Below are 144179 nucleotides of genomic sequence, written 5' to 3'. Positions count from 1 at the left end.
ATATTACTTAAGTAGTTGTTTTGCCCCATTTTTTACTAAGAGAGATGGCCTTATAAATGAGAATATTTTTGAACACAGTGTTTTTATGATCAGGGTTTATTTTACTTGTTCTGGCTATTATTATAATGTAATAATAGCTATTATGATATAATAGCTTTATCTCACTATTAAAACTGCAGCTATTAAAACTGTATAATACCTTTGGTGATAGACCCCACTAGATTTAGATAATATTTTTAGATGATAATCAATATTAATAGGATTTCTCAATTTACATATACATGGTTTAAATTATTAGAAAAATTAGTGAACTTTTTGACATTCATAATTCAGTAAGTTTTTTTCACTGTCACTGTGCATCATTTCTGTTCTTCTTGGGAAAGAGACACACTCTCGGGGCTTATTAATATAATATATTCTGTAAAATAAATTAGCATATATGTGTTACACTAGAATAATATATTTCTCCAGTTTCTAATCTAGACTTTTATAAAAATAAATGGAATCATTATGTGGTTTTGAAATATATTCAGATTTTTTATAACATTTAGAGATTTGTTATCTTAATTTCATTCTATTTAGGCTATTTGAGACTACTTTATATTCCCTGGATAAACAGAGGGAAATAGTTCTTTTTTCTTTTTTTTTTTTTTTCCTTTATACAGAAAGAAAATTAAACTATTTTGCATTTGAGGACTTGTGCTTCTGGCCACCACATGGTAACTGGGGCTGGCATATTTGTTCTCCTTTAAATAGACAATCAATAAAATATATGATAAACATTTTCATATACTAGAAATCAGGAAGCACAGGAAATTGATCCATGAAAGAAGGGAAATGAAGTAGGTGAGCTCTCCCTTGGTCTGGCTTATTGCCTGGAGAGAATTTCCATGTTACAAAACAGAGGGGGTTCTCAAACAGAGCTTAGTGGGCTTGCTGAGTTGAGGAAATGGAGTTCACTGAAGTTTAGATGGGGGCTTCTTCTTTGATGAGAAGCTTAGGAGCTTAGAATTTAGAGGACACAATAGTGGAGAAGAGGATGCTACAGAAAAGAGAGGAAGATCAGGAGATCTGTATAATTGTCCGCTTCAGTCTTGAGCAGAATTCTGAGCTATGCATGGATGAGAAGAATTTAACCTGAGCCAGGAAAGAAACCACAGAAAGAGAGTAAGCAGGATAATCCCTGGAGCTCACACAAATTGGTGGCTGGCTCATGCTCCAATCAGCCAGAAGGAAAAACCTCCTAAAACATGTGACACCTTATGGAATGTTCAGAGTGGTTTTGTTTTACTACTGGTGTAAAATCAGGCTTCAACTAAAGGCTGCTCTGGACCTGCCCTAACAAAGTTTAAAACAGACCTCCAAAGAATTAAATAGGTTAAAAATAAGCTAACTATATTTAAAAAGTCCAATGACATTTTCAGAAATATAACAAAATTTAGCACCAACCAGAGTAAAATCCACAATGTATGGCATTCAATAAAAAATAACCAGGCATCCAAAGAAGCAACAGAGTAGACTCATAACCAGAATCAATCAACAGAAATTGACATAGAAAAAAAACCCAGATAGTAGAAAAGACAGATACAGCTATTAATAAACCTATTATAAGTATAACTCATATGTTTAAGCAGGTAGAAGAGGGACACCTGGGTGGCACAGTCACTTAAGCATCTGACTCTTGGTTTCAACTCAGGTCGAGATCTCCAAATCCTGAGATTGAGCCCCACACTGTGCAGAGTCTGCTTAAAAGACTCTCTCTTTCTCTCTGCCCTCCCCCCAAATAAATAAATAAATCTTAAAAAAGAAAAAAAAGAAACTAGAAGAAAACATGAATGTGATGAGGTGAAAAAGAAAACTGTGGTGCAGAATACAATATCTGAAATGAAAAATACACTGAATGGGGATAACAGCAGATTAAACACTACAGAAGAAAAGATTACTTAAAGGATACAGCAAAAAGACTTAGCCAAATAAATCACAGCGATGTAATAAACTACAAAAATGGAAAGGGAAAAGCGAGCGGAACACCAATGAGTTGTGTGTTAACATCAATTGCTCTGGCTTCACATAATCAGAATCCGAGAAGAAGAGAGAGTGGGGAGAGGAAAGAGGAAAATATACTTGAATTAATAATGAATACATTATTTGAAGAAAAATGGATATATTTTTGATAAAAATATTAACCCACTGTATTAGGATCACATTGCTAGTGTAACAAATTATCACAAACCTAGTGGCTAAAAATGACACAAATTTGTCATCTAAAATTTCTAGAGATCTGAATTCTGAAGTGGGTCTGGGCTAATATCACGGTGTCGGAAGTATCACATTCCCTTCTGGAGGCTGTCGGGGAAAATCACTTTTCTTGCCTTTTCCAGCTTTTAGTGGCTGCCTGCTTTCCTTGGCTGGTACCCGTTCCATCTTCAATGCCAGCTATGGCCAGTCGAATCTTTTTCGCACTGCCTCACCCTGACACTGTCTCTTCTGTTTCCTGTTTCCACTTTTAAGAGCCCTTGTAATTACTGTCAAAACTCCAGAAATAACAAACTTTAAACCACCAAATGAATAAATGGTATTATTGTGCATATAAGAACAGTTCTCAAAATGGGAGCTTTCAAAAGATAAAAACTCTGATGAAGGTTAGAGGCATGAATTTACAAGATGGCTTATAAAGTGAAAATGAGGAAGTTGTATAATCTTTACAATGAATAGTTATTCCAGTGGGGATACCCAGATGACAGGGGATTGGTTAATAGTGATTATTTTATACCATTTTTAGGAAAATGACAAGTTTATTTTATGATTATCAGAGGCATTTACAAGAAATAACCTAAGTAAAGTTTCATAAAATAAGCTTCTGTTCATAAAATAAGCTAGATTTTCTTTTGTTTAATTAGTTTTGTCTGTTCAGGGAATTCTCTAATCCAATCTCCATTTCACAGTTAATTTAACTTTACATTGGCCCCTCCTGGATTATCTATGATAGTCTCCCTATTTTAAAGTTAGATTATTAGCTAACTTATTTCCATCTGCAACCTTAATTCCCCTTTTCCATGTAACATAACATATTAACAGTTTCTCAGGATTTGGACTTGGATGTCTTGAGAGCCCATTATTCTGCCCATCATACCTATAGATTCTATAAGTTTAACATACCTCAAACAGAAAGAACATGAACAAAACCACATGAAGGCACATCATAATCAAATTACTAAAATTAGAGGAAAAACAAAACAAAACAAAATTCAAAGGCAACCAGAAATTTAGGGCATGGAACATTGTAAATAATGTTGCTCCTAACTCAACCAGGAGGAAGAAAAAAATTATATATATATAACTTATCTCGAGCACATCAGAGAGCTGACTGCTGACTTCAGAGGACAATCAACACTCTGACTTCCAAAGGGGGAGAAGTTTTTGCAATAGTGGCAGGTAGATTTCAATTTTGTCAGAGCAGGGGAAAAGTGACACCCATCTTAAAAACAAATTAGAAGAAATCAGCAAAAATATTAAAGACCACATTAAAGCCAAGGTTGAGTTGTCATGAGAGTTAGCAAAAACTAGGGGTAGCAAACATAAGACAAGGATCCCAAACAGTCACAAAGTTCTTTTCCATGGGTTTCTACTAAGTGCTCATGAAAAATCCTGTGGTTAATGCAGGATCCATGGAAAACCTCTCTACATGACACAAATGTTCAGTAGGTGATAAGTGTTTGTGAGGGAATGAGCACAAAACCCTGTTCATATATCTGTGACCTTTTTTCCTAAGAAGTAAAATTCTTAAGCTGTGGTGGAAAAAGCCACAAATTGTCTTTCAGAACCCAGGAGAGAGAAAAAGAAAATCAACTGATTCTATAAAATGAGTAAAAACAAAGCTGGTCGACTTCTGTAGGACAGATAGGCAACTCTCTGGCACCCAGGACAAAATCAAACTTCTTCTGAACCTCGGAGGAAGAAAGAAAATAAAATGCCAGTTCTGGGGAAGGGACAGCAAAGGATCTTAGGTGAAACATCCTATACCTAAACCAAGCAGGGGTCTCCTATTCCTGTAGGAGGAAGAGGAATCTCTTGCTTTCAAACAGAAACACAATAAAGTGTTTGACTACCATGGGCTGGAGGAAGGGGAAGGGGAAAAATGTTAGGAAGGAATTTGAACTCAACTTAAGATTGTAGCTGTACCATGACAACAGGGAATGCCCCTGCCCTTACCACAAGCTTTGCATCAAGTAATAAAAACAGTTATCTAGGGCGCCTGGGTGGCTCAGATGGTTAAGCATCTGCCTTCGGCTCAGGTCATGATCTCAGGGTCCTGGGATCGAGTCCCGCATCGGGTTCCCTGCTCAGTGCAGAGCCTGCTTCTCCCTCTCCCTCTGCCACTCCCTCTGCTTGTGCTCTTCTGTCTATCTCTCTGTCAAATAAATAAATAAAATCTTTAAAAAAAAAAAAAGGAAGATGAGTTTACTTGATTTAAAAAAAAAAAACAAAAAAAAAACAAAACAGTTATCTACCCCTGGAGGGCCAACTGAATGAAGAGAAATCCCGTCGGTGGTACAGGTGAGCAGGAGCAGCTGAAAGCTGAGTGGGGAAGCAGCAAAATGGAGAGAAAACAGTCAGGACCCCAGCCCCCACCCCAAACACAAGGAAGGACAGCTAGCCATTAGAGGACATTGGAACATGTGCTGTGCTGAAGGTAATGATAGAAACAACACAGTATAAACCCAGCTCAACTTCTGGTTGTATTGATTCAATTCTGACCCTGACAACCTGATAGAAATGCTCATATCCAAGTATAAAGATTATTTACCTCAGCTGAGGTCCCACGTGAAGTATGGTAAGTTCAAGAAGTGTATTGTAAACACCAGGACAGCCAATACAGATGATATACTTGTGAATCATTTAAAAATAAATATTTACAGTATGTACTTACAAATAGGGAAGTGGTATAAGATTAAATCTATTTGTAATGAGGAAATGGTTAAGAACACATACATTTTATGAAATTATCCTGCGTGAAAGTCCTGGCCTTGAATTTTTAAGCTTTTCTTATCCTTGCAGAATACAACTCAATTCAGTTGTTCCTACCGGCAAATGTAAAATATGTATATTTATAAAACAATAACAATAAAAATAACTATACTTTTAAGATTACTCATGTTACCATTATGTTAGATTTTGATTGATTAAATTATTTGATTGGAACCCAAATTTGAAACTCACTACTTATACATTTTCCTTAATTTCAATAATTAAAAACAATGAAAAATTAACAAAAATGGAAATAATATAAAAACACTTTTATTTGTTGAGCAATCAATCATTCTGAGTTGGAAATCTAGCTACTTGAAAACACAGTTCACAGTTATATTCATTTTTTGCCCTGAAGATAATCTAGTTAAACTTTAAAAACACATTCTTTTTATTAATGGAAATGAAGCAGACAACCTTTTGGCTAGAGAGCTTGACAAAGGGCAAAATGGCTAGGCTTTATGGAAATCAAATCTTAAAATTAATTTCAAACAACACAGAAAAAGAGGAGTCATTCAGCACCTATATTAGGATATACGAATAGCAAGGTGGGTCACTTAAAACATTTAAAATTGTCTCATTTAATTTGTCATGACCTTAATACTATTCCTGCTCTTTTCAAATGAGCCATGTTGTAAACATTTCAAGAGCTGAGAGTCCATGAATTTTTGTTTGTTATTAGATAAAAATTGTGCAAATTGTCCAGTCTGTCTACTTTGATCTAATTGGACAGATCAGGTGTAAACAGTTCTACTCATATCCTGTAGACAGAGCATCTCTGAAGATAAAGCTGAATTAATTTTCTCATTGTTAAATAAGAACATGTTTACAAAGGTCAATTTCATAGACTCATAGAAATAAGAATATTGGACCAATTATTTTTACACTTTGTGAAAAGCAAAAGCAGAAAAGGGAAATATTGATTCTTACTACTTGTAAACTATTCTAATAGATCACCTAATCATAAATATTTCAATTAGAAATAAATTATCTGTCATAATTAGGAACACTAATTTTTCTTAAGACGGCAAGTTCCAATGATTCTATAAGTACATATATAACTTTAGTTTCTGACCTAACCAAGCCCTAAATGTCAGTGACTAATATTAATTAAAGTTCATTTTTCCCTCATACAAAGTCTAATCTGTTGTTCTTGATTTGCTTGTGGAATTTTACACAGTCACTCAGGGACGCATAGTCCCTCCAACTTGGGCTTTGCTGTCACCTGGAATTTCAGAGCCCCCTGCTAGGGCTAGATACTCTGCATCTGGTCAAAAGATAGGGCAATTAAACATGGCAGAATTTACCAAAGGTTATTATGCACCAGGCCCTAGCATGGAGCACATCACTTATATTCATATTTTATCACCCCAAGCTCAATAAAGTAGGCTTGCAAACATAATGTGGTTATGTGTCTGGGAAAAGAAAGAGGAAAGAGGTTTTGTGAGGACATAGCAGTCTGGGTCACATATTGCAGTAATTTCTGATCTTAGAGTTTATTGGATCTATTTCCAATCTTGTTACTTTAGTTTCCAGAGATGACTAATGTATTAATTTAGCAATAAGTCACTCAACAAATATTTACTAAGTGACTTCTAGTACTTGGAATGCCTATTAACTGTCCTATGTATATAGGGTAATGAGCCACCTGGTTTGCTTGGCACTGATGAGGTTTCTTGGGACGTTCAGTGCTAAAATTGGAATGGTCTTAGGCAAACCAGGAAGGCGAATGCCCTAAAAAACAAATATTAGTGAATTTATTATTAAGGATGTATGCTACCAATTTCTGCTAGTATTCCATCTTTTATTGCAAAGCGTTAGAAAATGCAGATAAAATGGAAATCTGCCCATAGCCAAGTGTTAATATTTTGGTACATAACTTTGTGTAATCACTCTCCCTATACAGACTCATAAAACACATATTAGTTTTCCATCTAATACTTTTATCTGTAGAATTTGATTATACTTAAAGTACAGCGTGTGTCATCAACATTATTTTAATAGCCTCATAGGATTTTAATGAATGCAGGCATAATTATTTATTGTATTAGCTTTCTATTGTCAGACATTCATTTCCATTTTTGGCAGCTATAAACTCTGATTGAACTAACATGTTGGTACATAAATTTTTAGGTATCTTGTCAAGCACACCATGGTGAATTATCGTGTGGCACATATTCCACATATGGGTTTTACTGGGAAAATCTGATAGGGTCAGGAGCAATAGCAGATACACCATTGCATTCTGAGTAACATACGGCATTCTACCTCAGGCTGTCAGGTTTTCAATCTCCTTGATGAGGCAGCTCCAGTTGCTTCTTTAACATATCAGGGGCTGGGGTCCTTGCCGAGGGGTTCCCACTTGATGGCATGTTAGACCCTCAGTCTCCAAACCTGCTTTACCACCTCATATTTTATCAAAATGATTCACAATCAATGTCTTGTGGATTTCAGATCCTGACTGGTCTCATTAGGGAGGGTAATAACCTGTGCTTTGAGAGGTGAGTTTAGCAGATCTGTCTCAGAAAAGTTCATCTTTTTATTTTATTTTTTTTACATATGGGTCAGAGCATACATACACCCACTAACGCTATACAATACACATATAAAATGGGTTTTATTGCAGAAAATGTTACTAGCCATAAATCAATAGAGCACACAAACTCCCAAATTTTCATTACCCTACAGATGATATATAGGGACCATGACAAGTATCCCAACTAAGAGAGACTCTGCTCCACAATAATCTATATGTATATACTGGTGGGAGGAGTCATAACAATGGAAGTCTTTGTTCCAAGGAGTAACCTTATGAATAATGGGCATTCTCCTGAGCTCAGCACCTGGAATCAGCTTGATCTCCTCTTGATTTAACTCAAACCTGCTGAACCATTTCTCTGCTAAGCTACTAAAGAGGGACAAAAAAATGAACCACCAAAATTATTGTGATTGTCTCTCTTCCCTCTCAAGATGTCTAATAATTTAAATAACATCAGCAATATCCCTGATTACATGTTTGATAGACCTTGTTTTTAAAATACTTTGCATGTAAGACCTTTTTGGAGATATTTTGTCAGTTTTTGTAATCTTCACTGTACTTATTGAAGAGGATGGAGTTTGATGCTCTATTTGTAATGATTAGACAGGCTGAAATATCTGAAAAAAATCACTTTATTAATAAACAGTATGTTCAATTCCAAGAAGAAATACAGTTGACTGAGATGAATGGTGAGTCTCTAGAGTGACAGTGATTTTTTAAAAAAACTGATTATTTTCTTGCAAAACCACTAAGAAAAAGCAACCTGAGGGAATAAAGATTTCTAATTCATGAGGTCAGTCACTTCTTTTGCCACCGCTACTCTGGTTTTGTGTCTTGTCATCTTTTGTTAAAAACAAAGACCAAAATGCAAAATAAGAACAAAAAAAATCAGTACAAATAAAAGGAAAAAAATAAGAAATGGGAAATTGTTTTTTAAACTATAAATGGAGAATTAGAAGTTGACAAAATTATAGAAAAAAGTAGAAAAAATATCTTTAAAAATTAAAATGGCATTTATTATAAAAGCGTTGGTCATCTTCTGATAGGGATTAAAGTTGAATTTAAAAAAATAAGAATATCAACGTGAGATTTAAGATTAATTCAAAGCCCTAAAGTTAAAGAACTTAACAATCAGATAAAACACGAAATATCAGTATTGAAGAATTCATGTTAAAAGACATGGGTTTAAGAGTTTCATGCCAACTTGTGGCAATTTATATTATAAAAATAAATTTGATGATTTCATATACAAGTATCAGATTAGGAATAGACAAGTAAGATATGAAATACTATATATACTATAGAGCTTACCTTTCAAATAAACCTTTCCTTTGAGAGTCTACTCTTGCCTTTAAAGTCAGGGTGAGATTTCCCCCAGCCACAATCAAGTTAGATCCAATTCTGGGGGTGTTTGTTAATAAATGCATGATTAGGTAGAGGGGAGGGAATAAAGAATAGGAAAAACAAACACAGGGGCATACACACATGGCCTATGAGTAGCAAAGTGCATGGAGAGATCTGCCTTCTCCTGGAGATTACAGTGCTTGAGTGGTATTGGCCCACAGAGAATAAAATGATAAGTGGGGGGAAGCAACAACAAAAGATGATTTTGCATTTTAAAGATTATTCTTCAAATTCAGTGGACCTGATGATGAACCTGAGAGTTTGTACAAATACAGATTTCAAGCCCATGGAATAAAGATTTCAATCAGTTAGTATGGTTGCTGCCTGAAATCTTCATTTTGCTTTGCTCCCTAGGTTAATCTAAAGTTTAAGAGATACTACTCTATGCCTTCAAGGAGAGCCTGCAATTCCAGGGAATTCCATGCCTCTATTTATCAAGCAAAAATGGAAGGTCTGTATGGTATTTTTTAAACGTATTTTCTATAACCATAATTTTAAAAGATGTTCACTGCAATTGATACTAGATGGAAGAGCAGTAGGCATTCCTACCAACACCAAGATAATATGCACAATGTTTTATTGGTTAATTTAGTTATTATAAGATCTGAGAGTTATCAGGGGTTAAAAATTACAAGGTTAATGAGTAAATTCAAATTAAATTTCATACTTAAAACAATTAATAAATATAAGTTTTTTTAAAAGATTTTATTTATTTATTTGACAGAGAGAGACACAGCGAGAGAGGGAACACAAGCAGGGGGAGTGGGAGAGGGAGAAGCAGGCTCCCTGCTGAGCAGGAAGCCCGATGTGGGGCTTGATCCCAGGACCCTGGGATCATGACCTGAGCCGAAGGCAGACGCTTAACGACTGAGCCACCCAGGCACCCCAATAAATATAAGTTCTTTCAAGAAATATATATACATAATAAGCATCATGGTTTCAAAAACAAATGTTGCATAACAACAACAAAAGCAACTATAAAATCAACATGGAGACTTGGAGAAGAATTTATTACTAACAAAATTAGCCAAGGCTGAATATTGTTATGTAAAGATACAAAATCAGTACCATTAATCTAACAAGGAAGAATTTTTGTCCCTCCATGGCTTATGGTCATATCTGAATGTCTCTAAGGTGAATTATTCTGTAGCTTTTACCCTTATTTAAATGTACCAAATCACTTGTATTAAAAACATTAAGATCCCCCCCCATTCTCTCAAGGAACTTGCTACTGAAAATTCTGTGACTTTTAGCTTCAGTTTTAATATTAAGTGTATCTGAATTAAAAATTATGGCTTCATAAGTTCTTCCATACCCTATGACTATAATCCTTATCAATGACATCAAGGAAAATATCAAAAATCACAAATCACATCCATTTTTGGCTACCAAAAATTTCCAGGGAAGGACCTTTTTTTTAATTGACTAGGAATATGTACCCGATCAGTATATGAAGATATAAATGAAATAAGACCAGTTTATGGTATACCTAAATTTTTCTTGCCCCACTCTTCATCCTCTCACCATTATTTTAAACCCTCTAAGTTGTGAAAAGACTTACTTGAACTTTCAAAAATAATTTAATTTGGAAACCAGAAGAACTTTTAATACCAGCAGTACGAATTTTCTCAGTGAGCCAAAGAGTGAATTATATAGTATATTTGTTCCAAAGGCTGCTCATTAAACTGCTCTGCCCTATCGTATTTGAAGTTGAGCTATCTAAATCAAAAGTCGAGAAGCATTTGAGTTTTTTATGAAACTTCATATTTTACTGCATATAGTGGTTTTAAATATAATAACTGCTGTTGGCAGTTCCTTTTGAACTATTCATAGAGCCATATTTTCATTATTATCTTGAAGCTAGAGTTAGAATCTGTGACTAAAAAAATAAAAAGTAAAAAATAAATAAACAGGCAGGCTAAAAGAAGAAATATGGTAGAGTTGAAAGGTACAGTAGAGAGGGAATGTAAAGACTATTCTATGCTTTATTTATTTAACCATGAACGTAGATAAATATTTTAATGAAAACACCATTGCTTAGTATATATTTCTAGTCTGACTGTTTTGGGAACTCATCATATAAAATTAATAGACAAGACACCATACACTTTTTTTTTAAGTGAGGAAAAATATAAATACACACACAAAGCCTCTTAAGCTCAGTACTATGCTTCCATTTTGGATGACACATTACCTTAGTGATAGTCACTGTTTTTGGTAATTTAGCACAACAAAATAAAAATATGAGCTTTCAAACCTGTTTATCAATAATAGCCACAGGGTTCTGTCACACCTCATTTATAGATCCTGAATAAATGCTCTAAGCAAATGGCACTGAAATTTATAAATACCGACCAATGTTAAATTGCTTAAGCAGCTGTCTCCTGCTGATATTTCTGAGTTTTGTTTTTTTTTTTTTTTAAGAGCCTTTTTGAATCACGAGAAACCAAAAGAAATATAGTCCACTGTTTGGTTGGAAATTGCAGAACACAATCTTTTTCCTTTTTTTTTTTTCCTTTTTAAAATTTTTATTTTCTCATGTCCAGAGATTACTTTTCTGTGGCCTGTTATGGCTGTTACACAGGACATCAAAGAACCAAGAATTGTCTACCTTTCTGCTCTGTCATAATTAAGCTATGGCAGTTATTCTTCTGCTTCAGATGACTACGGCAGCTCCAGGCTTCATGCCCACATTCCAGAAAGAGAAGAGTAGGGCATTTCCCTTCCTTTTAATAAATGCTTCCTAAAAGTTACTCATATCCATTCTTCTTGGCCAGAACTTTGTCACGTGACTATATCCAGCTGCTAAGAAAGCTAAGGAGTGGACTTTTATTTGGGGCAGCCACATGCTCGGATAGAATTCTGGGATTTTAGAAGAGAGCAGAGACTGTGGAACAGTTAGCTGTCACAGCCCATTTAGATACCCATAAATCCCAGCTCTCACTTTCCCGAGGAAGACACCCATTGGATTACCACATTTAGCTTAAATTTCATGATCTCAGGATTATATTTAGCTTTCTCTGTCATAAGGTATAACACCCTATGGTCTTGTGATCTGTATAATAAAGGACATATTATTTGTCCCTAACACAGAGTAAAAGAATAACTGTGCTTGCAAAGATCTGTCTGGAAGAGAGGAATATAAGAAACACAGAGCAGTTAGTGGTTCGTACAACTTATCACATCCCATTGAGCTAAAATAGTAAAGGTCCCTTTCTATGTCAGCAGAGAAATTCCTTGTTTAGCCCATCTGGACAGCCTGCTTCTTTTCTGGGAACAAATCCCTTCACGGATATTTTCCAGCGACCATGACTCTGCTTTATGGGAAGGTCTCTACGGCTCTGTAAGTCCACGGCTGTATTTGAGGTGGGCATTGAGCAGCATGCCTGACTTTGTAGCTACAAAGCCTTTACAGCTTAGATCCTGCTGATATATTTTTGAGGTTTCAAGAGTTTCTTCAGGGATTGAACAATCACAGAATATTTCAGGTTAAATTTATTGTCTCTGTGGCAGTAAATTCCCACAAAATTAACAGGCTTCAATTTCTTTGCTTCTAGTCAGTTGTATAAATAAGCAACCAAGACAAATAACTGTACAGACATAAAGACTGAAGACCTGGTCTTTTACTTATTGATCTCATGTTATGCCCACTACCACCACCACCTGCTGGTAGCTCTTTTGAGGCCATCTAAAGCAAAAAGCACTCTTAAAATGATCTTTGTGCTATGCTGGCCCCTGCTGTCTAGTACAGAACTCGCAAGGAAGGCGCTCAAAAAATTTCTAGGGCACCATTTTGTTAATGATGCCACTATGAACTACTGATTATTATTGTTTCTATTTGGAATATAGATGGTTTTAAAACACCAACACTCATATCAGACCAGAGATCACCCTGTGCAGTTATGTTCCTTTCATCTCTGTTCACAAACTGACTCTTATAGGATTTTACAAAAATAGAGTAGAAGCAACCAACATTCAGACCATAGAACCATGGTACAAACAACTAAAATTTTGATCAAATATTTTTCAACAATGCAATAAAAATTATCGTTTCATCAGTTTACAATATTAAAGTCCTCATTACCTACTAAGTGAATGCCATGGATTTTTAGTTAAGTGCAGCATTTTGTATGTAGAATACAGTCATTTATAATAACCTATGTCCAGGTATGAAATTCTGTATTAATTAGGATTAGGTTTGGCTATGAGTGAAAAAATAAGAAGTCAAATAGTAGAAGTTTAAAGTGAGGAGGTTTAAGACTTTTCAAATTTTCAAAATTCAGAAGTCACTTATCCAGGGCTGGTAGAACATAAGTCGCCAGAGATTTAGGTCCCTGCCAGCTTACCATTCTGCCATCCCTAGGGTGCAGCAGTTTTTTTTTTTTTTTTCATGTTTCAGTTTTCATTTTTATAATTTTCATGCCTATATCTTCTTTTTAGTTTTTGACATTGTTATGTAAAGTAGATGACATTTCCTAGAAATCATTAGATCCGTGTTACTGGATCCCAGAGGGTGGAAAACCCAGGTGTTTCCAGAAGTAGCACTCATCCTGCCATTAACCCTGGCAACATAAGGGCTCAGGATAGTATAGGGTAGACAGACATGATCTGGCTGAATCTCAGAATATGTTATTGCCTAAAGTTCAACTACCAAACTATGGATATCAAGCAATGCCCCGCACAAATTAGTCTCAGAGAGGAAAATTTACACATATTCCTTGCAAACCTTAAAATATCTTCTTCAGTCTTATTTCCATGACAACCCCAAAATAAAAATTCCCCGAGGAAAGATCTCTAATGTTTAGAATGTCAGTAGGTCTTTTCTTGTCTATTGATATTTCTCTGTAGCCACCTCACTAGTTGCCATATTCTGCTCATTAAAAAACCCGTATCACCTAGATTTTATTTGGTAACTAGAGCAGAGGCTTTCAATGAGAATGTTAACACCATTTGAGATCATGTTGGAAGATTTAGGTGAACTTTTGTGGTTACCATGATTAGGAAATCATTACTGACAATGTATTTGTCGGGGCCAGGAATTCTAACGTTCCTGACATGCTCAGCAGAGTCATATAAATATAGGTTCCATGTAGGTAAAAAAATGTTTATAATGATCAGATCCTAAATCCTAACTTCATTTAACTCATGAAAACACTTTCTTTTTCTTTTTTCTTTTTGCACAGCTTTAATATCCACTGAGTTTTCCAGGAATGCATATTGAAATAAGCTTGTACGTTGTTTGATTTGGAGCTTTAACAAACGTTGTTTACGGTTGAGGGAAAAGGATCACATTATGGATGACACTATCACTCATAACAAAATGATAAATGAATCAAGCTATGTTCTGTGCTATAATCATTTATATAAATATCATACTATTTTTATGTTTTCTGTGACTTGTTTCTTTTATACAGTATTACGATATAGAAATATATAATAATTTAATTTTCTATCCTTTTCTAGATAATCCTTTTTTTTGGTCTCAAATATTTTCTATTAAAGAAAAAAAACTATGCTATATTTTTGGACATGTGTACTTGCTATAGTCTGAATATTTGTGTCTCCTCAAACTTCATATGTTGAAATCCTAACCTCTAAGGCAATGGCATTAGGAAGTAGAATCTTTGGGATGTGATTGGGTCATGACAGGGGTGTCTTCATGAATGGGATTGGTGCCCTTATACAAGAGTCCTGAAAGAATTCCCTCCTTAACTTCCACCATGTGAAGTTACAACTAGAGGTGTTGTCTATGACCCAAAAAGCAAAAATACCTGACTATGCTGGCACCCTGATATTGGACTTCAAGTCTCCAGAACTGTGAGAAAGGAATTTCTGTTGTTTATTAGCTGTCCAGACTATGGCATTTTTGTTATAACAGCCCACAGTCTTAGACAAGTGCAAGACTTTATCAAATATTCACCTGAGAACAGACTTTCAGTGTTGTAAATTTAGTTTGGGCGGGGATAGTATTAAAAATATTTGCCCACCCTAATGTCATGGGCAGTGTTTTATCAAATGGAAGCCAGCAATCAACAACTTACTAGGCTGTACAAATGTGGACCAACAGATTAATATTCATGTGTATGAATGTTTTAATAATAAGACTGTGTCCAAATGGGCTCTACTTGTTTACATTACCATCAGCAGAATGTGAGAGTTCTCTTTGTTCTACTTAGTATTATCAGATATTGATATTTTTGTTAGATAGTAATTAACACATCATAATGATTTTTCTTTGCATTTCCTTAATGATTAATAAGATGTTTTCCTGAATTAGTGCTTTTGGTTTCATTAAAAAAAAAAATTCCTATTATTACCAAAATAAATAAATAAATAAATAAATAATATAAAATTCCTGTTATTTTTCTCTTATTTTCTAGTAGATTATTTATATTTTCTTACTAATTCAGAGGAATAGATATATATAAGAACAAATGTGTGTGTGTATATATATATGTATATATGCATATATATATATATATATAGTTTATATTTAACTTTTTGCTTTTCATTGGTGCTCCAAATGGTTTCTCCAAATTTGTTGCCTACTTCTACATGTCTTTGATCATTGTGAACTATTATTTATAGTGTACTTTATAGTCAAATATTTCTTTATGATATCCATGTTTTATGTGTCATTTAAGAAATATTCTCCTATCGTGAATTCATATTTCCCTATATTCTCTCCTAAAATGATGTTTTATGGATTCTATATGATCAAGGTTCACTTTTTCTTTATCTATTATCAAGGTTCACTTTTTCTTTATACGGAAAAAAATATTTTTCTTTATCTGTTGTTCAAGCAACTTTATTGAAATGTTCATCTTTTCCACATTTATTGGCAATGGAATCTTTATCATAAAACAACTTTGCACATAAGTGTAGATCCAAATCTCTGTTCCATATTCTGTCCTGTTAATTATTTTTTTAATATTTACACAAATATATAACTATTTTAATAAGTATGATTTCATTATATATTTCAAATCTGATAAGGCACATCCCTACACCTACCTTTGTTCTTTTAAATTATCAATTTGGCTAGTCTTAGTCTTTGATTTTATTATAATTAAAATTTGTTTATGACAAAACAACCCAATATAATTTATCTAATTGAAAATCATTGGAGATATATATATATATATATTAATATGAGAAAAATCAATATTTCAATTAAAACAAGCATTCTAATCTATAAACAATTTCCTAGGATTTCTGTAATTTCTTTAAAGAAAGCTTTGAAATTTTCTCCAAAATGAAGTGAGATTTACTTTTGCTAAAAATTATTTAAAATATAAATCCACTTAATTCCGTACAGGTAGACTGAAGAAATGTGTGAGAAGTTAACAAATGAAGAGAGGCTTAACTTTCCAATCCTCTGGATACTGTGGAATACCCAGTCTCCTTCGGAATACTGTATTTACACAAGACAACTTGACATGTTTTAAAATTATATATTACTTATCAGTAATATTTGTTGTATTTGTGAATAAAAATAAATACAAGTTTTCTCCCCAGCCATAATGGATCTTCTAGAGCACTCTCTTATGGACATGCAACCCATTTTGGACATCTCAGAATACAAAATGTAGACAACTGTTTTAGTTCCACTATTAAATTGACAGAACATATTCTCTGGTCATATGAAGAACTTAGATTATTTCTTACACATGTAATGCTCCTTAAATGTCTCTGCTTAAATATTTTCTTTGCCTAAATTGTCTCCTCCCGGTTTTTGGCTGAAATTCTACTCATCCTTGGTAAACAATTTAAAAAAATGTCTTTTCCTATGACTAACAGAAGTAGAATCAGATGTCTTTTTTTATTATATTATTCACATCTGATTTTATAATAGTTGTTTTCAATGTGTCTATTTCCTTCATTAATTGTCTGTTTAATGGTATCAGAAAACAGGTAATATTAATATGATATTCCACGGGCACCTGGGTGGCTCTGTCAGGTAAGTGCCTGCCTTCGTTTCAGGTCATGATCTTGGAGTCCTGTGATCGAGCCCCGTATTGGGCTCCCCCCTCAGCGGGGAGTCTGCTTCTCCCTCTGCCCCTTCCCCCTCCTCGTGCTCACTCTCTCAAATAAATAAAATCTTTAAAAAAATATGACATTCGAAATACTTAACCCAGTGTTTATTATCTATTAGGAATAATATTTTGTCTTAAATTGATACATTAAATTATTTTCAAATTCAAATTTTTTCTAAATTAAATATTAACACTACCAGAAAAATACATTTATGTGGTATATACAACATCACAATTCTGGGGATAGTAATTATTAAATTGTATCATATTTATATGTAATACGAATTTAGATGGATATTCACTAGGGGAAAATTAAATACTAAATATTATATGGATACGTTGTAGCTTTATGAATTATAAGTAATCAATGTCATAGCATCCCAAAAGGCTTTCATTTTTTAAAACACTTAATTCTTAAAATGTAAATCTAATCATTTTCTTATATGTATGCCAGGCTTCTGAAAGAATCTTAAGACATTCACAATAGAAGGGAACTTGGAGATTACCTCTTTCCCCACCCCCCCAACATTTAGCAGGTAACTGTTTTTAGAGAGAAAATAGAAGATTGTTTCTTTTTTTTATATGTATAATTTAAGATTTTGGATCACTTTTTTGATAAAAAAGTGCAGAGATTCTCATTTCTTCTTAGGATTTCCATCTCTCTGCTTACATTACCATCAGTTCTTGCATGCTGTCTATTTTATCCATTAGACTCCTGTAGATATTAATAACAGTTGTTTTAAAGTTTTGGTCTGATAATTCCAACATCCCTGCCATGTCTGGTTCTGATGCTTGTTCTGTCCCTTCATATTGTGTTTTTGCCTTTTGGTACCTCTTGTCATTTTCCCTTGATAGCAGACCATCATGTAAAAGGAACCGCTGAAGATAGGTCCTTAAGTAATGTAGTGGTGAGGTATGGGGAGAAGGGAAGCTTTCAATGGTCCTATGATTAAATTTCAGGCTTTTAGTGAATCTCTATCTCCAGATTGTGAATTTCACAAGTGTTTCTCGGTTTTATTTTTCTGTTCCGTTAGGTGGGAGGGGATGTCTAGAGCCGACTAGAATTGGGCATTTTCCTTCTCCCGTGTGAAAGGCTTGAGTGGGCTGCAGTTGGGTACCTCCCTTTCCTGAAGTCAATTAGGCTCTGATAATCCTCAGGCCCGCTAGGCTCTGGATAACTAGATCCCCCTGGAGGCAGGCCTTTTTAAGAACAAAGCGGTTTGACATATTTCCAAAACGGTCGCCTTTCCCTCCTCCTGCTGGTAATCTTGAGGGGACTTCCCTGGATATTTACTGTGAGAACCAAGTGGATCTCCTGTACGTAAATCTCACAGATTAGCAAGGCCTCCAATGACCGGGTCGCTGGAGGTTTTTTAACTCAGAGAGAGCTGTCCACACTGAGCCTCCGAACTTCCTCAGTTACAGCACGGGTTTTCCTGGTTTGGGTTCCGGAGGTGCTTGCTGCTCCCGGGTCTCTGCTCTGGTAAGCCTGCTCCCTGCATTCTTCTGTCGGTCTCTCCAGTCTTGGACGCTGCCCCTTGTTTGTTCTGTGTCCTCACCGCTCTTACGTATGGATCCTAGAAAAAATTGACTTTTTTCAGTCTGTTCATTGGACATTTTACTTGTTAGTTATGGAGTGGTGACTTACTACCTCCTTACATGTAGGACCGGAAACCTAAAGTCCCAAGATGACCTTGTTTTATACTTTTGTTTTGTAGATAAGATCGCATTTTCTGTATGAAAAAAGGAGATTCTACTCCCCCCCGTCCCCACTTGGTTTTTAAACTGAGAATCAAAGTGTTAAGTATGTAGATTATAAGTATTCTTCTAGGCATATTTTTAAAGCAAAATTATCATCTTAAAACTAAAAAAACATATAAAAATGGTGCAGTATGAGAGAATATAAAATCATTTCCCCACCTGAAACAACCACTTTTGAAAGACTATCCAAAGATTGGTTTAAGCCTCAAATCAATATTGTGTATTTTATTTTTTTAAGATATGACACGAATGGTTTATAGATATAAATATTTGACATTTTTTAGTAGTAATTCATGGTCTCAACTATAAGTTGAGTCATGAAAGTTATTTTCCAAAGATACATACATCCAAATGTTTCCATTTATAGATCACAAATTAATATTTAAAATAATGAATGTTGTTTCGTCCAGCTCTCATTTGGAGATGCTTTTACTTTATTTGCACTAAATACTGTGATTTATTACACATTTGTTAAATTTAGAGAAAGAGTGACACCTGCAATTTTATTCTTAATTCTACCATTGCTGTGGCCATCTAGTTTCTTTGTTTTCCATCAGTAAAAGAGGTAGAGATATAAATTTAAAACAAGGTAATCAAATATGCTGTATGGCTGTTCCCTCATATTGTGTTATATCCTTTTCAAGCCCTTTATCCCATCATTTCCAAAGTAATAGAACATGTTTAGGCAGGGGGGTAGAGAAAATATTCACTGATGCAAATTCAGTGTTCCTATAAATGAGAACAACTCAGTATTACTTCATGCAGGGTATATAACGTGTGATATAGTATATAGATAATGCATGGACTCATAATTGCTAGGAACTGTTATGCTCTGCACAATGCTAAAGTAAGAATTTAATGATTTTCAATTTGATTTGCTCATATATTTTTGATTAATTACTTTTTCAAAAACTTTGAGATAATTGTCAATTTATAGATAATTGTAAAAAATAATACAGAGATCCTATGTACTCTATTCCGTTTCCTGGAATGAATTCAGAATCCCCAAAACTATACAACAATATCACAACCAAGATATTGACATTGATCTGGTAAAAATACAGAACATTTCCATCACCGCAAGGATCCTTCATATTGCCTTTTCATATTTTCCAACTTCTTACCTGACCTCCATCCCCTCCTTAAACCCTGCCAACCACTAGTATGTTTGTTTCTATAATTTTGTCATTTCAAAATGCTATTTAAGGAATAATACAGGATGTGACTTTTGGGGATTGAATTTCTTACTCAGCAAAATTCTCTGGAGTTTCATCCAGGTTGTTGTATATGATCATAGTTTGTACCTTTTAGTGCTTAGTGCGTAGCAGTACTCCATTGCTGTGGGACAGGATTTTTCATTTTTTATTTTTTTATAATTCTCTTTTTTTAATTTATATAAATAATCTCTTTCAAGGCTTGGTTCCCAATTCCTTTCTGTAGATAATTAAGTCTTATTAACTTCCTCTCACTATAAACACTTCAATATCATATTCCCTAGGCAACTAATGGTATTTGTACAATATATTCTATTTTCATCAGTAAATAAATGTTTTTGCTATTATTCCCTTGTTATTTTATGTATTTCAGTAACTACATTTAAACTTCTTTTACTCTTGACACTAATCTTTTGTTGGACATGCAGTTTGTACGTATTTTTTTTTTACAGAGTGTTGTTTTCCTTTCCATTCTCTTATCCTGTCCTTTCACAGAACAAATGTTTGGTAGTACAATATATCAGTTTTTCTTTTTATAGATTATACTCTTGGTGTCAAGTTTAATAACTCTATGTCTACCCCTATGTCCCAAAGGTACTACTATGTATTTTTTTCTAAAATGAGATAAAATAAACCAATGTCACACTTGGACATGGTGTATAAGAAGGGAAATACAGTTATGGAAATTTTAAAAATAAATAAATTTAGGGCGCCTGGGTGGCTCAGTTGGTTAAGCGACTGCCTTCGGCTCAGGTCATGATCCTGGAGTCCCAGGATCGAGTCCCGCGCCGGGCTCCCTGCTCAGCAGGGAGTCTGCTTCTCCCTCTGACCCTCCCCCCTCTCATGCTCTCTCTCTCTATCTCATTCTCTCTCTCAAATAAATAAATAAAATCTTAAAAAAATAAAAAATAAATTTATCTATTTAAATCCTACACCAAACAAGGCCACACGAGGAACACACCATAATTCACTTTTCAATTGTTGGATAAGGTTATAATCATGGGTCTGAGCTTCCTCTCAGACAAAGCCAGGAGCAAAACAATCAGTTAATATGGATGTTTTTTGTCTATAATATCTATGGTATTTATTAATATTTACTATATGATCAGCAATTTAAAAATCTTTTCTCTTAAAATGTGAAAATTTGAGATTATTTTTACTTGAGGTACAATATAATTTACAAATGTGTGTGTGTGTGTGTTTATATCTCCATCCATATTTCCAGTTTAATGAATACACACACCCACACACACACACATATATATACATATAATATATACATATGTGTTTATCATTTTCTGATTAATTCTCCTGGAGTAGAAGTAAAGAAAGATTATGATATTATTCAGCAGTACCTAATGGGTATGCGGAAACCATGAATAAACTTTTTTGTAGCTTTCCATATATAATAATTGAGTTATATAATGGTCATAATAACTTGAACACAAAAAACTGCTATCTAAGTTTATTTACCCACAATGATATCATGTACAAGGGAAAAATATATTAGAAGATGATCACTTTAAGTTGTTCTCAGGTTTTTTTGTTTTGTTTTTTTGGCCTGTAATAAATAGTCTCTGACTATTCTGGTCTTCTCAGATTTTCCTCAGGGTATCACTCTTTGTCGAGTCCTTGTATTTTGCTCCAATTATAAAATTCCTAGGAGTGTCTCTCTGAACTGCCATGAACTATTCCTAAAGGCAGTCAACCAATGATCAGAGGAGGACCACCTACTGCTAAGCAGTACATCAAAAGATAGCACAGCTAAAGCAATTTATTTTCTTACTATTGTATTTCCCACCCCACAGAGGGAAGTGTGATACTTGTTGCTACTTGCTTTCTCTTCATTTGTAGAGATATTACAGCATAACTAAAATTATCTCAGATACAGTCCCTCAAAGAATGAGACTCTCTGAAAAACACCTCAAGTACACACTGTTTGAGAATTTGACATTAAATCTTCTGTGGAACTGCATACAAATAGATCATAAGATTTTTTTCCTCCATTAGTATGGAAAATATCCAGGGAGAATCAGATGAGTTTGGCTTTTTTATTATACAAATGCCAAAAAAACATACTTTTTGTATTTTATATGATATATAGTAACCACTTTTCTCAGTGATTCAAATTTTGTTATAAATTTTAATTGTGTGAATCAACTAATGTTTAATTAACAGTTATGGAATGAAGTTGAAGGGTATATATAATTTTTTGTTGTGATTATTTACATTTTACCATTTCTGTTGATTTGTGATTTTTTGAAAGAAAATATTTTTTAAATCTTTTCTTTTTTTTTTTTTTTTAAAGATTTTATTTATTTATTTGAGAGAGAGAGAATGAGAGACAGAGAGCATGAGAGGGAAGAGGGCAGAGGGAGAAGCAGACTCCCTGCCGAGCAGGGAGCCCGATGCGGGACTCTATCCTGGGACTCCAGGATCATGACCTGAGCCGAAGGCAGTCGCTTAACCAACTGAGCCACCCAGGCGCCCCGAAAGAAAATATTTTGGGGGAAATAGACATGTCCATAATCAGATAGGTGAACTTGTCAGTGACAGAGCCATGATTAGAAATTATTTGTCCTGAATTTTGTCTGAGAATCTATTTTGTGTACTGTACACTTTTTGTTTCTGTCCTTAAATAATGCAATTATTTGTGCCTGCCACAGAACTTCTCAGTATCATAAACAAAGAACTACAACAAAAAAAGGTGTTGAAAAAATATTGCTTGAGTAATGATTAGCTTGAATTATTCTAAACAATTCACTTTAGATGTCATTTCCCTCCTGATTCTTCTTTTTTTTTTTTAAGATTTTATTTATTTGAGAGAGTGAGTGTGACAGAGAGCACAAGGAGGAGGATGGGCAGAGGGAGAAGCAGACTCCCCGCTGAGACTCTTTGCTGAGCAGGAAGCCCCCCATGGGGCTCAATTCCTGGACTCCAGGATCATGACCTGAGCTGAAGGCAGACACTCAACCAGCTGAGACACGAGGTGCCCCCCGCCCCCTGATTCTTATTTCTAATTTACTATTTGTTCTATTCCACTATCTAAGAAACACCTTGAGTATAAGTTATTGTTACTAAGAGCAGGGGATTGATAATTATCATAGGTTTATTAGATTTATTATACAAATACCCAGTGAGAGTATATAAATATGCTATATCATTAGCTGCAATAAAAATTTAATAAATATCTAGATAACACCATTATACTTCTCCTCCAAATCATGTAAGATAATTATAAGCCAATAATAAGATAGAAATCTTTAATAATTTTACCTCAATTTTAGTGATGATTTATCCATATTCAAACATTCCATTACTCAAAAACAAACAAAAAAAACACCAAGCAAACAAAAAACATTCCACTACTCCAAATTCTTACTTATACATTTAATTTCATAATATTATTATTTACTTTTTAAGGTAGGAACCGGTATGTACTCTATTTTAAATATTTAAGGAGATACAGGAGATGGCTGTTTTAGTCATTTTTCTGCTATCGTCGCAGAAATCACCAATAGCTCAGTGGATTACAACTGCAAATTTTTTCTTTGCCCATATTACGTAAGAGATATGGGTCAACTACAACTCTTCTTCCGGTCTCTCTTGGTTTCTCTGGGCTTGGCGGGACTCACCTGTGTATGTCTTCTTTTGTGGAACTCAGTTTAAAGGAGTAGTGACCATGGGGGTCATATTTTTATGATGAAAGGTAGGAGTATGAAATTTAACAGAAGTACATTAAAGCCTTTTGCTCAGATAAAACAAATGTCACATCCTTTTATACCTCATTAATTAAAGCATGTCAAATGTCCCAGAGTTCCAATTCAATGGTTTGGGAAGGTGTATTATGCCTGCAAAGAAGAATGACAAAGAATAAGAGGAAAGCAAGTAATTGTGAACATATAACACAAATTACTATGATTATCCTCCAGTCCTGATTTTGCCTACATATTTTTGTGTCTTCAAACTATGGTCCTGATAATTGCAGGTTGTATGACTGTTAACATTTTATCCCTGGTGTCATGAAGGAATATTCCCTCTCAGATGAAAAATTTTTGATCAGTTAATATTTGGTTGTTTTACTTCATGTTAAGGCATATCAATAGTTCAGAATCCTAGTTCCCAGGTTGATAAGGATAAGCAGGAAGATAAAAGGGATTACCTATTCAGAAGTAAGAAATTATATAAGGGACTTCATATAAAATCATAATCACCATGTATTCTTTAATAAGCTCAAGTTTTTCCAACATTAACTAAGTCCTATATTTCCTCTTTAAAAACAAATGACAACCTATTTAAGCTACAATTATGTTTTCTTACAATATTACTAAATTTGCCAAAATGCATGTCTGACATTAATATAGTTAATAAACAAACAAACAAACAAACAAACCCTGTAACTCAGACAATACCTCCAGCAAAGATGACATGAATTCCCATAATGGTGGGTGATTCCAGGAGGTAGTACCTAAGTATAAAACTGGACAAATTATCAGGCCCCTGGATGGCTCAGTCAGTTAAGCATCTGCCTTCAGCTCAGGTCATGATCCCAGGGTCCTGGGATCAAGTCCCGCATAGGGCTCTCTGCTCAGCTGGGAGCCTGCTTCTCCCTCTCCTCCCCGCTGGTGCTCTCTCTCACTATCTCAAATTATCAAGAACAGCTATTACATGACACTAGAAAATGACCAAGATAGACAACATCTTGAGAGGTGTTTATTTCCTCATGAGGAGCTACTGCTTCCAATAACAATGATTGTGTTTGAGGGCTTACAGTTTTAGCCTATTCCCAAACTTCTAGGAGTGGATATCTTGATCCAGAGTAGGTAACAGAGAAGAGAAATCTTTAATGGAGAGATTTGGGAAGTGAGAGATCTATAGAAAGACTGAGGTTAAAAATGGCAGCCGCAGGGGCAGCAGCAACAGGGACAGCCCTTCTCACGGTCTTCCATGACAGCTAAATTAGAAACGTGGGTGAGGGACCCCAGAGGATGCTAATGAAAACTGAAAAACTGGGGAGTTTGCAGATTTGATGTACTTTTTTAATGCGTTTCTCAAGCAACACATTATGCAGCATGAAGTGGAAATTCGTGAGACTTAAGTACAACTCCTTAATGGATTTTGGGTGACTTCTAAACTATGCAGATATAGGAGAGAAGACTAGGGAGCCACAGAAACAAAATCTGAGAAGCGGTATCAATGGCTGTAGATTGCAATAAGGACAGAACAATTGCCTAGTGAGATAAATACTAATAACCCTCAGAAGAACAAATTACAGTCGAAGCCAAACAACAATTTATTTGTAATGCCAGGTTTAACTAAAAAAAATAGGCATGCACAGACACAGGAATTGAAAACCATACTCAGGAATAAAAGCAGTGAGCAGAGACTGCTTCTGAGTGGGATCAGACTGTTGATTTAGTGGAGAAGAATCCTCAAGGAAAATATTATTTAGCTTTCCAAAGAAGGAGAGGAAATTATTCTATTATCAAGTCAACAAATAGAGAAAGTTAACATAAAATGGAAACTATGAGAAACAACCAAATGGAAATTCTAGAGATGAAAAGCATGATGATGGAAATGAAAATTTCACCAGGTAAAATCAACAGGATATCTGAGATTGCAGAAGAAAGCCACAGTGCACTTTTCCATCGATCAGGTATCCAACCTGGAGAACAAAGGAATAAAGATGGAAAGAAAATGAACAAAATCTCACAAATCTGTTAAAACATATCAAGTATTCCAACACTTGTGAAATTGTAGTGGCAAAAGAGAGGAGAAAAAGACACAGAAACATTGCTCAAAATAATAATGGCTAAAAATTCCCAGATTTGTTTAAAACACTGATTTGAACATCTATATGGTAGGTGTGGTAGGTTGACTAATACTTCCTAAAGATTTTCATGTCCTAATCTCCAGAATCTATGACTTTGTCACCTTATTTGACAAAAGGGACTTTGTGGAAGTGCTTGAATTAATAATTTTTGAGATGTGAAAATTATCCTGCATTACCCAGAAGGGTTGAATATAATCATAAGGGAATTATAAGAGGGAGATACGAAGGCCAGAATAAGAAAAAGGAGACATGAGGGGCGCCTGGGTGGCTCAGTCGTTAAGCGTCTGCCTTCGGCTCAGGTCATGATCCCAGGGCACTGGGATCGAGCCCCGCATCAGGCTCCCTGCTCCGCGGGAAGCCTGCTTCTCCCTCTCCCACTCCCCCTGCTTGTGTTCCCTCTTTCACTGTGTCTCTCTCTGTCAAATAAATAAATAAAATCTTTAAAAAAAAAAAAAGAAAAGAAAAAGGAGACATGACAATAGAAGTAGATCTGGAGGGCGCCTGGGTGGCTCAGTCGTTAAGCGTCTGCCTTCGGCTCAGGTCATGGTCCCAGGGTCCTGGGATCGAGCCCCACATCGGGCTCCCTGCTCCGCGGGAAGCCTGCTTCTTCCTCTCCCACTCCCCCTGCTTGTGTTCCCTCTTTCACTGTGTCTCTCTCTGTCAAATAAATAAATAAAATCTTCAAAAAAAAAAAAAAAAGAAGTAGATCTGGAGTGAGTCCCTTTGAAAATAGAAGAAAGAACCGGAAGCCCAAGGAATGCAGATGGTCTCTATAAATTGGTAAGCAAGGAAACAGTCTCTCCCCTAGATCCTCCAGAAGGAACACAGCCTCATCAACACCTTGATTTCAGTCCCATAAGACTCATTTCAGACTTATGACTTCAAGAACTATAAGATAATAAATTTGTGTTGTTTTCAGCCACTAGGTTTGTGGTAATTTGTTAAAGCCACTATGGGAAATTATAATACATATATACTTGTATCATAGCAAAATTGGTAAAAGTCAAAACCAAAGAAAAATAGTTAAAATAGCAAGAAAAAAACCAACATGGAACAAAGATACTATTAACAGCTGTCTTCAAATTTGAAAAAAATAGAGGCCATACTCAGTGTGACATACTCAGTGTGCTAGATAAAGAGCTCTTGGCAACAAACTCATTAAGGTGACTATGCTCTCTACAAATAGACAGGAGGATCTTTTCTTTTTTAAGGTTCTAATCATGCTCAGTCTCTTTAAGGCTGTTTCCACTGTCCTTGACATTCAGACCTTGGTCCCTAGTTTTATAGACTGAAACCTTTGGTATTCTCCCTTATTGCAGTGATTGTTTGATTTATTTCTTGTTACTTAAATGTCCTCATACACACACCCAAAAAAGATAAATATGTGAGGTAGTAGATGTGTTAATTAACAAGATGGAGGGAATCTTTTTCACAGTGTATACCACGATGTATATCATATTACCACAATGTACACTTTAAATATCTTACAATTTTATATGCCAATTTTATACCTAAATAAAGCTGAAATAAAAAAGAAAGAAAGAAAGAAAAGAAAGAAAGAAAAAGAAAGAAAGAAAGAAAGAAAGAAAGAAAGAAAGAAAAGAAAAAGAAAGAAAGAAAGAAGGAAAGAAAGAAAGAAGGAAAGAAGAAAGAAAGAAAGAAGGAAAGAAGAAAGAAAGCAAGAAGAAAGAAAGAAAGGTGTCCCTTATCTTTTCCAAGTTTCCTCTATAGGCAAAATCTGTAGCTTGGACAGGTCATAAATTATGTTGCTTCCAATCCTTTCTACAGGAGTAAACATGGAACATAAGCAAAGATCACCCAAATCTTCCTTGGAATTAATTTATAGACATTGTGAAAGATAATTTCTTTTTTTTAAAGATTTTATTTATTTATTATTTGAGAGAGAGCGAGAGTGCAGGCATGTGCACGCTCGTGCGAGCAGGGAGGAGCAGAGGCAGAGAGAGAGTGAGAAAGAATCTGAAGCAGACCCTGCACTGAGTGGAGCCCAGTGTGGGGCTTGATCTCACAACTGCAAGATCATGACCTGAGCAGAAATGGAGAATCAGACATTTAACCAACTGAGCCACTCAGGTGCCCCAATTTCTATTTTAGGTTAAAAGTTCTGCATGTAGAGGAATGTAAAGCTGATGGCATCTTTTGCTACCATTGGAGAGAATCTATAATCACATCCAATGCAAGAAATGACAAGGACAACCATAAAATAAGGAAGTAGAGCTCTAATGAAATTACTTGAGCTCCTAGATCTAGCCATACCTGAATAGACATTCTCATCACATTCTGTTACATAGATATATATTCTATTATTGACAAAACTACCTTCAATTGTAATAACATGCATGATGCCCAAGTCCTTAATAATATAGAAATTGGATTTCAGAATGGGCCACCATAAATGGCAAACCATAAAGTCAAGAACAGACTGCATCAAAGTGGGCAGAAGACAATGAGAATTCCCTTACTCTTGTATGTTAAATTGGTACTCTGTTCATTCTACTACAACATAGCCCTCATTTTAAAATGTTACAGGTTTTGTTCTCAGACTGGGTTAGGGAAACAAAACTAATTTACTCTTTATCCACTGTGGAAAGGCATGTCTGTTGATAACATAAAGGGAAAAAAGTCCACATTCAAAATATGATTAGATAACTATTATCATTGAAGTTACTAGTTCTGAATTATTTGAAATTAATTCAGTGTAGCTAGTAAGATTTTTAAAAATTATTGACAAAGAAGATTGGTAAACAGGAATCTACAATTTCTCCCTCTCTGAATACAACCCAGTTCTTATTACTGGGGGTGGGGTGGGGGCGGAAGGCTCACTCTTAATACCATAGAGCTGAAGTAAAGTCTTCCTGTATACTCCTTTTAGAAAACATGGGGCAGGGACATGGCAGAAAGTACTCACTCAGAGAGAATTATAAAGAGTGGATAGATTATTGGTGAAGGCACTCACTTTACTTCATAGCTGGAAGACCTTGGTATTTTATTCTAGCACAATGTGGTATATGCTATGAAGTCTTGATCACTCTCTGTTCCTTTTTTTTTTTTTTTTTTTTTTTTATGATGAAAACGTTTATATTTTGAATTAGCCAGCTAGGCTCAGTTTAGATGGTCCCAATTTTGTTGGTAACACCCAAAACATCATTTTCAGGAGCTAGTGGAGTATATACCCTCCTCAAGCCATCAGACTGATCAGGGTGTTGACTTTGGCCACATCAATGTCATAGAGTTTCTTCACAGCTTGCTGGAATTAGTGCTTGTTGGTGTTGACATCCACAGTGTGTGGACAACAGAGTGTGCTGTCTTCTATCTTCTTCAGAGTGACTCAGTGGTGAGAAAGAACTTGACAATGGCATTGTGGTCAAGCTTGTTTTTCCTGGGGCGTGCTCATCCTAGGATATTTGGGTTGCCTTCAAAGTAGTAGTGTCTTGGGCTTCTAGAAGGTGGATGATGTGTGAATCTTCTTTTCCTCCCTCCCCCTTCTCCTGACCTTCCCCCTCCTACTCCTCCTCCTTCTTCTTCTCCCCCTTTTCCTCCTCCTCCTCTTTCTTTTTCTTCTTCCTCTCCTTCTTCCTCTTCTTCCTCTTCTTCTTCCTCTCCTTCTTCCTCTCCTTCTTCTTCTTCCTCTTCTTCCTCCTCCTCCTCTTCTTCTTCTTCTTCTTCCTCTTCTTCTTCCTCTCCTTCTTCCTCTCCTTCTTCTTCTTCCTCTTCTTCCTCCTCCTCCTCCTCCTCCTCTTCTTCTTCTTCTTCTTCTTCTTCTTCTTCCTCCTCCTCCTCCTCCTCTTCCCCTTCCCCTTTCTTTCTTCTCCTCCTTCTCCTTCTTCCCCTCCTTTTCCTTCTTCTTCTGGCTCTAAATGCTTACTTTATTGGTCTTCAAAGTCTTTGCTTTGGCTTCAGCTTCAGGAGGGCCAGGAGCTTCCTTTTTCACATTTAGTACCATCTTTGTGAAAAGCTTGCCCTTTTTCCCTTAAATGGAGATGTCTGTTATGACTGTCCTGTAATTCTTTTTTGTGTTGTATGTATTGGAATTGTTAAACATAACACTTAGTCTAAAGACTGTGGAAAGTCTAAATTGGCATTATGATGACACTAACGAAGAAATAAATGTCATCTGGAAAATATGAACTCAGAGAAAAATAGATAATTATCTCTAGAGATTATAACTGGACTTCACTTTAGATTGTCTTGGGAAAAAGAACACATTTTCAGTTTAATGTGGCATTTTCACTTACATAAAACAACAAACTATTTTAAATAAGATCTTTTGAGATATAAAAGCAAGATCCATCACCACGATTATAATTTATAAAGAATATCTTTGTAAACTACTCTTTGGCTAGGATTTACATTTGGTTGTAAGTTAAAGATAATCCAATTAAGAGTGACTTAAATATACTGGCATTTATGTGACTCGTGCCATTAGAAGTCTCCAAGTGGGTGAATAGGCAGATTAGGACTGGTGCTTCAGTTAAGATTTGTCACTAATAGTCTAGGTGTCCACTAGAATTCTGCAAAATGCTCATTCTCAAAGCATAAAGAGGCCCCCAGCTTCTCCAGGTTTTGCATATATATTCCAAGAAAAAAAAATAAAATGAGATTGCCAAAATCCTAAGGAGTTTGCACCAAAAATATACTATTTAAGATATTTTCTTCTAAGTTACTTACACTTACATACTTACTTAATTCCCTCCTAGTTACTTACACTTACATAATTTGGCCAGAACTGTGCCACAAGATCACCTCTAGTTGCAAGTAGGATCTGGAAAGATATTGATAAGTACAAAAATTACAACTCAGAAATACAATGCTTTTTTCAGGAAGAAGGAAGTGGAGAATTACAACTTAATAGAACACTAATTAAACTGCCACAACTGCCTATTCAGAAAATAAAATCATAGAGTTCCAATTAATGACAAATTATTCTTTTAAATGATCATTCTTTACTATAATGTGAAAAACTTCTAAATTATTGATAATCATTGCAAAATTCTTCTCTGATGAATTTATACCTTGGCAGATTACTTGCTTAAGGATGCTGCTTCTCCTCACTTGGGAACTAGAACTTTACAACTATTAATGTGACTACTGTGAGGGCTGTAGTGTTTTTATGTTGACCCACCCACCTATCTGAGTACAGTGGGTTGTTCCATATGTGTGTTGGGGGAGGAAGACTTTTATTAAAATGAGCTGCTTAATTACCCCATTCTGGATAGCACAGTGGGGTGGTCCAGAGTTGTGCATCTGAATCAAGCAGGAACATTTTTGAGTTTTTCATAATAAAGTTGATAAAGCAAGTCAGTCTCTCTCTGATGATAAAAGCCTAATGCATACAGTTAATATATGTCCAGATAAGAGAGAACCAAGTTGATATATAATGAGAGCCAAGAATAAGCCATTTGTTTCTGAGACTTAGCTGTAAAATCTGATCTGATTGCTCTGAGTTATTTAAACATTCTTTGTCTTATTATGTAACATTAAATTCTCTCTCTCTCTCTCTCTCTTTTTTTTTTTTTTTTGGCTTAGCTTATTTATTTGACTTTCTTTAATTTTGATCAGTAGATCAAGCAGAAGGACATATATCTTAGTTAATATTGACTTACAATTTATACTATTTTCTCAGATAAAGAAAGTAACCAAGCATCATCTTTATCTGATATACATATAAGCTAGTAAAATATTGAATGTGATTTGGCACTAGGTATATGCATACTGTGTTAGAAAACCAAATAATATAGTGGTTATGAGCTATATCAGTTGAGATAAGCTATGTTATACCACAATAATCAATAATACAAATTCTTAGTTACTTAAAGCTATGAATATTTTTATCCTATGGGTTCATCTCAGGCTGGCACTAATTCTGCTCCACACTGTCTTCATGTTGGGATCAGGCTGACTGAATGGCCTTTATCTTCACTAGTTTCATGGAAGGGGGAAGGTGAATGACTATCTTGGTCTAGCTCTTAAAACATTTCATTAGAAGTGGCACATGTCATTTTTACCAAATCCATTAACCAAGGCAAGTTTTAGGACTACTCCTGAATTCAAAAGGGTGGTGGGGAATCAATGAATATTTTAAACAAGAATAGAATATTTGATAGGAACAGAGATTCTGGAGGCTGCCTAGGTTCATAATCTTGAGTCTATAATTTAACAACAATGTTACTTTAGGCAGGTTAAATAATCTCTCTGTGCAATCACAATGTTCATTGAAAAGGTATACATAATTGTTGTACAATTTCATAGAATTGATGTGAGGGTTCAACACCATAATGACTAGGGCATGCATAGCACATTACCTGGCTCAAAGACATTAGCTTTTTAAAAATGAAACATCAAGCAATATTGGATTCAAATTTTGATTCAAAACATTAAATCTTGACTTAGATAAAAATAACAAATGTGCCCTTGTTTTAATCTTCTCTTAATGAAATCACTACCCAAAGATTGTATGTTAATACATACAATCTGTCAATAGCAAATTTTAGCCCGGGGCTTTCATTGTCCATTCTTTGTTCTCTCAGTAGTCTCCAATCTTTTTGCTTATTTTTGTAAGAGATACTTTGATTAAAATTAAGACTCATCAGCTGCTCTTGAGATATAAAACTGAACCTCCTATCCTTTACGGAATGTAAATAATAAAAACACAAGCTGTTACTATGGAGGCAGTCAAACTAAATATTAAACAATTGTAGTGATTCATTTTAGTAATTGTATAGTGTGCTATACGGAAGTGCGTAGAAGGGTGTTACTACTTGGGAGCTCACCTTCATTTTATCCTCTGAAAAATACATTTTTTCATAATTAAAACTTGTTCAAGTTAATTTATCTTATTCTTATATAAATAGAGAATACTGTAAATTCGTTTTGTATTTATCACTCCAAGAGTCAAACATTTTCTTATTTATTGGATTTATCAGTTTCCTATAGCATAGTTCAGCCACCACACTACAGAAAACTAAACCAAACTAAGAGGAACTTCACAGCATAATATCTCTCAAGCCAAAAACAAACTACCTTTTGCTCTTGTTTCTTACTGCCTTTTAAGATCTTACTGACTGGGTTAATCTCTCTGCTTTGGCTTCTTTACTCACGATTGCTACTCCTACTGCGTCTGGAACAAAAAGGATAATATCTTCTCCTGTTTTGTCAGAAGAGATAGCTTCATACTTTTCCACTGATTACTTGTTCAGAGTGACCTGTCCAAAGATGGTTGCTTTTCCCTGACTCTCAATATGCAAAAATTCTTGTAAGAGGGCAATTGTTTACATTTCATGCCAAACAACCATGATATTGATATTATTATTCTCTCCAAATCATAAATGAAAAAGACATTTTTTTAGGTATCACACTTTTTTGAATATAAAGCAGGAATTCACACTGACCATGTGCTATAATTCTGTTTTGTAGATTTATAAATATTTATGAATTTGTATGTATATCTATAAATTAATATGAGGTAACACTGATCTTTAAAATTTGTTTTTACAAATTTATTAGAAAATACTGCTTATGGTCATAGTTAAGAGAATAAGATCTTTTATTTAAGATCAAATAACAGGGATGCCTGGGTGGCTCAGTCGGTTAAGCATCTGACTCTTGATTTTCCCTCAGTTCAGGGTCATGAGATTGAGCCCCGTGTCCGGCTCTGCATGGCTCTGTGTCAGGTACTGCACTGAGCATGGAGCCCGCCTAATATTCTATGTCTCCCTTTTTCTCTCTCTGCCCCTTCTCCACCACTCATGCACGCGCTCTCTCGCTCTCTCTCTCAAAAAAAAAAAAAAAGGCTAAATAATAAGTTCATTTGTAAGAGATACAAAGTTTATGCTTTTATTTTATATCATGGTTAGTGTAGGTGTCCCAGTGTATCTCTGCAAAGTATATGTAGTAAAACTAGCTAGAAAATCAAATAAAACTGTAATTCAACAAAAACACATGCTAGTAATTCATTTATATTAGGACAAATATCATCATGAAGTTCTCCTTTCATACTTCATGAGAATTAGAAATTGAGTTGTCCAATTTAAATATTTATTTAATTTTATTTTTCTGTTATTGCTGTATATTACAACTTGTGTGGACAGGCATATGTACACAAAGTGGACTAGAATTATACTGAGAATGTCATTTGTTTGTTTTTCAAATCAGATGAGAGGACCCGCGACTTTCTTAATTCTGTTTATGGATGTCTTAGATAACAGGATTTAACTTTTGTGGGGCCTGAAGCTAGGACATTCAGCAGGATGGCATTAGAATTGAAGAGAGACTAGCTAGGAGAATTGATTGAAAGGTAGTTTAGAAAAAATGGAAAAGGAAGGTAAATAGCAGCTATCTAAATAAAAAAAAAATTTTAAAGATAACATTTGACTTGTCAATCAAGTCTATGTGAATAATAAATTTTTAAAAGTGTGGAAATGACAATCAAACACTATTTAGAGTGTCTCCTTAAGAATTCAATGCAAGAAAATAAAAGGCTTTAGTTGTTTCTGGTTTAAAGGGATTTAATGCAGACTACATAAACTTAGAAAATTGTTAGAAAATATGACGAATAAAGAGAGGAAGCCTACAGTAGACTTCTACCTTCAAATCTATGCAGTTAGTTGCTATCCAGATGTAGCAAGAGACTGGCGTTGGCTGTAACTAAAATAATATTTAAATAAGAACTTGAAGGTTGCATTTGGTTAAGCAAAAGTCCACAGATAGATATTCAAGATAGACATTCAAGACTTTCAAGAAAGGCCTGGATTCAGGTATGTCATTTTTATGGGGTAAATTGAGAGTTGGAAAGAAGGTTTTATTTTAGGGAATAGTAAAAGATTGGTTAAAAAGAGTGGATTCACTTTCAGAGAGTGTTAATTGATGAGTTGAGTAGTTTGAACTGGGTCTTTTTTTTAACAGAGATATTGGTACTATTTAAGCAGGTAAATGACAGGATGCAATATTCATGTTAGAATGGATTTGTTGGAGAGGAGGCTAAAGAAGAAAATAAATTAGGAAACAGTTACTTTTGTGTACATATCAAGGTGTTACAGTGAACATGGAAAGGAAATAGCGGGTCAGTATTCTATGTAGTTCAGAATATTGCATGAAGGAAGGGTGCAGTCAAGATATATTGCAAAGTGTATCTCACAAAAGCGTGAGGTTTATGGGAGTGCTTGGTTTATACTGAAAACTGAGAAATTCCTTACTTAAGATACGGAAACTTGGTAGAAGATAAGGTACTTACAAGGAAGATAACTGTAGGTTGATTGTATCAACTGAGCAGTGATGAAAATTATCCAGATGAAGAAGTCTTATAAGAGGAATACAGTATGAGGATGGTATTTGTCTGAAAGACTGAGGTTTAAAAATTAAACTCAAGTCATTGTTATTTTTTGTTATCATTTTTAAAAAACAAAACAATAAAAATCTTAAGCCCTTATAAGCAATGAAATTATATGAATGAAACTAGTATTCATTACCTTGCAAGTATCTAGAACATGGTTTGTTATCAACAAATGTGTATTTCTGAAATTAAAAATTATTGGTAATTAGGTAATAATATATGCAGAAATTAGAACATGTTTTAAATATCAACTAATCCATGGTACATTTTGCATAGACCTATTTTGAAGCATTCAAATAAAGACATTACTATTTTTTGGAAGAAACCCTTCCATTTTTAGATAATAGGGCTAGCATATTTACCTTTTTCAGTAAAAGATATGTTTATTTTTACAAATTCATATTTTTAAATCACCTTTGCCTCAACTAGGAAACTAAGTCTCTTATTAATGTTGTAAGCTGTTTAGTTTTGTTTGATTAATTTTTAAAAGTAGTTCATGCAGTAATCTTGCATTTATATTATGTGGATAATAATATCTATCTTTAATAAATAACCTATTTTCAAAAGCATAAAGTACAATGACTGGCATCCAATATTTGCCCAACTATTAATTAAATCTTACAATCATTAGTTATTTGCCTGACTCTTTTCTCATAAGTAAGAATAGGAGATATGTCAAAAACCAGAAAAAATACATAAAATCTCCAAATTTATTTGGTAAGGCTTAAATGAAAAGTAAATGAATTTTATATGCAAAACTGGAATAGAAAAGAAGGATACTTATTTTTAAGGAACAGTAGCACATAACCTACTTGATTTCATCTAATTGGTTAGAATACGCCCACGTGGTGAAAAGAGAGGCTGGAAAATGGAGCGCTTTAGTTAGGCAGATCACTGGAATGATATAAAATTCTAATCTATTATTGAGAACAGGAACATTAATATTACATACAACTACCAGTCTCTCCCTTCCATTAAACAGTTAAAAATTATTTTTTTCTAGATAACATCAAAAGCAAATTGAATATAATTTTCTAGGCCTGAGGTAAACGTAATTTGAGTTTTTAAGATTTTATTTGATTGTGGTAAGAGCACCTACCATGAAATCTACCCTCCTAACAAATTTTTAAGTGTACAATATATTATTGTTGACTATAGGTACAATGTTGTATACCAAATCTCTAGAGCTTATTTAAAGTTTCTAATAGCAACAATAGAGTAGACCTGCAGACAAAAGATTACCAAGTTTTAAATTAGAAGACAAAAGTCATAGGCTCAAACTTAAGGAAAATGGAAGATAATTTCTTCCATAATATTTCTCTAACTTGGTGATTTTAATGTTATTTCTAGTGGCATTAAGCATGTCCTTAAGGTTATATTATGTTAACTCGTTTACTGCTCTATGATTATTTTCTTTCTAAAGCAATTTTTAAAACAATCAATGAAAACTTAATTTTTCTATTGACTGAAGAAGTCTCAAAGCCTTAGATAGGTAATAGGGAGCTTGGGTGTACAAGATGGAAATAATTTCTCATTCATCTAGATTGTATGAGTGCCTAGGAGTGTCTATCTCATGAATTTTATGCCCATTAAATCTGAACTGAAGAGAAGATAATTGAAAAATGTAGTCCCATCAAACTCAAACACACATGCATGTGTGCGTGTGCGTGTGCACACACACACACACATACTTTCATTGTTTTGAGAAAAGTGGAGAATAGAAAAGTGATGAGTGTGAGGAAGGGTAGAAAGGACAGTCATAGTAATGATAATATCTTTTTGTGTACATATAAAAATTGTATATATCTAAGCTATACAACTTTGAAGTTTTCATATATGTACACATTGTGAAAAGATCACCACAATCAGGTTAAATAACATATCCATCATCTCTACATTTAATGTGTGTGTGTGTGTGTGTATGCATGTGTGTTGAAAAGATTTATTTTAAGATCTATCCTCTTACCAAATTTCAAGTATACAATTCAGTGTTGTTAACTATGGTTACTATGCTGTACTTACCTCTCCAGAACTCATTTATCTTTCATGATTGAAACTTTATACCCTTTGAGCATCTCATTTCCCTTCTCCCCTCCATTGGCAACCGTCATTCTACTCTCTGCTTCTGTGAGTCTATTTTAGATTCCACATGTGAGTTCAAACAGAATTTGTCTTTCTGTGTCTGGCTTATTTCACTCAGCATAATGCCCTCCAGTTACATTCTATTATATGTATATGCCATATTTTTTATCCATTTGTTCACTGATGGCCATTTAGGTGTTTCCATATCTTGGCCATTGTGAATAATGTTGCAATGAACATAGGCGTGCAAATACCTCTTCGTGATCCACTTTTCATTTCCTTTTGATACATAGTAGTGGGTTTGCTGAATCATATGGTGGTTCTATTTTTAACTTAGTGGTGTTAAAATCTGAAACTTGCGAGGACATCAGGTATCCTACCTTGCTGGGTCACCATACACACCCCCTCCACACACAAACACACACACTGCTCAAGAGCCAACATTTGTAATAGGCCATAATTAGAATGGGCTTCCTTACTACACTGTCTGTTCATTCTCAGTATCTAACACTTGGTAGTCTAGGGGACATCTAGATGCTGTGATCATTTTTTGCTTTGCTTTCTAACTGCTATGGACCTTGTACTTATATTGAAAAATGAAATGATTGTCTTATAAATTTTGCTTCGGTTTCTTAGTGTATAAACATAAAGCTAAATCTTTAAATAAAACATAAAACAGCACTTTGAATGGTACAATGTTTAGGAGCACTTGAATTCAGGGGAAATAATTTCCTCTGCATTTTTTTCTCATAGAATGAAAAACATGAAATCTTCCACATTGATGAATTCAATTAAAATTTGTGATATTGTTCTTCCAACTTCAGAGCCATAACATGTTTCAAAAACAAAGCATCCATGAATCAAAACAATTTTAACAGATATTAATTCATCAGCTTTTTAAAATTCACCAACTTTTAATCAATAATTTCTCATATGGATTGATAAATGCAAAAACAATAGATTAAAACTAAGTAATGTGGAGTATAAATCAGGTGACATTCAGAGTGGGACTACCAAATCTATTTCACTTGAACAAAATAGCAAAAATTGAACACTATGCCTGGAAGAACACATAACAGGAATGTTCTGTTGAAAGCATCTTCTCAAACTTGGGAAACTATAGATATTATAATAGTCAGTGTCCTGGAAGGAAAGATAAGGCACACTCAAATTGGTTAATTTGAGGAGAGATTATTAAGGGATTATTTACAAAGGTTTGGGAAGAGTATAAAGGAACCATAAAGAATAGTTTGGCACCCCAGATTCAGTAACAGCAAAGGGGTTTCTACTCGGGTCTTAAAGTTGAAGGAAGGGATATACAGAGACAGAGGGGTGGGGACGAGGTGGGGGGGGCGAGAGAGAGAGAGAAAGGGAGAGATGTATGGACATTTTTTTTTTTTAAGATTTTAATTAATTTATTTGACAGAGAGAAAGAGACAGCGAGAGAGGGAACACAAGCAGGGGGAGTGAGAGAGGGAGAAGCAGGCTTCCCGCGGACCAGGGAGCCCGATGTGGGGCTCGATCCCAGGACCCTGGGATCATGACCAGAGCTGAAGGCTGACGCTTAACGACTGAGCCACCCAGGCGCCCCAGAGATGTATGGACATTTAATCACGTTGATGAACATTTAGGTTGTTTCATGTCTGTGGTTATACTGAACATGCTTCTGAACATTCTTTCAGGTCTTTTTATGAATATACTCATTTATTCTACTGCACCTGACACAAAAAATATAATTAACTTATCTTGGGATATATGTATGTTTAGATACTGCCAAATTGTTTTCTAAAATGTCTTTACCAATTTATACCTCCAACAGTAATGTTTGCAAGTTCCAGATGTTCAAAAACTTTAGTGGCAGTTGGTACTGTCTTTTTAAATTTGGATATTCTGGTTGGTATACAAAGACATTTTACCGCATTTAGTTTGCATTTACTGATAATTAATGAGTTAGAGCACATTTTCATGTGTTTATTGACCATTTGTATATCCTCTTTTCTGAAGTGGTTGTTTATGCTTAAATGTTTAATTTTTTATCCCTTTCCCCACCCCCCTTTTTTTTAGATTGTTAATATATCAATTAAGATTCTCCAGAGGAACGTTGTGCCTGCCTACGTGCGTGCACAGGCACACACACACACACACACACATTTAGGAGATATATGTTAAGGAGTTGACTCATATGATTGTGGGGACTGGCAAGTCCGAAATCTGTAGGGCAGTGTAGTAGCCTCTAAATTTAGGCAGGAATTCTGTGTTACAATCTTGAAGCAGAATTTTTCTCTAGGAAGTTTTCATTTATGCCTTTAAGACCTTCAACTAATCTGATGAGACCCGACCATATGATGAAAGCTAATTAACTTAAAATTAACTGATTACATGTTCCCCACTGTTATTCAGGGAGGTCCCATAAAGTAGCTATCCACTTTTGGGTGCTATCTCAGTGTCACACAGAAGCATCTATAAACCAATTGACTGTAAAGATCTCCCCATGTAACCACAGGTGCAGGGTAGGAAACAGGGAGCCGAGAGTAAGAGTTGGGACTAAGGCTGTTTTGGGCTACTTCCTGCAATACCTGGCTGGTGCCTTCACTGTCTGCTTAAACCTGATCCTGTGTAAACCACTTCCATTGGCTGATGGAGCGCTACTGTGCATGCTGAACCTTTGCCTTCAGGGGTCAAATAATACTAGTTCCTGTTGGGCGGCTCAGGTTGTATGATAACTTGGTGGCCCATGGTTAAGCATTCTGAATTGCTACTACAAAATCTGTATTAGATAGGGTTAGAGAAACTTGTTTCTCCAGAGAAATTGGCTCACATGACTATGAAGGCTGATAATCTGAAACTTGTAGGGCATATTGGCAGACTGGAAACTCAGGCAGAAGTTGATGTTGTAGTGTCAGAGCAGAATTTCTTCTCAGAGAAATTTTTTTTCCCCCCTTAAATCCTTCAACTGATTAGATGAGGCCCACCTAAATTATTGAAAGTAATCTTTACTTAAACTGATTATAGAAGTTAACCATACGTACAAAATACTTTTGCAGCAAAACTTAGATTTGTGCTTGTTTAAATAATTGGGTACCTAGCCAGGTTGATATCTAAACCTTACCATTGTAGTCAGGCATTATGTTTTTGATGTATATGGGTATCCTTTATATAGCAGTCTTTTATTTCCTGATTAATGCTTTGCAACTATGTTCTATCAATGTCAAACTCATTATTTTTTTGTTTTACATATAGTACGCTTTATGACCTATTTTAAAATATTTTCCTATGCAAAGCTCATTATATTTTCCAATGCCTTCATAAGCAAACTTTATTTTTTAATCATTCACATTTGAGTCTGTGACTCATGTCAAACATTTATTGTAACATCATTCCTTCCTCATTGAATTTAGTGGCTCCTGGTCATAAATCAGGTTACTGTATATATGTCAATCATTCCTGATTTTCTTTTCTATGGGTCTATTTTTCTATACTTAGGCCGACACTGCACTGTTTATTATAGATAACTCATAAGGAATATATCTCTGTGAACTTAAAATATGTATGTAACCAAGTACATAATCTAATTTTGGGATTTTTTTTTGCCCTGAGATCACTCCTCATACTAATTTCTGTGTCGGGCAGTAACCCCCTGAGGTGTAGATGGCAGAATCAAATTGGGGAATTCATAGAGTATTTGGTTTTGTACACATTGTTGGCAGAGTATAGGGAAACCTCAAGAGCAAATGTGGTATTCTGGGACTATTAACAGTAGGACTTTTTTTTTTTTTTTTTTTACCATCTTTAGGCCTGAAGGAGCAAAAGTAGGAAACAATTATTGGAACACAGAGCAAAAGAAAGTTCCGTAAGAAGGTTGCTTAACAGAAGCCACGATATGATGTAGTCAGCACATGGTGACATTGCAGATAAGAAGCAGGGAAATAATTCAAACTCACTCTCCTTTCTCATCTCCTGCAGGTTCCTTTCACTGAATAAACATAACAAGGAACACAGAAGGCATGTATTTACACAGTCCCTAGTGGGCTGCTCTGTGGAGCCAGAACAGGTTTATAGAAGGGTACAGAGGGGACCTGATGGGAAAAATGGGAGTTATCCAGCACAAAAATGATGTAAGAGGTCTGCAATAATTTATCCTCAACCCCAAAATAAGAATAATGTTAGTCCAGGGAAGCATCACACATTTGACCTAAGTTTAAACTTCCTCTAAGTTTTAGTTTAAAAACTTGGTAATTCCAGTACATAACGGATCAGGAAGAGGAAGGATTTTAGTATGGCTTATGCTAATTAGTTCAAAGAAAGCAGAATGACTTCATTTATTGAGTCCCACCACTAAAGCCTTAGTCCATGCTCTCCTTATTTCCTGTAAGTAATATGCACACAAGAATTAAAATGAAACAGAACTTAGCACTAAATAAGACAAGAATGGAAGAATGTAGAATATCTGGCTGATCAAAGCAGGCATATAATAATGGAGAACTTATAACCATTAATGGCAAGACTGCTTCAGTCCCCACTTCCAGGGGAAAAAACTAGCACAGTCTAAAGATGTCTTTATTTAAGAAATTGACCTACTTTCCCAGGTGTGTTTACTGTCAAGAACCGGAGTGGTGCTGAGATATATTAAAGCATGCTCTTTGTGTTGTATTTGTAACTTTTTTTAACAGAAGGTAAACTTTACCAGTTTTGTATCTATGTGCAAGAGATGCCACCTTCTACAGAGCCACTTAAGGATTTGAAGTTGGGGAGTGAAATGGAAACTCTAACTACAGTTTTATAATCACTCAGTCGCTCAAAACAGTACAATGAAGAAAGCGAAAAGCAAAAGCTGAGGTTGTATTCTAGGTCAGTGCTATTCAAAGTATGATTCATAAATTATTGCTGGTCCACAAATGGTTTGTTATTGCGAGGGCATAAGCATAGAAATTGGGAGTAATCATTTGGAAACTTCTGTAGCAATTTGACAGTTGCATGTGGCAAGATATTCTTACTAGATACCAGTAGTAGGATCATGCTTTAATTTGTAATGGTTAAAGGTCAGTCTGATAACTGTAACTCAAAAGTATATAAAATCTGGTATTCATTTCTTTCATGGAAAGCTACTTTAAACTTAATTATGGTTATATCAGAAAAATTACTGCAACTGGATGGAAATGGTAGGTAGAAGCTAGACAGGAGCAGTGGAAGGAATGCTCCAGGGGCAGATCCCAAGTCCTTGAAGGGAAATGAGAGATAGGAGCTGGAGGCGGGGATGGTGATAAGTAAGCTACACATTAAAAGCCGGCTGGAACAACATCCTGACTTTGTGACTTCCAAGACCTTGGGATTGACAGATCTAGAGCCACAGGTGCAGAACAAAGCTCTCCTCTTCTACCTCTGCTCCAGTGTAACACCTAGGCTTATTATAATTTATTTGCGTTGCAGGTACAGCCCCGCCCCATGGAGGAAGGCTGATTCGGGTGCAAACCTTGTAGGGTCAAAAACTCCCCCTCCCAACCTGTGGGAGGAGATTCCCAAATGACTGGAAGCAACCTCCTTTAGAGACCACCACACAGCTCCTCCTAGCCCAGAGAGACCCAATAATGTCCAATCAGAAAACCACCTAAGGCTGGTTCCACTTCGGGAACCTGCCTGTTCTCCCACCTTGAGAGTGTACTTTTGTTTTAATAAACTGCTTTGTGCTTGCTACTTTCCTTCTGGTGGTCTTTATTTCAGAGCAGATCCCCATGTATATTTTCTTGTGGGGAATCTAAAGACCAAGACCGTCATTCACGCAACACACTCTCATACCCCTAACAGAAACATTATTGAAACTGGATGGAAGATTAAAGATGAATTTTGAAAATATGGCAACACTTGCCTCATTTTGCGTTACAGTTAAAAAATGAATAGCACGAGCTCGCTGAAGGTGCTTTAAAGTCACTTTCATTACCCATCAATATGTTTCTGTGAGACTGATTTAATACGTGTTACTAAAACAAGACATAGCTAGAGTATAGATATGCTTTTTTCTAGGAGTGATGTTATCTTCAACCTAACAGATAAGTCAACGAGCAAGATTTTATATACTTTTGAGTTACAGTTGTCAAATTATATGCACACATTGGACGAACACAATGCATATCAATACATTGAGTATATATCAATATTTTGAGTTTTAATGTGATAGATGGGCTTGTTCAATGTGTGCATGTGGGTGGTTAATAATTCATTTATCACAGAAGAAGGTAAGATGTATCAACTATAAAAGCAATTATCTATATTAATAACCTGTATGCATAGTTTCCATGAACAATTTATAAAGTGTTTATACTTCTTTCTTCTCATATTTGTCCTGAATATGTTTACTGTGATGTGATTTTCTCTCTTGCATCTAATAAAAATAGAATTTGCATTTTATGTCTTTGTAATTTGTATTTTATTTTTCTAGTGTTTATATTTATTGCATTTTACAAAATTATTTTTCCACATTGAATTGGGGAGGGGTTGACTAATCCTTCACCACAGATAGTTGGGGAAGTACTAAGTTTGGTGAAAATTCCAGAAGTGAAATAGAATATTTAAAAATAGTATGTATGGTATGTATGTATTATGTATGTATTTGTTTTTAAAGATTTTATTTTACTTTGAGAGAGAGAGAGAGCATGAACATGGGGTGGGGACAGAGGGAGAGAGAGAAGAAGACTCCCCTCTGAGAAGGGAACACAGGGAGCTCATAGAGGAGCTCCATCCCAGGACCCCGGGATCATGATCTGAGCCAAGGCAGATGCTTAACTGACTGAGCCACCCAGGTGCCCCCAAAATAGTATGGTATTTAAAGGAATGTAAGGAGGTAGAATCTTAATCAGTGAATTGGTCAATATTCGACTAACAAAAAGAAGGAAAAGTAAAATATGAAGCCCAAGTTTTGAATTGCTGTAATTAATAGTGGGACAACTCAATTTGCCGGGAAATTCAGGAGGAGATGCAAGTTTGGAGAAGGGACTAGGAGCTAGTAAGGTGGTTTATAAACAATTTAAATAAAAAATTGTAATATATCTGTATATTAATATAGGTAAAAATTTCTCTAATAACTAAAAAATTATGGTGTCATTTCCTCCCCTGGATTTGTATGGCACGGGGTCATAAAATGTCATTTGGTCTCCCGTGTTTCCTAGTTATTAGTGGAATCCTTCTTTCTGTTTGTCATACTTCTCTGCCTTCCAGCAGTCCTGTATATACCTTTAAAGATTTAGCCTGAAAACAAATTTGAATGGCATTGCATTTAGAATCATTATTATCCTGAGATAACAAAAGCTTTGTTTGGGGATCAAAGTTTTTTTCATGAAGATAGATTTCTAGCAACATGACAATCAGTTTGCAAGCATGTGTGCCATGTGTCTGAACTCCACCAGTGGGGAAGCTTTATCTCCATTGTGATACTCGATGCATTAGGTGTATTTTGAATTATCTTTATTTCTCAAATGAACTTGGCTTGGTGAAATACTCAACAAACTAAAGGCAAATAAACATAGCTATTACCATATTTAAGGAATGAAATACATTAGGCTATCAGATTTTGCAGGGTTCTTTCTGACACCTTTGGCTAAGTACATCATATAATATCTCTTTGGTCATTTATTAAAATCTCATGATACCTTATTACTGTCATCTGTAGCATTGTTCAGATATCTATTTTGCCTTTATTTGTGTGATTATTTTATATGTATCTGTCTTCCCACCATACTGCATTACCCCATCTTTATTCATTTTAGTACCTAGCATATTGCCTGACCAACATTAGGGGGTAAATATTTAGTATATGAATAAATGAATGATGGGCTTTATTAAACATGCAGTCTGATGTTCAGAACAATATGCTTATTAATTAGCTAGCTCCATTTGCTTGTTTGTTGGTATCCATCTGTCTACAATTACTAAAGTGGAGGCAGTGAAGTGCTGGCTGTTATTATCTTTAGGCACTGCTGTTCAATGATCCTGTTATTAATAGAAAATTCATTTTCTTCTTATTCAAACATGAGATAGAAGTCTTAGAAGAAAATGCACTTTGAATTGCTTTTTTTCCCCCATTCCAAAGTGATTTAAAATACAGTAGAGGCTCTTTCTCATACCAAGAAATAGTCTCTGACCTACTAGCCTATTCCAATAATTCCAGTAGACCACATTACTAGAGTATAATTTAAAATTGCATAATACAATATTGACCTTAACATGATTCATAACAAATACCCCATTTATATCAAATTTGTACATAAAGTATATATAAATTTAACATTTACATTGAAAACATGTGATGATATTATGATCAATTTACCATTCAACATTTTATATTTGGGAAATATAAAATTTGATATATTGGTTTACAAAATCTAATCCTGGTAAGGATTATGAAGACTAAATGATTTTCTAAAAAAACAGAGAGAAAGAAAACCATAGCATATAAAGAGACAATATTTTAGGGTCAATATGAGAAATGATGTTACTGAAATGAAGTTATAGGTGTTGAAAGAACATCTTCCTCCATTTCTTAATCTAAACTTGCAGAAAGTAAACATTGTCACTAAGTTCATTAGAATTTGTTATGTTCCCAAGTGGGATTTATATTCCACTATATATTAGTTAGGATTATAGAAAACGCATTTTCTAACACTGTATATTTAAAGCTGAAGTAAAAAATTTCACTAAATGTTCCAATGCACTGCTCCTCAGGTTTGGATTTCAACAAATTCTGGAAATGCTTCAACCTTGTGACCCATTTCCAGAGATGCCCTCTCCCTTGCTTCCCATCCTTTTACAAAGCAATTGTACAAATCCAAGGAAAGTTTAATATTGATGTAAGTAGGGAAAGAATAATTTAACGTATTCTACTTATTTGCTCTCCACCCCCAAATTATGTTTTATTCAGCACCTGATCTCTCATATACTTATCTGTATCACCAAGGAGATTGCAGAAATAAAATTTTATGGTTTTAGAGTAAGTTTGGGAAACACAAATCAAAGTTTTTCCTCTATTTCGGGGCAATTCCTCTGTTAATTGTTAAGTCCTATTGGATTAAAACAAAAGATAATAGGGCACCTGGGTGGCTCAGTTGGTTAAGCGTCTGCCTTCGGCTCAGGTCATGATCCTGGGGTCCTGGGATCGAGCCCCACATCGGGCTCCCTGCTCAGTGGGGAACCTGCTTCTCCCTCTGCCTCTGCCTCTCTCTCTCTCTGTCTGTCATGAATAAATAAATAAAATCTTTCAAAAATAACAATAAAACAAAAGATAATACATAAAAGAAATTCTGCCCCATTTAAATCTAGAAGAGGATGGGAAAAAGAGTGAAGAAGTAGAGGCATTCAACTTCTTAATCTTAAATATTAATTAATAAAGATATAATGTCTAAAGTAGATGGGACAAGACACAGAGAGAGTTAAGCTTCTAAGATTTACCAATAGAAAACAAGAATATGATAAAACATATAACATGAGTGTCTGGGAGAGGAGACGGCAATAAGTAGGTAAGTTTAGATCTAAGTCTGTCATAGTGGGTTCTTTGTAAGTACCTCTTGAAATCCACAGGTATTATTTGGAAATAGAAGTGATCTCAAAGACAAATTGCAAAATGCATTGTGGAGGGACATCATTAAGAAGGGTGTTTGCCTTCTTAGCCTTCCATAAGAATTTAACAATAATTTGAAAATGTAAATGCTTAACTTGTATAAATCACCTTTTATTCACTCTGCTAAAGTAATAATAATAATAATACTGATTCAGATAATGAAATAACAGATAATAAGGATATAACATATTAGCATATATGTATATATTAACATATACACATACATATTTATATATATATATGTTTATTTATATACATAAGCATATATATCCACGTCATTCAAATACTAAATTATTTGAATCTACCATTCAGAAATTTTATGGATTTGGAATTGTTTTTAGAAATTTTATACTTAATAGAGAATAACCTCTTTTTTCTATGGGTAAGGCAGAAGAGGCTTTGTTAAATAACTTTATTCTATATAGCAATGGCATAAAAATTAGAAGGATAAAATAACACTTGGACTATGGTGGTTACTGCAATACCTCTGAAAAGTCCGGAGATATGCAAAAAATATATATTTTGGACTAGAACGGGTTTTTTATGTTTGTTTTTTAGGTTTTTTTGTTAGGTTATTTTAACTTCCAAGTCCCGTTGACACCTAGAACCTTAAGCAATCACTGTCATCTTTGACGGCAAGATGGTTAGTGTTTCATTATCTCAGATTACCTCATGACTTCTATTTAAGTCTATTGACCATGACTACATAATGGTTTGGGGTGCGGAGAAAAATCAATGAATTACCCTAAGATTCAGAGAAATTCTCCGAAAGTACCATGTTCAGGCACATAGAAAATTTGCATATGCTGGAAGGGTCGATACCATGTATTGCAGATAAATAATACTATTGATGTAGACCTCTACATTAAGGCTACTTAGGATTAAATGTCTTAAATCCTGGTATCTTTATAAAACTGACTCATAGGAGGAGTTCATGTGAGGAATTGATACATAAAATTCATACAACATCACTAGTGGTCTGGGGACATGTGTTTTAATAAAGGAATTATTAGCATGCCTAACAAGAGACAATAGGTAAAATGAACATTTCAGGCATACTAGTGTTTGCATTGGAGTGATTAATAACTAGGAATAAATATTGGACTATACTGCAACTGTGAAAAATCATTTGAAATCTGATTGTTGAATAATATATTAAAAAGGAAAGAAGGTAAACTTAGACACTGTCAGGATATGGTTGTCTTCAGATTCAAGATGCAAGTATATACTTGAGAGGTTCAAAGTGAGGTAGGCGTGGTCCCACCTGTTAAAGGCAGACAGCTCTTCTCCACCCTTCCCTACCTATCAAACAAGTCAAATCATCAGAACAGAAAGTCAGATATACTCCTAAGACCCAGTTAATGTTTTAGATTGGATACCATGTCCTCTAATTTGCTTCCCTTAAAGCAGCCAAACACAGTGTTTTCACACTGGCAACCTTTGTAAGCATTCTTCAACTGTTTTCAAACATCAGGGATCCAAGAAATTCCTATGTTAAGAAGATCAAATGAGGAAAGAGGAGAGTGATAAAATGCTACCAGTTTTCCATGTTTTCTCTCCAGAACACTACTTTCCCCCAGTTCCTGCCTAACAATAGCTTCAAAGGATCAAAAAAAAAAAAAAATTCATACATACAAAAGAAGAATAAAAGTGTTGTTGTGTGTGTTTATATATGTGTTTCTTTTTGGAAAATTGAGTGGGGGGAAAAGGCTATAGGCATAAAATTACTTTTTAAGAATCACAGTTAAATACTGAATAACATTGTATAAATTCCCTATTCTGTGCCAAAAAAAAAAAAAAAGGCAACAATGGATAAAGCTGATGGGATCAAAATTATTAATGTGAAATGTTACCCAGTTTCATTGGCAGGCTAATTCTGGTATTTAACATCCCAGGGCAATATATAAAATACCCAAAACAAAGACAATGTATTTTTGTTTACTCTTTTTTTTAAAATGAAATATAAAATGTATTTTTATTACAAAAAAATCAAAGTACTGGAATAAAAAATATACTTTTATGATATAAAGAATCCTTAATTATATATAAAAGGAGTAACTTATTAACTTAATCATTTGTTTGGAAAATATCAACAAAACTCAAATTGCTAATTTGTTATTAATTAAATAATAATATCTTAAATCTGAGATATGATTCTTTTTCAGTGGTTTAAATCACCATTCTCCTTTCCTCTTTTTATTTCTTTTTTTTCTTACCACAGAAACTAGTACTCAATAAATCTTATCCCGACTTACAATGAAATAGAAGTATGGAGAGCTTCTTGGTTTCATGTGGACAAGGTTAGGAGGGTAGTAAATTACTATTCTTTCAGCTCTCTTTTCTTCTCCACCAATAGGCACTTCTGGATGTGAAGGTTTGGGTATAACTCTGGGAGGAAAAAAAGAAAGAAATAAGGTTTTGAATTAGTGATCTAGTTAAAACTGTTATCTTTTTACATAAGGAAATTGAGGCAAAGAAGGACTAACTATCTTTCCTTTGGCTATGGATATTAGATTTTAGAACTACACTAAGTTATTAAAAGATTGATTGCAATCATTTTCTTAGAACTTTCTGCAGTGAAAGTCTGAAGGGAAAATGATGTACTAGTAGTAATAACAGTGTGCTGAACAATAGACTATAGATTTGTGCTTTTTAATACATTGAATATGCTTTTAGCCCTCACGTTGAAGTCAAATCAATTTAAATTTTGTAATGGGTGGAGTACAATTATCAACATTTTCCTCTTATCCCCTGCTTTTTAATATGACTACACATAATGGTTTAAAATTATATTCACTCAATCTATATTCATGCAACCTCTAGAGTTTTACTGGAAGCAACGCAGTAATAAAACAACTGACTTGAATTACTAACATGCATCAATACGAGAAAAAATAATCTAAAGAAGTACTGGAGAAACAATATTGAATACGTGTTCTATCAAATGCAAGTTAGCTAATTACACTATTACTTGAACATGGTTTCATCCAGTATCTTGATCATTTTAAAAATCTATAATAAAAACATTTTTCAAAATGGCACTAGCCAATCTTATTAAATCATTAATTGAACAAGTGTTGTCTTTGCTATTTTAGTTATATTTTATCAACAGATATGCCTCATAATTAACTTGTTAAAAGATTAAATATAAGTATGTTATCACGAAGTGAGTATAAGTGGTTAGCAATTTATTCTTCTACACACACTTATTTAGGGGTATTTTTTTCAACAAGATGTAAAGATGAATCAGGCCCTTAGTAATTTACTCAGGAGGAGTGCCCAATCTCCCCTGGGCGGGGTGGGGGGAAAGACCTGTACAAGAATAACTTTCATACCAGGGAGAATTTGAGAAATGTCTTACAAGAAGTGTGAGCTAAACCTACACAGACTCAAGGATAGGATCATTATATCTGCCTTTGGGATGAGGGAAGGTATCACAAAGAGACAGCTTTTTGTTTGGAGCTTAAGAGGTAGATGCAGAACTGGTTAAGGACTAGCCAGAAGAAGAAAACTTTCATTATGGTTGTTTCAGGTTATCTGAGGTCAATATAAAGCTAAAATTAATTTCATGAGTCCTAATATCCGTTTTCTTTCTTCTTGTAAATAGAAAAGTGAACAACTAAAAGCCTGGAAAGGAGTGAAGCCATAACTTAATCTAATCACTTTTTAAATGAGTAAATTCAGTTTCAAATGTTCAAGTGTCTTTCCCAAGCCATGTAATTATAGTGGCTATGTTATTCATGTAAGTAGCTGGATAATAAAATTGAATTATTAGTATTGAATATATTTATTCAATTATGTATTTTTCTCCTGTAGAACTTAAAATCTAATAAAAAGTCAGAACCAGGTGTAGAAGGTATGATTGAATGAGCACCATGTATTCATGTATTTAGGATCTGTAGAAATTATATATGTATTTAACTGCAGTTTTTTGCATGTTCTCCTTGAAATCCTCTTTGGCTTAAATATTGGTTCTGATTAATGCTTACCCAGGGAAATCTTCCATAACCTTCCCCCCCTCAAATTCCTCTAGTTACAGGGCCCCTTTCCAGCCAGTACTTACCTCCGCCAGTTCTCTGCAACTCAGCATTCCGAATCTGCTTGACTACTATCTTCCTCTTTTTAGTCTCTAAGTTTCTGGATGGCTGACTCTGACCTTTATTTGATGTTACCTCAAAACCCAGAAAGATCTCTAATACATAATACGCAATCAACATTCTACTGCATACAAAATTGCAAAATTATATACTGACATATTGCTTTTTCATTATCTGTAGTGCATGTTTTTAATCTCATAAACCAGGTTATTTGCTATCAAAGAAGGGCTATATTTCATATCCAGAACCACAACAGTATTACTACTGCATACCTTCCAAACAGGCCTATTGATTGACTAATATAATTCATGTTTATTTTTTTTCTATTTTTTTATTTTATTATGTTTATTTTTAAAACTAAAGTAAGCATTATGAAATATATGATTTCATATGCACTCCATTCACATTATATTCAATTAATAATATATATTGAATTATAGTGGCTATGTTATTCATATAAGTAGCTGGATAATAAGATTGAATTATTAGTATTGAATATATTTATTCAATTACATATTTTTCTCCTGTAGAACTTAAAATCTAATAAAAAAGCCTAATCTTACTATCTCATGTTAAACTGAATAATTGCATTCGGTATTTACGTTTTAATCAATCTACAACTAATCGTCTTCATGAATAAACAAATGATGTTTCACTAACTTTTAAACTTTAGCACAAAAATCAATCTATGTGGAATTTTATTCATTGTGCATTGGCTGATTATTGAATGAACTTTCAAAACATGGTTACTGAATCCATTACTTTATAATATTATACTATTATAGAACCCTAGAAAATTCAAGTAATAGATTTAAGTATTTTTATAACACATTGATATTATGCTTGGATTTCATATAGTATAAAGATTACTCAGGGAAATGCAAATCAAAATCACAAAGAGATATCACTTCACCCCTAGAATGGCTATTATCAAAATGACAAAAGGTAAATTTTGGCAAGGATGTAGATTGAGGGGAACATTGTGCACTGTTGGTGGAAATGTAAATTGTTGCAGTACAAAGTTTCCTCAAAAAATTAAAACAAGAACTACCTTATGATCCAGCTGTTCCACTTCTGGGTATTTATCCCAAGGAAATGAAAACACTAACTCAAAATGATATATGCATTCCCATTTTTATAACAACATTTATTTATAATAACCAAGACATAGAAATAGCCTAAGTGTTCATCAATGGATAAATTAATAAAGAAAATGTGATATATACACACATGTACACACAGTGGAGTATTATTCACCATGAAAGGAAGGGAATCCTGCAATTTGCAACTACGTGGATGGACCTTGAGGGCATCACACTAAGTGAAATAAATGAGACACAGAAAGATAAATATCATATGATCTCACTTATATGTGGAAACAAACAAATGAAATCAAACAAACCAAGAAAAATGGAATTCACAGAGAACAGATTGGAGGTTGCTGGAGGTGAGTGGTAAGAAGGTAGGCAATATGAGTGAAGAAAGTGAAAAGATGCAAACTTCCAGTTATAAAATAAGTCCTGGGCGCCTGGGTGGCTCAGTCGTTAAGCGTCTGCCTTCGGCTCAGGTCATGATACCAGGATCCTGGGATCGAGCCCCGCATCGGGGTCCCTGCTCAGTGGGGAGCTTCTCCCTCTCTCACTCCCCCTGCTTGTGTTACCTCTCTCGCTGTGTCTCTCTCTGTCAAATAAATAAATAAAATCTTTAAAAAAAAAATAAGTCCTCAGATATAATGTACAGCATGGTGACTATAGTTAATAATACTGTATTATATATTTGGAATTTGCTAAGAGAGTAGATCTCAAAAGTTTTCATTACAAGAAAAAAATATGTAAGTATGTATGGTGATGAATGTTAACTAGAATTATTGTGGTGATCATTCTTCAATATATACAAATGTCAAATCATTATGTTATACACCAGAAACTAGTATGTCAGTTACATCTCAATAAAAAGTATTGTTAAACACAAAGTATAAATGACAAAAATGATACATTTGCAAATGAGTTAAATTTCTACCTTGTAGTGTCTAGCATTGGGAAAACTGATTAGTATCAGAATTTTGTAGGTTTCATGCTGAACCACAAATATACCTGGTATATTTCTCTCACTAAAGTTCTTCTTCAGACCAAGTGGACACTAGTTTGCAGAGTACAGCTCCATATTTACTATGTAAAAATTTGATTACATGAAGGACTATCATAGTCATTAAACACATATTTATAAATTTTGTTACAAATAATGAATATAATAATTAGTATTTGCTACATGTCTGTTTTGTTCCATACATATTTGCCACTTACCATCACTAGAAATATTGTTAAACATGTATTTTATTATTGATGATTTAATATTTCTGTTTTTGAAATATGAAATGCCACTTATTTATATTTTATCCTCTCAACCTCATGAACATCATCCAAGTTCCTGTAACACATGTAAATTAAAATTTTAACAACATAACCAACATAATCATACAATAAAGCATTGTAACAGATCTAAGATCTACTTGGGAAAAGAAGGTGGGGTAAGGTGGGCCAAAGGCTAAAAGTCTTTCCCCTATGAAGTTTTTGCTTTTAAAAGGCAAGAATCTTTCAAGGGAATTCTGTGTGAACTAACTTTCTACACTGTATCATAGAGTCTTCTATAGATGCCAGGGAATAGAAAGATGAGTATTTTTAGATGTAAAAATTGCAGCCATAAGCAAATCCATGGCTTTTGTTAGTACAGAATAAGGGGGAATGGGTCCTGGCATGCAAATAGCAGCACTTAGTACTCTGAACTTTAATTTTGTGTTAAATTTACAGACATTTCTATGAATTTTTGTAGTCAATGAAAGTAAATTAGGTTAGAACTTTCATATAGAGTAAGGAAGGGACTCATTTACTAATACAGTGTTCTATAATATCTAAAGCTGAATTGTGATTTGCATAATAACCTATAAATAATAATGGCCTACCTCCAATGGTTCAATCCTTAATATTCATCTTGTTGCCTCTAAAATAAAGCCGTCACACAGTTGATTTTATCATGCTACCAATAGAGCATGGAAGAAATAACTCTCATTAAGTCTCACCTATTTTAAAGTAAACTGAGAAGACATCATACAATTATTTGGATTATATTTTACCATAATTTATTTCATTATTCTTCTTTTTAGATTTTATTTATTTGAGAGAGAGAGAGCGAGAGAGAGATTGAGAGAACAAGTGGGGGGAGGGACAGAGGGAGAAGCAGACTCCGGACATGCGACTCATCCCAGGACCCTGGGATCATGACCTGAGCCGAAGGCAGACTCTTAACTGAGCCGCCCAAGCACCCTTTATTTTATTATTCTAAATGATTTTTAAGAAAACATTATATGTTACTTTCAATTTGAATCAATACAAACCCCTCAAATATGGGTGTGTGTGCACACACATATAAAACTAGAATTAGTATTTTATAACCATTAGTATCATGTGAAAAAGTGAATTAATAAAATATATATTATAAATGTTCTATTTTAAAAGGAAATATTAATTTCGGACTATTTTTTCCCTAATAATTTTCTTATATTAAGCAGGGAATTTAATATGAGGGGAAAATTTTAAGAGAATTCATAATAGTTTGGGGAAGTAATGAAAATTCTTTTTAAGTATTCTTCTTTAGATGTATAAATACCTTAAATTTATTGGAAGAAGGTATAATATCTTATATCTGACCTAAGGAAGGCAAAAATAGGACCATGTTTTAAAAATTAGATGTGTCTAACAGACTGCATTTCAGGGTATGGAGGAATGGTGTATTTAGGGTCAAGGCAGTGTGTTGGAAAGTGTGACACCAGGCAGTTGAAAGCTCTTGGTGTTAGCTGTTAGTGGTTACTTTGTTCAGCTAGAGGTGATGCAGAGATGAAGGCCAGTAGGCAGTTAAATAGCTCCAAGCAACCAATAGGAGTATCTTAACCACATTTTCTTGGTAGAAATGGAGTCATACATCTGAAAAAGAGGAAGTAGAAAGAAAAAACCAACTGCCCAAAGAACTCTAGTCCTAATCACATTTTCCAGACATACTCTCAATGACCAGATGCACTTAGGGCTTTGCTAAATAAAAGTACACATCCACAGCAGAGTTAGAAGCAAGGATGATTGAATGCTGAGTCTCCTAGGTACCTAGATCAGACAAGTTTTATTTCCTTGGTATCCTTATCCTTCAGACAATTCTCAGAGAACAGGAAGGAAAAGCCAAAATTTTTAGATGAAAGATAAGTAATCAGAAATTAGAGGAACATTTAGATACATAGGGGTAGGGGAGAAAAATGTTCCTCTTCCTTTATTATAACATGATTTTGAAGAGCTTAGTCTCTTGTGTATGTTTTTCCCTCTCTATATAAATGTTCCCTTTTGATGGCGACCTATCAGTAGTTTGACTGGCATAGCTGAAAGGCACAGGGTAATACTTTCATAAAGAATAATTGCTTATATGCCACTTGACCTTAACCATAATGGATAAAATCATGTTTAATTTGAGACTTATTTTACTACAATAGCTACCTCCATCTAGAGGAATAATCTATTGGTAAAACAGCATGAAGCAGGAGTACAGGCATGGCACACAGGAGTTTCTATTTTTCCCAAATATGTTCATAGTAATGATGAATAAATGTATCTCCTTCTCACGGTGAGGTTTTTGATCTCTCAGGAGAATTGCACTTGTTTTTTAGGACATATTTTTAACTTTTTTCTCAAAAGAGAGTTATTGTACTATCACTGCTGAAAATTCTAAAAACAGATTTTGTGCACAGTGCCTTTGAACTTGCTGATCATTCTTACTACCATGTAGATAATTTGCTTCCTCTCATCCTTCCAGGCTTTATTCAATTGTCACTTTCATTGTGACATATTCCCTGGCCACTCAAATTGCAGCCCTCCCCAAATCCTTTGTTCCTGTTTTGTTTCTCTTAAAGTTCTCACCACTATTTAGGATACAATGTGTTTTCCTTATACATCTTACTTACAGATTGACTTCCATCACAAGATTTGAAACCCCATTCAGAAATTTCCTTTTAAAAAAAATGTGTTATTGTTGTTCTCGATCAGATCTCCAGCATCTAATACGGTGCCTGGTGTAGAAAGTGCTCATTAAATATTCGTTGAATGAATAAGTGAACCATGAAGGGATAAATAATCGTGATGGTATTGTGTAAGTAGTGAGGAATAGCACTTTCATGAACTAACACTATCTCCTAATGAAAAACAAACAAAACTAAAAGCATGCTTAACAAAACCATACTAAAAACATTTCTTGATTTCAAGCAATTCAGACTTGGAGGGTGAGAGTTAACTTGTATATGCTTAAAGAAAATGAAACTATTTTGACACTATGAAGGTTATTTTCTTCTTACATGCAACAGAGGAAAGACAAATTTAAAATAAGTAAATGAAGAGGAAATCAACCTTATTATTATCAGGGAAATAGAATGAAACAAAAATAATATGATGTTTGATCCATGAGACTAGCAGAATACAGTTAAGCATGAAAGTGTCATGTTTTTTCAAGGATGTGAGAAATGAGAGCTAGGGTATTGACACTGCTTTATCTATAGTCATACTGAAACCCAAGGAAGCACACTCTAGAACTCAATGATTCCCCTTGCCTTACACAGTCCCAGGGGATATGTTCATGGTGTACATTGCATATAATAACAAAATAGAAAGAGAGAGAGAGAAAAGGAGAGGGAAAAAAGGAAAGATCATGAAGTTCCATTAATAAGGCAATAACTGATTTAATTTTGGTATATTTATAAAAGATAAAATATAACAGTTAAATGGAAAGTGAGGTGGATTAGAAATATCGTCAGTTTATAATCTGATAAAAAAGTCCCAGTTTGTATTGTTTGACAATTTGCATGTTGTAAATACTCCCACTATGGCTGATTTCAAGCTACTGATGTGAAAAGGCAGTAATGAGCTTTTTCAAGTCAATCCTAGCAAGTTCCAGCCCAACGCTAAATAAAGTTACAGCTCAAAAATTAAATGGTGAGTAAAAGGGGTACATTTCCTCAACTGTATTTTGAAAACCATCATAAAAATGCAGTTACATAATATTACATATTCTGCATAGATACAAATATGGAATATTAAAAATATGATTGGGGGGGCGCCTACGTGGCTCAGTAGGTTAAGCATCTGCCTTCGGCTCAGGTCATGATCCCAGGGTCCTGGGATCGAGCCCCGCATCGGGCTCCCTGCTCAGCGGGGAGCCTGCTTCTCCCTCTCCCTCTGCTGCTCCCCCTGCTTGTGCTCTCTCTCTCTCTCTGTCAAATAAATAAATAAAATATTTTAAAAAATTTAAAAAAATAAATATGATTGGGAGGATATACCCAAAATTTATTTTAGTTGGTTTTTGTTTGTTTGTTTGTTTGAAGAGAAGATAGAAGATTTTTTGAGGAGAGGATGAAATGGAAATAATTAGAAATAATAGTCAAAGATCACTTCAAATGTATCCATAATATCTTACTTTATCCATTTAAACAGTTATTTGAAGGAAATATAAATATTGTTAAAATAATTCTGGATGACAGGAATATGGTTATTTTTATTATCCTCTCTAGTTGTTATATTTGAAAAAAACTTCTTTTACATAAAATTTAAGATAAAAATGTACCTACTCTAAAAGAAATCTGAGAGATGTAAGTGTCCGAGTAGTACAGGATGATTTGAAACCACCATGGAGGTGAAAAGTAGTGATAAGATCAGATGAGTTCTTAGCCATCACACTCTTGGATACCTACTCTAGAAAGTCAAGAGCTATAAATGAGGTAAATTTCAATGACTATTTAGTGAATAAACAGTCCTTTAAAAATGGAGAATGGAGATCTAGTTTTGTTGAATACTCTACAACAAATACTGGAGAATGGAAAATAGTATGAAGTCCTAGTGATCCAGGTGTTTTTCACAGAACAATGGTAGGTACAAAAACAAACAAACAAAACAAAACTCTAGTTTTGAATATCATTGTATGATTTTGTACTTGGAAAAAAAAATGTGGCCGAATTTCAGGAGTCTGGTTTCAGAGTGGCATCCTTGCTTATGAATTAGGGCGACTATATAATGAATCAACAAAACTGAGAATCATGGTACTTTCAGAATGAAACACAGTACTGTGAGTAATTATGCCTGGGCAAGAATTATAAACCTGTAAATGGGGATTTTATATCCAAACTCTTCAGAACTGACAATTTTGGTGAAATAGATCACACGGATTAGAAATGAGAAAGTATAGATTTCAAGGTCACAGTGAAATCATCAGCAGTTTAGTCACGATGTGTGCTTGGATCAAGAGCATCTAAAAGAGAACTGAGAAGAAAAGACAGATGAAAAAGCAAATATCTAACAGAATTGTTCAATTACTTAAGGAAGTTATCCGGCAGAAAATCACAAAGGACAAAAATATCATTAATTTATATTTTAAGTATGCTTGCAAAATATGAACAAATTATTTGATAAAGGTAAAACTATCTCCTATATCATTTGTATGTTTGAACTGTTTTTTAAAAACTTCACAAAATGTATCCGTATTAGTATTACAAACTGCTTTTGGGATATTTTTGTTCTGCGGTTTAACTCAGACACACAGTAGTATTTTCTAAAAGTGGACAGATATTGTTTTCTTTGATATCTCAAATTTTCTGAAGGGCAGAGAATCACTGCCTATGACTTTGAGTTTAAAAAAAATATGCAACTATTCTTTTGTCAAGGTGTTTAATTGATGAATTGGGTCTATTAAATTGTAAAACTACCCAATTTTCTTGTTCCTGTGGTTGTTTGCTCCAGAGCCAGTATGAGAAAATCAGCACTGTAGGCAGTAATTTTTCTTTCCTTTGTAATTTTATAGGGCCAGAAATAATTCTTCTATTCTTTAAAGTTACACTCGTTCTTCAACCACTCCAGAGAATTCTTAAGTCATGGAATGCTATTCACCCTACTTCCCACTCTCTTGGGAAATTACATACACATGAAGAATAATTCTAATTCCTTCTTAGTGATACAAATATCCCAGTGAATTCCTGTGTGTTTAGGTGAATCATCTTTATGAACTCATGCTTAAATTACACAAAATAAGAGTCAAAATAAAACTCTAAATTGTAGTCATGGAATATATATATATGTGTGTGTATACACACACACACACACATGTGAATAAGTTATTTATATGTGCAGTGTGCACTCTCAGTCATGAAAATTTCAAAAATAGAGAAAATAATTCATCTTTATTCATCTCAAGAGATGTACATATTATTTACCAATAAGAGAGGGAAAATCCATATAAATGTGAAGAGCTAGATTTTATTGGTGAAAAAACACAATAGCAAAACAGTAAGTTTTACTTTGAGTACGAATAATATAGTCTTTAAAACAACATTGTCATCTCAATTCTACCTCCAAAACTCAATTTTAAGACAATTATAATTAAGCCAGCCCTATGGTCTGATGCTACATAAGACAATTGCAGTTTTAACTTCTTTCAGAAAATTTTTCAAGTTTTATAACAACTAAAATATTTTTTATCTGATTGCAGCTACTCTTTAAAGATGAGTTGTTACTTGCTAATATTCAATGATACTTGTGATCATAGAAATATTACTACTATAATTTAAAAAATAGTGAAATCTTTTTAATCTCTCATTTTCCTTCATAATTACTAATTTAGAAGCATTAAATATTTTCTTACTTCTTATTCTTTAATCTATCAAGTAATTTTGATATTGTTGTTTGGACCTACAATAAGCTTGCCATGTCTCCATGTAATATATTACAATTTAATATAGGATACAGAAAAAGAAATATATACTATTCTCACTATAATATTCTACCATGGAAATCTGATTCAGTAGCTCAAAATACTTTTTGCCCACCAATAAGTTTTTAAAATGGTTAGAATATTAAGGTATCCCCACAAATGATCAACATGGCTTTTTAAGAAAAATAAAGAAGGGTTGAAGTTATTCTCTTGTTTTATCATATTGAGTTTTACATTTCATTCATACAGTCCTATTGGTAAATATCAAAAGAAAAGTGCAGTAACTGATTAACAGGATACAATTCTGACAATCATTTTTGTTAAGTCTTGAATCTCAAATATTCATCAAGGAATAACATCTAGATATCTGCCCAATAAATTTTCCTGTTATACAGATTTCAAAAATCTTAATCTTTTTTAAATTATTTAAGTGTGAGAGTGCTTTTTTTCTATTATCAGTAAACAAATTACTGGGAAGGATGGAATGAATATTTGAAAGGAATATTTTATTTTAAAGATGTTATTTATTTATTTATTTGAGAGAGAGAGAGCGCACTAGAGAGAGAGAACAAGCATGAGTGGGGGGCAGAGGGAGAGGGAGAAGCAGTCTCCCCACTGAGCAGGGAGCCCGATGTGGGTTTCAATCCCAGGACCCTGAGATCATGACCCGAAGCGAAGGCAGGTGCTTAACCGACTGAGCCACCCAGGAGCCCCTGAAAGGAATATTTTAAATACATAAAAATTGAATAATCCTTCAGAGAGAAATAATAATAAATTTTATTATTTTATTTACTTCTTGTAATTACTATTATTTTTACTTCCGTGGTATGATTTCCATTAAAAAAATTTCCCCTTACCTATACCTGTTATTTCCTTAAATTTTATCTGAAAAAGAGTTTGGGACATTTGATGCATAGAGTTTCCCACATTCATGATTTTGCATATTCTATAGCCATTTTGCAGACCAGTGTAACCTTCTGTTCTCTGTATAACATGCAAGTTGTCAGGTTGCATCGCTGTGGCGAGACCGGAGGTTTTGGAGTGTTCTTCTCTCAGGTGGCATGTAATATCTAGGTTTCTTTCCTCATGCCCAGTTACTGATGCTCAGTGTCCAGATCCGTTAATTTATGGAGGAGGCAAAACTTATGGTATTCAAATTGCATGTTTGATTTTATTTATTACTTATAAGAATTTAATAAGAATATGCATTTTTCATCTACTATTTGACTCTGCAACAGTGTAACTCATTTAAGAATGGCAGAATAAATGGTGGATTCTTCTCCTGAATTATCCAGCTTTCAAGATAATGAATTGTTTCTCTGTCATTCTCAAAAGGTTACTGGTTAGTTTATTTTCCTAATTTTTTTTAATTCATGAATTTAAACATTTTTTTTTTTTAAAGATTTTATTTATTTGACAGAGAGAGAGACACAGCGAGAGAGGGAACACAAGCAGGGGGAGTGGAAGAGGGAGAAGCAGGCTTCCCGCACAGCAGGGAGCCCGATGCGGGGCTCGATCCCAGGACCCTGGGATCATGACCTGAGCCGAAGACAGACGCTTAACGACTGAGCCACCCAGGCGCCCCCATGAATTTAAACATATTGCAATTCTTCTGTTTATTAAATCTAAAAGTGTCACAATTTTAGCCAGCAGGAGCCTTGGCAGTTTGGCCTGAGTCTCTTTGCCTAAATGCCCAAAATATTTTTCCCTTATCTTGAATCCAATAATCTTACTAGAATGTCTATTAGTGTTGGCTGTTCTTGGTCAATATTTTCATGTAAATATTGCTTTTTCAATATGCAGTTTTAAGTCATTTTTTAAAGAAAGCTCTATTTAATTAGTTTTAGTATTTTTTCTGTCCTTTTGCTTTTTTCCCCCTCTAAGTACCCTGCTATATTTATGCTAAATTTTCTTTGTCTTCTGTCTTATCACTTTCTGTATAATTAATTTTACTTCTTTTTATTTTTAAATATTTAAACCTTTCCTCCTTTACACGTCTGCTGTTCATAATGCATTATCTACTAACATGCTTCTAGTTTAGCCTTCATTTCTAAAATAATTGTTTTTCTTTGAACTCTAATTCTTTCCAAATTTTTGCCCCATCATTTTTTACATTGTCTAGGTATCCTTTATATTTTTTATATTGTATAATTTTCTTAATATCTTTGTACTCTCCATTCTGTGTTACAGATTTGATTTTTTTTTTTTTTAATTTTAGCATCTTTTTCTGACATGCATTCATTGTCTATAGGGATCTTATTTCCCTTCTTACTCTTGTTTTTTTTTTTTTTTACCAATTTTTTTATTTGACCTTGATAATTTCATGTTTCCCATTTTTATGTAAATCTAATTTTCCCAAACTTTTCCAGATAATATCCTTTCTAACTTCATAGTGTCCTTTATGTATGTATCTTTGTGCACATGTGTGTGCTTGAGTGAGTGTGTGTGATAAACAATTGAGTGAATTGCTTTCTGAGGTGTCGTGGCTATTTCCCTCCACCTCTTTTATCTGATTGCTCTTTAATTTGACTCTATTTTCACTATAGTACTCAATTTTAATTCTATTCTTAGCCATTTAAATTTTTCCTGAATGGGAGGCATGAGCCCTGGAAGTTTATGGGAGCTAGATTATTCTAGCCCACTTGTTCTCACTGTACACCCACTCAACTCATCTACTACTGGATTGGGCAAAACACCCTTTGGTTTCAGCTGATCTTTTCTTTTGGACCATTGGACTTCCCTGTGGTTATCTTTTAGCTCTTTTATAGTTTTCCTATTTTCACCAGATGTCCCATCATTTCCCTCTGCATTTTCCATTACAAACATCAATAACATGCTGGTCTTGTAGCTGTTGGTGGTTATTGTAAATATTGTCCATGGGGTTTTGCTTTTGATACCTAATTGCTTGTCTATTTTAATGTGATAATCACAAATACCTAAAACTGTTACTACCACTGCTGCGTTTTTTTCCAGAAAAACCTTTCCTTAGCCCTTTAAATATACATCTAGTCTGCCAATTCAGATATCAATCCCTAAACAAGCAACAGCAAAAAAAAAAAAAAAAAAAAAAACTTTTTAAAAGCTAACTCACTACAAGTTCATGCTCTTTAATTTGATAGAGGATTAAATATTGCTTGATAATCCTTTTGTTAATTCCTAAGACAGGCCCTATTGACTTAATAGGCTCAGCTTCTACTATATGGTGCAACTAATCTGGTCTTTAGACAGTAAGTCTTTGAGGTTGGGGGAACTAAATTATAGACAGGAAGAGTTTGGGATGGAGGGACCAAAATTTTGCCTTTCAGTTTTGTTCTTGCAACTTGGTTCTAACAAATGAGCTTACTTTTTTTCTTATTTGTGTTTCCTATAGCTCATAGTATGCAACTAGATGTCTATTCGTGTGTCTAAGCCTTCTTTAGTGTACAATATTAGTCTTTCAGACTGCATGTGTGCTAGATGTCTGTTCCTTAGATCAAAAACCTTGATAGCTAGCAGAGTTGCTTAATTCCTATCGTTGTACAGATTTCCTAATGATAATCTGACGAGATCAGGCACGTTCAGGGTGGTATGGCCGTAGACTCCTAATGATAATCTTACATTCTAAAAAATTTACTCTCACATTTCCCATTGACATGTTATATATAACAGATTATTAGTCATAACAAAGAATAAAATCTTGCCATTTGGGATACATAACACGTATGGACCTTGAGAGCATTATTTTAAGTGAAATCAGTCAGAGAAAGACAAATAGCATATGATCTGTTTTATATGTGGAATCTAAACAAAAACAAAAACAACAAAAACAACAACAAAAAACAAGCTTATAGATACAGAGAACAGATTGGGGTGGTTGCAAGAGGTGGGGGGCAGGGAAGAGAAATGGATGAACTTTTTTTAAAAATTTAAATAAATTGAATAAAAGTTTTAAAAAAGAAACATACTTTTTCTATAAATACATTTTGGCCATGTAGTATTAATTTTAAAATAATCTTTAATTTTAATTAGAAATAGTAGTTAACAAAATGCAACAGGTCAAAGATTAAAAACATTTATTCAATGATCAGGAGCAAAGCCTCATTAATTGTTACTTATCCTCTTGGAGATCTGTTAGAGGGATATAAAAATTTGTTAGTTCCCTGGAAGTATAAAAAGAATATTGAACAATTATAATTAGGAATGTTGACTAAATTACCTTCTACAAATTTTTTATTACTGTCCATATGTAAATGGACAATATCTACTTTGAACTAGCTTAGGCAAACAGGTGATTTAATTAGGATGCTTGTTGCTCCCAAGTGAAGGCATGGGGCTAGTTTGGCCATAGTGATTACTGGAAACAGGCACTTGGGGAAAAAAGGAGCATATTCTCCCCATCTGTTTCTTCCTCTTTGTATTGTAGCTTTATCCACTTCATCAATTGAACATCCCAGCATTGTAGAAACTATACTACTAACAGCTTCAGATTTTTCCATGTTATTATCACTAGATCTGGATTCCCCATTTTGTAGGAGTAAATTTTTGAAAACCAATTTTTGAAAACCAATAAAAACAAAGATGTCTACTACTGTTCACTCTATGGCCATCCATATATACTCACATACATGCACAGAAACATAACTTTTTTCCCCTCTCAAATTCAAATTAAAAATTGTCTCAGATAACCCAATTCAATTATTCCATATGCAATTCAAAACCACCTCCAGAGGGGAATATGTAGCTATGATATTAGTATTTTGGTGTAACACGTCCATTCCTGTCAAACAGATCTTTTTAGATCTATTATCTGAATAGAAAAACTCGGGATAGGAAATGAAACAACTGATATATTTTTACCTTTTCCACCATAATCAAAGCATAATAGTGAAAAAATTATAAAAGGATAACAAAAAAATTTTTAATTACAGTGGGAAATGTAGTTATAAAGACAAGTCTTACTATCTGGGCTGGATAGTAATGTTTGCATTTCTGTATTCCATCTTTCAGTGTTATGTGGCCTGGAAAAACAAGTTTCTTTATTCTGCACCAAGCAGACTTTCATGCCTTCTGATTGGTTTGGTCACTGGGAGCACTGAGGGTCTGAGCGAGTAAGAGGAGAGAGGCTGGTTATTGTCCTAATAAGACACATGGATGAAGTGAATACTTGAACTTTTGATCCCCCCCAGAAATCTGTAGCAATGTATAATTTATCATAGGGTCCATAGGAAAGAAATAGTTGGTAGTATGTTAAAGTGCTATTTAACATATATAAACAGAAAAAAAAAAATTCTAGGTCTATTGGAAGAAGTCGACTCAGTTGACTACACAGGAATTTTATGTTTTCTTACCACATTCTCAAAGTGAAGCCAGCTTATAGAACTGGTTTCCTTGACTGAGGGGATAGGACATCCTTTGAAGAAGGATGCTGCAATGTGGCCACAGTGCATCTTTCTTCAAGTTTCCCACAGTAAGATGTGCAGCCATTTACCAAAGTGCGTATTTATTATGAAAAGGAAAATATTTTGAATTCCCATGGAATTATAAGGTAACAACTCAAAATTGATGTCAATCTCTGAAAACTATAACACCAGCCACAAATGAAGTTTCATAATTTAGAAAGTGTTGGTCTGAGCCTATTTCCCAGATGATCCATTGGGGCCATGACTTATATATTACTAGGATACTTCTGTAGTTCCAGAAGTTATAGTCAGAAAAGGTATAATTAAAAAACTGGAAAAATTCTGATAATGAAGCTTGACCCATGGAGTGATATTATAGAAGGAAGGACCAAATAATAAGTCCTTGGAACTGCCTCCCATCCATATTCCTTTAGCTTAAAAAAGAAAAAAGAAAGCAATACAGTGTCTCCAAAAAAAATTCTGGGGGAGCTACAGAAATTAGTGCCAAAATCAAGGACTTTAAAGTTGCAGGATTGATCATTTATACCCCACACCTCTTTACCTCACATTTTGCCTGGTGCAAAAGTCAAACAGGACCATGGAAAATGACTAGGTATTATTATAAACTAAATCTGAAATTACATCCGTTCCAGTGTGTCAATTTTCTTCCACTCTGATACATTGCTTGTTTGATATCCTACAAAAGTAACTGACTTGAGGGAATAATGGAATAGCATGCCACATGAAATACAACATGTGTGAAGTCAGGGTGATTTCCTACAGGATGTGAACATTTTTTCTCTTAATTATTGATGAATATGATTGCACTCTTTCTCTGAGAACAAGGAGAGGAATGGCAGCATCCCCTTTCACAATTAAATCTAATAATTCCTTTAAAGCTATTTTGTTTCCCGTTCCTGTGAATGTAGAATCAACAGGTTTTGATGACCTAGTAGTATCCAAGGAAGAAAAGCTTGTACCTCAGAACACAGCTGTGGCTTCTTTGATTTTGAAGGTAACATTATACAAAGTCATTCTGAATTTTTTATGCATCTTATCCAATAGAGTAAATGGTTTACTCCATTGGCTGGTTTCTTGATCCGAATATGAAGAATAATTTTAATTGATGGCTCATGGAGTAAGAAGTACTTATCTGGAATTTATGGGGTTCACTTCAGCATTTCCTAGGGTTCCCTTGTCCAGTAATACTGGTCAGTATGAATCTGCAGTAGCCTTTCAGGATAGGACTGCTGTAATCTGACATCCTGGAATTAAGTTTTAGGTTAATTTAACTGAGTCTATAGTAGATTAAAGATGACTGTAAATCTCTGTCCCTTCTCCCCTTGAGAAGTGATGTAGAATTGTCCTTCCTTTGAATTGGCTGTAGCAAATAACAACTTTGATTAATAGAACATGGAAGAAATGAAGCTGTACGAGTCCAAACCCAGACTTTAAGAAATTGTCATTTTCCACCTCTTGTCCTTCGGAACACTTACTCCTGAGGGAGCCAGCTGCAATGTAAGAAGTACCAAAAGGTGTAAACAGTCCAAACTGAACCCAAGCTTTCAACCATCCCTACTTTATGGATTGAATTGAGTCCTCTGAAAGATATGTTGAAGTCCTAATTCCATGTATCTAAAAACATGAACTTATGTGGAAATAGGTCTTTAGAGATGTAAATAGTTAAGATGAGGTCATGCAGGAGTAGGGTAGGCCCTTAATCCAATATGACTGGTGTTCTTATAAGACAATATAATGTGAAGAATCTAGGAAGACAACCATTTGGCAATGGACACATAGATTGGAATGATGTGTTTGCCACCTAGCCCTGACAATGCCTTGATTTCAGACTGCTAGCCTCCTTAAAATAAATTTCTGTGTTTTAATCTGCCCAGCTTGTAATAGTTTGTTACGACAGCCCTGGGAAACCAATACAATTACCAAGACACCACATGTATGGTGAAACAACAACAACAACAACAACAAAATAGCTTGATCCCTCTAGTCTAGCCCATTGAACAACTGAATGCTGTTGGTCCATGCCACAAGGAGCAGATGCTATGGCTACCTAATCTTGCTAGCCTGAGCTGATGTATCTCCCTTGTTGACTGATTTAACCTTATGCACGTCTTTGCAGAAAGATCCTCTACTAAATGTTCAGCTCACCATTCTGATTGTGCCATTAGTTTCTTGCTGTGATCTTGACTCATGCCTCTTACCTCCTGAAATCCCCAATGAGATAAAAATGGGCCAAGTGGAATAAATCCATAATAGTAAGAAGAGTTAGGGAGGGAAGTTGTGGCAAAGATCTGCACAGAAACATGTTAATGGAGTCTTGTGGTCAGATTCCAAGTTAAGAACCTAGAAGGACTAAAGTGTGTCAAGTGTCTCTGTACCTCAACATCAAAAGGCTAAGAGATATTGTCTGAGCCATCTTAGACCATGCATCAGTAACTGACACAGACATTTTTGATTTTTGAATCATGGTCATGTGGTGATAACACAGAGGCTAGAATTCTCTCTCTGTAATCCCACTCACACATACTTTAAAAGAGGCTGTGGAATTTAACTTACTATCTGATAAGGACTTTGGACTAACCAGACATTCCAAGATCCATTTACAACCTCATTTCCAATTTCCTAATAAAAATCCATATAGGAACGTCTGAGGAATAATGAAATTCAAATAGTATACCCTTATCTAACTACAAACAAGATGGTTTCATATATTCAAGCTCTTCTAGCTTGCTGTAGCATTTTGATGTAATGAAATGTAAAGTTGAAACATATTTGTCAAAATCTCTAACAGAACAGAGAAGGTCACGCATGATACAAATACTATACATAGTTTATTTATAAGAACTGAGATTTCAGAGTCTGACCCCTTTCATACCATACCTTCTGATACTATTCATCCGAAGGGTTTGTTGCTTTTTAAGCAGGGGAGGCTATTTTTCAGATGAGTGGTATAATGATTAAAGGATTCATCTAATTATTGTAACTGTCATCAGAGTCACTTTATCTTAGGTATGCTGAAAATATCTCAGTTTCAGTATTTATCTGACAGAACACAAAAAGTTCTTAATAGAATAGAAAAAGTGTTATATTGATTTCTACAATGTGTGCATGCTTACATACCATCAGAGTGAGAAAATATGGATTGCTATAATTTTAAAAATTGAGGGGTGCCTGGGTGGCTCAGTCAGTGAAGCGTCTGCCTTCAGCTCAGGTCATGTTCCCAGGGTCCTGGGATTGAGCCCCGCATGGGGCTCCCTGCTCGGCGGAGAGCCTGCTTCTCCCTCTCCCTCTGTCTGTCGCTCTGCCTACTTGTGCTCTCTCTCTATCTCTGTTAAATAAATAAATAAAAATCTTTAAAAAAAATTGAAACTATTTTATAAATTATATTTTTAGTTAGGGAGAAGTATTTTGATGATAATAAACATTTTCTGTCTTTACAGGATTTCACCAAAATCTCAATAGTACCTAATTAGAATCTGAGCATGTAAAAATGTGATGGTTCTTTCATTTTGTTTATAAAGTGTATTTAAATACGGAACCTTCAAGAGACTTTCTATTGAGAAATGTGGACTGAAAGAGAGGTCTTTTATACAATCCTATATGTTGTTAGTGTAATTTTTTTTTTTTTAATTAGGTGTTGTATAAATGAAAAAAGAGGTGCTAAATTATTCTGTATCCATACTACTTATTTTGAGGTCACCACCCTTGCAAGATTAGTTTGACTTTTGTGACATGGCCGTGGTGGTAATCAAACATCAGACTTGATTTGCATAAAACTTAATCATTGGCTACTAGCCTCTCTCTGTTTAAACCTGCATACAGAGTTAATCAGAGTTTATTATTGCCACAATCAGTCTGTATCTGTCACTGTATGTTTCCAATTATCAGTTCCTTGGAGAGAAAATTCTGGCTTAACTAGAAACATTAGCTCTGCACATTCAAGGAATGATTATTTGTCTAGGTTTTCGTTCTGTATTTGTAAACTTTTATCTTGTGACAGGAATAGCCCCCCAGCTGAATGTTCAGTCCATGCATAAAGTCAGGTTACTCTTTGTACTCCAGGACAGAGATGGCGATGCTGTGCGGCACATGAAGGAACGTCATGTGGGGGTGGAAATGAAGGTTTATCTATGAGCACTAATGTGTCAAGAGCCTGTCTCTACTCTTCCATTAGATATCTTCTAATGGAAGATATTGTTTCCTCATTGCTTTATTTTTTATTCAGTTTTATTACTTTAGAATTTATATTAGGAATTTTGTAAAATGCCCTCATTTTGGAAGCCCTTATTTAAAATGACACAGCTAATCACTGCTGTGCTGACAAATCAATTTTTACTAAATGATTAACACAGTAATAACTTTAAAAAAATGTTTCTAGAATCACCAAGACTACCTACATAATATTGCATTTCACATCGTGTCTTCGTTGTCAATCATAAAACCTGGAGCGATTGTCAATAAGGTTTTGTGTTGCATTTATCATTCTGACTGAGACAAGACTTTACTAGCTCTTGACTGTCTCAGTCAGCTTTTGTTATTTATTGATTAATCTATTTATAACTGTCAAATCATCAATTTTTCAAATTAAGATACAGTTCCAAAATGCGAACTTTGGACTTTTTAATAATTACTTAAGTCCTTTCTGCTGACCTTTGTCTTTCATGTTGTTAATGTTTTGCCTATGTAGGTTCTTTCTCAACTGAGCTACAACAGATTCAATGGTGCTGTTCTCTTGAAGTGAGTATATCTTCTGACAGTTTTTGGTTCAATCAAACTGTGCACTTACTCTCTTATTTTATTCCTTGTACTTTAGTGGCAATCCAAACTATTTGATGTATGTATGTGCGCATGTATATAACGCATTGTTTTTTCTTCTGAGTGTACCTAAAATCTTAAAGAAATTTCAATTTTAGAAAATTTTATTTCCTTGCTCATTGAGTTTGCTTGCTAGAGTCATTTATATTATCCATTTTTCCAATCGACATTATTCAGAGACTGGCTTTTCCAACTTTAAAAAAAAAACTTTTTCTTCCAGTCATGTCTTCATTGCCAAAGCTTTATAAACAATGCCATGACTCAATGAATGGATAATACTCTCTCCAGGATAGAGATCATTTTTTCAAGGAAAGGCAGTCTTCACTTACTAGATCAAATATAATTTCAGTGGAAGTAAATTTTAAATGTGAACTTCCGTTGGACAAAATGTCCTTTTTAAAAGACGTTGATTGCTACTATGGTTGACCTTTTATCACAAATATTCCTTATTTTAAAATAAATAAAACAAAGATGGCATGAAATTATTTACAGCAGCAGTAGACCGCTTCTCAGATACAGTTATCGAAATATGTGTGTCTGAAAGGATGAGAATTTATGCAGCGACTCTGTGGCATCTGGAGGTCGACAGCTGGTTATTATGTACACCTAATTTACCAGAGCAGTAAATACTGCAAGTGAAGAGATCAATTCACCAAAGGTCTATGGTTCAATAGGTTTAGCACTTCATGTTGAAAATAAAATGTGGAATAAATTAGGAGAAAACCTTTCTTACACTGCCTCAATAATAAAAGAACCCCCACAGTGGAAAAAGGCACTAAATGAAGTGTCTTTGATATAATTAGGTGGATGGTAATAAACCCAGTCTTGATCTGCTTTATGAAGCTATTGTAATAATATTAATGATGTTTAACCATGTAACAATCCCTGGACAAATGGCAAATCTATTTTCAATATCAAATTACTCATTTTTAAAAGAAAATAGATTAATAACATTTTCTACTTATAAGACATTACAGGAAAATTAAATTAATGAAGCTTTAGTGCGTGCAGAAAAGAAAAAAATAGTTTGTAAAGGAAACACAGAATTTTCTATTAAGCTTTTAAGTTTGGTCATTTGTGTTAACCCAGGAAATACAGCTAATAGTTTAGAATATGGGTCCAATTTAGGGATTAGCTCCTTTTACCATATAAACCATTAAGAAAAATGATTATAAAATGCAGTCTAGCTTCTAATCTTAAAAAGATCATTCAAATTTCATGTACAAACAGTATATATTTATCTCTTCTTCATTTTCTTATATAATAATCAAAAAATTAATGAGTACAAGGTCACTGATAAGGATAACCACTAATAAATATCACCCACAATTAACACTCAGATAAGCCATTCTTACTTGTGCCTGATAGCACATGATCTTAATTTTTTATTTAAAATTAGCTTTATGTTGCTGAATCACTATATTGTACATCTGAAACTAATATAACACTGTATGTTAACTAACTGGAATTAAAATAAAAACTTAAAAAAGTAAAATCAACTTTATGGAACTATATTTTACATTCAATAAACTTCACTGCTTCTTAAAGAGAGATTTCACTGGGTTCTGACAAAGTCTATAGTCATGTGGCCACTACCAAAATCTAGATACAGAATAAGCCTATTGGGGCGCCTGGGTGGCTCAGTTGGTTGGGTGACTGCCTTCGGCTCAGGTCATGATCCTGGAGTCCTGGGATCGAGTCCCGCATCGGGCTCCCTGCTCAGCAAGGAGTCTGCTTCTCCCTCTGACCCTCCTCCCTCTCATGCTCTCTGTCTCTCATTCTCTCTCTCAAATAAATAAATAAAATCTTTAAAAAAAAAAAAAAAAAAAAACAGAATAAGCCTATTGCCTCAGAAAGCTCTCTGTGCTCCTTTGCATTCTCTCCTCTCTTCCCCAAACTCATCATTTCACAATGACCATTCTGTTTATCATACCCAAAGATTTTTCTTCCCTAGAATGTCATTTAAATGCAATCATGCAGCATGGAGCCTTTTAAGTTCAGCTTCTTTCACCTAGCATATATCTTTGAGACTAATAAATGTGACCTGTAGCAGAAATTTGATTCTTCTTTTATTATCAAAAAATTATATGATCATTTCTTAAGATGCAATTAAATTTGCGAATTCTGATATAACTTTAGCCCTTTCCATTGTTCTGCTTTTTAAACATCTTATCTATGTTTTTAAGGTGCTTGGTGTTCAAAGTACATTTGAGAGTGAATCGGGGTGGATCTTTTTGAGGTATAAATCACAGCTTGTAAGCTACCTTCACTAGACTACATAAAACCTTGTCCCTATTATGTGCTCATTTTGTTAGAAGTATTTTTTTAGTCATCTTATATAATTTTAAAAATATAATACACATTTTCTCAAAGTAAGGACAACACATATTTTATTTAAATATTAAAGACTTAGTGGCTTCTCTTTTTCAAAATATTTCAGAGACTGTCTCATTTTAACCTAATATCAAACTGGTTAGCTACTTTCCATGTGAAAATATCTTTTATTATTTAATGTATTTGTATTTCCATGCACTTGTTTTAAAACAGCAACTTACTACATTTAATTTCAAAATTTCTAAGTTAACAATCTTATTATTAAGAATCACTTTTTAAAAAGAAAATAAAAGCACTAACAGAAAAAGTTCTTAACATAAATCTAATGTTTGGACATTAGAAACTGGACCTCCTTGAGCTCTTAAATAAGTAGAGCTAGAGATGTTAAGATGAAAAACAACCAATGCAACTACTGAGGATTGATTTTATGTGTCACAGTAAAGGCTTTTGTGTGTGTGTGTGTGTGTTTTGTTTTAATGCTAGCTATTCTTTTTTTTTTTTTTTTTCTAGGCATGATCACCAGCAAACATGGAGACTTAATTATAAATATACAGTTGACCCTTGAACAACACGGGTCTGCATGGGTCCACTTACATGTGGATTGTTTTTAATAAACACAGTATAGTACCGTAAATGTATTTTCTTTTCCTTATGATTTTCTTAATGACATTTTCTTTTTTTTAAATTTTTTTTTAAAGATTTTATTTATTTATTTGAGAGAGAGAGAGGGAGAGAGAGAGAGAGAGCACAAGTGGGGTGAGGGACAGAAGGAGAAGCAGACTCCCCAACGAGCAGGGAGTCTGATGTGGGGCTCGATCCCAAGACTCCGGGATCATGACCTGAGCTGAAGCCAGGTGCTCAACTGACTGAGCCACGCAGGCACCCCTTAATGACATTTTTTTTTCCTCTAGCTTACTTTATTGTAGGAATACAGTATATAATACACATAACATACAAAATATGTCTGAACTGACTATGTTATCAGTAAGACTTCTGGTCAATGGTAGGCTATTAGCAGTTAAGCCTCGGGGGAGTCAGAAGTTATACACAGATTTTCAACTGCACAGTGTCAGCACCCCTAATCCCTGCAGGTTCAAGGGTCAACTGTAACTATTCTACTCAGAATTATAGTGTTATTTTTGGTGTTTAGATAGACACAAGTCTTCCTTGGCCCTCATTCCCTCTTCCCCTCTCTTTCACTCAATCTCTCTCTCTTTCTTCTGGAGGTCGCAATATTTTTGTTTTCCTCTTATGCTTTCGGCCTATTTCTATATTTTACTAGTACCATTCTTACTCCTAATGTCAATGAAATCCTTAGATTTTAGCCCCTTTCATTATTCTCTCTTTTGCTTTTGCTTTTAGGTCTCATCTACCATAATGTATTCATCTATCACTCTTGAATTCATAATGTCCAAATATAAATATCTAGTCCTGAACTTTTATTCAGAATTCTGATTTTGAATTTTCATGCAGAATATCTCTATCTGGATGTTTTAGCCTCAAATTAAGCAAGCAAAAAATCAACTCCATGTTTTACCATAAGCACATTCTTCTCTGGGTTTCCTGATTTCTTTTCGTGATACTCTTGTCTCTTAATTACTGGGCTCTAAAATGATGTAGCATTTTATCACTTCTCGACCTTTTGGCTAAGATCAAGTGTAAAATGATGCAGCATTTTTCTTTTCTTGCTCTCCTTTTAGTTAGCCACTAGGTCCTGTTGATTTTTCTCTCTAAATTACTGTGTCCACATCTATTCCTTTCCTAGTGCAGTCACTGTATTTACTCTAACTCAGGGCAATGTCACCCCGGTTGTAATAGTTTCCTTTGTGCCTTTTCCACTCTTCTCCAAACCATTCTGCATGTTTAGATACATTAATCTTATAAAATATCACTTTCTTTGTTCCATACTCATGCCTACAAAAGTTTAATGCCTATATTAAATGTCGAAGTTCAAACTAGGACAATTTACTAATAGGAGCTGGAAGTTGGTAGGTTGTAAATAAGAAAGGACTCCACGTTATTAAATCAGGTTTAGTGGCTGACTAATGCATAATGGTTGCAGATTTAGCTGTACTTGAACATGAGGCAGGTGAAGAAAGCAAGTAATAAATATGTCAAATGCAATTTTTAGTCTTGGCCTACGGGGACCAGGTTTTGAAATTTAATAGTTATACATAAAGCACTTGTACCAGAAATTTCATTCAGGATAGTGAGAGCCAAAAAAGCCAGTAAAAAAGAGCTAGATAAGTGGAGCATGGTAATCAAGTCAAGGATGATACTGAGGAAAGAAGAAGAGTTAGTTGCATTATGATAAGACGCAAGAGTTCATATGTGCTCCAAAAGTGTGTTCTACTCATTGAGCCTTGCTCTTAAATGCCACAGTTTATTGAAGCAACATGGAATTCCTTTGCAGCTCTCCTCTTGGGGAGCTCTGTTTGGTCTTAAGATGGAGCAATCCATCAGATCAAATACCAAAGTTTCAGGTTATATATCTACTTAACTCACTACGCTCTACAAGAATGATTTTCTGTGGCAATGCCACTACCTAATTAAGAACTCATTTTCTTTCATGGGTCAAGTTTCAAAGTCATTGCTGTTGAAATCATTCATAATGTTAAAGGTCCATCTAATATGTTTGAACAAGTTATAAAATTTACTCACAAATTCTTCCTACAAAGAAACTCTCAAGTTCCTTTCAATACTTAGAACATTGTGTTACACATTTCCAAAATTTACTTAGTCTGAATTTTTAAAGTAATAAATGATTCTGTAATTAGAAGTGTCTTATGAATTGTTCTTGTGTTATATCTAAAACAATGTCTATTTCAATAAAATTATCCACACTGAACAAATCATTCTTCTAATATCCAAACATTTTCTAATTAAGAATCCCTCCACGTATAATGCTTTTCTCTTGTTTTCTGTTGATTCATTGGGTTTGTGTTTTGAAGCCCATTCATCTAATAAAATCTTAGCCAATGGGCTTATTTCAGTGAATTCTTCATCTTCTGAAATGCCATATTTTATCTTTAATATTCAAACAGCATTTAAACAGTGTTTATTATTATTGTCCTTTTTTGAGTATGTTTTAAATCTACAAAGTGCAGTTATAAGTTTCTCAAAACTGAAATACCATCCTACATGTCTCCATCCCTTGGATAATTCTCATAGTCTGTAGGGAGTTGCTGAGCAAAAGTTAATATTTTTTAAAGATTTTATTTATTTATTTGAGAGAGAAAGAGAGCGAGTGAGAGAGAGCACAAGCAGGGTGAAGGGTAGAGGGAGAAGCAGACTCCCTGCTGAGCAGGGAGCCCAATGCTCCAGGATCATGACCCAAGCTGAAGGAAGACGCCTGACTGAGCCACCCAGGTGCCCAAAAGTTGATATTTTTATGGTTCATAGATTGATCCCTCTTCCAGTGTTTTAAAGAGCAATAAGGAAAATACTGACCCTGAGAAATGCAGCATAATGGCCACAGGGTACAGTGACAATAGTATCAAAATGCAAATCAAAATACTTAAGTTCTAGCTTTAGTTCTACCCATAGACTATGATTTACCTCTTTCTTTGCCACAAATCTCTTTGGCCAAAACCTCAAAGGTTATTTACTGATATAATATTTTATTATTCTATGAATAGATTCTCCTTACAGCTCTTTCAGCTCTCAAATTTCTTTGTTTTAAAAATCACCTATTTCTTGGGGCACCTGGGTGGCTCAGTTGGTTAAGTCACTGACTCTTGATTTTGGCTCAGGTCATGATCTAAGGGTCCTGGGATTGAACCCCACATCAGGTTCCATGCTCAGCTGGGTGTCTGCTTGAGATTCTCTCCCTCTCTTTCTCCCTCTGCCCCTCCGCCTGCTCACTCTCTCTCTCTCAAATAAATAAATCTTTAAAAAAATCACCCATTCCATGTGTAAAATGCCATGACTTTCTCATCATTTCATTACATGAACTTACTCTTTTATTCATATTTAAAAGAAGACTGATTCATAATCATCTCAATTTATATATATTTGTTGTATGTGTGCTGTACATATTCATTTTGTCACTCATAATTGCTTACTATGTACTTACTATGTTCTGATATTATTACTTACTTTATTATCCCATAGGAACTTATGCTATTCATCTAGATGTCTATTAACACTTTTGATTGAAATAACTATCATGGGAAAATTGGTAAGTAAAACATGAGTCCCCCCACTATTTCCTTAAACAACTTTCATAGGGAAGTTTAGGCAAAAATAAATATTATTACTGTTAAGACAAATTAAGTTAATTTAAAAAGTGTGAGCTCCGAGGTCGAAAAGGTTCATAGCAGTAATGTCCACAATAGCAAAACTGTGGAAAGAGCTGAGATGTCCATTGACAGATGAATGGATAAAGATGTGGTATATATATACAATAAAATACTACTCAGCCATCAGAAAGGATGAATAATTATCATTTACATCAAGATGGATGGAACTGGAGGGTATTATGCTGAGCAAAATAAATTAATCAGAGAAAGACAATTATCATATGGCTTCACCCATATGTGGAATATAAGAAACAACATAGAGGATCATAGGGGAAGGGAGGGAAAACTGAATGGGAAGTCATCAGAGGGGGAGAAAATCCATGAAAGACTCTTAACCATAGGAAACAACTGAGGGTTGCTGGAAGGGAGGTGGGTGGGCAGATGGGGTAACCGGGTGATGGACATTAAGGAGGGCACGTGATGTGATGAGCACTGGGTGTTATACGCAACTGATAAATTACTGAACACTACCAAAAAAAACTGCGAGCTTCAGATCCTGTCTTAAAGATCTTATACATTGTCCCAAATAGAAAGAGTTGTGCTTAGAAATAAATTGTACCTTAAATGCAACCTAAAAGAAAACAATCAGCAGAGTGAAGGATACCTGTAATTTACTCCACACGGTCTTATGCAGATAAGGTATTATGTACTGACAACCAACAGTTTCTGTTTTCCAAAGCTTCAAGTAAACAGTCACTGCCTGTTTAGTACTTGGTAGGTTTCTAATCAGGATTTATAGAACTACAAACATGTTTAATAAAGGCAAAGATAGGTAAAAGTCCGGTAACTTTTTCTACCTAAAAAAGCCACATTTCCTCAAGTTGAACATTCTTTAAACTTTTTTCCTTCCCACATTTCCATATCATAATAACAATTTCATGTTACTGCTCTTTCTTCAGTTAACAACTACTCCCAATTTAGCATTATCCATGAATTTAATTAGTATGCAATATAGCTTTACATATTATTAATTGGGAGGTAAAAAAGGAAACAGCTGTGGCAGAACAACTATTTTAAAAATGCTCAGACTTATCAACATCCTAATTCATTAATAACTTTACAAAGAAACTGTAGAAAGCTAAAATATGAAAATATTCTATATCAGTTTATATGTGTTCCAAGTGCATATGAAGTATAAATGTGGCTCATAAGAAAAATAATTCAAGAAAATGGAAATACATCTCTTAAAAATATATATTCAACTTTCAAAGGATTAATTTAGGAAAAAAATAATCAAGAAGGAAAAGCAGAATGTAATCATAGAGTCTGGAAATTTTTTAAAAACTCAAAGATGATGTCTCACAACATAATTTGTCCTGTTCTAGATAAAAGATCCTTGATCTTCTTGAGAAAAACAGAAGGATATAGTAGGAGGTGGAAAGAAGCCAACTCACACATCATGGACTCCTTAAAACTAGGAATATGGGTCAGGTAAGTGTTCATATTTTCAATCAAATTTGACTTGTTAATGAAAGGAAATTTTATATGATGAGAACTTTTCATGGGAAATGTGTGAAATTTTAACACTTAAAACTGGGTATTTACTTTATAAATAACCCCTTATTTTCCTTAGCTATAATATAGTCCCTCTACTCCCACCCATAGCTCAACATTTTTTCTCTTCAGTATAAGAACATTTAATTAAAAATTTAAAAAAACAAAACCATGTAAAAAAAAAAAACCCTGATAACTATTACAGGGATTTATTTTCCAAATGTAAAATGAAGAGTTTTGAGAACTCAGGCATCACTAAGAGTTTGCAATACTTAGAGATGGCAGGTGTCATTGATGACTTGTGCAGTGATGCTAGCAAGCAACTATTTCAATATCAGAACCCAAACTCCTCAGTTAATTTACCAATCCCCTAAGTAGGTGGAACCATTCATGAGTGCCTTCCATCTGTTCCAACAGGTCCCTATGTTTGTTATTTCTTAGATGGGTGCACACCATCCAACTGTGACACAAACTCACAAATCAGCTGTCAGGTAGTTGTGAAGACAAAGGCACAGGAAAGTAATCTCAACTTTGAAAACACTCTTACTCATAAAAATATCAGAATCAAACCTTTTATTACTACATGCTGTAGCTTATCACTTACCTTATATAAACTCCCTTAAATAGCAAGTTGTATATTACGATTATTGCAATCCACGATTGATAAAAACTCTCTGATTATCTTGACCCAACACATTCCTTATGATTTACTAAATTTCACTGAGCTCCACAAAATAAGGCACAACTATAAATGGAGGGAATATTCTTTTTTATATCTATCTTTAAAATCTCAATTTGGCAAGATTATAAATGGTCTCTTGTTTGTCAAGGAAAAATGAATAATTTTGTTAAGAAAATAAGGGGATACATAGTTACTATAAAACATGGAATCACAGAGATGAAATTGTGCCCCAGTTGAAATCAGTTTTAAGGAGGACATCAGAGACAATTGATCCAGAATGCTGTCTATTGCATCTTTGAAGATTCTTATGCAAATTACCCATTATTAAGTTCCAGTTAGATATATCTCTGCTCTTTAACACTTTATTGATTATTCTTAGCAAAGTTAGTTATTATCAGCTTTCACTTCTAACTATTGTCAATGTTACCCATCAAATAATATTTGATTTCTGTGCAAGATTGGTTTTACTTAATTACGTACTGCCCTGTATAGCTCTTTTCTTAAATGGAAATTTATTTTTCTAATTACATTGCATACTCTGGTCGTTAAGAGCGTTGTTGTTTAAGCTTAAACTTAAATATGTTGACAGACAAAAATGGGTTTCAACCCTGGCTCATACACTTAATCTGCATTTGACCTTTGGTTATTTATCCTCTCTTGGCTTTAGACTTCTCAGATGAAACTGCTACAGTTAACATTATATACCACTAAGTATGATGAAGACCGAAATCAGATAAAGAGTGTAAAGCACCTATTACAGTGTCTTAAACACAGTAGCCACTCAATTAAAAATAATCTGTGGATGATATCAAGGAAAACTTAGCTTAAGACGCGATTCAACAATGTTCAAGTGCATTGTATGGTACATTTCAGTATTCCCTGCTTGAGAACACTCACAGGAATGCTGTATAAAGAAGATAGTTAATTTAAATGGTGCTAACAGACCTGATTTCCATTATTGGTACATGGGGACTGAGAGATATGCAGTTGCTCTGGATGGTCCCACCATATAGGATGCCCCTTTAACACTGTTCCCTCTTTTCACCCCCTGGCTAAATATGGTGATGCTTCTCATGTCCAGGAATCCATAAATGCTGCAATTCTATGGGGTTCCATAACCTTACCTACACTTTTTGAAAGTACCTCTTCATTAAATTCTCCTCATCCAAGTTGAGTGTGTCTCCATATTCTCACCTCAATTAAGTGTGTCAGGTCCTCTGCCTTGCCAGGACTCTGACAAACATCCAGCATGTCTCACTGGGGCTATTTCAGTTTTTTTTTTTTTTTTTTTTGTCAATTATCTTATTTCAAGTTGTGCCCAAGTAAAAATTCTATCCTCCATGAAACCACCAGGGTAATTTATTTAAATTGCTACTCTGACCAGTCATTCTTTTATTTAAAATCTTTACATGACACAGTATTACCTAGAAGAAAAAGTCCAAATATACGCATCTCCTATTCCCTTTCTTCTTGCTGTAGTAATATGATATGAATCAATGTTTCAGAGTGATATCCAGAAGATGCATTTCTCTCTAACTATATTATGACTGAGAGTTAACATAGCCCTGAGGGGTTAGAAGGGAGAGAACTAAAAAAAAAAAACTGTAAATGTATATAGTTGTCCATTTCATTTGAATGTTATTTTTGATCTCTTTTCATAGAAGAATGGAAAATAATTTATTTCCCAAATCTAGAAAAAAATATGACATATGACACAGCAGCTGCAATTAAGACTACAACTTGATTAAATTTGGGATAGTCTGTTGTCAGTCTTCAGGATAATTCTGGTTTCTGCAGGAGCCAGATGGTAAATTTAATAGAAAAATGCTGAGGGCCACCATCTCTGTATCCTTTAGAATCTAGAGGATGTACTGACGTCTGCCATCTTATCCCATGATATGATACTGCTTTTGATTTATTATCTTGGGTGTCAGTTCCAGAATCTTCCATTTAGTATCACTTTTTCTGAGAGTGCTTATCCTATAAGCCACAAGACTGATTTGGGAATTTCAACAACTCCATACTAGGTATGTCAAACTCCACTGTTTGCTGAATCATGTGAAGGAATACATTTATTTTCTGGTGTTTCCAGTCAAATAGGGTGTCATGGTGATTCTTCAGATCTTCAGATATTCTTGTCAACTCAGACCCTCTGAAAAACAATTCTCTAAAATATGAGTATTCTACTTTGCCCAGTGCAGTTATCTATCCAAGTCCATGGCCACAAGCGTCTTTTAGGGGAGGTCTACAGGAACCATTAGCATGTGCTATTACAGTGGTGTTGTAGATTCCTTCTTCCTGGAGATCTGGCCTCCTTTTTCATAAAAGGCTTCTGGGTTTGAAAATGAGCCCAGGTCTGGAATCTGGCCATATAACTGTAACATTTTAGGGAAAAACAATGAAAGGTCATCTATCCGATTTCTCCTAAAGTTTAAGCTAAGTAGTTCTCTTTTCAACTACCTGTAGATTTTGCACTTATGGGGATTGTGTTCTGTTTACTATCTCTATAAACTTCTGTGAGTTAAACAGGCCTCTTGGCTGCTAATTCAAACCTTTGCTATTAACAAAAATTGTGTCTGCCTAGCTTCAGATGGGTAAGCATGCTTCCTAGACCTCTTCAGTTTGGGGGTTCTATCGTCTCTATTTCTATTATTGTTCCTGGTTCTCTAACTGCCTCTCCTACAATCAACCCTGGTCTACCAAGGAGAGCAACTAATGAACATTTTAATGGCATTGGTGACACTCTTATAAGCATGTTTATTATGGCCTTGGCAAATGTTGAATCCTTCAGGCCTTCCTGAGGAATGTAATCATCTGATGAGATTTACTGCCTTATATATTGTAACCACTCAAGCAGTCCCACTTTCTCAAGCCTTTGATTTTTTTCTTCTACTGTCTGCAGTGGGAATTGGGCATTTTGCCTCCACTTAGCATGCTCATTACTTTTTCCAGCTTCCAGGAGCTATCCTTGTAGCCATTTCACATTTCACACCATCCTCTGGGGTCCTTGACAGGATATTAAAATGTATATCCTCAAAAATTTCTCATTCCACTGTATTCAATCTTATGTTTTGACCCTTGGATCGAGAATTCTCAGAATTAAATTCTATTTGTACTCTCCCAGCTACTGCTGGTACATGCTGATTAAGTCCTTTGAGACATCATCCCCTTTCTTTCTTTTTTCTTTTTTTTTTTTTTCCATCCCCTTTCTTTCTTAAGAGGCTCAGCAAATTCCCTCCTGGGTTATACCAAAACTTAATATTAGTATATGCCTAGTGTGCAGCAGGGAAGGATGAGGCTGATCCTAAGGGGGAACTGTGCCTCTTTGTACCTTTAAGTTAGTATAGAGTGCTAACTCTTGGTATAAACATCCACCTAAGTGTACCCATCTCAATTATCAGGTTTCATTGTTTTCTAAATTTGCTTTTGTCACTGGCATAACAGACCTTCCTTGGCTGGGCATTAACCATCTCTAAAGTTTGAACACTTTAACTGGCAAGTCCTAGGCCTGTTTCATGTCATTCTCTATACCCTTGCTGTAGGAGATGATATGCAGCACTTTGTTGAAGCTTAATTTTAATCTTTGTGAAGGAGACTCTACTTCTGTTTCTCCCTTAATCAAGTTGAACTGTATTTTTTCTAAACATTTTTTAGTTGCTAGGAATAGAGACTATATGAAATTTTCCACGTTTTAAATTCTATTCACTTACATACAAATCTTGTATAGAATCTCTATGGCCATATTTAGATAATAGTTTTGTAATTTTATTTTCTATTTATTATTTTGTCAGTTACAGGAAATCAGTGTTATCCTCTGAAAAGTGGAGTTTTAAAGTCATAAAACATCATATTGAATTGGTTGTAGAACATGGTAGCATCATCAGGAACTATTACTGATTCACCCAGATGGAAGGGAAAGGCAAGCTTTATTATATCCAGGATAAGAGTCTAGCCATAAAGGTGCAATAAAAGAACAAAAGATCACCTGAAAGTATAGGTAAGACCAGGCTGGGTCGATAATAAAAGAGATGTTTCAAGGTAATTAGTATAGAGACATAGCATTTTGAGGTAAAAATGGGGACTAGACCGGTGTGAAGATAATAAATAAGGAAATGTTTCCAGATATTTATTGTGTACTTCCTATGTTCCATGTACTCTTGTAGTTCCTTTGGATGGAGTAGGGAATAAACGTACATATCTCCTCAGATAGATTATATTTTTGTGTGTGGAGGTAGGAGGGCTGGGCAGCAGAGAAATAAATAAATAAAATAGCACGTTCTCTCTGAGAAGGAAATATGTCTTTGCACCACTGATTTTTGATTTGTGTGGAATATCTTTTTTCCCCCACTCATTTATATTCAAACTTTCCAACACACTATATTTAAGAGATTAGTCTTATAAGCAGCTTATATTTAGTTTGCAAGCCATTCCTACAATCTTTGTGTAAGTGCTTTTATATTTGGGTTAAATCTGCCATATCAATATTCATTTTCTATTTTACTCATGTTTCTGTTCCCGTTTTCATTTTTCTTGCTTTCTTTTTGATTAATCAATTCCTTTTTCCCACCTATATATTTGCTATTCATTTATTGGTTACTGAAAGACAACAACAAACAACCTTTTCCTATTACAGTTTACCTGGCATTGGTACTTTCGCTATTTTTTAAAAGATTTTATTTATTTATTTATTTATTTATTTATTTATTTATTTATTTAGAATGGGGGGAGGGAAAAGAGAGAAGGGGAGAGAGAATCTCAAGCACAGAGTCCAGTGCAGGGCTGGATCTCATGACCCTGAGATCATGACCTCAGCCAAAATCAAGAGTTGGAAGCATAACCTACTGAGCCACCCAGGTGCCCCAAGGACTTTTCCCATTTTCTGGATAATTCAAGAACCTTAAAACATGATATTCCATTTACGTCTTGCCTACTTTTTGTGCTATCATTGGCATGTACAATATTTTAATGCCACATAGAGTTTAAATCCCACAGTATATTTCTTAGTGTTGTTTTAAAATTCAATAGTAATTTAGATTTCTCACATATTTACACTTTCTGGTGACCTACTGCATCTGCCATTATCAAGTTCCTGTTTGGGAACATTATTCTTCTATCTAATGTATTTTCTTTATTTTATGACAAGTTTTTCTGTAAAGTAATTCTCTTAAATTTTGTTTATTTTTGAAAGTGCATTTATTTCATCTTTGTATTTCAAGGGTACATTCATTGCATGTAGTGTGCTATATCAGCATTTAATTTTTGTCAGCATACTAAAGATATGATTCCACTTTTTTTTTTACTCTAATTATTTCTTGAGAAGCCAGTCTATTTGTTATGATTTTGGAGATTAAGTGTCTGTTTCTAGCTGTTTTTAAGATTTTTCTTTTTCTTTTTCTTTGGTTATCAGAAGTTTTACAATAATGTGCATTTGGTGTGCTTATCTTTGTATTTATATTGCTTTGTATTTATATTTGTTGACAGAGTTTAATCTGTGGTTTCATATCTTTTTTATGTGATTTTGGAAAATTCTGTCACAATATTCCATCATCACTTTCTTTTTGTCTTTCCCTTTTTTATTGTAGGGTATCATTTATGTGTGTGTGTGTGTGTGTGTGTGTGTAAATTCTATCCCATCAGTCTCTTATCTTGTCATCTGTATTTTTCTTCTTATTTCTTTATGTACTTCAGTTTTGATATTTTCTATCATTATTCTGGGTTTTCTGACCTATTAAACTTGTCTAGCAGATCCTTAATTTCCCTTCTTGTGTTACTCATCTCTATAATCTTCATTGGCTCTATTTTATATATTACATTGACTGCATATGTTTTCCTCTTATTTCTTGATTGTATATTGTATACACGTCATAGAGCCATGTTATACATGCTTTATCTTTCTTACCAAGTACGACTTGTTCAAGCCCCAATCTTCTGCTTTTTGTTTACCTTCTACTCCCTGTGATAAGAATTGAAAAAACTCGAAGAGAATCGTTGCTTTCCTTTTTTTCTAAAATCATGGCTTCCCAAGTCCTCACTGACTTGGTGCTCTCTTGTGACTTTAAACATCAGTTTCAAATATTGTATCCAGCATTTACAGTTCATATATCTCTCTGTGGGATTGCCCGTCTGATACAAACTGCTTCATCCTCGCAAGGAACAGAAGACTACAACTGACACCTTAATGATAAAGAAAAAAAAAGAGGCAATGTGACAATCTGAGGAAAAAGCATACCATGTAGAAGGAAACATGAATACAAGAACACTGGGTTAGCAAAAAATTGTCTGATCTAAGGCAATGAGGAAAGCCATTATGGCTAGCACAGAGTTGATAGGTCATGATAGATGAATTTAGAGAAGTTTGTAGATTTTATGCTAATAAGACTTTATTAATATGTATTGTTAAACTATTGGTAATTTAAAGGGAAGGGTTATTTGAGCTAATTCACATTTAGAAAATATCAATGGCCCTTTTTATCCATGGTAAAGTAACAGGGACTGGAGTTGCCCTCTGGACTAAAACAATCATAAAATGGATAAAATATATGAATCAAGAGTTTTTAAGACATCAGGCATTAGGCAGTGAAGGACAGTAATCCCTGAAAGATAAGAAACAAAGGAGATGAGCCCTACAATTGCTGCAGCTTACTGCTTGAGAGAGCATATCCAGGCTATGGGAAGAGGAAGGGACAGTACCACCAGAAACAATTTGCAGCCTTCTACAATCAGAAATACACTGGAAAGGGATTCTGAGGACTGTAGTTTACAGTAGCTAAATTGACACATCCAAAAGCCATCACACAATACTGTATTTATATAATATTGCTAAAAATACAAACTCATCTACAGTGACAGAAAGTAGATGGGTAGTTGCCTGGGGATTCTGATATGAGATGCTGGAATGCAGGGTTTAGTGATAAAAAATGGGCACAAGGAACTTTTTTGGAGTGATGGATATGTACATTAACTTGACTGTGGTGATGGTTTCACAGGTGTATACATATATCAAAACTTAAATTGTACACTTTAAGAACAATTTCTTTTATTTAAATTATGCTTCAACAAAGCTGTAAAAAATATATATTTCCAGCTGGTATATCTCTAGATTGTTGGCAAAGAAAGGAATAAAGAGACCAACTGAAAGTTTTTTGCAATAGTTTAGATAATAGAGAATGGTTTTGACAAGGCTTCAAGCCATGAAAATGGTAACAAAGCTAGATTTGGGATCTACTTTGGAAACTGGGGACAATTATGAGAAGTTTTAGAGAATTATATGGCTCTATACCATTCAACAGTTATTTATTTAGAGTTTATTTTGTGCCAGCCAAGACGCAGACATTAGGAATATGGAGTCTGCCATAAAAGTCTGGGGACTTTTGCAAGTTCGTAGTGGAATAGTATGTTTTTATCAGACCACAGAGGAAGCAAGTCAGGAAGCATGGTTTCCCACACTGACATAAGCCAAATGTGAGAGAAAAAGGAGAATTTAGAAGAGTTCTAGGGGAGACTCTATTTCCCAGAACTGGCTAAGATCCAGTTAAGACAATGGGACAATTTTTTTAATAATGTTGAGGATGTAGGAATTTTATTGATCACAAAGAGGAGTTCAAAAGGACACAATAAAATACTTTAACAGAAAAAAAGTGGGATTTTACCTAGAGAAGAAGTACAGATTATTAGGAATGAAGAGACAGAGATAGAAGATATATAAAGGACTTGGGAAAAAAAACCTTATCTTCCACAATGACAAGAGGAATTAAAATAGGTTAAATAACATTAAAAGTAATATTATTTTTCTGTAATATATGTCTTGCAGTGTATGCAAAGTGACACTCCTGTCCATGGTAAATTTTCAAATCAAAGAAAGAAAACAGTAAATAATGTATTCAAGACCCTCTTCTCTAAATCTTAAATAAGTATGAGTAAAAACCATATGCAAAATACAAAGAATAATCTATATCATCAATCTATTTTCCATGCCCTTGATTTGATAGCTTCTGACAATAATCCTGAATTACTTTGTGAGTTTTCAATATATGTGTTCAATTACCTTTATCTATATTTAGCACTAGCCTGTTGATATAATTCACTTTAAATTTAGAGTCTCTGCCTACAGAATATTTGCCAGTATATCATGGATTTTCATATTTAGTTTTTATACTTTTTTTTACTGGATGTAATAAATTAGTTGTATTGTTTTATTCACACATGACTGCATTGCAATTCAAAGGCCTTGGCAGCATTTTAGAATTACAATGAAATCATCATGGGGACCAGATATTCATTGCATTTTTCTTCAAACTGTCACTAAGCCATGCCAAGTAGAGAGGAGCACACACATAAATACATATATTGAATATACACTTATTTCATATTAATTATGTGGGGTTGCAGGAAAAATAGTGAACTAGCAATGGAGACTAAGGGCTTAAGGAAGAAATAAAAATAAATATGTTTTTTGTTTTTTAAAAGCCTTAAACTTCAAATTACAAATCTTACAATTTTGAATATAATTTATAATTTTAGTATAAAAGGAAGTAATTACTTCCTTTCGGAAATAATGATAGTCAAACTTTTGCAATTTACTTTGCAAACAGGTATAGACAGTGGGAATTTAGAAAATGTATTTTATGGTTCTTAAAAGGAACTGAGTGCCAGGACATTGTGAGATTGTCATTTTCCAGAGATACTTAAACAAACTACTCTGGCAATACTGAAGCTAGAGAATGAGATAATTCTTTTATAATTATAACTTTTTAAGATGTAAAAACAAGAATGTTTGTAGTTTTTTGTAAAATCAGGAGGATAATTAAATTTGCTTTTATAGATTGAAGAGAGAAAAAATCATGCTACAAAATAGTGATGGTATACACTTCATTCTTCCATTTTGAAAAATTACAAATTTCTTAAGAATCCAGTTATAACATGTACAGTGTATTTTGGTTCTATCCGAACAGAACCAATTGCTAAAAAGAACTGAGATCTCTCTAGGACTTTGCAATGTCCATATATCCTCAGAAATGTCAGCTCACCTCCATTCTTCCAATTAATTGTATAAATTTAACTGCCATAACACTCAGCACTACCTGGTGTATATCATTGTCAAACTTGTATTTATGTTCCTATTCCATTTTTGAGCTCTGGACTCCTTTCCAGGAATTAGAAAAATATATGACCTCATTCTGCACATGAGAATCCAGATATCATATTAAATCTTTTATAAGAGGAGCGCCTGGGTGGCTCAGTCGGTTAAGCTGCTGCCTTCGGCTCAGGTCATGATCCCGGGGTCCTGGGATCGAGCCCCGCATCGGGCTCCCTGCTCGGCGGAGAGCCTGCTTCTCCCTCTCCCTCTGCCTGCCTCTCTGCCTACTTGTTCTCTCTCTCTCTGTCAAATAAATGAATAAAATCTTTAAAAAAAAATAAATCTTTTATAAGATGGTAAGGAAATAATGGATTAAGTTATTATGTTTGTCAATTGAATTAAATTACATGAATGTAATTGCCAGTACCCCATAATCATCACTGAAAGGCTATGGAGAACTTAATTATGAGGAACCATTTAGTGGTTGAAGGAAAAATAGTATAACTTACAACTAATATAAAGCTTTGATCATGTATGTAAAGGCTAGATACATAACATTATGTAAAACATACCTGGACTCATTGGGATGAAACAAATCTGGACATACTTCACTTTGTGGATTATCTTAATATGGATTTTTAAAAATGAAGCAATTTCATCTGGTGCTATGTAAGATTCAAATAACATAATATTGGAGATAAATGCTACTTTGCAGCAAATATATATATTTTAAAACCTTGTGAATAGAAATCACTGTGATGATTGGGTAAAAAATTGGTGGCTTTGCAATATTGTCATTGTTGGACTAGATTCCATTATTTTATAAATGTTGCTGGACATCATTGTCCTTCATTCATATTGCTTCAGATAATTAGATAATTAGATAATTTCTCAAAATCCAAGAATTTGCACATCCTTAAATTGCACTGTGCCCATCTTTTTCCATTGTTAGTAAGGACTGATGAGTAAAAAACATGAGAGAACCCTTGAATATTTTGCTTTACCTGGGGATAGCCTTGTCATTCATTCTTTGACAATAACTCTTTTTTTTTAAGATTTTATTTATTTATTAGAGAGAGAGACCTGAGTGAGAGAAAGAGTGCACGAGCCGGGGGGTGGGGGGGGGGGGGGGGAAGGAGAGGCAGAGGGAGAAGCAGACTCTCCACTGAGCAGGGAGCCTGACTCAGGGCTCAATCCCAGGACCCTGGGATCATGACCTGAGCTGAAGGCAGACGCCCAACCAACTGAGCCACCCAGGTGCCCCTGACAATAACTCTTTAATCTGTGAAATATATCTTGCAAATTGTGATTAGATGAGCATATTATAACCAGATTTAGGATTTTCTAGTGCCAGGTATAATTTATACGTATGAAAATAAATAACAAAGCTTGAGAAATTCAGTGATGTTTATATGTTATATCTACCTTTGGCTTTTTCTTAAACTTCCTGCATTTTATTATCTCTTTTAGATAATCAGTTTATCACTACTGGAAATAAAAATGGAAAAGTATACAGGTATTATCAATTTTAATTATATTGTTTGCAAATGATGGGTCAGGGAACTATGACAAAAGATGTGACAACCAGGTTATGTGGGAGGAGCTTGAGTAGGGATGGGTAACTTTTTAAACTAAGCTAAAACAAGGTATCTAGCCTTATTCAGACATTTTAATCCATCCAAGAAGAATCTTAACAGAAGAGGACTGAAATCATGCATGCAATATCTGAATAGTAATTACTAATAATGATTCATGCTATCTTAATAGAAAAAGACAGATATATGTTGAAAAGACCTTTTCATCGAATGCATGATCCTTGGAATTTTGAACAATTCATTCACTCCGTTGCAAAGAGAAAATATTCCTGAGTCCTGGATATATATGCCAATGATAAATGTATATAAATTTGGACAGGGTGAGAAACAACAACATGACCATTGGTGGTAATTAAATTTATGCATGTGAATCTATAAGAATAATGTATACTTATTATCAATTGGCAGTGTCATGGATGGACTAGTCAAACTCGGGTGCAATGACAATGTGCCAGGACTAAGCTGGAGTTTAAGAGGAATGGCATGCTTCTCCCATCTCCAGTCTGTCCTCTATATTAAAGAATATTTTGTTACAAATAGCTTTGGATGCTATTGGCTATATTTTAAAAGATTTTAAAAGAAACATGTCAAAAAATAATTGCTAGTTTGGAAGCAGAAATGAGGAGTGTAGCAAGCCCCTCAAAATTTGGGATTTGCAGGGTTTAAAACATGGAACATTTTTCCATCTTCAACTTATTAAAAATAAAATTACTAAGAGCTGGCTCCTAATGAATATTGGTACTTAAATATTTTCTCAATTATCTTGACTATTATAACTAAAAAAGGACATGTATTTTATTTAAAAACAAAATTAGTGATGAGAGCATCATGTTCTTTATTTAAAACTCTAGAGTGTAATGTGGTTTCTAGGAAGTCCATTCAGTTGGACAAAAAATTTCAGAAAAAAAAAGACTAAGGATATGTCCCACATTAACACAGAACTCAAATAAGTAGTGAAGAGATGACAATAAACCATTTCCAACTACACGTATTTTTTAATTAAATTAAAAATAGATAGATGATAGATAGATAAATAGGTAGATGATAGATAGATTCACATACCATTGTAAGAAATAATGCAGAGATTCTGTTTACCCTATATCCAGTTCCTCCAGTGGTAACATCTAACAATATAATAATATAATATTACAACCAGGATATTGACTTGACGAAATTTAGATACAAAACAACTCCATCACCACAGGAACCGTTTTTTAGCCTTTATTAGCCACACAATACTCTCTTCCCCCCATCCTTCACCTCTGGCAACCACTAATCCCATTAATCCATTCCCCATTTCTATTTTCTTTTAATTTCAAGAATACTATGTAAGTGAAATCATGCAGTATGTAACGCTTTGAGACTAGCTTTTTCTTCACTCAGCATAATTCCATGGAGATTCATCTAAGTTGTTACATACACAATAGTTTCTTCATTTTTATTCCTGACTAGTATTTCATGGTATGAATGGATTTACCACTGTTTAACCATTCACCCATTGGAGTTGTTTCCAGGTTTTTGCTATTATGAGTATAGTTAACATTAACATCTGTCCAAAAGTTTTCTTTGTGAACCTAAGTTTTCATTATCACTGGGATAAAGGCACAGGGAGCATTATTTTAGGTAGATGGTAGTTTCATGTTTTGTTATTTGAGAAATTGCCAAATCATCTTCCAGAGTGGCTGTTCTTATATTTCCCCACAACATATGAGTGATCAAGGTTCTCAGAATCCTTACCAGCATTTGGTGTGGTCACTATTTTTTATATTAGCTCTTCTGAGAAGTGTGTAGTGGTATCATATTGTGTTTTTAATTTGCATTTTCCTAATGGTTAATGATATTGAACCCCAGGAAATGGAGTTTTCAGAGAGCAACCTTGAGAAATGAAGTATTTTCTCTTTCTGGAGCAAAGAATAGTTTTGCTTGCTGCTTGTTATAAAAGACAGGGATTTTTCCAAGCTCAGTACTTACTCCTATAATGCACCCCAGTAGGTGTGTAGGCATTCATCTGGTCTCCACAGTACAAAGGAGACAAAGAGGACCAATGCAAACATGACAATTATGGTCCTACTTTGCTCTGAGTAGTTAAGTCATTTGACTTTCACCTATGAGAGTCTTGGGTCTTCTGCGAAACAGTCATAGGTTACCTAAATACTTTTATGTAGGGATAAAATCAAAACCCACACTTATCATTTACTACTAAACTCTAAGTCATTACAGGGAAACATATTTCAAGCCTTTCATCATTGGAACTTAACCAATATGTAGTATGCATTTAATAATTACATGTTAAATAATTGTTAAGAAGTAAGTAGATGTACTATATATATTAATACTCAATAAGTTGGACAGGAAAAGTTGCCATGTGAGATTCTTTTTCTAAGGAAAATTGCCATGTGAGATCTCTCATTGCAAGTCAACTGATTCTATTGGATTTTGGCCTGCTAAATGCTAATATTAAACCTTATGACATTATTACTTATTTAATATTATTTTAATTTTTAAAATTTTTCTCTAAAGTTTATCTATTTTATCCTTACAGCATGAGTGTGAGTTAGACAGGACATTATTTTTCAAAGGGGGAAAATAAGTTCCACAGAGATTAAAATGACATGCTTCAAATTAAATAATTCACAAATCAGTTCCAGGATAATATAAAGAATGCATTAATAGGATTTGCACCCTTTGTTTCCCCAAATCGGAAATTCTGAATTTTTATATCTAATATTGGAGATGTATTCATTTATATCATCCATTCTTATCACTTTAACACCTAGGAAGATATCAAAAATATGTTGTTAAACTTATGTAGTCATTTTTTTATTATTTTAGATTTTATTTTATTTTAGATTTTCCCAAATCATCTCATATACAAATTATCCAAAATCTATTTCAAATTCGCCTTTTTTCAAATTATCTTTTGCCTGTATTTGATATAAATTAATGACTTCATGAAACTTCCAGTTTGTTAAAAAACATTTAGTGAACTGCCTTGTCCAAAGTAATATTATTTATCTTAAGCATATTTGATATAGAAAATTCTTTTTTGAAGTTTTTTTAAAGTTTATTTTTTTTACTAATATCTATACCCAACATGGGGCTCGATCTTATGACCCCAAGATCAAGAGGTGCATGCTCTACCAACTGAGCCAACCAGGCACCCCAAGATAGAAAATTCTTTAGAGAGCTTACTCCCTGGCCAGGTACCATTAGTAGCTTCATCTGCCACATCCCCTTGGTTGGGCCTTTATGCCCAGTATTTGATAACTCTGTCTCAACCACTGTAGTTTTCATTCCACTGTCTCACTTTAAGTTTTAATTGTATGTTCAATTATTATTTTGTTATACTTTTTCTGACCAGACTATTTGCTCATTGTCAATGTTACATATAATTCTATCTGTAGGTTCCCAGGAGTCATTTTTTTAAAAATAAAACATACGTGTCTACTAACATAAGGTAACATCCCCAGTACTTTATGATCTGGATCTAACCACTTTTATGCCTCAAATGATTATTACAATTTGGATGAAAAATGATGACACCAGCAGATAAGCACAAATAAAAACGCCCTTAATATAATGATAACATTGATAAATTATAACAGTAATAACAGCTCACATTTATATAGTGCTTACTCTGTACAGACACTATTCTAAGCACTTTTAATGATTAATATATTTAAACCTCAAAGTAACTCTGGAAGTACACAGTAGTAATAGTAGTAGTAGTAGTAATAGTAGGAGTAGGAGAATTTGCATTCCACAGAGAAGAAACTATAAGGAGCACCATTAATCTGGGTAAATGGTTACATAGTTCAGTAGGTATATATGTTCTTTGTTGGAGACACAAGTGTCCCTTGCCTTAAATTCCCTTGAAAGCACACACATTGATTGGAATGAAAATTCCATTAGATGTTTATAAGAAACTAACCCATTCTTAAAGTATTAGAGAGGAATGATTTTGTCTTCCTGTAGCTATCCTTGTGAGAGGTTTTTAGGGATTCTTACTATTTGCTGGCCTAGTATGAGAACGTACAAGTCATAATCAGTTGACATGATTGTCCAGCATCAGTCTAGCTTGCCTTGGAGATATTCACGTCTATCCTCCTTCCCCACAGGAGCACCTGTCCAAATAAGTTCCAGGATAGTCTAAAGCAAAGACTTCAACATGACTTTTTTCAGATCATCTCCAAATATTGCTGGGATCTGGCATCTGCAAGCCAGAAGAGATTTTAGGCCTGTCTTACATTTCTATACCCACAAAACTAAAGTCCTGCCCTATGCCCACCACTTTTTACTGTATTATAATTGTGATACAGGCTTCCTCAAGCTCTAATGAGTTTTCCCAGCAAATGCAGAATCATCATGTTGTGCATTTAAATTCCCTGCTCTCTGTTTGGAGTTTTGTCTCTTCTCATCTTCTTAGGAGAGATCTAATTATCATAAGGACATAGTACACCCGTAATTAGTCAGGTAATTCCTTCTCTGTCTCCCTATAGAACTTTTCTCTTTTTTTTTTTCAATTAATCAGATCCTTTAACATAATGGATTATAATTATTCCTTTAAGTGTCTTTCTCAACAACGAGAATAGGATCTCTTCAAGGCAAGAGTCGCTTTGTATTGATATTAGTACCCTTGCTTCTTATTATAGCTCCTGGCATATTTTAACTTTTAACTAAATATTTAGCTAATCATTTCATTAATTAATTACTTATTTAAAAATCATAGAAAATCTGCTAGAAATTCAACGACCCTGAGTCAGAATATGATTTCATATATTTTGGTGAAAATTTGGAGGTTTTTTGGTTTGTTTGTTTGTTAAAACATATTTGTTTCTATTTAATTTTCATGATGCTAATGAGGATTAGATAAAAGAAAACTAAATTATTTTTATTCTGTAATAAAAATGTAATGCTTTTAAAATGTAGTATATATTGAATGCTTTAAAATTTCTTGTTCTGGGATGCCTGGGTGACTCAGTTGGTTAAGCGTCTGCCTTTGACTCAGGTCATGATCCCGGGGTCCTGGGATCAAGTCCCTCATCAGGCTCCTTGCTTAGTGGGGAGCCTGCTTCTCTCTCTGCCTGCCACTCCCCCTACTTGTGCTCTCTCTCTCTCTCTGACAAATAAATAAATAAAATCTTTTAAAAAATAAGTTAATCAGAGAAAGACATGTATCATATGACCTTACTGATATGAGGAATTCTTAATCTCAGGAAACAAACTGAGGGTTGCTGGAGTGGTGGGGGTGGGAGGGATGGGGTGGCTGGGTGATAAACATTGGGGAGGGTATGTACTGTGGTGAGCACTGTGAATTGTGTAAGACTGTTGAATCACAGATCTGTACCTCTGAAACAAATAATACATTATATGTTAAAAAAAAAAAGAAGAAGATAGCAGGAGGGGAAGAATGAAGGGGGGGAAATCGGAGGGGGAGACAAACCATGAGAGACTATGGACTCTGAAAAACAAACTGAGGGTTCTGGGGGGGGGATGGGCTAGCCTGGTGATGGGTATTAAAGAGGGCACGTTCTGCATGGAGCACTGGGTGTTATATGCAAAAAATGCATCATGGAACGCTACATCAAAAACTAATGATGTAATGTATGGTGATTAACATAACATAACAATAATAACAAAAACTAATGATGTATTGTATGGTGACTAACATAATAAAATAAAATTAAAAAGATAAAAAATAAAAAATAGTAAAATTTCTTGTTCTGTTGAAATTTGATTGCATTTTTAATAAAATGTTTTTTAATAAAACAATTAGATAACCATAAAATGTAGGAAGAGAACATTTATTAAGGGCATGACTTCAGTCAATTTGAACTATAGAGGCAATATCTCCCATGCTGACCCTATAGTTAAAGTTTTGCTGTATAAACATGCTTAGGAAATTTAAAACTTTTTAACCATCTGAGCCACCCAGGTGCCCAGGAAATTTAAAACTTTTTAACAACTCCAATTATGAACCTATGGAAATGTCAAATAACAATTCCATCAGCAATATTTTCCTATTTATTGTAATCAATCACTTCTGAATTCTTACTCACACCAATATCAAGGTAATACATCTGATGCAAGTCATCATATCCATTTTAGGAAACAGGAGAATTTAAAAGATTGATTGGAGGAGTGCCTGGCTGGCTCGGTTGGTAGAGCATGAGACTCTTGATCTCAGGGTCATCAGTTCAAGTCCCACTCTGGGCATAGAGTTTACATAAAAACAACAAAAAAAATTAATTGGCATATTGGAGTTAGATGTGTTAAATAAGGGAGTGGATGGAAATTTGTTTGTTTTTAAAAAATATGCCACTGGGGGGATCTAGTTTTAGATCAGTGCTCTAAACACTATTTGTTCTCTATTTTCCTGGGTATTTCAGGAAGTCTCTTCTGACATGATAGCTTCATAGCACTGGAAAGAAATCTTTTGGTCAGTATTTAGTCATTTAACATCTGAGCATCTGACCTAAAAAGAAAGACTATATTCAATGTTTAAGAACTTGGCATAACAAAATTGAATTCAAATACTGAGTTCTGTAAAGAAAAAATACTTTATTTTCATATATATGTTTATTTGTAAAAATGGTATCTTTCCTTGTTTCATTTTGCAGACTAACAATAGTAATTAATATTAGTTCAGAATATATATGATCTGATTTCATTTCATTTTAAAAAATATTAAAACAAACAAAATTCAACAGTAAATTTTAAAGATCTTACTGGCTTTATTCAATGATTCATGAAATCAGGTAGCATCCCATCCAGCAGATAGAAAGGAGCTCTCAGGAGCTGTACAAAATGGAAGACTTTTATAGGCAGAAGGGAGCAGAAACAAGGAAGTTAAGCTAGCAAAAGTGGATTGGTTGTGGTAGGGTCACATTCCTTAACGGATGTCAGGGATCTGTCAGGCAGATCATCTCAATAGTGCTGATCAGCTGACTCCTGACTGACTGGTTTAAGACTTCACTTCTGGGAGAGGCTAAAATGTAATTAAGTCAAATTTCTGTTTGGTGACATGGGGCTTAGCATAATTGACTCAATTTGGGGCCTGTTGTTTTGTTTTTAACAATAATCCTATGAAATTGGTACTACTATTATTCTCATTTTACAAATGAGGAAACAGTAATTAAAGATTAAAGCTGTATGCCCAAGGTAATATAGCTAATAAACAGAATGGTTAGGATAGGAATATTTGGGCCCAGTCATTTTAAAAATCAATGAAAATTATCTAGTAGAAATTCCAAAATAATAATTATTATGGTCATGATCACTAGTGAAACTAGCCCATCAAAATGAACTAAACTCAATAAGACAAAATAATGAGAGAGGTTTTTCCCTCCACTACTGTTTTTGGTTGAATCATCTTTGCCCTTTGACAAGATCTTGGGATACAAGTCCTTCACTACTTTATAAGTATCGAATAGAATTATCTGTCAAGGCTGGAGTAGCCTGCTCTGGCAATGCTCAGGCCCTTGCAGGCACCCACTACCCAGTGCTCAGGGCTCTGGCTCCCCGTGCAGCAAGAAAGCTGCTGGTGGCTGAATCCATAGATGCTGCCACTGTACGCACCCTTCTCTGGCTGGAAGTCTCCTAAGCCCTCTGCTGACAGGCTGTGGGAGATGTTCTGGAGCCCAGCTTCTTCTTCCTGGAATGCCCGGGGCTTTCAAATCACCGCAAAAACACATATGCTCACCCAGCTCCAAATGTTCCGAGCAATGTTTACATTCGATTCTGATGTAGGCACTATTCAGTTTAACAATTTCATCATATAGAGAAGTATCTTTACTGAAGCAGCAGATACCAAATAAAAGCAAGAACTGGTAAAGAAAAAAGAAGGTGGGGAGAAATGATAGGTAGATGATGATAGAGATGATAGATGATGATAGATAGATGATAGATAGATAGATAGATAGATGATAGATAGATGATAGATGATAGATAGATAGATAGATAGATAGATAGATAGATAGATAGATAGATATAGATGATAGATAATAGATGTAAGAACCTCTTAGGAAAAGGAGTAGAAGAACAAAATGGAGAACTCCAAATGTTGATGGTGTTGGAAAACAGCTAAATAGAAGATAATGATGACAACAAGATGATGTCTCAAATGTCAACTCTCTAAGCTCAAATTGGGTCAGCCAGAGCTTGAAAGCAAGTCTCAGATGCACACATAGTGCTTGCTGACAATGGAGATCCTAATGCTTGTCCTTGGACTGGTGATTTCTAGTGGTTTTGACTTCAGGTCACTGGGACAGGTGTTATTGGTGTTCTCATTCCCAAGGCCCTATAGTCTGGTGTTTGACCAGAGTTGATGATTTGGGAGTACAGTTTTAATTGAACTCTTTGCTTACACTTTCTGAGATGAATTTAGAGTGGATCTGTGTTTGGGTGGATGAGACGTACATCATTAACACTATGTATACACTTCAAGTCAAACGGTCTCTATGGTTTCTGTAGAGCTTGGCACCTAATGGAATATTGCAGGTGTATAAGATGCTTCCCTGATGATAAAGTAATGATAATGGCATCCTGTGGTTTAAGAAGAAGAGAACCAACTGATTCAATTTTATTGGGTCATTATCATTTTGTCACAAGATACAAGATATCAGACCAAAGTATTTACTATGAGACTAAAAAAAGCATAAGAACAGTTGCCCACAAATACTGTTTGTGTCATCCTTGTGATGGAAGAAGTAAATCAAAAATTTCAAGTAGTAATGCAAGTATTTACCAGTGGAAATGGCCAATGGAACTTCAGCCCATTTGTCTGGCTGTATCACTCTTGTTACATTACTGACAGTCCACTGGTTAGGATGCAAGAACTACTTTGAGATTGACAAAATATACATAATCTCTTTTTGTTCTTTGCCAGAATGGAAATTGCACTGCATTACCAAGAAAGACTCTAAGACACTGGCCTCTATTATTATGTAATTCTCACATGAATAAACTTTAGAACAAAATTATAAATCTAAATATACTTTTCGTTGTGAAGGAATTTCATTGTTATTTATTTATTTATTTAAAGGATTTGTTGGTTCTTTAAATGTTGTGTTTTAAAATTATAGGTTGCTTAAGCATATTTATGCTGTGAAAAAAATTAATGTGTGGCTCTAATCAAATATTTTTTCAAGAACATAGATAAGCAGTATTCAGTCAAGTCAGCACATTCCCAGAGATCTGCGTGATCACCACCATATTTGCATGTATCAGAGAAGCACTTTTTTTCTCTTTTTTATTTTTTTATTTGAAATTTTTTAAAAAAATGGGTTAAATGGGTGATGGTCATTAAAGAGGGCACTTGTCATGAGCACTGGGTGTTGCATGTAAGGGATGAATCACTAAATTCTACACCTGAAACTAACATTACACTACATTACACTGTATGTTAACTAACTAACTGGAACTTAAATAAAAATTTGGAGAAAAAAATGTATGTAAATATTTTAGGCCACAATGTGAACAAACAACTTGATATATTTGGTTATATGCTTGTATAGTGTAAGTAGAAATGTCTAGATTTTAATTTATCTTTCCCATTTATTCTTTCTTCAATGCCTATAACATAGATATAGGTATAAATATACACAGATTATTATATATTATATATGTCATACATTACATGTGTGACATACATATATATTACATATGTAATATATGGTTTATATAGTATATAAGGCTTATATGTTATTTATATGTCTGGCAGATGTCTTGAATACTTGTCAGGTATTTAAATGTCATGTGTCATTTGTCATGTCATTTGTTTTAAACAAATCTTTGATTTGGGGGAAGTTTCCATATCTTGAAAATTTTCTAGCATCTTTGTCTCCAGACTATTAAGTCCAAGTGATGTCCCCAAAAATGTCTTCACAAATTTTTAAAGAGTACCTTATGAGACAGTATTTCCTGCTGAGATCCATTGCACTATAAAACATCCACCCTTTCTTCTGATCTAACAATGATGGTTGCTTACAGTCAATGATGGTTGCTTACAGTCATTTTACAAGGAAAAAAAAAATCAGATTTGCATTTCCTTGTTCCTAATAAAAGTTTCAAGTATGTTGATTCACCTCAAGTTTTCACCATCAAAACAAAAATAATTGCCCCTAAGTAATATTCAATGCCCCAGATAATGAGTGATTGCTGTAGACCTAACTGACTATATGTTTAAGAATTTTCACATCTAATCTTTCACGTTGTATAGGTTTAATTCACTCTAGTTTGAAATGTGGTGTTATTTCACAGTCATGGATGGAAACAAATATAGGTCATTTCCAGAAGAGATTTACTTTTCTGAACTGTGGATAAACTTTCTTTACTTTGCCCCTTTCCTCCATACATCCTTTCCTCCATACACATACACCAAAATTTTTCACCCCAGAAATAACTTAAGGCTCCTCTAATTTTCTGAGGAGGGTATGTGATCTTGTCTCTTGTTCTTAGAAAGTACCAGCATTGTAGGGTGGTGGAATAGATGGGGTTCACCAATACTATATGCATATTATTTTTAGTGTAGGAAAAACTTAGAATTATATGAGCTTTTCTCTATTTGGTAGGATATTAGCAGTTCTTTTCAAAAGACAGTCAAAACTTTATGACACAATTTTACTCTAAAAAATTAGAAGACTTTTGTAATTTCACATAACGTGGTTTTTTATACAAAAGAAGATTTATATTCATAATTTAAGGGTTCTTAACAGTAATTTAGCATGTTTCAAATTAAACTTATTTTCATCATTTAGAAGATCATAAAATGCAGTTTGGGGCATATACTATGAATATTTTGCTTAACCTACAGATCAAGATGTTGAGAGATCAAATATAATTTTAAAGAGAATTGACTCATTCCAAGAAGATTCCATTAATAATGGAAATAAAAGGTCATGATTTCATTAAAAGAAAGATTCCTTTTTTTTTGCACAACTGGAAACTAAAATTGATTTAATGGATCTTGTTTCCCTTTTGTGATTCTACTGGGGGAGGAATATAATATATTATTTCACAGCCATATACCCACAAAATTATTTTCATTCAAGAAAGCAAAGATATCTTCTAAATAAATGAGATAATTTTATAGCTGTTGTATTCTCCTGGTGAACTATTTCACGTATTCTTAGAGTTGCTCAGTAGGGCTTTATTAGGAGTGAATGGAGATGTGGATCCAAATTTGATTTATTTATGTCAGAGTAGTTTTTTGTTAATAAAATCATTTTATATTTTATTTTATTTTTTTAAAGATTTTATTTATTTATTTGACAGAGAGAGAGATAGCGAGAGCAGGGACACAAGCAGGGGGAGTAGGAAAGGGAGAAGCAGGTTTCCTGCTGAGCAGGGAGACCCATGCGGGGCTTGATCCCAGGATCCCGGGATCATGACCTGAGCCGAAGGCAGATGCTTAACCGTCTGAGCCACCCAGGCACCCCAGTCATTTTATATTTTAGCAAGTATTTAACAGTAATAGATATAACATGTTAGATTTTTATTTAATATGTTAAATTGAAAGTGCCTTAGTAAAATTAATGAAATTAAATGATGTCTTAATAATTTCCCCAATTCTAATTTTTAATTGAGTTGCTTGCAAATATTTAATAAACAAAATAAAATATAAACATAAATAAAATAAACATAATAAAACAGAATAGCAAAACTTTTCCTGTAATTGCAGATTTTAAAAGTGAAATTGATTTAAAATTAACTCGACATAAATAAAAATGATCTCAATAATCCTGAAAATATAAAAGTGTTTGAATTTACTGTTATTTTTTAAAAGCAATGCACTGCCCCTAAAATGAATTTAGGATGTGACAGGAGATACACTTTGATTTGCAAAAAGATAAGGTGTTTTTCCTTTCTAATTTTCGCTTTCCTTCATTTTATTTAGAATTATCAGGATAACTTATTACTGGAGAGGGCACTTTCTCTCTCCCCATGGGTTTTATTTAACATTTCGAATAACACAATAGCTGAAAGTGCAGGAGAGTTTGTATCTCATCTCCACCAGTCAATAGTCGTGTAATCCAAGCAAGTGTTTTAAACTCTATGTGCTTCAGTTTTACCCATGGATATCATGGATATGGATTTTATCAAGGGATATCCAGAATATATCCATCATCACAGTCATAGCCTTCTTGTGCCTGTACACACTGGACAGTGCTCTACCACGAGGCTTGGGTGCCATTTTAAACAGTGAAATCACCAATAGAAAGCGCCATCTTGTTCATTCTCAGCTAGTAATGTGCACATAGAGCAACTCAAATTTTTTGCCCCTCTGTGCATGTTCCAGAACAATGTGAAAGTACTGCAAGTATTGATTTGGGTTTACAAGTAAATTTGGGGGAGTAGATGAATGTTCATATTGGTAACTGGCAGATAATCAGGATTGACTGTTACTCTGTAGGAACAAGTAGGATTAAGATCAATATGTACATAGGTCTAAGTGACCCTAAATTAAATAATAGAAAAACAGAAAAATAACTTGAAAGAGCATTGTTTCTAATACTATTCCATCTGGCATTTACTCTTCTTAATTTTCCAGTTGATGACAACAAGTCCTCACTCTGAGATTTAGCTCTCTACAGTGCCCACTGTTCTGGAGGCAAAGCTTATTGAAACAATATTACCTTTATGTCTTTTAACTGAAAATGCAACCAAGAACATATGGCCACCCACTGATTTAGAAACAGTAATCTTGGAGTGAATGAAGGTTCACTAGAGGGCCCCTTTATCTATTATAAATTGGCTAAACTTCCTCTGAGGCTTTGCAAAAGTTAACTTAATATTCCTATCACCTTCTCATCAGGACACTGGACTCATTTCCAGTTGAGCATAACCAGACCTGAAAGAGTGTATAATCTTTTACACCTGCAGGAATGGGTTGTTACTTTAACAAAAATAATCCGTTTTCTTGGTTTCTTTTTTTTTTTTAAGATTTTTTTTTTAATTTATTTATTTGACAAGAGAGATAGCACAAGTAGGCAGAGCGGCAGGCAGAGGGAAAGGGAGAAGCAGTCTCTCTGCCGAGCAGGGAGCCCGATGTGGGGCTCGATCCCAGGACCCTGGGATCATGACCTGAGCCGAAGGCAGCCCCTTAACCGACTGAGCCACCCAGGCGCCCCGGTTTCTTAGTTTCTTATTTAGTAATGAATCTGCCTGTTTTCTTCATTTACTTTGATGAAAAAAATCAGGCTTTTTGAAGTAAGACAGCACGAAATATTTGTAGTTGGAAAAAATAGTTAAAGCTTCAACAAAATAATTGATTTGGGGTTTGGTAATGAGATTTTAGATACAAATTCAAAAGCATGATATAATTCACGAAAGAGAAAATTGATTAAGTTGGGTTTTTGAGAGACTGTTAAGAGAAAGAAAAGACACAGACCTAGCAAAAATATTTGCAAAACATCCGTTCGATGAATTTCAACAAGAATGAAACAAGTGAATTTTAAAATGAACAAGAGGAGATTTTTTCAACTGGGCAACACTGTTATTCCTTTCAAATATATGTTAAAAGATCCCTTTCAAAGAGGCTCTTTGAAATGTGTTGGCTATGACTGCACTGTCACCCTCTTCACTGGTTTTTTATCCTGATAATATGGTGAATTATTTTGATTGATTTTCGAATGTTGAACAAGTCTTGCACCCTTGGAGTAAACCTCGCTTGGTCTTGAGGAATCATTGTATATATTTTTATTTCTATTTTATAATATTTTGTTAGGAATATTTATGAATAATTCATGAACTAATTTGGCTTTACTTTTCTCTTCATGCACTGTTTTGTCTGGTTTTGGTATGAAGATAATACTAACTTCCTAAAATGAATTGGAGAATGATTACCCCTTTTTTATTTTTTGGAAAAGATTGTGTATAAATAATGTTAATTCATATTTAAACATTTGGTGTAATTTTCCAATGAAAGAGTCTGAAACTAAAAATTTATTTTTGGCAGTTTTAAAATTGCAAATTCAATTTCCTTAATAGCTACAGAACTATTCAAATGATCTCTTTTATTGGATGAGTTATGGTAGCTTGTGTTTTAGAAGACTTGATAAAAAATTTTATTAAATGTGTGCGCATATAGAGTTGTTCTTAGTATTCCTTTGTTACCCTTATGGCGTCTGCAGGTTCGTAGTGATATCTCTTGTTCCATTCCTGCTAACTGTGTCTTCTGTTTTTTAATTTGTCAGTACTATTAGAAGTTTGCCAATTTCATTGATCTTTTCAGCTCTCTGTTTCACTGACTTACTCTATCATTTTGTTTTCAATTTCATTGATTTCTGCTTTTATATTTGTTATTTCCTTCCATCTGCTAGTTTTGGATTTGTTTTTCTCTTCTTTTTCTAGGTTTTTAAAATGGAAGCTAGGGGATTGGCTTGAGGGACACTTAAGGGTCCAAGAAGGTTTTTAGACAGCCCATGGTAAGGTACAAAATGATTAATGATTATAACAATCATATACGATCAGCTAAGTGCCATTTGGCATTATGACACTATCCTGCAGGACATCCCTGGGCTCACAATTCCTAGTGGGCTCTCCCCAAAAGTGAATCCTCTCAACTCAAACTCCTAACACAAAGGGATTCCAGAAACCGCTGTGAAGGAGAGTGGCTTCAAAAGCCAACCATTCTCTCCAGTGTGGGGAAGGGATTGGGGAATGAAACTCTGCAGGACAATTTGGATTTCCAAACTTCATAAGAGAAAAGCAAATATGAAGGCCCCAGGTAGGTCTTCTGGATCTACAACAAGGGTTTCGGGAAAAGAGAGGCAAAATGGCAGTGGCTGGGAGCAGGTTTCTCTCTTCTATTTTTTTCTCCTTCTTCTCCCCTTGATGGCCAGGTAGATGACAATGCCATTGGTCGTGTTATAGTAAACCAGAAAGTTGGAATCCTCAAAGAAGATAATCTCACATTGCAGTTTGTTTCCCTGCTGCATGCCTGTGGCTTCATGAATCTTCACCTGGTCTGTACGTAGGAGGATGAAGAGCAGCACCTGCCCCTTTAGTTTCAATTCTGTCTTATCCTATCTGTTGGGCACTTGGAATTTGATGGGCAGTGGACTCTTGCTTCTGCATAAGAACTTCTCCTCCAGCATGAGGATGCCCTCTGTCTTCTGTTTCTTGGAGACAGGTTAAGCTCATCTTCAATGGAGTAGAAGGTAGGTAGGAGTCATTGAGGCTGGGACAAGTGCCACAGGTGGAGCAGGTGCAAAGGCTGTTGGCCCAATCATGGGGGCTGTATGGGATGCCATGATAAGAGGGGCCAAGGGATGTATGGGCACATTGATCCTGACTATATGGATGATGGGCAGTGTGAGGGTGATCACTGAGGCCAAGGGCAGTTGGACCATGGATACTGCATGACCATACTGCAGACACAACTGTGGTATGAACGTGAGGCAGCAATGCTGGTGGTTGGGGGTGCCAAGGTGATGGCTCGGGACGAGCTGGGTATGTTATGGCTAAAGACAGAGGTTGTGGCTGCTGGAGAAGTTCATTGGACATGTTAGGGTCAATCTTCTTTTTGATATCTTCTAGAACAGGCTCTTGGCCCATGGATGGCTCAATCTGTTCCTGAAGGATGATATTGGTCTGGGCAGTTTGTTGGGTCTGGGCCATCCTGTCCAAGTGGCTGTGTAGGGTCACTTTTTCCTCTGGCTTCTGGATCTCCTCCTCACTGATCTTACTAATGGTCATTTCCTCTATGCCAAATATATCAGTACACCACTGGGCCAGTTGTTTCAAGCTGCTCTCAGTATCCCGATCTAGTGTATATACCTCATGTTTTCTCTCTCCTTCTTGCCTATAGAGCAATCAGCTGCTTCACTCAGTTGGGGTTGAGAAACCCAATGCACATGTATTTCTGTATTTGCTGGCCGGGATCATCTCCTTGCTGATGGGGGACATAAGATACTCATTTGGATCAGGAGTTGGAGGCAGGGATTCGGAGGCTTTTGAATTTTCAATATTAAAAATTTGTATATATGTGGTTGGACTATTCTTTTTAATGAATGCATTTAGTGGTATAATATCCCTCTCAACACTGCTTTAGCTTTGTCTCCAACTTTTGATATGTTGTATTTTTATTGTCATTCACTTTAATGTATTTTGTGTTTCCCTTAATGTTTTTCTCTTTGATATACACATAAATTAGTAGTCTGTTGTTTAGTTCTCAAGCATTTTGAGATTTTCTTGTTATCTTTTCCTATTCATTACTAATTTAATTTCACTGTGGGTAGAGAAGACACTTTGTATGATTTCAATTTTTGTAAATTTGTTGAGGTGTTTTATGGCCCAGGATATGGTATGTCTTGTTATAAGTTTTGTGAATACCAAAAAGAAAGTGTCCTCTGCCTGTTTTCATGGAATATCCTATGAATTTTGACTGCATCCTGGTGATTAATGGTGTCCTTGAGTTCTATATTCTTGCTAAATCTCTCTTTAGTTGTTCTATCAGTTGTTTTGTAATGAGTGTTGAAATTTTTAAGTTTAAACAAATGTAGGCATCTCTCTTTTTTCCTTTCAATTCTATCAAATTTTACATCGCATATTTTTAGCTCTATTGATGGATGTACAACCTGTAAGTTTTCTGTATTTTTCTGATGGAGCAACACTCATCATATACAATCTTCCCCCACTTCCTCCAATAATTTTCTTTGCTCTGTGGTCTAATATATTTGATATTAATATAGCCATTACTATTTTCCTTCAATTAATGTTTGCATAATATATACAGTTCACTCTTTTACTTCAACCTGCTATTAATTATATTCAAAGAGAATTTCTTATAGAGAACATAAGTTGGGTCATACGTTTTGATCCACTCTACCAATATCTGTCTTCTAATCAGTGCATTCAGACCATTTAATATTTAATGTAATTATTGATATATTAGGACTTAAGTCTGCATATATTATCTATATCTATATCTATATATAGAGAGAGACAGAGACAGGGAGGGTTCCTTCTGTTATTTCTTTCTATGCTTTCTTTTTCCTACTTATCTGGAAAACTTGTTTAGGATTCCATTTTGATTTATTTATTTATTTATTTTTGAGTGAATTTCTTTGTATAATTTTATTAATGATTGCTCTAGGTGTTACACTATATATACACATAGCTTATCACAGTCTACTACTATCATCATTTTACCAGTTTGTGTGAAGAGTTGAAGCATTACTTCACTCTGTATGTCTTTATCCTCCCTCTTTTATAATTGTCTTAAATATTTCCAATGCATTCATATAGAACCACATTAGACAGTACTGTAATTTTTGCTTCAACCACCAAAAGTAATTTAGAAGACTCATGAGAAACAGTCTATTGTATTTATCAATATTTTTGCTAATCATGATCTTTCTCCTTTCCTGCTATTCCAGTGCTTTTCTTACACTATTTTCTTTCCATAGGAGAACTTCCTCTAGCTATTCTTTTAGAGTAAGTCCACTGGTAACACATTCTGTTTTTCTTCATCTGAGAATGTCTTGATTTCCCTTTTATTCCTGAAGGATATTTTCACTTTGTATGAGATTCTGTTGATAGTTTTTTTTTTTTCTTTTAGCACTTAAAAATCTATTGTGCCACTTCCATCTGGCCACCGTAGTCACTGATAAGAAATCCATTGTTGGGGAGCCTGGGTGGCTCAGTTGGTTGAGTGTTTAACTCTTGGTTTCAGCTCAGGTCATGATCTCAGGGTTGTGAGATCGAGTACTGCGTTAAGCTCTGCGCTCAGCAGGGAGTCTGCTTGGGATTCTCCCTCTCCTTCTCCCTGTGCCTCTCCCCTCTCCTTCCCCCCGACATGTGTGCATGTGCATGCACTCTCTTTCTCTAAAATAAATAAATAAATCTTAAAAAAAGAGAAATCTACTGTCATAAATTTCTGTTCATGTATATGAAGTGTCATTTTTCTTTGCTTTTAAGACTTTTTTTCTTTATCTTCAGTTTTCAAAAGCTTAATTATGAAGTGTCTTAAGTATTTCTGTAGGTTTATTCTATTTGGGACTCACTTACTTTCTTAAACTTATAGGTATATGGGACCTTTTTTCCAAATTGGGACTATTTCTGCCATCATTTCTTGGAGTACTTTCTCAGCCTCCCCTTTTCTCCTTTTCTTATGAGACTCCAATGATACGAATGTTAGATTTTCTTTAATAGTCCCACAGGTCACTGATGTTTTGTTCTTTTTGAGCCATTGTTGTCTATCATTCTCTGTTTAAATTGGGTAATTGCCATTGCTTCCATGTCACTGACTCTTCCTTCTGTCCCTGCATTCTGCTCTTGAGCCCATTTACTGAGATTTTTATTTCAGATAGTATATTTTTCAGTTCCAAAACTTGCATTTTGTTCTTTTATATCTTTTCTTCTTGAGACTTTCTAATTTTTTTGTGAGAGCTTTCTAACAACTTATCATTTGTTTCAAGCACGTTTGCAATTGTTCCTTGAACCATTTTTGTTTGACTGCTTTAAAATCTTAGTGAACTTATTCAATATCTTTGACATCTTGGTGTTGGTATCTATGATTGATTCCTTTCATACAGTTTGAGATCTTCCTGGTTCTTTGTAAGAAAAGATTGAAACATGGGCATTTTATATTATGTTGTGAGACTCTGGATCTTATTTGAGTTTTCTGTTTAAGGTGCCTTTATTTATTTATTTATTTATTTATTTATTTATATTTTATTTTATTTTTTATTGTTATGTTAATCACCATACATTACATCATTAGTTTTTGATGTAGTGTTCCACGATTCATTGTTTGTGCATAACACCCAGTGCTCCATGCAGAACGTGCCCTCTTTAATACCCATCACCAGGCTAACCCATCCTCCCACCCACTCCCCTCTAGAACCCTCAGTTAGTTTCTCAGAGTCCATAGTCTCTCATGGTTTGTCTCCCCCTTCGATTTCCCGCCCTTCATTCTTCCCCTCCTGCTATCTTCTTCTTCTTCTTCTTTTTTTTTAAACATATAATGTATTATTTGTTTCAGAGGTACAGGTCTGTGATTCATCAGTCTTATACAATTCACAGCGCTCACTGTAGCACATATCCTCCCCAATGTCTATCACCCAGCCACCCCAACCCCCACTCCAGCAACCCTCAGTTTGTTTCCTGAGATTTTTGATAGCATTTTGTTAAGTGAAGCACTGCCTCTGCCTGAGGATAGAATTTCATATTCATTACTGGCTTTCAGCTGATACCCTAGTATGGGGTGAGCTCCTCATCACTATTGGTCAGGCATGGGAATTTGGGCTCTCCATGTAGTCTTCACTGACAGCACTGGTTTCCACTGGGTAATGTTGAAAGTCCTGATTTTTTTTTTTTTTTTTTGACTTCTCTGATACTACCTCAGTAGTGAAGGTGAAAGAACCACATTATATCCAGGTGGATCTAGAATTCCTAGGTCCTTACATGGTCTCCACTGGCATTACAGTGGAAGAAAAACTTTATTACTGGCAATTGGATATGAAAGTCCAGTCTCTGTTTTGGGAGTTTTCTGACAACACTCTAGCAGCCATGTTGAGGAAGCTCATTATAGCTTCATAAATGTGGCAGTCCAGGCTCACCATTCAGCATCTGCTGGCATGGGTGAAGGTGAGGGTTACAGTATTTTCTGTTATTTTACTGAAGTAGAACAGTTATTGTCTAATATTTTTGTCTTGTTAGACTGCTCCTTTCTTGTTCCTTTAGCTAGAAAAGGCAGGCTTTTGTTAGAGATTTTTTTGGCCAGTGCCCTTTGGAATCCCTAGATTGCTGGGCTCTTGAACTCCAAATTTAGAATATATGAAGTGAAAGGAAAAGCCAAAGAATTCATCACCATGTCATTCTTTAGGCCTTTTGTAGACTTCTTATATTTGTTTTATATGTATGCCCAGGGTTTTCACTAGATTTAGGAAGAGGAATAGGGAAAAATATGACACTTCATCTATCCAGAAGCAAAAGTCCATCCCTTTACTTTTAATCTGAGTCTTTACTTTTTCTTTCTTTCTCTTTCTTTCTTTCTTTCTTTCTTCTTTCTTTCTTTCTTTCTTTCTTTCTTTCTTTCTTTCTTTTTTTCTTCCTTCTTTCCTTCTTTCCTTCCTTCCTTCCTTTTATGGAGCGGTGGGGGTGTGAGCAGCAGGGGCAGAGGGAGAGGGAGAGAGAATTCCAAGTAGGCTCAGCCCAGAGAGCCCAGCACAGAACCCTATGCCAGGCTCAATCTCAGGACCCTGAGATCATGACCTGAGCCGAAATCAAGAGTCAGACACTTAACCAACTGAGCCACCAGGCACCCTTGAGTCTTTATATTCTGTTGTTTTGTTTTGTTTTAATCCATTCTGACAATCTCTCTTTTAATTGGAGTCTGTAGTCCATTCATATTTAAAGTGATTATTGGCATAGTTGGATTAATATAAACCATGTTCACAACTGTTTTCTATTTATTGACAGAGGCTTCTTTTGCTGTCTTAATCTGGTTTTATTTATTTTTTTTGAAGATTTTATTTATTTATTTGAGAGAGAATGAGAGAGAGCATAAGAGGGGGGAGGGTCAGAGTGAGAAGCAGACTCTCTGCTGAGCAGAGAGCCCAATGTGAGACTCAGTCCTGGGACTCGAGGATCATGACCTTAGCTGAAGGCAGTCGCTTAACCAACTGAGCCATCCAGGAGCCCCTGTCTTATCTGGTTTTAACTGAGCATTTTATATGATCCCATTTTATTTCCTTTTCATCATAACAGTTCTTTTCACATTTACAATATTCATTTTTTACTAAGATAAGGCCTCCTTCAAATAACATATTATTTCATGTGTAGTATAGATAGATATTAATATATAGGTATATTATTAATAGTATATATATTATAGTATATTTTATATCTATATATTATTAGTATGCATCTATATATATTAGTATAATAAATAACATATAAATACATTGTAATATATGTTTCCAATTCCTTCTCTCATCCTTTGTGTCATTGTTGTCATCAAATCATCAATTTTGCTATTGGTGATTTGAACAAGCAGTGTATTCAATTGAATACATACTTACATTCAAAAGAATTGTTGTGTTACATAAGTTTTGGAAACAGTCCTTCACAATGCTTTTGAATTTTATTTTAATAGGTACTCTGGGGAGCACCTGAGTGGCTCAGTCGGTTAAGCGCCTGCCTTTGGCTCAGGTCATGATCCTGGAGTCCCCAGATCAAGCCCCACATCAGGCTCCCTGCTCAGCGGGGATTCTGCTTCTCCCTCCACCCCTCATCCCCTCACCCCGCTTTCTCATGCTCTCTCTCTCTCAAATAAAAAAAAAAAAAATAGGTACTCTGGGGTGTTATTGACCTTTGATCAATACTATGATTTTTAATGATTTTTCTTTATCTCCCACACTCTGAACCATTTGAGTAGTTATCTTTTCTCCAGGAAATACATTCACTTTAACCATAAGTGAATTGATTGATGATCATTGCCATAAGAGACCCAAGCATAACAATTTATTAACAATATGCTGAGTTCTTAGCCTTCACTGTAGCATAACAAATTATAATTCATAATGAAGCATCTTCCTAAAGACTTTTGGCCTGAAGATTATCTATTTCCCCTGCAGATTCCAATGATCAGTCAATCATGGTCATTCTGCTGGCTGAGCACCATAGGGGAAAATGGAGAGTGCACACTCTGGCTGCCATTTCTTCTCTACCTATTTTAAAATATGTCTACTAGCTAAGCTTTTGTAAATCAAGATTAAATTTGAGAGATGAGAGTTGTATATAATTTATAAAATTACAGATACATAATTATATATTTAATCATGTAACATAAGTGACATTGCAAATAATCTCAGTTTTATCTTCAAAGTATTTATTTTTATGTTTAAAAGGAGCTAATTATTTGAGAGAAATGATAACAAAAGTTAATTTCATGATTGGAGAAACTACTCGAGATGTAGTATTTCCTCTAATTTTGCAGGAAACCAGCTTGCCGATTTTTCATTCCCTTTAGGCAATGACAATCTCATTATTGAGACCACCTACAGATGGTATGATTGAAATTTTGAATCTGTGCATAATCACCTCATCATTTTGATCTTTTGATGCAAATCTCTAGATAATCATGGACATTACATGAAAATAAAACTTAGGAAGTTCAATTTTAGCCCAAAATTGCTCACTTTTCATATATGCCCTACATAAATCTGAAATATTGCTGATGTGCCTGACTTCTCTCACGTATAAAAAAATAATAAAATTTCTATGATTGACAACTTATTTTATTTTATGCATTCCATGAAGTTAGAGCATCAGGTATTATTCTTGGAAAGTTTTGGTTTTAAATAATGTGTTATATTTTTGATTGATTTAAAGTCCCATCATTTTGCAACTCACATCACCCTGTATTGTTTTGTCAGTGTGTTAGTAGTTTGCAAATTAGTGTTTCCTTTCTTCTGTATCTTCTGGGATGAGGCTATTATTCAACATAAAAATTCAGTTTTATATTGAACAAAATTAGTTTTATATCAAAAGAACTGAATTGCGCTTGATAACATGCCAAAATATTATTTTAAATGAGGAAAATCTTTAAATATTAAAGGGTACCATAACTTACTTATTCCATTTGTTGTAATTTCATTTGATTATTACAGTAGACATATGAAATTCTGTAATTTTGAAAAATGTTTCAAATTACTATTAAAACACCATCATCCAGTATCATTTTACAAAACATTTTTTAAATTGGCAATCAGATATACTAAAGATTATTGTGTGCATGAAAGTTACATTGCAAATTTAATTATATTTCACTTAAGAACCAGCATCATTTACTCTAATAAAGTCTATATTATAAACCCAACATAAGCAATAAAACCTTTTATTATAATTACTGAGATAAAATATAATTTAATTAATGCCAAAATAACATATAAAAGTCAAATATGTGATTTAGTTTACTTTACACAATACTGGAATATCAGATGTAATTTTTTTTTGTTTTTTAAGACTTTATTTAAAATTTTTAAAAAATATTTTATTATTTATTTATTTATTTAGAGTGCTCAAATGAGGGGATGGGCAGAGAGAAAGGGAGAGAATCTCAGGCAGACTCTGAGTGTGGAGACTGACATGGGACTCAATCTCATGGCCCTGTGATCATGACCTGAGCCAAAATCAGGAGTCAGATGCTTAACTGACTGAGCCACACAGGTGCCCCTTAAGACTTTATTTCCAAAACAGTTTTAGGTTTACAATAAAACTGGGAGGAAGGTATGGAGATTTTCCATATTACCCCAAGCCACACACATGCAGAGTCTTTCCCATTATCAACAACAGTCACCAGAATGGTACATTATACCCAAAGTCCCTAATTTACCTTAGGATTGACTCTTAGTTTTGTACATTCTATGGGTTGGGACAAATGCATGATGACACATACCCATCATTATAATATCATACAGAGTATTTCCACTGCCCTAAAAAATCCTCTGTGCTCTGCCTATTCATTTCTATTTCCCATTTGCTGCTACCTAAAGCAACCACTGATTTTTTTATTGTCTCCCTAATTTGGCCTTTTCCAGAATGTCATATAATTGGAATCATATGGTGTATAGCCATCTCAGACGGACTTCTTTCACTGAGTAATATACGTTTAAGGTTCACCTATGTCTTTTCATGGCTTGACAGCTTATTTCTTTGTAGCTCTGATTAAGATTGCTTTGTTGGATGTACCACGGTTTATTCATCCATGCACCTAATGAAGGACTTCATGGTTGCTTCCAAATTTGGGCAACTATAAATAAAGCTACTATAAACATCCATGTGCAGATTTGGTGTGGACATAAGTTTTCAACTGCTTTGGATAAATACCAATGAGCACAATTCCTGGATCATCTATCTTCCGAAGTGGCTGCACCATTTTGCACTTCCACTCATTACTGCTTCAAATATTTTTTTCTGTTCCTTTTTCTCTTTCTTTTCCTTCTGGTATTTATGTGTATGTTATACCTTTTATAGTTGCTCTACAGGTTTTGGACTTTCCATTATTTTTTTCAGTCATTGTTCTCTTTGCTTTTCAGTTTCTGTTGATTCTATTGAAGATTCTATCCTCTAGCTCAGAGATTCTTTCCTCATCTGTGTCCAGTCTATTAGAAAGCCCATAATTCTTTATTTCTGTGTGTGTGTGTGTTTTTATCGCTAGAATTTCTTTTTGATTATTTCTTAGTATTTCCATCTCTCTGCTTACATTGTCCATCTGTTCTTGGATGCCGCCTACTTTATCTATGAGAGCCCTTAGCATATCAATCATAGTTGTTTTAATTTCCTAGTCTGATGATAATGTCAACATCCCTGCCATGTCTGGTTCTGATGCTTGCTCTTTCTCTTCTAATTGTGGTTTTTACCTTTTGGTATGCCTTGTAATTTTTTTTCTTGATTAACTGGACATGATGTAAAGACTAAAAGGAATGGCTGTAACTAGAATTTTAGTAATGTGATGATGAGGTGTGAGAGGAGAAGAATCATTCTATAGTCCAATAATTAGATCTCAGTTTTTTTTAGTGAGCCTATGCCTATGGACTTTGAACTTCACAAGTGTTTCTCAGTTTTGTTTTGTTTTGTTTTTTTCCTCCCTTCTTAGCTAGGTCAGGATTGGTAGAGTGGGCTGAAGTTGGATATTTCTCTTCCCCACATGGAAAGCTAGAGCCAGCCGGAGTTGGTTGTTTCTCTTCCCCAAATCAATTAGGCTCTGACAATACGTCAGCAGGTTAGGCTCTAATTAACTAGTTTCCTCTGAGGGCAGGTCTTGCTAAGAATGGAATACTCTAGTATAGTTCAAAATGGTTCCTTTTCCTAAGGCTCTACCAGAAGCCTGAGGGGATTTTTATCTGACATTTACTGTGGGAACCTGTTTGAGCTCCTGGAGTTAAATTTCATAATATCATGGAGGCCCCCATGGCTGGGTCACCCTAGAATTTTCCACTCTCAGACTTGTCCTCACTGAGCCTCCAGCAATTCATCAATTGCAATGTAGGGTTTCCTACCCTGGCACTGGATCCTGCAGGGGTTCTGATACCAAGTCTCTGCTCCAGTAAGCTATGCCTGCCTATATTTGCCTGTCTCTTCCATTTTGGTGGCAGCAGTTTTTCCTGCATCTTTCCTTCTCTTGGATAGAAGAAGAGTTGTTGATTTTTCAATCTGTTTAGTTTTTTACTTGTTGGGACGGAGTGGCCACTTCCAATCTTCTTATATACAGAAGTGAAAACCAGAAGTCCATTTGTTCTTTAAAAGACAAAAAATCTAGGGGTGCCTGGGTGGCTCAGTCGTTAAGCGTCTGCCTTCGGCTCAGGTCATGGTCCCAGGGTCCTGGGATCCAGCCCCGCATCGGGCTCCCTGCTCAACGGGAGGCCTGCTTCTCCCTCTCCCACTCCTCCTGCTTGTGTTCCCTCTCTCACTGTGTCTCTCTCTGTCAAATAAATAAATAAAATCTTAAAAAAAAAAAAAAGATAAAAAATCTATACTACTTTTAAAAATTATTCCATTAGTGCTATAATTCAAATAGGCTTTGGGAAAATGTATTTTGCTTATTTTATCATAGAAAAGTACCTCAAAAAAAAGTGTTCATTCTCTAAATTGGAAACTCAAGATATGTATATGCATTAACATAGAATTAGATGTAATGCTCCAAATAAGTTTGCGAGAATAAGCATGAATGAAAATTTGCTTTCAGTTGCACAAATTGTGAATTTTGTTTATGAACTTTCAAGCCAAATATAGCCAAAATGGAAGGGGAAAAATGGGTTGAGGATAGAATTTCTTGGGATGTATTACCCTGTTGGATTATAAATCAGACCATCTTTATGCATTAGCTAATTTAATACTAAAATCAACTTATTAGCTAAATGTTGCTATTTAAATTATAGGCTATTTTAAATAAAGGCATGGTAAATTCAGTTTATGAAGTGCTTTGTGACATAGGATGTCAACCCAGATGGTCTGAATTATAGAAGGGAGATTTACAATAAATAAACATATTTATTAGAGGTGTTCCTAATAATTACTTCGCAAAATAAGTAGTTTTATATATTGCTTCAGAGTATGTCAAACTTGAATAGAGGCAGGTGGCTATTGGTATTGATATCATTGTGTGTAAAATTAAATATATCTTTGTTGATATCTGTGCATTTCTTAAAATATGTCCACTTCTTTTGTCCTCTAGCAAGGATTTAACTTTCTGTTTCTATTTCTTTTATTCTCCTAATATGTTGTATGTGAATAATTTCAGTCCCGTGTCCTTGAGCAAAGATAAGAATAGACCAAGATTCTCTTCTGTGCCAATATTTAATCTAGTAGACCATTGCTTGAATCTTTATAACTATACATTATATGTCTCTCAGTTCAGTGTTTTTGGCTAATAATTACATGGAAATATTTATATTTTATCTTAAAATATAAGTAAAATATTAAATACATATGTAGGAAAAATCTAGAATTGTATTTCAAATTCAGTTAGTAGCAACCAGTAATTTATGTAGCTATTTGAAGAATTCACTGTATATCTAGAAAGGTTTGTCTGTCTTGGATGTTGTTGGCTTTAAGAGAAGCATCACAATGCTGTACTCAGTGTGATGATGTTCTGCAACTCTGTGCTTGTTCAGAACACATTTCCACATGGCCTTGTATATTTAATCCATACTTCTGTTAATACAGTGAATATCAAAAATTCAAAAATATGCTGAATAAACTTGTAGAGAGAGAGAAAGCAAAGAGAAAGAGAAATGTTTTTGTAAACATATAGAGCAATTGTTTAATAACATATTGATACTTTGGTGGTCAGAGAACTATGGTTTAAGCATTTTACATCAAAATATCTAACACAATAGATTGTTTTGTATGGTATGTATGTGTGTTTTGCTATTTTAGTTATATTTTTGAAAAACAGATTGGAGATTTGTTGTCAATGTATAAATTACCTACTGGGAAATAGCATTTCAGTTAGTATTTTTATATACAAAATCTAAATTTTTAGGAACAATTTGCTGGTATTCAGTAGGAAATGCCCACTATGTTATTTTTAGAGTCCAAGTGGGTTCATATCTTTCTTTCTAGTTCTTTACATATTCCTTTTTCAGACTAATTCATGAAAGGTATAGTTGTTCCCAATATACCTTGAGACTAAATTTTTAAGTTGATAATTTGGCAATTTTATTCTTTTTAATATAATTAATATTTTGATACGTGTATACTTTTGCCCTATAAAATTTAAATGTAAATCTTTAATTGAATTATTTCTATATTTCTTCACACTTTCATTTATACATGGATATTAAACAAGTGTTTTACTTCATCACGATAAAAATACCAAGAATTTAAAACACTTTCCAAAAACTGATACCTAGATGTATTAAATTAATATTTGTAGGCAAATGACCTTCAGAGTCTTGGTAGCTTCTATTTGTTGTATGTGTATGTTGCAACTAGTACTGTATGGACATTATACCATGGCCAATATTCTAGAAGATGACTTTAATGTAATAATTGTATTTTTGTCCTAAAAATTATTAGGTTTTTTTACAAAGCCAAAAATATTAATAGGATATATAGTCCTGAAAATGATTAAATTCCCACTTAGTTCATGGGATTGGAATAGGCTGATAAAATAAATTTGTTTGTTTGTTTTTTTTACACTTTTTGTAAAAAATATTGTATAGGATGAGTTTCAGAAATATCTTTTGTATATATTCAGAAAACTTCCTATTACTAGTAGAAAAAAATCTGCAAAGATGTGTTAAGGAAAGACTCTACCCCCCACACCCCCCCCCCCACACACAAACATGCACTATTTCAGTGCTAAATATAATACCTTCCCAGTTTGATTTTATTGTCATACATTTTGCTTTAAGGAATTCTCATCACATTTGAGACTCATTTCTGACCCCACATTTGTATAAGTTGACTATTTGAATTGTTATTAGCTTTTTTCTTATAACTATTATGATTAAATTAGTTGAGAATAGAGGAAATAGCTATCTTATTTTCCTTGTATTAGTACTGTAATTAACAGAGTTTCACTGTAAATTTATTATTTTGAGATAAACAGTGTTTTCCATTATTTTTATTAGAGCACTGTTATTATTATTAGAGCATTATTTTATGTGTTATCTATTATAATTCTTAATTTAAGTTCCAATGACATTTCTTCGTCTTGCATCTTTATGGTTTTCCTATTGTCCAAATTTTGCTAAGCTGATAAAGATGAATAAAAGAAATGAAAGAATTGTAACAGAAAAAAACATTAAGTTTTATCACTCAGAAAAAAAAGGATAAAATTTTGATTTTAAGATCATTGGTAAAATTATAAAAAGGTAAATTATAAAGAACTATCAATAGAAAAGGAATTTCAAAAGTCAAAAGTTGCTATTCTTAGATATCTATTTGCTGTTAGGTACACATATATTTATTTTATTTTTATTTATTTTTTATTTTTTTTAATTTAATTTAATTTAATTTTATTATGTTATGTTAATCACCATAACTTACATCATTAGTTTTTGCTGTAGTGTTCCATGATTCATTGTTTGCATATAACACCCAGTGCTCCATGCAGAACGTGCCCTCTTTAATACCCATCACCAGGCTAACCCATCCCCCCACCCCTCCCCTCTAGAACCCTCAGAATCCATAGTCTCTCATGGTTTGTCTCCCTCTCTGACATCCCCCCCTTCATTTTTCCCTTCCTACTTTCTTCTCTCTCTCTCTCTCTTTTTTTTTTTTTTGTCATATAATGTATTATTTGTTTCAGAAGTACAGGTCTGTGATTCAACAGTCTTACACAATTCACAGCGCTCACCATAGCACATGCCCTCCCCAGTGTCTATCACCCAGCCACCCCATCCCTCCCACCCCCCACCACTCCAGCAACCCTCAGTTTGTTTCCTGAGATTAAGAATTCCTCATATCGGTGAGATCATATGATACATGTCTTTCGCTTAGCATAATACCCTCTAGTTCCAACCACGTCATTGCAAATGGCAATGTTTTGGTTTTTTTGATGGCTGCACAATATTCCATTGTATATATATACCACATCTTCTTTATCCATTCATCTGTTGATGGACATCTTGGCCCTTTCCATAGTTTGGCTATTGTGGACATTGCAGGTGCACATATATTTATAATTGTTATATCTCCTTGATGGATGAATTGGCATTTTTATCAATGTATAATGCCCTTCTTTGTCTCTTGTAACAGTTTTTGACTTAAAGTCTATTTCTTATGATATTAGTATAGCTAGTCTAGTTCTCTTCCAGTTACTATTTACATGGAATATCTTCTTTCATCCTTTCACTTTCAAACTATTTCAATTTGAGTTAATTTTCCTATGAGTGGGGAATACTTTTTTATTTTGCATGCTTTATAATTTTTTATTGAAACTTGGACATCTTGAATATTTAATATATTAATTTTAGAAGTCAGATTTTTCTTCCACCTCAGGATTTGTAGTTGTTGTTGCTTTCTTTGCCTTCTAATTGGTTGTTTGCTTAAGAACTTTTCTAAACTATATTTGCAAAGACTGTATTATCTGTTCTGTGTAGTCTCTGAAGTCTCTCTTCCTTTATCTTTTTGTTAGCTAATGTTGACAGATTTATTTGATTTCTTGAAGCCAAAAACAAAAAATCTTTTAGTCTTTGCACATTGGATATGTGCTATAACACTCCTTTAACATTTAGGTGGGCTGTTTACAACCCTGCCTTAATCTTTATTTCCTGCTTGTACAGAGTTTAAAGATCAGTCTCAGGTGAAAGCTTAAGATCTTCTCAGGTCTTTTCTGAACACACATCTGGCTCTGGGCATGTACATAACTTTCTATATTCCCCAATATACATGTGAGATTTTCAATGTTGTAACTCTTCAAAGACTCTTCACAGATTTTCTTCTCAGGGTTTTGGCATGTCTATTATTGTTTCTCAAATTTCAGTCACTTGCTCCATGCAAGAGTGAGTTCTTCAATTGCCTTTCAGAATTTTCAAAGAATGTCCTCTGTGTAGTCACTTTTCTGAGAGAGTTCGGAATCAGGTGAAACCAAAGCAAGTGCTTTTGTCAGTCCTTCGGGTGGCCACTAGACAAATTAAAATAGATGAACACAATTCTTTGAGAACAAAATCTGTTTTGCTCCCTCTATACCAGGGTGCCAGGAACATGGGTTGCCATCTCCGAGACCACTGCTGATTTAAGAGTGGGGTAAAACAAAGGCAAATAAAAATACCTCAGAGCTCTCCAACTCTTTTTAAGTTGCCTTCTTGATTCATTGTTTAGTTGGTCCCTATAACCCTCTGACTTTTTTCCAGAATTCCAAAATTTAATTCTAACAGTTTTTGCTCACTTTTACCATGTTGGTGGAGGGACAGCTCCTTAGAGCTAAATGTTCCACCATTTTCACTGAAATTATATGCAAGCTATTAGCATACTAAAATTCCTTACTATTTGAAAGAAATGCCAATAAATTCTTTAATACTTCTGTGGCTTTTGTGTGTGTGTGTGTGTGTGTGTGTGTGTGATTACATTTTTTCAGTCTTCATCACTTTCTAATATATTCCTATAAAAGTATTTTAGCTAAACATATTTCATTAAGATAACTATATCATTCAAAGAAAAATAAATAGGAGGTCAAATAGTATAATTTAAATTGATTCTGGAAAGATATAAGATGAATAATATGAATAAAAGAAATGAAAAAGAATTGTAACAGAATAAAACATTAAACATTAAACATTTATAATCTCCCATTTTCACTTAAGCATGGGTCTATTTAACATAAAACAAAATTTTCATAAATGCTACTTTAGTTTCATACTCTATGCCAAAGTCTTAGGTGATTAAAATAAAGAGACTAGTATAAGAAAGCAAGATATTTACTTAAGATCTAAGGAATGCAATAATTTGGAATGTGAAGTCTGTTTTGTTTTCTAATCCATATCTTTGGGTTTATCTTCAAGACACGCCAAAAAACTACTTGCAAGTTTTTCCCCAGACTCTTAAGGCCAAAATTTGAAGGATTCAGAAATTAATAACATAGGGTCTCTTTCATTAAGGAAATTCAGATGCAGTAGGGGAAAATAATATACATAAATGGATTTATTTCCAATATAATATAGTGAGCAATGTAGATATATGTACAAGATGCTATGGCAGCACAGATCGGCACTTGACATAACCTGGTGTTTAAAGCATTGCTGCTTAATACTTTATTTGAAAGGTGAATCTTGAATTATTGGAAGGTCATTACAGGCAGAGAGCAGCATGAAAAATGCACAGAGACACAAAATAGGATTAAACTTGTAAGAAACTATCACTAGAGAAAATTAAAAGTAGGCCATTGTAAATGATTATGAGGAGAAATAACAGGGATGGCAGTAAACCAAAGTTGAATGGATATCAATATTACTTATTGTCAGGGGGAAAAAGGCTTCAGAATGATTCTTTATGTCTTCCTAAATTAACCCTGTTTATCTGTTACTTGAAGTGAAAACTCAGAATGGTAATTATTAGAGAAGTGAGAACTGAGATATAAAGGTCATTCTCTGCTTTAATTCTAACACAATATGTTCCCTAGAGCTATGCATAAAGATAGGTTTCTCAGCCAGGATTTTGCCTGAAAATTATTGCAATTACATATCTGAGGAGCCATAACTGAGTGGCAGCTTTGGACAATGACACAAATAGAGTGTAAGCTCATCAGTATATGTTAACCATATGTGTTATTCTGTCTTCCTTTCCACTTATTTAAGAAAAAAAATTTCCTTTTTTCCTTTAGGATTTTTATTTTGAGATCCTTGGTATAACTTCACCTATTTTTTATTTAAGTGTTTGAAGATAATTCAGATTAAATTATAATATTAAATGGTTGAATAGAAGAACAAGATTAAATATATCATGAAAAGAAAAATTTTATCAACATTTCTTACAATAACTTGTAATTCTTTTAAAAATGTCTTAGAATTATTTCCAGTCATTTTTATTCTATATCTTGTAGATATTTTTATGTTCTGAGCTATACATTTGGATATTAAAAAGTACATGGATCTCCCTTTCATCAAAAGTAATTGAATTTTGATTCCAAAATCTTTTATGTGTTCAAATTAGAGAGCATGTGACGAATAAATAATTTCTGTATCTCTGTATCAGGATTGAGGGTAATTCTTAAATTACATATAAAGATGGATTAGAAACAAAATCTAATTGTAATATTTGGGTTATGTCCACATTATTTATGTAAAATCTAATTTAGGGAAAAATACAGAATGCATTCTAAACTATGTTCATGCCATCAGTAGCCATTATCTTAGTGCTATGGGCAATTTCTTATGATGATTTTTCTGTCTTTATATTTTATCCTACTCTCTTCTATATTTAGTATATTCTCAACCCAATCCTCAACTCTTACCAGTTCTTCAGTTCTCATCTAATCCTGACTTTTTCTGCTTTTCACCTCAATTTTATCTTCTTCAGCTTTTCACAGTTATCCCTGGGCATCTGTATCCTCCACTTTCTATATCCCATAGATAGCATTTCACAAATATCAATACTATGAGTTTGAAAATTTGATATTTTCAATCTGTCACATTTTTATGTACTAGCATGTGTTCTCAAGTTGTTTCCTGCTATATCTGTTCTAAAGTTGTTAACTTCTGAATCAGTTAGGATTATTTTAACTAAATGAAACAAAAAAAAATATCTTTAATAAAGGAGTGTATTTTGTCTCATCAAAGAGAAAATCTAGAGTGATGACTGGCTCTACAGCTGGTCAATGTTACAACTAAGCGACATGGTTAGGGATTCCAGTTCTTCCTATCATTTCATTCTGCCACCCACAGCATTGGCTTCATGCTAAGTCTCATTCCCTCCCTAATTAGAGGATATTTATGAGGATCAGACAGGAAAAACTTTCTCATTCACAGTTTTTAAGACTATTTGTCTTTGTCCATTCAGGCTGCTATAACAAAATGTCATAAACTGGGTGGATTATAAACAACAGAAATTTATTTCTCACAGTTCTGAAGGCTGGGAAGTTCAAGATCAAGACTCTGGCATATCCACTGTGTGGTGAAACCTCACTTCTTTGTTAATATGTGGCACCTTCTTTCTGTGTCTTTGCATGGTAGGAGGAGGAAGCAAGCTCCCAAGCATCTTTTATAAATGCAATCACCTTCCAAAGGCCCATCTCTTAATAATATCACTTTGGGGGTTAGCATTTTAATATATAAATTTGGGGGAGACACAAACATCAGACAATAGTACTATTAATTATTATGGTACTGAAAAAAGCTTCCTACATCTCATGTACCAGGCTGGACTATGTGTCTATTCCTGGAGCAGTCTCTACTGACAGAAGAATGCCATTAAAGGATAACATTAGGCCTATTCCCCATAAAACACAAAACAAAGCAAAACAATAACAACAAACAAAAAACAGAAAACAACCCTGTCAAGAGACATCAGGTAACCATTATTCATTTATAATCATCAAGGTCCAATCAGAAAAGGGGTACCCTAGATTATTTTTTACAATAAATTAGAATACTTTAAATTTAAGAAATCAACTACAATGTTCTGTTTCATTGCCTCAGAGACCAGAGCTGGTGAAGGTGATATGTTAAGATGTCTTAAAGTTTAAAATTTCCTAATCTTTGAGATATAAAATATATTATCAAGATAGAACTACTTAGTCTTGCCAATTCAGCATAACATCAATGACAAAAACCTTTTGTGGAAACTAGAAAATTATGTAATTTTTTAAAATGTGATAATTACGTTAGAAATATAGAATGCCCTTAACTTGTATTGCAGCAGACTGTATATTGCAGAAGACTGGAGAAAATATAATGTCTGCTCTTTGTCTATAAGAGTACAAACCAAATTTGGAAGAGCTGCTTTTCCAGAAGTTGCTTTTCTAGAAAAAAATAGAATTAACTCAAGACTATTTCTTGGCTAAAAATAAAGTTGACCAGAAGGAATACCAAAAACAAAACAAAGCAAAGACAAAATATAATACTCTTACTTGATATGTACTTGTATAATGCCTAGTGATCATATTATCTTAAGATTGTTTACAAACTGAAGATCTTTATTTTTCCTTACCTGATCTCTATTAGGAAATGTGTTGTATCAGCCTGTTGTATTAGTTGGACAATGACGCTAGGTGATGATGGAGCAGCTTAAATATTCTGGATGCAGACAGTAGGTGATGATGGAGCAGCATCTATTTCTGGATGCAGAAATAGATTATGTTAAAATAATAGTTGGGGATTCCAGAGTGTTGCCCAAGAGTTTAATTAAAAACTCAAATTTGATAATAAAGCTATTATTGATCACATATTAAGTAATACTAAAAATTTCACTGAACATAGTGTCTTTAGCTTGGTTACCATTTTTAAAGTATATATAATCTTTTCTACATCTACCATTTGAAGTTCAAGTATGAAGAGTTAGGTGACAATATCAATACATAGAAAATGGTTATTCATATACTAAGTAAATGAGTAAGATTGCTTCAATTTTCTTGTCTTTTGACAAGTACATGGCTGAGATGATATAGATGCTGATTAATGTGCTATCCCTTAGAGAAATGAGAAAAGTAAACCTGTGGGGTCAATATTTTTTTGTTCATTACACAGGGAAATATAAAGTAATTTACACTCGGGTTGCTTTCAGCATGTAGTCTCACAATAATTCTCCAAAGCTAAGTAAGAAAAAAAAAATTATTTCAAATTTAGGTAGTAAGAAATAAGAGGATGTAATGCCTTGAAAATTGCCTGAAGCAGGGTAAAATATGGCTGAGCCAGATGGAAAAGGAAAAAAAAAAAATCTATAAATGCTAATTTATATATGAAGAGAAAGTTAAAGAGTACTTTTTTCTTTTTTTCTGTATTTAGTCACCTTGAAAATTTGTACATATATTTTTGTTTAATATATAATATGTTTGTATTTAATATACACTCTAAAGTCACTTATATAAATGCACATACATATATATAACAACTATATTTAGTATTTAGTATATATATTTATTATATATTTAGTATACATATTTAGTATACATATTTAGTATATATATTTAAAGTGACTCTAAAAATTAAGTTTGTTTTAATGTTATTAGGAATTAATAAAACAATTATAAAATGAAATGACCTTTTCCAAAGGTACTTGATACATACTGTCTGAGCAAAATTTCCTTGCCTAAGTCAGCATAAGAGATTTCAAATTCTAGATAAGCTAGAGTAAACACATTTTATCTTACTCCTCCCTCTAATCACACACACAAATGCCCTAGACAAAACCCGTAAGCCACTCATAAGAAAATGTGAGAGGTCAAGAAAAGAAAGGAGACTAGGCTAAGTTAGGCCTGCCTTAAGACTCAAGGAATGAGCCAGAGGTTTGGTCTCTGGAAGTTTTTTTCATACCTCTCTAAATATTCCAGCCTGAGCATTAGAAAAATTCACACCCATAAATTCCAACAGACACAAACAAAAAAATTAGACCCAAGTGAAGGCTGTTTACTCTAGCCAAAGGACCCAGAAAAGGGGTGATGCCACTTTACAAGAACCCTGTCTTTATACATACTAACACTAAAGGTAAACACCACTAAAATGCCATGTCACCCTCCCTTATATGAATGGGTGCCGCAGTGGCCGAGCCAGTGAGTGGAACCCTGTCTTTCAACTCCCCTCCCATCCAAACAGCAACAAGGTAGTATACTTACTTCAAAGTGCCTGTGAACAATCCCTGACTTTTATCACCACCTTTGCAGTAAAGAGGAGGCACCTTTCCCCTGTGGAGCCTGTTGACAGAACTCTGATTCACCATACCAAGAACCATGAAATGATTCTCAACTGAAATGTGGAGGTGAAAATAGTCATCAACATCAAGATGTTATAGATGTTGAAATTATTTGAGGAAAATTTTGAAGCATTTAAACTAAAAATAGTTCAACAAGCAATAAAAAAATCTAAAAAGATATTCAAACATGTAAAGTATTAGAAAAGGAACAAAAGATATATAGAAGAACCAAGTGGAAGTATTATAAGTGAAAAATACAATAACCAAATAAATATCTTCATGGGAGAGCTCAATAGAAAATGGATATGACAGAGAAAAGAAGCAGGGAACTTGAAGATAGATGAATACAAATGATCTAATCTAAAAAAAAAAATAGATTGAAAATAGATTGAAAAAATTAACCAAGACTCAGGGACTTATGAGATCATAACGCAACATTCTTACATTCATGTCTGATAAGTTCCAGGAGAGGAAACAAAAATATCAGACTGAAAATATATTTAAAGAACTAATGTCTAAAACTTTTTTAAGTTTGATGAAAGAAAAAATCTACAAAAATTAAAAAAGGTGAGTGAACTCCGTACAGGATAAACCCTAAGAAATTTACACCCAGACACATCATAGTCAAAATTCTGAAAACTAAAGTCAAAGAAGAAAGCTTAAAATCTTCCAGACACTAATGTTTACCTGGTGTCACTGTTGGAGTCCTGAGTTTCAGTCACTGTGGTTGTTCATGCAAGAACATGTCCAGCTCTCTGTCAACACCTCAGACATGAGACTCAAGTGTGTTTCCCTTGAGAGGGACATTTCACACATGTTCCTGTGGTTTACTGCTAGAGTGAAAATTGCATCCTGTGTCACCTAGTGGGGGAAAATCTCAAAGTTTATTCTTGATTTCTCTGGATTTCCACCAATATAAATCTTTCCTCTCTTGTTTGTGTTCTGTTTTGTTTTGCTGTAATAAACCTAGTCTTGCTATTGAGCTTTGTGAGATTTTCTCACAAAAACAAACAAACAAACAAAACTTAAAAAACAAAGAACTTGAGAGTGGTCATGTAACTCACAAAACAAATGCAAACAATAATTAAAGTAAAGCTGGAATGGTTAAATTAGTACCAGAGAAAGCAAACTTTAGAGCAAAGACAACTACCACAGACGAGGTGATTACATAAAGATAAACTGGTTAATTCACCAAGAAGACAACTAAATTTAACATATATTTATATGAAAAAAAGAACTGAGTTTCAATCAATAATCAACAACAGAAAGATACAGACAACTCTATTAAAATTTTTTTTAATTAAACAAAAACATACCTCTAAATAATCATAGTCAAAGAGGATGTTTAAGGAAACCAAAAGAATATATTGTACTGAATAGCAATGAAAATGCAACATATCAAAATTTATTAAATAGAGCCAAAGTAGTGCTGAGAGAAAAATTTATAGCACTGACTGTTCACATTGCCAGAGCAATGAGAAAACAAGGAAGTGAAAGTGTAACGGATTACAGAGTAAGAGGATAAGTTGCTTCTATTTGCAGGTGATGTGAATATCTACATAGAAAATATTAATGAATCAACCAAAAAATAATTCTAGAGTCTTGACAAATTAGTAAGTTAGGCAAGGTTGCAGAATATATGGTCAACACATAAAAGCAAATGATTTTCTATGTACTAACAAAATACATAGGAAAACTAAATTTATTTATTTATTTATTTATTTATTTATTTATTTATTTATTTTTATTATGTTATGTTAATTACCATACATTACATCATTAGTTTTTGATGTAGTGTTCCATGATTCATTGTTTGCATATAACACCCAGTGCTCCATGCAGTACGTGCCCTCTTTAATACCCATCACCAGGCTAACCCATCCCCCCCACCCCCTCCCCTCTAGAACCCTCAGTTTGTTTCTCAGAGTCCATAGTCTCTCATGGTTTGTCTCCCCCTCAGATTTCCCGCCCTTTCATTTTTCCCTTCCTGCTATCTTCTTCTTCTTCTTCTTCTTCTTTTTCTTTTTTTTTAACATGTAATGTATTGTTTCAGAGGTACAGGTCTAGGAAAACTAAATTTAAAAACACAGTATCATTTGTCATTACTCCAAAAAATAAAATATGCAGGGATAAACATACCAAAACATACAGAGTACCCAAATGTTAAAAACTACCCAAAGCTAATGAAAGAAATCCAAGAAGACCTAAATAAGTGAAGAAACATGCCATGTTTGTGGATTAGCAAATTCAAACTAGTAACAATGTCATTTCTTTTCAAATTGATCTATAAATTAAAGCAATTCCTACTAAAATCCCAACAGAATTCTTTGCAGATGTAAATTAAGTTCTTGATTTTATAAAATAAAGCAAAAGAACCAAAATAATTTTGATGAAGAAAAAAAAATTTGGAAGACTTATGATACCTGACTTTAAGACTTAATCTAGGGGCACCTGGGTGGCTCAGTCGTTAAGCATCTGCCTTCAGCTCAGGTCATGATCCCAGGGTCCTGAGATCGAGCCCCGCATCTGGCTCCCTGCTCTGCGGGGAGCCTGCTTCTCCCTCTCCCACTCCCCCGGCTTGTGTTCCCTCTCTTGCTGTGTCTCTCTCTGTCAAATAAAATCTTAAAAAAAAAAAAAAAAAAAAGGCTTAATCTAAGTCGCAGTTTAAGAGTATAGTATTGGCAGGGCAATAGACACATGGATCAAAAGAATAGAATAAAGAAGCCAGAAAATGACACACACAAAATAGTCAACTGATTTTAGGCAAATGTGCAAAAGCAATTAAGTGGAATAAATATGGACTTTTCAACAAATGGTACTGAATATTTATAAATAAGAATAAATAAAACTCAACCTAAATTTCACCTGTTATTCAAAGGTTACTAAAATGCATAAAGCAAAACAATAAAAATGCAGAAGAAAACATAAGAGAAAACCATTGGTACTTAACGGCAAGGTGAAATGTTCTTACTCATGACACCAAAGGCATGATCAAAAAATGTTTTTAAATGTACAAGTTAACTTATTCAAAATTAAAACTTTTGTTCTTCATAAAAAGCATGCCATGTGAATTAAAAGAGACTGGGAGAAACTCTTTGCAAATCACATACCTGACAAATGATTTGCATTCAGAGTATATTAGTAATTCTCTGTATTATTTTTCTAAGGCTGCCATAACAAAGTACATGGAATGGGAGCCTTAAACAAGAATTTATTTATTCAGAATCTGGAGGCCAAGAAGACCAAGCTGTCAGTAGGTTTGGTTTCTTCTGAGGCCTTTCACCTTGACTTGTAGATGGTTGTCCTCTCTCTGTGTCTTCACACAGTCTTCTCTTTATACATGCTGTGTTCACATCTCCTTTTGTAAAAACACCAGTCATATTAGATTAAGGCCTATTCTAATTGCACCATTTTAATTTAATTACCTCTGTAAAGACCTTATCTCCAAATATAGTCACATTCTGAGGCACAATATGTGAATTTTGAGAGAACATGATTCAGCCCATAAGACTCTCAAAACTCAATGGTAGGAAAGCAAGTAATTCACTTGGAAAATGGCAAAACGAACAGAGAATTGTTTAAAGAATATACAGATAGCAAACACATGGATCAGTGTTCATCATTAGCCATTCAGGAAATGTAAATTAAAATCACAATGGTATATCACTACATACCTCTTAGAATGGTTAAAATAAAAATTGTGACAATAACAACTGCTGGTGAGGATGTATAGAAACTGGACTTCTTGCACATTGTTGGTGGATATTGAAATAGTGTAGCTACTCTTGAAGCAAGTTTGGTAGTTTTAATATACACTTAATGATATGACCCTAATATCACACTCCTGGGTATTTTTTTGAAAGAAATGAAAATTTATGTTCACACACAAATTTTTCAATGAATTTTCATGGTGGTTTTACTGGTAAAAGCCCCAAAATAGAAAAAAAAAATACAAATATCATTCACTGGATGAGAGGATAAAGATACTATGGTGCTATTGAACAAGAAAAAGGAAAGAACAATTAATTCAGCAAAGAAGATGGATCTTCAGAGAATTGTGCTGAAGAGTCAATCCTAAATTGTTACATCATGTATGCTTCTGTCTCTATAGTTTTCTCAAAGTGACAAAATTATAGTAATAGAAAACATATTGGCATTTAGGTCTGGGGGCAGGATACAACCATTAGGGGTGATACAAGGAAGTTTCTTTGAGGTGATACAATAGGTCTGTGTCTTAACTGTGCTGTTGGTTACTCAAACCTATACATGTGATAAATTTTATAGAACCATACACCAAAACCAAACCCAACTCAAAACAAAAGAAAATCAATGCATGTAAACACTGTTGAAGCAAATAAGATCTGTAAGTATGTTAATAGAACTGTACTAACGTCTATTTCCTTGTTTAGAGAGTATAATATTGTCATGTAAGGTATATTACTGGGGGAAGCTGAGTGAAAGATACACATAAGAACTTTTTTTTTTTTTCAAATCCTTGCAAGGCTTAACCTATTTCAAATGAACAAGTTGTTAAAGCATTAGAATAGCTTCAGTCATACTGATTTTTTAGTAATATTTAGTTAATCCTTAAATAATAAAATTATGCTGAACATATTGTTAAATAAAGAAGAACCAATTCCACTGTTTTTCCAGTCTGTTTTCTACTATTTTCTCCATAATATATGGCTCACATGATTTTAAAATGTTATAGAAATTGAAAATCAGGCATTTATCAATAACATTCTTTTTTGCTGTTGTTTGTCCTAAGAATATATATCACTCATTAAATAAATTTCTTGGTACCTAAAGTAACACCTGTTTTACTTCAATGATCTGGGAAATTTATATTACAGATGGCTTTATTTTATCCTCTGTAAACAATCTTCATGGTTTAACCAGATTATGTGCTTTTAACTTACACAGTGGCCTTGGAAAGTATAAAAGAAAACGGGCCCATATTTTGTTAAGAACTCAAAATGCAAAATATAGAATCTGTACCAATTGTCCCACATACCCAAGATAGACTAAGGTTGATTAATTTGGTTGTTTCACAGATGGAAGTCATCGAAATGGAACAACTAAAATGGAATAAATAAAATGTTAACAGCCAGTTTAGTCCAACAATTGTTACTGTTACATATTTTCATTTGCTTTGCTTTTTCTCTCTTGAAGGCAAGAATAATGAATCAAGCCTTAAAACATCATCAAAAAGGAAAAGAATACATCACAGTAATCCCACCCACTGAATACATCTTAGTTTTTTTATATATTTTTCCTCACACTTCCCCTCTATACCTCTCTGTCCATAAGCACAGAACTCATAGTTTCTTTACCCATAATATATATTTTCAGTAAAAGAGAATGGTATTTCATTATTAAATTACTTTGCAGTTCAGAATTTGGCAATATCTCTAATGCTAATAGTTTTACATCCTGATATTCTTTTTTTTTTTAAGATTTTATTTATTTATTTATTTGAGAGAGAGAATGAGATAGAGAGAGCATGAGGGGGGGAGGGTCAGAGGGAGAAGCAGACTCCCTGCTGAGCAGGGAGCCCGATGCGGGACTCGATCCCGGGACTCCAGGACCATGACCTGAGCCGAAGGCAGTCGCTTAACCAACTGAGCCACCCAGGCGCCCTACATCCCGATATTCTTGATCAGGACAAAATCATCTCTGGTGCATTGTTCAAGTTAAACTTACAACATACTCAGATACAACTCTGAACATTACTTTGCCAAAGCTTCTCTTTCTTCTGGATACTTGGTGGGTGCCACCTAGCACGATTCTGCCCTGGGAAACGCTTCGTACAAAAGTTGATATTTGCTTTGACAACCTTTTTGCAGCCAAGGTTAGATAATCACAAATATGAATTCTAAAAGTTTATATTATATACCAAATTATGTTAGGCACTTTACTGCATTTCTGTTCTTAGGTAACTAAAAATTATTCAGTACCCTGGGGTAATAATTACTATCCAGGAAACTTCTAAATCAGAAAGTTATTAATGGAGCTATTAGCAATAACAGAACTGACTTACTTGAATCTTACTTTTTCTCTTTCCCGTGTTATTCCTTAATTTAGATGATCATGAATAAGACATGTCCAAAAGTGCACAGAAGGATAAAAGAAAAAAAAAGATGTTTGAATAATTCACAGAACTGAGTATAACCCCCAATTTGAATTTTTCCTGCTTCTTTGAGATATTAGTAAATCTACATGGAACCTCCACTTTTATAAGTGGGTGAATTTGGTTATCTCTACAAGAGATCTTTTTTCAAGAATTAGGAAACTCATTTTCCTAATTCAATTTCCTAAATTCATTTTTGGGAATTGTCTCGTGGATTGACCTCATGCTTTTCATAAATTGAAATGCTCTAGTCCTTCTTCTGGAGCACTAATTCCTATCATTTGGTCTCATATGTTAGCACAACCAACAAGTGCTTGTTCTGCAACACAAAAAAGCATTTAGGAATATCCGAGTTATGAAATGTGGAGGGTCAAATACAAAAAACAGTATCATTATTTTGGCAGGCATAATGAATTCTGAGTTTAAATAGTCTGTCATAATTCATTTATTCTCCCAGATAGCACCCGTCAAGTGTCTAAGACTTCTATTGGCTGGGTAGTGACATCTTTTGGTGAGAGACTGAACTTCTTAGAATCTCTCCCCAGAGCCTGTGCCTTCTGCAGAAGGGAAATCAGTACTAGTGCACTTTTATACTCAAGAGGTCAGATTTGTTCTGCACTATGCTCTTGCCTTGTTTAGACAGTACATTCTGGAGGTTAATATTTTCTTCTATAGAATTCAACTCTGAAGAGGCCAAACACTATTACATGAGACTGAATTCTGACTCACCCACTTACTATCTGAGCCTATAAATTCATTTTTTTGATCTCAATACCAATCACTGGTAAAATCATCAATATTGTTCTTGCTGCAGCAAAGACAAATTCTAACCTCAGGACTACTGACATTGCAAGGCATTCATGGCCTATTTCTCTAATCCATTCACTCTTCCTCTCTCTTAGTTGACTCTTCTCTTCTAAAACATTTAACATCACTCCCCAATCATTATTCTAACAGATAGCCTTGCTTCCTACCTCAAGGAGAAAACTGAAGCAATTATAAAAGCACTTCCATTAGCCACCTTACCAAATAACCCATCTACCTTTCCTTATAACTGTAGTTGAATTGTCCTGCTTCTGTGCAGAGTTATCCCTTTACCTGTGAATGAATCTCAGCCCTATTATAACAAGTCAAAGATGTTACTAAAGTAGTTCTCCCTTTTTTCTCCATAATTTTTCCTTCTCTACTTGACCATATGAATCAGCACACAAGTGATATACTTTCCTTTTTATTACAAGAAAAAAATTTTAACTTACATTTACCCTCAAGTTCTTGATTCATTTGTTTGCTCCCTTTACAGCAAAGCTCCTGAAGAGTTGTCTACTCTCTCTGTCTCCAAATTTTCTTCTCCCATTCTTTTTAGGATCTTCTCTTGAGGTTTTTCTAAACACTCCTCTGAAAATTGTCTTTCTATGGTCACTATGACCATATGGCTGTAAAGCTATGAACAGTGAACTCTCAGTCTTATCCTTACTTAAGCCATCAATAACACATGGTATGTAAGTGACGCTTTTTGGAAACCTAGGGAAAAAATCTACATTTTCTTTGCTCATTCCTCTTCTTCTCCCAGACTTCTAAACAGTAGAGTGCTCGACTTCTATACTTTTCTACTTTATCTGCAATCACTGTGTTGGTGGATCTCATTCAGATTCTTGGGTGGACAGGCTTTACAATTGGCTTCAGCCGACATTTCTCCAGGCATGTTCAAACCTGATATTTCCACTCAAATGTCTAGTAGACACTTCAGACTTAACATGTCAAATTGCATATCTCATTTTCCTCCCCATGTCTCTCCAAATCCCTTGCTCACAGTCTTCAGCATCTCAGTTATTGATAATTCTATCCTTATAAGCCAAGTACTAGCAATCATAACTGATTTCTCTTTCTCCCATAATTCTTTTATTTTTAAGATTTTATTTATTTATTTGACAGAGAGAGACACAGCAAGAGAGGGAACACAAGCAGGGGGAGTGGGAGAGGGAGAAGCAGGCTTCCTGCCGAGCAGGGAGCCCGATGCGGGGCTCGATTCCAAGACCCTGGGACCATGACCTGAGCCGAAGGCAGACATTTAACGACTGAGCCACCCAGGCGCCCTCCCATAATTCCAATTAATCCATCAGAAAATCCTGCTGGCTCTATCTTCAAAACAGTGCTAGAATCTGATTTCTTCCCATTATCTGCATAGCTAATACTGTGGTCTGAGTTGCCATCACCTCTGCTCTATATTATTTCAATAACCTACTGTTTACATTTCTTCCACTTCTGTTTCAATAGAGACTATTTTCAACACATCACTCAGAGTGATCCTATTAATACCTAATTTAGATCATACCAGTCTCTTCTCAGATTCCTCCAGCAAATCCTTATTTTTCTCAGAGTAGAAGCCAAAAGTTTTATAATGACCCACTGGGCTCTACATAATCTATCTCCATGTTAAGTCTGTAGTTTTTTGATTGTACTCCAGTTAACCCAGCCTCTTTGAGGTTCCTTAAACACTGCAACACCCTTGTACCACATGAATTTTTCACTGGCTGAACCCTTGAATTCGAGCAGTTTTCCTCCATATATTCATATGGCTATTTCTCTCACCTGTTTCTCTTCATCATTCAACTATTACCTCAATGTGTTCTACTTTACATAATTCTATAAATTATACCTAGTATTCTTCATCTCTATTTTTTCCAAGGTGTTTATCACAGTTTATTATATAATTTACTTACTTAAGAATTTTACTTTTTATTTACTCCCACTAGAATATAAGCTCCATGTGGACAGATAGGGATTTTTGCCAGTTTCACTCAACAATGTATTCCTAGCACCTAGGAGAGTGGTTGGCACATGCTAAGTGCTCAGTAATCTATTTTGAATTAACTAGTTAATTATATTATTACCTCTTTTCCCTTCCAGAAAGAGCTACAATTTCTTGGTTCTGTAATTATGTCTACAGTGCAATTTTGGGAGACAGTTTACAAAGAATTGCTCTCTAGTAGAGATGCATTAAACTGTGTACAATGGACTTTCTTGCTGAACATCTGCTTCCGAGTTCTTATGCTGTTGTTAGACTGAGTCTAGTGGTTTGGAAATCATGGGGGAAATGCACTGTTGATTCACTTCTGTGATAATGACTTTATATGATAAGCACCTTATGTCAAAGGATCTGAAAAAGTAACTCAACTTGTAACACATCATTTAGAAATTTTGTGCTCCCTTATATTCAGGTAAATTTGCTCCAATCACTGATTTCACAACTTGAATAAGGCCTTCACTCTTCCCATAGTAAGAAAAATTGCTCTCTGTGAGTCTCTTCTGAGTCTGCTTCTCAACCCATTGAGAAATGAAGCTCTGCCCTTTCTTGGCCAAATAGTAGACTCACACTGGAGGTAGGAATTTGCTGAAGATCTGGTGTGGCCCTGATTGAAGGACTTTGCTCAATATGACCCACACATGGCTCTTGCCACATTTTTGGCATCCAGCATTTCATCTCACTCAGAGTCCCTCTGACCTCTCTTTCCCATTCTGAAAGCATAGGCTCAGTTCTAGCGAAGCCGTATCTACAACTGTTTGGAGGGCAAAATGTCAGTACAGTCAGATCACCAAAAATTCTCTGCATATTTTATCTTTTTTATTAATATATGATAAGAAAATTAGGTCAATAACAGGACCAGTACTTTAAGGCATTTTAAAAGTATCAATGACTCATGAAGTGTATGCAAAGCAAACAAGAATCATGTTGATTTGACACTTTAATAAACAACAATGAAGTTTAAGACTAAAATAGAAATTGATCATCTGTACTTTTTATCTACATTGCCATCAAACTTAATTGCATGTGACATTTTTATTAACCTAGGAGTCTTACTTGTTTATTTTATTATTCTCTAGAATTACTGCTTCCTGGTGTTCAGTGATTTGTCCTTTAGATTTGCATAGTTAGACACTCTCACATCTTTGCTTTATAAGCAAAGGATTTTTTTTTGAAAAGGTAGAACAGAAATTTTTAAAATCTATTAAAGCAACCTGTGAAAGAGAAATATCTCTTTGTCAAGGGGGGCTAATTCCTAAGGAAAGAGAATTCAAATTATTTTATTGTAAGACTTATGTAATACAACTTCAAATCTAATTTAAAATGAAAGAGGAAACTATGGAGGCTGTTTTCTAGTACACAGTTGTTAGTTGCCAAATGCTTTACAAAGTAATATCTTTTGAGAATATTAGTGAAAATAATTTTTTTACAATATCTATTTGAAATAAACTGCTTACTTAATTTATTGAAGCCATAATGTTACTGAATAACTCAGTGTCTTAGGCTACCAATGCAATATAACATGAAAATAATTAAGTTAATTTTATTAATTAGCATATTAATCATTTCAGATCAATTTAAAATCATTGCTGGAATTATACAGATAAAATAAATAAATCAGATTTTTCTATTGGTCTACTGAGAAAGTCTTGGGTGGCACATATAATTTTCAAGGTAATTTTCTTTTAATCGATTTTCCCATAACCACATGTGTAGATCAGTTCATTTGCCGAACTCAGGTTTGGGTAACTCCATGCAACTTACGATTTCACAAAGCCCAGCATGTTAACTGAAGCTTTGTTGAGCTAAACAAAGTATCATTGAATATTTGGCAAAACTAAAGTGCTGCAGCCATTTTTAGACCTTTCAGCTCACACTAGCATACCCTCATCCTGATGACAAATGTTGGTGTGGGTTCCACAAGTACACCAAAGTTCCTAGATTCCTATACAGTCATTTTAGCCATCTGATTCATTTTAGAACATCTACCTATATTCCTTAGAATATTGCTTATCTTTTCCTTGTCATGTAAATTTGCCTCCTTTTTTAAATTTTTTATTTATTTTTTATTTTTTAAAGATTTTATTTATTTGCGAGAGAGAGAATGAGAGACAGAGAGCATGAGAGGGAGGAGGGTCAGAGGGAGAAGCAGACTCCCCGCCGAGCAGGGAGCCCGATGTGGGACTCGATCCCGGGACTCCAGGATCATGACCCGAGCCGAAGGCAGTGGCGTAACCAACTGAGCCACCCAGGCGCCCTTGCCTCCTTTTTTTTAAATTATTGTCTTCTGAGTAAACTTCTTATGAGCGTGTCCTTTAGTTCTACAAAATTAAGTTGCTTCTAACTTCAGGGTATCTGGCACAGCTATAATCTTCTTTTAGCTCTCTAACTCACTCTGCTTCCAGCTGGAAAAGAGGCTGTGAATCATTCTTGATTCCTCTCTTTCTTGCACCTCCAGATTTTACTTTGTAAAATCTCCACACTGCTATCCCCTAAGAATATTTCTAAATAACTTTTCCCATTTCCACTGCTGTGATTTCAACAGTCTCTTCCTAGGGTCCCAATTTCAATGGCCTCTTTCTGAAACTATTATCCACTCTACTGTCAGTGAACTTCTAAAAATGGATTCTGCATTTACTGCAGGAAACATTTCAATATCCTCTATCCTCACTCACCACCAAAACCTAACTATGTCTGCCCAAAGTGTCTTCAAGGTAATACCAATACCATAATATACTTTTAAAGTGTTTGCATGCTTCCTGGGAAAATATGGCATCATCTGTTTAGAGAATCTGATTCATGAGAGCTATACTGTTGAGAAACTCTTTAGAAGCAAACAATCTCTCATAGACCTTCAAATTTTGTTCTTGAGTTAGAATGAGGAAAAGAAAAACATTCAGGTAGAGATGCTGGTACAAGGGAAGACCAAATCATCAGTCTTACAAGGAGGATACACTAAGGTAACTAATACGATTACTTTTATAATTTGTATTTATAATAATATATTTATTATATATTCACAATGAAATACATTATTTTAGTGATGACTTTTTATTGTTATTCTCTCTGTCTTGGATTATTTCAAGCTATTAGGAATTCAAAGATAACCTATAGCAAAGGACTGTTACCTTTTTTGGAAACAAAGAATACAGATTTTTATGATAAAAGTCTTTTAAATCTACTGCATTTTGTGCTACAGTTGGGTTCCACTTTGTATGGTGTGCAAAAACATCTCTCACATTTATACAAAGTTTTTCTCTACAGAAAACTAGACTGGGTTTTAATATTTGAATTGTATCTGCCAAGCAAAAATTGGGCTTTTCTTCTTTAAAAAAGTCTATATCAAGAGGAACATGTTCATGATTTTTGATTTATTATAATAGGGATTTGGCTTAACATTAAAAGCTTTATTTATGTGGTTCTGTTATTCGTTTTCTTTGAATTTTATTTTTTGTTTATCTATCCTTTGCATCTATATGCTAATATTTAAGTAAATTATTAACAGTAAGTCCATAATGATAAATGTAGGGAAGAAATGAAATTTGTGCCTATGGATGCACATTATTTAGAGCATCTGAAGTACTTATGTGAATTTAATGATCAAAAACTTGAATATATTATAGCATTCTTGCATATTTTATGCATTGTAACATGCTAAGGGGACTGAATTTTTATGATATAAATAAATATAATATGTGTGTGTATATATATATATATATATATATATACACCCTTGAAAAGAATGAATGAATTTCTGATTCTCAACCAGGGCAATTGGTGACTGGGGATGTCATTATTTGAAGTAAAAAATAACGTGGAAGAACTGATACGTATTTGGGGGAAGCTGTTATAGTAAATAATTTTTTAGGAAGTGGTGAGGTCACCTACAGGAAATGTACAAAATAAAAAGAGAAAAAGTCTTAAAGTCCTCAGGACTGGTGACAAATTAGGGAGAAAAAGCAAACTAAAACCAAAACTCAATAAAAGGGATCAAGAGAAGTAACCAGAGAAAAAGAAATATAAATAGTATTCTGGAAATCAAGAGAAGTTCACTGTAAGAAAATAGTCCATATTTTTAAGTTGTATAGAAATACTAATTAATATAAGACCTAAAAAAAAGTTTCCATTAGGTTTTACAATTAGGAAAGTGTTACCTTGGTGAGAGCAGTTTAACTCTTGGGTGAAGATTGAAGCCATATGGAAGCAGATGACAGGCTGAGGATGATGGGTGAGAGGAGAGAATATATATAGAAAATAGAGTGTTTGGAGTAAATAAGGAACCAAAGAAATTTCTTGTTTGTTGATTTGTTTGTTAGGCTTTTTTTTTATTTCATTTAAAAATAAAGGTGAGACTTCCACTTCCAGTGTGGAATGTAAGGAGCTTGGAAGCCATCACTCCTCACCATCACAGGAAAAAAGCTGAACAAACTAAAAGTCAACAATTTTTTTTTAGATGCAGTAGAAAATTAGGTCACCCAGCAAACTACAGCCCCAAAATTGGAGAGACAGACCGTTGGATTCAGAAAATCACAGCTTGTCAGAGGAGAAGCCCAAAAGAAAAAACCTTTGCAAGAACTACCACCAGGATAGGAAACTTAAACTATATTTGATGAAATTGTTGATGGCTAAGTGTGGACAAATTTAAGAGTTAAAAATTTCTAGAGGAGGCCAGTCTTTTCCCCCCACCATGTTCACACACACTCATACACCTTTGTGGTTGTACCTCCAGTAGCCCTACCAGATTCTCACAGTGTAGATCTGAGAAAAATACCCTATGTTTCCACTTCCTAGCAGAGTGAAAGGGAAAGTAGCTATTTTTAAATACATAATATAAATGAAAAATGTCTTTAATGGACTCATCATTAGTAGGATGTGGCCAAAGAAAGAATAAGTGAACTTGAAGAAATATCAATAAAAACTTCCAAAACTGAAATGAAAAGAAAAAAATAATAAGATGGAATAAAATATCCCAAAGATGTGGGACACTTAAAAAAGGTGTAACATATATGTAATGAGCCTGCTAGACAGAGAAAAAAAAATAAAGGACTAGAAGAAAATTGAATGAAAATTTTCCAAAATTAGTTATAAGCAGCAAACCATAGATCCAGGAAGCTCAGAGAATACTGAGCAGAAAAAAATATTAAAAATATCTAATTTAGGTATGATGGTTAATGTTACGTGTCAATTTGACTAGCCTGTGGAACCCAGTTGTTCGCTGGACCACTAGTATAGATATTTCTGTGAAGGTATTTTTTTTAGACATAATCAAAATTTAATTCAATAGACTTTGAATATGGTAGATTATTCTGCTTATAGTGAGTGGGCTTCATCCATTCAGTTGAAGGCTTTGAGAGCAAAGACTGAGGTGTCCCACAAAATAGAAATTCTCCTCAAGACTGCAGTGAAAATGAGATATCAAAGTGAAACAATGAAACATCAACTTCTGCCTGAATTTCCAGCCTCCAGCCTGCTCTACAGATTTTGAAGTTATCAGCCCCTATAATTGCATGAGGAAATTCTTATTCTTTAAAATATTAAAATAAATCTCTCTCTCTCTCTTTTTCTCTCTCCCCCTGTGCATGTGTGTGTATAATATCATAAACTGTGGAAAATCTAAGATAAGGAGAAAATCTAGAAGGAAGTCAAAAAAAGAAAACACCTTACCTTTGGAGGAACAAGGAGAAGAATTATATGGAACTTTTCTTCAGAAACCATGTAGAGAAGACAGTGGAAATACTTAAAGTGTTGGAGGAAATAAACCATCAAGCTAGAATTTTGTATTCAGTGATATTCTCTTCCATAAATGAAAGAAAAATAAAGACTTTCTTAGACCAAAAAAAATTTTTGAGGGAATTTTCTGCCAATAGATCTGCCTTGCAAGAAGTGTTAAAAGAAGTTTTTCAGAACGGAGTTAAATAAGTCAGAAACTCAGATCTACCTAAAGAAGGGAAGAGAGAGAAGGAAGCAATGAGCATAAAGTAAGATCTTTGTCATGTTTATTCTTGGTCTAACAGATAACATTTTGTTCAAAATAATAATAGCAACAATTTATTCAGTAATTATCACTAATGAATAAGTGAAATGAAAATCAATAAGAGGCAGGAGTAAAGAATTAGTAATACTCTTTTATAAGAGTATTATATGCACCACCTGTGAAGTCCTGCAGTGTTATTTGAAGGAGGACTTGGATCAATTGTAAATGCGTATTGCAAATTTAAGGGCAGCCACTAAAAAGAGAAATAAAGTATAATCAGTATGCTAAGAGAGGAGAAAAATGGACTTAGGGAAATGCTTAATTAAAAACAAAGAATGCATAAAAATAGTGGAAGACAAAAAAATAAAAAAATGAGTAGAAAACAGTAAAAAGTATAGTAGATATTATTCCAACCATATAAAAAATCACTTTAAATATCAATGGTTTAAATATACCAATTAAAAGACAGGTACTATCAGAGTAGATTAAAAACAAAAACAAACCAAAAAACACATGACACAACTATATGTTGTTTACAAGAAATCCATGGTTAATATAAAGACACGGGTACATTAAAAGTAAATGAATGGAGAGAAAGATACTGTTCAAACACTAAAAGGAAACTGGATTAGCTATATTAATTTCCGAAAAAGGAGACCTTAGAGCAAAGAAAATTGTCAGGGATAAAGAGGAGCATTGCAAAATTGTAAAGGGAACCATTTTCCAAAAAGACATAAAAATCCTGTGTGTATGTGTGTGTGTGTGTGTGTGTGTGTGTTCTTTGATGAGGTGTCTGCTCAATTATTTGCCCATTTTTTAATTGGGTTGTTTGTTTTCTTATTTTTTAATGTTAAGATTTCTTTGTATATTTAGGATACTAGTACTTTATCTATTATCTGTTTTACACAGATTTTATCCAAGTTTTGGCTTTCCTTTTTATTCTTTTAATAGTGTCTTTTATGGAGCAGGAGTTTTTAATTTTAATGAAGTCTAACTTGTACATTTTTTTTTCATTAATAGTGCTTTCAGTGTTATAGTTAAGAAGTCATCACAAAAGCCAAGGGCACCAATTTTCTCCTATGTTATCTTCTAGAAGTTTTATAAATTTACATTTTACTTTAAGGTCTGTTATTCATTTTGAGTTAATTTTTGTAAAGGGTGTAAATCTGTGTTTATTTTCATTATTTTGCATATGGATGCCAGTTAGTACAGCACCATTTGTTGAGAAGACTGTCCTTTCTCTCTTGAATTGCCTTTCTGTGTTGAATAAGAATAGCGAAAGAGAACATCCTTCCTTGCCTTGTTTCTAATGTTGCTAAGGAAGTATGTCATTCCTCACCATTAAGTATGATGTTATTTGTAGATTTTTGTTGAAGTCCTTTATCCAGTTCAGGAAGTTTCCTTCTATTCCTATTTTGCTGAGAGTTTTTATAGCCAATAGGTCAAATACATTTTTGGCATCTATTGTTATAATCATAAGATTTTTTTTTCTTTAGCCTGTTGATGTGATGGATTATATTAATTACTTTTGAATGTTGAACCAGTCTTGCATACCTGGAATAAATTTCACTTGGTCATGGTATATAATTTTTTTTATACATTGTTGAATTTGATTTGCTAATATTTTGTTGTACATCTATGTCATGAGAGATATTGGTCTGTAATTTTCCATTCTTATAATGGTTTGTCTTTTTGTAATTAGGATAATACAGGTCTTATCGAATGAGTTAAGAAGTATTCCCTCTGCTTTCACTTTATGCGAGAGATTGTGGAAAATTGGTATAATTTGTTCCCAAAATAGATGATGTCCACCTTTCAGAGATCCAACATTCTATGAGTCCATATACTTAGTATCAGCTTTCAATCAGCTATACAACAATCACAAACACAAATGATCAGGGTGTGTTTACTAGGTGGCAGCCATGGTGCCAATCAAATTTCATGACTTTTTTTTTTCCCCACTTAAACCTCATCATAGTTCTATGAAGTTTAAACTATTACTGTCCTCCATTTTACAGATAAGGAAATTAAGACATGGCTTAAAAATTATATGCTGAATATGACATATGTGACTTAAGAGACATAAATGATGTAAGTCAAACTGCTGTGTTTGACACCATGCAACCAATATAATAGTGAAGAATATAGGAAAAAAACACTTTTCTCTTGGTTACGAGAATCCATTCATGGCAAAAGTGCTAAGGTACTATTATTACTATTATCTCTTCAGTGCAATACTGTGTTCTCAAGAAATCAAATTACAATTAGAAAATCTGTTCCTGGGGTGCCTGCCTGGCTCACTTGGTAGAGCATGCAACTCTGGATCTTAGGGTTGTAAGTTCCAGCCTCACATTGGGTTAGAGATTACTTAAAAATAAAATCTTTAAAAAACGAAGAAAAATTGTTCTTTTTAAAATATATATATATTTTTTCTATAGTCCACATTACTCTCCTGGTGGTTGCAACACAAGCAGGACCGGATTGCATTTAGCTTGCTGAACACACCAAGCATTTTACATTATCATTTTCTACCTAAGTTCTTTCTGTTGCCCCAATCTTTTTCTCCTGTTGTCTAAATGTCAGATTCTTATTTCTATCATTTAACAGTTTTCTAGTTTCTTTATCTCTGGGAAATTTTCCCTGACTATCCCTCCATTTCAAGCAAAGTTAAATCATTCCTCCTCCAAATTACTTCACTAATTTGTGCCTTCATTTTATTTCTTAGTAGATCACATACTTATAATTTTTATAACTGTCTGACTCTCCTGTTATATACATTTCCTTGGGATATAAAATCATGATCTAGTTGTGATCCCTGATATCTTATATAAATTATAGCAAACACAGTAAATATTAGATAAATCATTTACTTCCTTGAACATATGGCTTCCTAGTGATAGGTAGAATCAGAGGAAAGAATTTTAAGAAGATTTTTTCCAAGTGTGGTTCCAGAATCACCAGCCCCAGATATAGCTGATATATTTGTAAAATGTACAGATTCGTGTGTCACCTGACGTGCTTTTTATAACAAGATCTCTTTGTGTGGAGAAAATCCATTTTTATCAAGCTCCACAATGATTCTTGTGCATTCTATTCGTAGTTCGATTCCTGCTTAAATCATCAAACATGTTCTCTTATAAGCTACATTGAGCACTAGACTATTAATAGTTTGGATGTTAGTATAGTGTCTTATATCCTTTCTGTGTCATCTCCTCGCACAATTTGATCTATTTCTTAAGTATCTTCCTTCATCATTTGCACCATACCTCAGATACTTTATCACTTTTTTCAGAAAGCTCACTTTTACAAATACTGTTCTCATGCTCGAGCCTACCTCAAATGCTATTTAAAAATAACTCCAATATTGTACACCTGAAACTAATATTACACTGTATGTTAACTAACTGGAATTTAAATAAAAACTTTAAAAAATAACTCCAAATGATTGTACAGCTTTTGTGCGTCAGACAGACACCAGTTGGAAGTGTAATGGGGAAAGTTAGCGCCCTTTGCTGAACCAAGTACATTAACTAAAGACTAGGTCAGTATGGAGGAAGGGTACCTTTTCTAATTTGTTCATCCAGATGAACAATTTTTCTGTCCAGATGTGGATATTTTGGTTATTTACCTACAGGTCTTGTGTGTACTTGCTCACCCTGTTATCATTTATTGACATCTAGTGTAATTACTGTGCTAAAGTCTTTGTATTTTCTCCTTCAATCCTCAAAATAACCTTAACATATTGGTTGCATTTCTTAAGGTAGGACAACAGAGATAACAAAAACAACCAAAAATAAATAGCAATTCAAACAGAATAGAAATGTGTTTCTTGCTCTTGTAAACAGATCAGTGATTCAAAATTCCTGTCCAGAGACTATATGTTGAACATGTAGGTGATTGTTCACACAGTTATTCAGGGTTAAATGTGAATGAAGAGTCTGCCATATATGCTTTATAAGTGGATTTCAAGTTTACCCTGGATGCTGACATCCAGCCCATAGATGAAAAAGAGCATGAAGGATTGTCTATGGGTTTTTGGTGTGCGTGTGTGT

The 144179-nt window shown here is 34.3% G+C and overlaps 1 long non-coding RNA gene across 1 annotated transcript; it reads right to left on the bottom strand.

The window, feature by feature from the left end:
* Positions 1 to 25571: 25571 nt before the first annotated feature.
* Positions 25572 to 139887, bottom strand: LOC116643425. Its single transcript, XR_004301551.1, has 5 exons — positions 139818 to 139887; positions 123523 to 123649; positions 49103 to 49235; positions 30545 to 30595; positions 25572 to 25647 (listed from the first exon to the last, which is right to left on the bottom strand). It is a non-coding gene; the product is annotated as an uncharacterized LOC116643425 (long non-coding RNA).
* Positions 139888 to 144179: the final 4292 nt, after the last annotated feature.

Source organism: Phoca vitulina, unplaced genomic scaffold (genome assembly GCF_004348235.1).
Source record: "Phoca vitulina isolate PV1807 unplaced genomic scaffold, GSC_HSeal_1.0 scaffold26, whole genome shotgun sequence".
In the NCBI taxonomy this organism is placed as follows: Eukaryota; Metazoa; Chordata; class Mammalia; order Carnivora; family Phocidae; genus Phoca; species Phoca vitulina.
The sequence above is the reverse complement of the archived record's forward strand: the minus strand, read 5'-3'. Positions and strand labels throughout refer to the sequence as shown.